Source organism: Medicago sativa, chromosome 7, assembly GCF_051527215.1.
Source record: "Medicago sativa cultivar Bolivia chromosome 7, Bolivia_mono, whole genome shotgun sequence".
Lineage (NCBI taxonomy): Eukaryota > Viridiplantae > Streptophyta > Magnoliopsida > Fabales > Fabaceae > Medicago > Medicago sativa.
Genome location: NC_140755.1, coordinates 51,510,083 through 51,654,261, shown reverse-complemented (window position 1 = coordinate 51,654,261; position 144,179 = coordinate 51,510,083). Strand labels below are relative to the sequence as shown.

Sequence of the window (144,179 nt, the reverse complement as noted above, 5' to 3'; positions counted from 1 at the left end):
AAGGGAAAAATAAGAAAAACCCTTGAGAATCGAGGTCCGGGAGTTGTTTTCGCTATAGGAAGGTGTTAGGCACCTATAACGACTATAGTATTCTATAGGAACCGTCTTTACTTTCTACGCACGCGCTTTGCTTTTAAATGCTATTTATTGAAAATGTTATTTACACCTAAGATTTGCTATGTTAAGAATTGGAGGGAGAAGAATGTGATTGGATTTTTGTTTTATTGGACTTGGAGAAGTTTTGACTTCTTGCCTACATACCCTTTTAAGGGATCAAACTCCATGTAGTTCTCTTCCAAAAAAGAGTTTTTGTTTTTGTTGGTTGATTTTAAGTTTGAAAATGGAATTTGGAAGAATTGAGATGAGAGGCCTCAAGGGCATGAGATTTAGAAAAATGTGAGGTTGAATTAGTCATTTTGCAAAAAAAGGTCTAAGTATAGTTAAAAATTCATTGAGATTTATTTAAGAAAACAAAGAGAAAAAGGGAGGAGTTTTGACTCCTATTTTTTGGAAAAAAGTTTTCAAGTGAGATTGTTCATGTTTATTTGGAAAATGATTTTTTTGCTAAGTTTCAAATCCTAACCATACATCTAAGCATTCAAACCCTAAACATACATCTAAAGCATGCATACCCTAAACATACATCTAAAGTATTCATGTGAGGTGTGTGCTTGTGTCGGTGAGTGTCGGTGTACACGTTTAGAGTCCATTGTCCTTTTACATCATTGGCCTAGATACACACTACTATCCTTGCGAGAACTTAATCTCGCATAAAAATGAACCATAAAGAAATAAAGTGCAAGAAATAAAGTGAAGAAGGAGATGAAGTATGGAATGCTTATGATGTATGAAACATGAAACAAAGGGGTTAGTAGCACATAATATAATAACAAGAGATAAAGCAAGTAAAAACCACTATAACAAAAGTAAGAAAATTATCACAAAATCAAGTAAAAACAAAACAAGAATATGCCTAAAATTACACCACAAAATGCAAAGTTCACATGACTTATAATCCTCATAATCCAACACATTTTCAAAGGCATAAATTCAGGTTCTGCAAAGAGGATCAAATGCATGTATCACAATAAGCATTTTTAGGAAGAAATTGGACATATTCTTTATTTATTATTCACAAACAAAACTTGTAGAACAAGAAACTAATCACAATACATTCACATACAGTAAAAACACCTCAAAACAGTAGTAAATTCCTCACAAGACCACACATCATGAATCACAAACATATATCAAGTATTGGAAGCAAAATTATGCAAATTTTCACGAGGTTTTAACATAAAATTTCACAAACGAATCAAGAAAATACCTCATTATTTTTTTATCCTTTTTTCAGTACAAAAATATCATAAAAAGGTTACAAAAAATAAAAGAAACATGTATGAATTTTTATAGAATTTTCAAAAGGTTTTAGGTACCACAGGGGTGTAAAAAGCAAGGTACAGTGTTGAGAATAGTAAAAAGATAGGGTAAAGCGAAATTTGCAGAAAGATTAGGCCCAAGCCCAGGGTCAGACATGGACCTGGATTATCCGGAGGCCTCACAGCCATTGGATTGATCCAGGTCTACGTTTGACCTAGATCTAATGGTTCACAACAAATAGCACACCATAACACAAACAGGCACACAGTAAGACAGAATCCAAGCCGTACATGTCATCATCAGGCAAAATGAACGGTCAAGATTGAAAGGAAGGAGATGAACCAAGTGAACCGGTATGGTTTGGATGAACCAGACGGTTCAAAAACGCTTATAAAACAGGAGTGGCACCGGTTCACTTCATTTCTTTCTTCTCATTCTCTCTCTAAGTTTAAACTTAGAGAGAGACTCTCCCTTTTCTCTTCTTCTCCGTTCATCTTCCCTGCCAGTTTCTGGAATGAAACGGCCGGAGAAGATGAAGATTCATCGGAATCTTCATCAACTCCGCCGTGAATTCCAGATTCCGGCGAGTTTTGAACTCCGATCTACATGAACCTAAACCCTAAACTACTCTATTTTTCACACTGAACTCGAATATAGCCTCAGATCTTGCAAACAAACGGTGAAACGACGTAGATCTACAATTGAAACTTCGGTTTCAAAGTTTTCAAAGTTTTTTCGAAGAAAAAGGTTTCAAGTTCACCGATCTACTTCAATTCACCGTTTAATTTCTCATACGAACCTTCGATGAAGTTTTGAAATAAAAACGAAGAGGTTTTGTGAGTTTTACCTGAGTTTAAATGGAGATTTGAACGGAGAATCCTTCGGAAAACTTCGTGATTGCTCTGGATTCTTCTGGTAAGTTGTTTGAAGCTACTGAAACCGAAAATAAATTGGTGAATCTTCGCCAGTTCAAAACCTTGCTTTGCTCCTTCTTCTTCTCACCTCGAATCTTCTCTGTGATCGTATGAATTCGTCACTCACAGTGGCAAATTTGTGCTTGAATTGCAGAGAAACCGGTTCAATGATGATGATTCATGCTTGAATCTCTGAGAATTGTATAGAATTTGTTTGATTTTGCTTCGATTTCGTGTTCTGGAAATTTAGGGTTTGGATTTGGGGATGAATGTTCTTGGAATTTTCTGGAAAAACGGTTAGGGATTGATTTTTCAGAGAAGAGAGAGAAACGGGATTGGTGTTTGTGAGTTGGCACTGAATTAATGGGTGTGGTCCTGTGCAATCAGTGATGTGGCCTTTATATAGGTGACATGTGTAGCTTCGGACCAATGAACTGTTGACACCTGTACTTGGACTAAATGGCTCGGCCTTGGACTAGTTGGACCTAAGGGACCTTTCTGCAAAATAGAAAAATTGAAGGACTAAACTGCAATTAAGAAAAAGGACTAAACTGCAACTTTAAAACCAAAAGGACTTAAATGCAATTTTTTAAAACTAAAGGACTGAAATGAAAAAAGGACTAAAAGAAAAAATAAAAGTAAAATTGGTTAAAATTGGTAACTTGGAATTAAAGTAAAGTGAAACAAAAATTAAAATCAACCAAAAGGACTAAAATGAACAAACTACTCTATGAGGTATTTTAAAATACCTCTGCCAAAATTTTGTCAGGAAATTACCAAAATGCCCCTAGGGACTAAATTGACTCAAAATGACTCAAATGCAATTTTTGAAATGGCTTTTAACAGATGATTAAAGCAAGGATTTGTACAAACAAATTGAAAAGACTCAGAGACAATTTACAGGGATTAAAATGAGTTTGAATGCGGGAAATGACTAAAATGCCCTTTTTCATGAATTTTTGCAAATAACATTGAAATAAAGTGCAGTTAATCAAAGATATTTCCTAATGACTTGGAATGCAAGAAAAACCTTTTGGATGGTTTTAAATGCAAGAAAACACAGACAAATACACAGTTGAAAATTTTTCAAAACAAAGACAGTAGAATATGCAGATAAAGCACGGTAAAATATCAGGGTAAAACAATAGCAAATTGGCAATCTCTCAAGAGTAATAGACACATATCAGAGATGGAAAAACATTTTGAGCAAGTATTTTTATAGGTCCAAAATTAGGGTATAACAGGCAATAATATTAAATTTAATATTTAATATTATAAACAATGAGCGGTATCTAGCAACACATCATTGCTACCCAAGTGACAAGAATGTCAAGTGATTTGACGAAACCTTTCCATGATAATACTTATGTGTACAATTACTCTTTTGTCTCGATATCTTTATTGATCCCAAGGCATAGATATTGTCACCCTTGTATAGATCAATGTTTATATTTCTTGATTCCGAAATATACTGAATAACAAACAAGTCCAATATCTTATATTGACTTAGTTCGGCATGGCCATGCAGTTTTACAATCATATTTCATCAAGAGGCCTAAAGATATATCTCCTGTTTATGAGGAGGGACAAATCCCATCTAGGACACTCATGTCCCTCAGCATGATTCATCAAGTACCCATCAACCAACGTTATGGTTATCCTTGTACAGACAACGTTAGAATGGCAACAAAGCACTTGAGTCCACATCTAGGGATCATAGTGGTTTCAGGTCTAAGAGCGATATACACTATTATCATTGTGAGAATATCTTATGACAATTTCATAACTTACTATGTAGTATTCTCACGGCGGGTCAATCCAATATAAATATTACTCCTAATATTAATATCTATGGGAAGACTTGATAACTCTTTATCCATGATCTGTGAGATGTGATCATCAGTCTACCCACATAATAGTCTCTATGCTTTAATGATATCCCACTTCTCAATAAAGCTTGACTACGGATACTTTTAGAATAATTTCCTTATGTTTAACGGGGTCTCACAACTAAGTTATACTTAATGTTCCATTAAACAGACTAACTATTCTAGGGACTTTATTATTTTTGAAACAAAACAAAATTAATAAAGAAATGTCTTATTATTATATATTCACAATATATACTTATATCAATATTATGATACAAAGCCAAACCCAATCAACATAGATTGGCTATTAGGGCTTACTCCAACATGTTGAACATCATACTCTTCCAGCATTTGCTTCATCCAGGCTAACTGAGAGCAGCTACTTCCTGCAGCAATCTATTCTGCTTATACTGTTGATAGAGACACGGAATTTTGTTTCTTGCTGAACCAAGACACTTGATTGTTCCCAAGAAAGAAACAACCTCCTAAAGTACTTTTTCTGTCATCTGCACTACCTGCCCAATCTGCATCACAATAGCCAATCAACCTGGAATTGTTACTGTGAGAGTATAGAATTCCATAATCTGTGGTGCCGTTTATGTACTTCAGAATTCTCTTTACTTGAACCAGATGACTCATTTTGGGCTCTGCTTGATATCTAGCACAAACTCCTACAGCAAAATTTATGTCAGGTCTGCTTGCTGTAAGATACAGGAGGCTTCCAATCATGCTTCTGTACAGACTTTGATCAACAGCTACACAATTTTCATCTTTGGATAACTTTAAGTGAGTGGCTGCTAGTGTTCTCTTATGACTGGCATTGTCTAGCCCAAACTTCTTTACAATGTTATTGGCATACTTGCTCTGGGAGATGAATATTGTATCTTCCATTTTCTTGACTTGCAGTCCAAGAAAGTAAGTCAATTTTCCTACAAGACTCATCTCAAATTCAGACTGCATTTGATGAACAAAATGTTGAACCATTTGATTTGACATTCCTCCAAACACAATGTCATCAACATAGATATGTGCTATCATGAGTCTTCCTTTGTCCTTCTTAACAAACAGGGTCTTGTCTGTTCCTCCATTCTTGTATCCTTGATGAGTTAGAAATTTTGTGAGTCTTTCATACCAAGCCCTAGGAGCCTGTTACAACATATACAGTGCCTTCTTTAGCTTGTACACATGATCAAAAAAATTTGGATCAACAAATCCCTTTGGTTGCTCAACGTAGACTTCTTCATGGAGGTACCCATTTAAAAAGGCACTCTTCACATCCATCTGAAACAATTTGAATTTTAGAATACAAGCCACTTCCAAGAGTAACCTTATGGATTCCAATCTGGCAACAGGTGCAAATGTTTCATCAAAGTCTAATCCCTCTTCTTATGTATAACCTTGTGCTACCAGTCTTGCCTTGTTTCTGGTAACAGTACCATTTTCATCTAACTTGTTTTTGTAGATCCATTTTGTCCCAATGACATTTATGTCATTTGGCCTTGGCACCAGATCCCATACTTCATTTTTTTTGAACTAGTTGAGTTCTTCTTGCATGGCTTCAATCCAGAAATCATCAGTGAGAGCTTCCTTCACATTTTTAGGTTCAAATTTGGACACAAAACAGGAGTTGGAGACAACATCATTAGATCTTCGGGTTCTGATTCCTTGATCTGGATCTCCAATAATGAGCTCTTGAGGATGATTCTTCTGAACTCTGATTGAGGGTCCTTTGCTTGATTCTGCATTCTCCACCTCAGTATCTTTAGAGTTAGTCTCAGGTTCTTCTACAGTTTCAGGCATTACTTTCTCTTGAGCAGATGTTTCAGGATATGCTTCAACACCTGGTACAACTTCAAGCATTGGTTCCTTAATCACATCATCTACCACCACATTGATGGATTCCATAACAACTTGAGTTCTGTTGTTAAACACTCTATAGGCTCTGCTGTTAGTAGAGTAACCCAGAAAAATTCCCTCATCACTCTTTGGGTCCATTTTTCTTCTATAATCTTTATCTGCTAGAATGTAACACTTGCTACCAAAGACATGGAAATATTTTACAGTAGGCTTTCTTTCCTTCCATAGTTCATACAAGGTAGTTGTAATGCCTGTTCTCAAAGTGACTCTGTTATGAACATGACAGGCTGTATTCATAGCTTCAGCCCAGAAATAAATTGGAAGGTGTTTAGCATGTAGCATGAATCTGGTTGATTCTTGTAGATGATAGGCCAAACCGCAAGTGCACGGTCTATCGAATTAATAGTAGTAAAAGAGAGTATCGTTCCGACAGGGAGTTATGAATTCAATTAACTTTAGATAACGATTAGATGAAGGTTTTGAGAATAAAGTTTGGATTTTTAATTATAAGAAAATAAAAATAATAAAGTAAAAGTGCCTTGGGATTATTGGTTCATCCAAATGACAAATCCTTCACTAGCAAAAACCTTAACTTCTAGTCTCATGTTTTACACCTTAATTTCTAAAGACCGGTTTCCCTTTAGCCCCTCACCTTTCCGGTAAAAGTCCGGTGAGAGTTTACCCCTAGTAACCAAGCCTATTTCACTGACTTGATTACTAGAAGAAGCTTATAAGGATTGAAACTACACATGTCTCAATAACTGCAAAGACTATTTCGCTGCCTTTTGCAATTATTGTCTAGATTCACTTGTTCCAATATCAAAGCTTCGTTTTCGCTTTATGAATTGATATTTGGGATGATGGATTAACAATTATCAAACCCTCCACTTTCGCTTCTACAGTTTGATAATGGTACAGTTTGATAATGGTTAATCCATGTTAAAACGGTGAATCTAAATTAGAAATTACGGCTACATGAAATTAGGGTTAAAGCTTGATTCGATTAGGATTATGTCATTAGACTTATCCAACAATCCCGAGACAAGAGAAGTCTACTCACTAACATTCATCGTAGACATGGGGGAGAAGAGAGAAGACGATAAAATAAATTGCGAGAAAGTAAAGAAAGGAAAAGAATCTTTATTAAAATAATCGTACTGAAATATTCTAAAAAAAGGTGAATGTTTATGATGGAATGCTACTCTATTTATAGCTTTACAATTAACTTAAAATCTAAGCAACTATAAGGGCAAATCAGTAAAGCTGCAACAGGATAACTTGGGCTTGAAGAAAAGCAGCAAAAGAGCATCCTGGAGGGTGGCACGGTCGTGCCACATGTTGGCACGGGCCGTGCCAAGCTTATGACTTGGTAGAGACATATTTTTGTCTCGTATCTTCGTATTTTTGCACTGTATTTGCTCCACTCCTCTTTCTTTTGCTCCAAGACACCTTCCACCATATATTCGTTCCTAAAATAAAAGAAAAAGCAATTTGTAGTAAAAGATTTAAAAAGGAAATAAATATGCAATAAAATAAAATCAAATCTTAATAAAACTAAACTAAATAATGCATTAAAATAGACTAATTAATGACTCATCAAACTCCCCCACACTTGAATCTTTGCTTGTCCTCAAGCAAAAGGCAATAGACATTAGCAGTAACAAAAGATTAATCATGACAATACTATTAAGAACACATGTCTCAAAAGAAAGGTTTTGTTTCAAGTACACTAATCACAATTTCAAACATTCATTGTGAACCTATTCAACCCAACATCAAGTCTCAAGTGAGTGTGTGTGTCCAATCCAACATTTTTCTTGCTCCTTTATAAGATAGATATTATGAGGAACAGGTTCTATCCTTAATGCTAAAGTAACCGAGAAAAGTCATTTCTTCATTTCATATAAGAGTGATGGGAATTTAGTTAAAATTAAGTAAGATTAACAATTGAAGCACAAGGGGCTGCAGATGCTTAGGGGCTATCTATCCTCGTAGGAAGTCTTTTTGGATGTAATTGTCCTTTCCCCCTAGATTCAAAATCACCCTAAGCAGTTCTGCAAAATTTTTTATTTCATCTCCGCGTAGGAAGTCCTTTTGGATGTAATTGTCCTTTCCTCCTAGCATTGATGAATTTATTTTCCTCATTTGAGGGAATTGGAACTTAAGTTCAAATTAGGGAGTCACCACCACAATTAGGAAGTTAGGGATTGTCCTTTCCCCCACATGTTGGTGCCATTCTCCCGCCCCATTTAACTTTAACAATTAAGAGAATATAACAATAAAGCACAATTGATTATTTTCCCACACAAACTTATACTACTTTTACTCTAAAGACTTTTAAGGGTCTAAGTTAACACTAAAGATAGAACGTGCTCCTTAAAATCCCTACTCATACACTTGCCCAAAGATTGCAACTGGGTGCTTTTCTCATTGGAGATTTTTCACAATAAAACAAGATGTGGGTATAGCAAGAACACAAAAAACACAAGAAACCACTTTCAAGTACAAGAAACAACCTTTAAAGAAGAGACAAAACAAAAAAAATTATGTCATATTTTACATTAAAAATAAGCTACTTATCATGCCTTTCGCTATAAAAACAAAACAAAGGAATAAAGTTCAAGGGAGTTTGGAACACTACGACTCTAGACACTTTATTAGCCCCCCCCCCCCCCCCCCCCACCCCACCCCACCCACACTTAGGGGAAGCATTGTCCTCAATGATTCAAAAGAAAAAGAAATTAAAAGAGGAGAAGAAGAAGAAAAAGAAGAAGAAGAAGTAGAAGTGAGAGATAGGGAAAGAAGAGAGAAGGGAAGAGAGGAAGAGGAAAGCTCACATTTTCTCATTGAGGTCCATAGGGAGGACCTCGAAGATGAAATTCGTGCATCATCCTTCGGAGCATCTCATTGTTTTCTTCCGACATGCGGTTGCTTCTTTGGACATCATTTCTTAGCCCCAAAAGTTCTACACCTTGCCTTTGTTGCTCGGTGCTTATTCTCTCGACCTCGGTTCGCATCCATGCCCATCTTTCATTGTTATTTAGCTCTTTGGCTTTATGGTCATGGTGCTCTTCCTCATGGTGCAAGTTAGCACCTTCTCCTTCATCTTGATTTTGCTCCTCATGTACCTGGACATCATCAACATACAACAAATTTTCTTCCACCACGGTGTTAGTCCGAGATGGGTTAGGAAGTAGTATCAAAATAGGCACATTGAGCTTGAGTGAATATTGAATGGGCAGTTGATGTTTTATGAAGTTCATAGTAATGAGGGTATCTATGTTAAGCCTATTGTTTTTCTCAATTGGTTTTATCCCCTCATCTTCACCCACTCCAAATTGCCTAACTATGTATGTGTGGGTGGATGAAAGTTGTTTTTGATGGAAGGGGTTTGTGTAGAATGAAGTTTAGAATTGATTTGGTGAAAGAATTGGTTGATTTGGTGAAGAATTGATGGAGATGTGAAGGTTTGAAGGTTGTTGGTTATGGAGGTTTTAGAGAGAAGTTTTGAAGGTAGAGAGATGTTTGTGTGTGACAATGAGGGAAGACGAAGAAAATTTTTGAGGTTATACTTACCTAGAGATGTGGCACGGCCATGCCAACCTTAGCACGGTCCGTGCCAACATTCTGACTTCAGCCTTCAATTTTGCTTAAAACATCTGGCACGGCCGTGCCAGCCTTAGCACGGGCCTTCTGGTCAGGGGGCTTCAAAAAAAAAAATTTCTTCAGTTTTTTCGAATCACACTTGGACAATTACCTACAAAACAATTTAAAACAAAGAAAAACAAACAAAACAAAAGTAATTAAATGCGTGGGTTGCCTCCCACGAAGCGCTCGTTTAGAGTCATTAGCTTGACGGTTAGAAATTGGTTTGTCTATCCTATACCCAATCTTTCAGAAAGGGACAATGGCATCAAACTGACATTCTCTCCCAAATCACACATGGCTTCCTCAAAGGTTTTAGATCCTATGACACAAGGTATGGAAAAACTTTCTAGATTCTTAAGTTTAGGTGGCAATTTGTTTGGAAGTATTTCAATAGGATTCCTAAACTGGTCATCTAACTTGGATTTAACAAAACCTTGTGTTGATGGAATTTCAGGCTCATGAGATGGTGAAACAAATGGCTTGTCATACTCTCATATGGCTTTCTCACTTTGAGGCTCATCACTCCCTATCTCTCCTTCATTGTTCTTAACTTTCACAACGGGGTCCTCTAATTGTTTACCATCCCTAAAAGTAATAGCACTTATATGGTCTTTGGGGTTGGTTTCAGTTTGGCCTAGAAGGACTTCAGAGGTTTGAGAGGAAGTAGCCATGTGAGATGTTTGAGTCTCTAGCATCTCACTGTGAGTAACTATGGAGTTTACTTTCGATGTAAGTTTGGCAAAAGAGTCACTCATAAATTTAGTTTGATTTTGAAGCTCTTGGAGCTGCTTGGAATGATTTATAAGAAAATTTTCTAAAAAAAAGTTCCAAGCTGGATTTTTGAGGGACTCTTTGGTTGTTTGCATAACTGGGTGGTGTTGTTTGTTGTCCAAAATTTTTTTTGAGGGGTTTGAAAAAAAATTTGCTTGTTTCTACACCCTTGATTATAGAATACTTGCTCAGGACCGCTAACAACACTACCTAGTTGGCAATTAATGCCAATATGGCCAAATACACCACAAGCTTCACAGGGAGGTGATACAGGAGCAAGTGTGACAACACTAGTATTTATTTTATCAAATTTTTGTGTGAGTGCGTCAACCTTAGCAGCTAGATGATCAAGGATACATACCTACCTCTTTTTTAGAGGGTGAAGAAGCAGTGATGACTCTCTCGCTTGTCCACTGATATTGGTTTTGTGCCATGTCCTCGATCAAAGCATATGCTCCTGTGTATGTTTTATTCATCGAAGCTCCACCTGCAGCTGCATCAATATAAACTTTTGTGGTATACAAAAGACCATTATAAAAAGTGTGAATAATAAGCCACTTCTCTAAACCATGATGGGGACAAAGTCTAAGCATTTCTTTGAAACGCTCCCACGCATCGTAAAGAGATTCTCCATCTTTTTGAGTGAATTGTGTGATTCGATTCCTTAATTTAACAGTTTGAGAATGAGGAAAGAATCGGGAAAGAAAAGTTTGTCTCATTTGGTGCCATGAAGTTATAGAACCAATTTTCAATGAATGAAACCAAGTACTAGCCCTTCCCCCTAAGGAAAAAGGAAAGTAGTGCAGTCTTACGACCTCTTGGTTTGCATTCACGGTTCCACTGAGTCTTAAAAAGGTTGAAACATGAAAATTCGGATCCTCAGTGGGTAATCCGAAAAATTGATTTTGCTGCACTAAGTCGATAAGTGCAGGTTCTATTTCAAAATTGTCCTCAACCGTTGGGTACACAATAGCATCGTATGACTCATTTGAAGATGGGATTGCATACTCTTTGAGAGAGCGTTCCATAGCCATATCGTTATTATCTTCCCAAGAAGTTAAAGACAAAAGAAGAAATAAAAAATAAAATAAAATTAAATAAAGGAAATTTTTTTTTTAAGAATAAAAATAAAATAAAATAAAATAAAATAAAGAAAAATATTTTTTTCAGTCTAATCGTTAAAAAAAAATAATCAAATTGCAATAACTCCCCGGCAACGGCGCCAAAAACTTGATAGGCCAAACCCCAAGTGCACGGTCTTTCGAAGTAATAGTAGTAAAAGAGAGTATCGTTCCGACAGGGAGTTATGAATTCAATTAACTTTAGATAACGATTAGATAAAGGTTTTGAGAATAAAGTTTGGATTTTTAATTATAAGAAAATAACAATAATAAAGTAAAAGTGCCTTGGGATTATTGGTTCATCCTAATGACAAATCCTTCGCTAGCCAAAACCTTAACTTCTAGTCTGATGTTTTACACCTTAATTTCTAAAGACCGGTTTCCCTTTAGCCCCTCACCTTTCCGGTAAACGTCCGGTGAGAGTTTACCCCTTGTAACCAAGCCTATTTCACTGACTTGATTACTAGAAGAAGCTTATAAGGATTGAAACTACACATGTCTCAATAACTGCAAAGACTATTTCGCTGCCTTTTGCAATTATTGTCTAGATTCACTTGTTCCAATATCAAAGCTCCGTTTTCGCTTTATGAATTGATATTTGGGATGATGGATTAACAATTATCAAACCCTCCACTTTCGCTTCTACGGTTTGATAATGGTTAATCCATGTTAAAATGGTGAATCTAAATTAGAAATTACGGCAACATGAAATTAGGGTTAAAGCTTGGTTCGATTAGGATTATGTCATTAGACTTATCCAACAATCCCAAGACAAGAGAAGTCTACTCACTAACGTTCATCGTAGACATGGGGGAGAAGAGAGAAGACGATAAAATAAATTGCGAGAAAGTAAAGAAAGGAAAAGAATCTTTATTAAAATAATCGTACTGAAATATTCTAAAAAGAGGTGAATGTTTATGATGGAATGCTACTCTATTTATAGCTTTACAATTGACTTAAAATCTAAGCAACTATAAGGGCAAATCAGTAAAGCTGCAACAGGGTAACTTGGGCTTGAAGAAAAGCAGCAAAAGAGCATCCTGGAGGGTGGCACGGCCGTGCCACATGTTGGCACGGGCCGTGCCAAGCTTCTGACTTGGTAGAGACATATTTTTGTCTCGTATCTTCGTATTTTTGCACTGTATTTGCTCCGGTCCTCTTTCTTTTGCTCCAAGACACCTTCCACCATATATTCGTTCCTAAAATAAAATAAAAAGCAATTTGTAGTAAAAGATTTAAAAAGGAAATAAATATGCAATAAAGTAAAATCAAATCTTAATAAAACTAAACTAAATAATGCATTAAAATAGACTAATTAATGACTCATCAGTATAGTTCTGTTCTTCCTTTCCACCACTCCATTCTGTTGAGGTGTTATGGGAGATGAGAATTCATGCCTGATTCCTTCATCTGCACAAAATTCATGAAATTTGGAGTTTTCAAATACTGTTCCATGATCATTTCTTATCCTGACAATACCTCTATTTTTCTTTCTTTGAAATTGAATGCAAAGTTCCTTGACTGATTCAAAGGTATCAGATTTCTCTCTGATAAAGTTCACCCAGGTGAATCTTAAAAAATCATCAACAACCACCAGAACATACTTCTTTCCACCAATGCTAGCTACTTGCATGGGTCCCATTTAATCAACATGAAGAAGTTCAAGCGTTTTTGTAGTTCCTTGATGTTCCAACCTAGGATGGGACATTCGATTCTGTTTACCCACTTGACATTCACCACAAACACTTCTATCAGTGATTTCCAGTTTGGGTATACCTCTGATTGCTTCTAGAGAGATAGCTTTCTTTATTCCTTGCATATTTAAGTGACCTAGTTTTTGATGCCATAGTTTTACCTCTTCAGCTTTGCTCAGCATGCATGAGGATATGAGAGCCTGTTCTTGAGAGATCCACAAGTAACAATTGTCCTTAGACCTAGTACCCTTCATACTCACCTTACCCTTTTCATCTAAAATTTGGCACTCAATTTTACTAAAATTTGCACTTAACCATTGATCACATAGTTGACTAATACTAATCAGGTTGGCTGCCAGCCCTTTGACCAACAAAACATTATTCAGTCTTGGTGATCCTTCACTTACTAAGTCTCCAATCCCCACAATCTTTCCTTTAGCATCATCCCCAAATGTGACATAACTCTTGGCATAAGGTCTGACATTTCCTAGAAAGTTGTTCATCCCTGTCATATGACGAGAACACCGACTATCAAAGTACCAATCTTCACGGGAGGATGCTCTTAAGGAGGTATGGGCTATTAGTCCTAAGCACTTAGGTTTCCACTCCTTCTTGACCCCTCTCAAGATTGAACTAGGTTGATGTTGTCTAGATACACCATACAGGTCATAGCAGAAGGGTTTTTTATGACCCTGTCTGTTGCAAAAATGACATTTCCAAGAAGAATTCTCTTTTACTGAGTCAGTTTTAGGATGTTGTACAGAATGTTCCAACTTTGGACCTCTACCAGTGTTATTATCTGTTCTAATTAAGGCTACAAACTTAATTTTCTTAACTGGTTTTCCTTTCTTGGCCTTATGATAAAGTTCTAAAGCCTAAACATATCTACTGTTTTATTGTTCTTGTTTCAGGTGTTCATGTGTAAAGCCTATGCCAATTGGTTTACCTATCACTTGCCCTTCTAACATCCTATCTAGAACATCAGTTCCAGTGGTCATCATTCTAACTTGTTTAAGGACATTATCAAGTTGAGAATTAAGTAACATTACCTCTTTATTTAGATCAGAGATTTTAGCCAGATGACCAATCCTTTCTCCCTGAAGATGTTTAATGATTTCTTCCTGCTCCAACACATGCCTGGAGGTGTTTGCATCATGAATGTCTTGATAACCATAAGACACAGTTACTTTCTCATAGTCAGAATCCTCATTATCAGATTCAGATCCAGATTTTACTCTCCCAGTCATAGCACTGACACGTTTAGCAGCATCACTATCAACATCCCCATCTGTTCCCTCATCATCAGACAAGGACACAATCATTCCCTTCTTCTACTTCTTGAGAAAAGTTGCACATTCAGTTCCGATATGACCATAACCTTCACACTCATGACATTGTACTCCTTTGTAATGGTTATTCTTCTCTTCATTTCTGTCATACCTTTGATTACCTTGTTGTTTGTCTGTGTTCCATCTGATGTTCTACCCATTGCTTCTAGGTCTGTTGTTTACCTGTTTGAGAATCTTGTTAAACTGTCTTCCTAGCATTACCATGTCTTCTGCCAGATTCTCATCCTCTACACCTTCTTCCAATCCATCATCATTCGCTGTGTTTGCTTTAAAAGCAATGCCTTTTCCCTTCTTCTCGAACCTGTTATCAACAACAAGTTTAAAGTTTTAAAGAGAACCTGTGAGCTCTTCTACCTGCATGTTGGACACGTCTTGAGCAGGTCAGTCCATCCGGCCAAGTAGTTGAGTCGAGTAGTGTAGGAGAAGGAGGAGGAAGAAGAAGAAGAAGAAGAAGAAGATGCAGAGGAGGAGGAGGAGGAGGAGGAGGAGGAGGAGGAGGAAGAGGAAGAGGAAGAGGAAAGCTCACAATTTTATTGAGGTCCATAAGGTGGACTTTGGTGGTAAAGGTGTTGCATCATGTTTTGGAGCATTTGGTTGTTTTCTTCATTTATTCGATTACCCCTTTTTGACATTGTTTCTTAGCCCGGCCATTTCAACACCATGTCTTTGTTGCTCAGAGCTTGTTCTTTGAACTTTGGTTTGCATCCATGCCCACCGTTCATCATTATAGCTTCCACCGACTTCTTGTTCATGGTGCAAGTTTGCACGTACCTCCTCTTCATCACCACCATCATCTTATACCTGTGGGTTAGTACCAACATAAAGCAAATTTTCCACCACCTCCGGATTAGTTATGTCCGGATTAGGTAGAATAATCAAACAATTAGCTATAATAATTCTCCATTCATATTGGTAATTGTGAGTAGGGTCATGGGTTCTAAGGAAGGACAAAGTAGTGAGAGTATATAAGTCTAGATAATAGTTCCTCTCTATCCTCTTGATCCCTTGATTCACACTCACCCCATACTTTCTAGCAATTGAAACAAGATAATAAGCGAGTAATAGCAAATGTTAACATGGTGGTTATAAAGCATAGCCCACAACATAAATAGTTCATCAGTCCTCATCATCCCTACCTCTTTCTTACTCCATATGGTGCAAGTCAATGTGTTCAACAATCTAACCATAGTATCTCTAATACCTAGTGTAATCATAGTATTACTATCAGGATACCTGCAAGCAGATATAGGTCTAGAGACAAGAGTTTTATACCTACTCGGTATCTTTGAATTCTATGTCATGGTTCATGACTGTTGATTTCTTCCTCCCTGCATCATCATCTGAGCCAGCAATCTTCTTCCCTAAATTTTTTTTTATTTTTTTTTTTAAAAAGTTTTTTTTCTTAGGCACGGGCCGTGCCTACTCTCTGGTCTTTAGGCACAAATTTTTTTTTTTTCTAAATTTTTTTTTCCAATTTTTTTCTTTGCATCATCTTGGACAAGTACCTACAAAACAAATTTAAATAACACAAAAAAAAACAAAAATAAAAGCAATAAAAGTCATGGGTTGCCTCCCACGAAGCGCTCGTTTAGAGTCATTAGCTTGACAGTTAGAAAGTGGTTTAACTATCCTATACCCAATCTTTCAGAAAGGGACAATGGCATCAAACTAACATTCTCTCCCAAATCACACATGGCTTTCTTAATGGTTTTAGGTCCTATGACACAAGGTATGGAACAACTCTCTTGATCCTTAAGTTTAGGTGGCAATTTGTTTGGAAGTATTTCAATAAAATTCCTAAACTGGTCATCTAACTTGGATTTAACAAAACCTTGTGTTAAAGGAATTTCAAGCTCATGAGATGGTGAAACAAATGACTTTTCATTCTCTCCTATGGCTTTCTCACTTGTAGGCTCATCACTTCCTATCTCTCCTTCATTGTTCTTAACTTTCACAACAGGGTCCTCTAATAGTTTACCATCCCTAAGAGTAATAGCACTTACATGGTTTTTGGGGTTGGTTTCGGTTTGGCCTAGAAGGACTTCGGAGGGTTGAGAGGAAGTAGCCACCTGTTGGGGCACTTGAGAAGTCTAAGTCTCAAGCATCTTACTGTGAGTAACTATGGAGTCTTCTTTCGACGTAAGTTTGGCAAGAGAGTCCTTCAAAAATTCAGTTTGATTTTTAAGCTCTTGGAGCTGCTCAGATTGATTTATAAAATGATTTTCTAAAAAAAATTCCAAGCTGGATTTTTGAGGGACTCTTTGGTTGTTTGCATAACTGGGTGGTGTTGTTTGTTGTCCAAAAAGATTTTGAGGGGTTTGAAAAAAAATTGGTTGTTTCTACACCCTTGATTATAATGTACTTGCTCAGGACTTTTAACAACACTACCTAGTTGGCAATCAATGCCAATATGGCCAAATACACCAGAAACTACACAAGGAGGTGATACAGGGGCAGGTGTGACAACACTAGTATTTATTTTATCAAATTTTTGTGTGAATGTGTCAAGCTTAGCAGCTAGATGATCAAGGGAAGAAATTTCATACATACCTACCTCTTTTATAGAGGGTGAAGGAGCAACATTAGTGATGTCCCTTCAGTAGGTCCACTAATAGTGGTTTTGTGCCATGTCCTCGATCAAAGCATATGCTCCTGTGTATGCTTTATTCATCAAAGCTCCACCTGCAGCTGCATCAACATAAATTTTTGTGGTATACAAAAGACCATTATAAAAAGTGTGAATAATAAGCCACTTCTCTAAACCATGATGGGGACAAAGTCTAAGCATTTCTTTGAAACGCTCCCAAGCTTCGTAAAGAGATTCTCCATCTTTTTGAGTGAATTGTGTGATTTGATTCCTTAATTGAACAGTTTTAGAATAGGGAAAGAATCGGGCAAGAAAAACTTGCTTCATTTGGTGCCATGAAGTGATAAAACCGACTTCCAATGAATGAAACCAAGCACTAGCTCTATCCCCTAAGGAAAAAGGAAAGAGGTGCAGCCTTACAGCCTCTTGGTTTGCATTCAAGGTTCCACTGAGTCTTAAAAAAGTTAAAATATGAAAATTCGGATCCTCAGTGGGTGATCCGAAAAATTGATTTTGCTGCACTAAGTGAATAAGTGCAGGTTCTATTTCAAAATTGTCCCCAACCGTTGGGTACACAATAGCATCGTATGACTCATCCGAAGATGGGATTGCATACTCTTTGAGAGTGCGTTCATTAGCCATATCGTTATTATTTCATGCTTCCCTAGAATTTAAAGGCAAAAGAAGAAATAGAAAAAGAAAGAAAGAAAGAAAAAAAATTAAATAAAGAAAAAGAATTTTTTTCAGTCTAATCGTTAAAAAAAATAATCAAATTGCAATAATTCCCCGGCAACGGTGCCAAAAACTTGATGGGATAAACCGCAAGTGCACGGTTTACCGATGTAGTAATAAAAAGATATCGTTCCGACAGGGAGTTATGAATTCAATTAACTTTCAATAAGGATTAGAAGGAGATTAAATTTTAGAGTTGTGATTTTTTTAACTAAAAGAAAATAATTAAAATAAAAATAAAAAGAGCCTTGGGATTATTGGTTCATCAGAATGACGAATCCTTCACTAACAAACCCTTAAACTTATAACTTTACGTTAGTCCTAATTTCTAAAGACAAATTTCTCTTTAGCGTATCAAAGCTTCTCTCGAAGTCAGTGAGTGTGTTCCTCCAACAACCACACCTATTCTCATGAGTGATTGCCTTTGGAATCCTTGAAGCTTGAAACTTTATATGTCTCAAGGTTTGCTAGACTATTCGCATATTTCGCAATCCTTGTCTAAATTCACTTGTTCCAATATCAAAGCTCAATGTTCGCTTTATGAATTGATATTTGAGATGATGAATTAACAATTATCAAACCCTCCGCGTTCGCTTCCACAGTTTGATAATGGTTAATTCATGTTAAAACGGTGAATTTAGATTAGAAATTAAGGTTACATAAAATTAAGGTTTAAGGCTTGGTTTGATTCGGATTACGTCATTAGACTTACCCAACAATCTCAAGACAAAGAAGAGTCTACTCACTAACGTTCATTGTAGACATAGAGAAGAAGAAGAAGAACATAAAATAAAATAACAATAAAGTAAAGATGAACTTTTATTCCAAGAACAAAAGATGAATATTTGTGATGGCTAGCTACTCTATTTATAGTTTACATTCGACTTAAAATCTAAGCAACTAATCACTAGAATGTTCCAAAAGAAACTAATAGGTAGCTTGCTTTTAAGCAAAAGCAGCAAAAGGCAAATTGGGGACGTGTCAAGCTTCTATTGGTTGACTTCATATTTTTGTATCAAATCTTCATATTTTGGCGAAGGATCTTCAAATTCTTTGCACAAGATATTTTTATATGAGATCTTCATATTTTTGGCATGAATCAACTCCAATTCTTCTTTCTTTTGCTCCAAGACTCAATCTATCAATATTCATTCCTGAAATATAATAATATGCAAATGAAGTAAAATAGCTCTAAAAGAAAATAATATTAAAATAAAATAAACTTAAATCTAAATAAAAAGGACTTAAATATTATATTAAAACTAACTAATTATTTACTCATCAAAAACCAAACTTATAGCAACACAGTAGGCGCACCACACTAGAAAAATACAGAGATGCTGCCCTCCAAACAACTACCCCCTAACAAAACACCGCTGCCATTACCTAGCTAAACGATGCAGTGGATTCCACGTAAGTAGACATACATAGAGCTTAAAAATTACATTTCAGGAGGTTCATTTGGATCAATTTGGTTCATCCGATGACAATTCGGGAGATTCATAACCATCTGTGGAATATAGGTTAACATTAATATCAATGCATTCATCAAATTTGAGTGGATAACAAATCTTTTTTTAATCCGTTTATACCATATAATCACATTAACAAGTCATGCCTAATTAAATAAAAATGAACGACATGAGGCAAGGCATGCCAAAATCGTTATCGGGAACATCTGAATATTCACCATTCTCGTTGCACTCTATATGTGTACTAAGACATTCTTCACCAAAAAATGGAATAGATATGGTTTCATCAACTTTATTTAGTATATTAGACCATTTTCCCTCTGTCAACAAATGTGGTGCAGTCCATGTAAGCTACAGTCAATAGCAAAATATCTTGGAAAGATTGGTGTACAGTCAATATAAATAAGTAAAACTCAAGTATCTCGTTGTTTCCTTACCTCAGACATTAACTGAACCAAGAATTTCAACATTCTCACCAAAGTTATGCTCAGAATATGAATTCTCACGCAAGATATGAATGTCTTTAGAAAGATTTAAGACATCACTACCCTGTGGTTCGAGTTGTGATTGGCTTTCTGCATTATTCATCAACAGAACAGTTGTGTTTTTTTATATCTACATAATGAAAACCGTGCAAAAATAACAACAGACTTGCCATTATAAGATTTATTGATTAATCCAGATAAAGAAATATCTGCCGAATCATCGTCATCTAAAGTCGTAATAGAAAACACATGTCCTACTGATGAGCATTTGTTACTGTCAATCTCATTGTATTCATCAGTTGTCAGTATACAAAACAACATATATAATTGGTATACTTGCTATAGCAATTGTTCAAGCAAATTTAACGTGCTAATGTCCCTTATATAACACGAAAGATAAAAGGATATGTCATACCTGAGGTATTATCAGGCACATCAGATTCTTCACCATTCTCCTTGCACATCGGATATAGCTGTTTATTTTTGCATATTATACGGTCCTTCCACTGTTACACACATGTAAATTATATGTAATTAGAACAAGCTATGATACATCTTACAATCAAAATAAAAAAGAATAAGTCCAACAATCTATTTTGATCTATACTTGATAAATTATGAACAAACGGCATTTGAAACTTCTTGTGGATACATGATGGCATATATGCATTCTCGTCCACAATATGAGAGATTTTACAACGCTTCCAAAATTTTTACGCTGCTTATTAAGTGTCTATATATTCAAAACCTTAATACGGACGTGATAGAAAATATACCAAAAAAACTGATAGAACATCTCATAATCATGACAGTTTTGTTTGCTTTTGAGTGACTGCCTGCTGAACAATTCTATGTTGTATTGATATTGGAAGATTCATGCCCATATGAGGAGTATACATTATTATTAATCCTTAGGTCTTCATCACCTGTCAGTATATACAAAGAGGCAACAACAATTGTTATCAATGTAATTGCCTGCTACTCTTATATAATTAAACTTAATATTTATGTCATACCAGAAAGAACAGGAACTTCAATACTATCACTTTTGTCCAGGCCTTCATAATGATCATCAGATGTATGTGTGGAGTTGGTTGAATTTTCTTCAACAAATTTAGAGCTTCTCATACGCAGTATTTGCAGTATTATTTGAATGTTTCTATTTAGAATTAGAATTTAGAATAATTTCAATCTCAAATGCGAGCTTCAATATAAGAACCAAAAAACACAATGTTTGAATCAATGTTAGGAGAAGCATAAGTAATGTTTGTAAGCCTCAAGTCAATAAAGTATAATGTCTACTGGCTATATAAAACATCCTACAAACATAGCAAAATTTAAATAAGCCTCGGTACAGAATATATACACATGGGTATAACCATATAAAATTATAGCCAAAATATTCATTTAATCATGTTCTAATCAACCAAAAATAACACCCATACTTATTTGTGGCTGGTTCTCCCGGAACTAAGTAAACAATTGCATTGTTTCTCATCATCCTCTGGCCATTATCAATTTACTGTTCGTGTAACTTTCATGAACCCGGTGAAAATGAATAGCTACAAAACATTTTCTCTTATCAATTTGACACCAAAATTGCACGACATATACCAATTTAAAATTCATAGAATAATAAATGAAATGGTTGAAATCAAACATTCAAATTAACAGAAACTTTCATGGTGTATATTACCATGGGTACTCATGCACACACCAATCATACACTACTGCATAAAGTTGCAAAAGAACAACCACAAATATTATCATTTACAAAGGAAAAAACATGAAAGCAATGGAGATAGAATCTCATACTAAGTAGAAATAAGTGGCAGGTGAGATGGAGAAATAAACATAATAATGAATATAAAGGATGGAGAACGGCTTCATTGAGACTTTAGGAACTATAAATTGAGAGATGTAACAAAATAAATCATAGTAGAAGAGACAATGGGGATAAGTGACTTTCAGAATTTGACGAAGGACAAATCTGGCTTAGGGTTTTCAAAGAAATTGCAAAAGAAGTTAGGGATTTTATAAGATTAAAGAAGCAAAGTTATTAGAAATTACTCAACAAATCCTCCAATGCAGTCATAGAAACACTCAATTTGTGCCAGCTTCTCTAACCATTTGTTCAAGTTCCGAATTTTATGATCCTCCAAAGCCATGTCCATTTTCGTCTTCCTAAAGCCAGAATAGAAATTGTTGCTACTTGAACCCATATTTTCTCGATCATCTTCGCGGAACTGAAAGCCATGCCAGCGACTCCAATTGTTGTACAAATTTTCTCAAACAAATCTTTAGGATGTTATTCATAGTGGAAGTGTATTTCTTTCAACCAAAAACAAAAATGGCAGAAGTGTGTTATGTGTGACAATGTTCTCATAATTACAAAGACTTTTTTTCGTTGAAAGGATATGGTTACGATGCCTATTCATTATTCAGTGGAAAGCAATCATTGAAATTAGCACATGGAGTTGTGTGCTTCATCAAAGCCATTGCTTTTATACATACTAATCACACATCTCAGTGGTAATAACTATATTGGAAACCGAAAACATTAAAGCAAAAGGAATGGAAAGAGTTGGCTCATGGGGTTTCGAAATAAATAAGTTGCAGTGCTGGATTTGAAATTCAAACTTCAGCCTTAAATGCAATTAGGTGAAGAAAATCCCGCCAAGGAGGATTAGGGTTTGGGAAAAGAAGGTATGCATTATGTACCTTTGGATTATACTAGACTTTTACCCGTGCGATGCACGGGTCTATTAAGAAAATAAAAAATGAAGATGACATTTTTATTGAAGGAAGATCACATTTTTATATAATTAGCATTTTTAAAAAATTACTTAAATAAATTACGCGATAAGTTAACTCAACCTTCCAAAAAAAAAAAAAAGTTAACTCAACCAATCTCTAAAATAATAACTAACAACTAAATAAATTTTTCGGCGCGTCCAATAGAACACAAACACTCAACCAAACTTATAACAAAGTTAAATTTCACAAATATAATACTTCAATTTTTAAACAAATGGTTCTTAGCTATATGAATTCTTTAGACAGTTAAAAAGTTATAAAATTGATGTTGAACCTTGAGCCAAAATCCTTCACATAAATTTAATGATTTAAGAGATTTTATATGAGTTCCCTCGCATCGCATATATCATTTTTTTCAAACACATTTCCAGGAAGTTGTTGAATTTTGTAGAAATATTTTCTTCAAAAACATGTAATTCGAAGGAACTATTTATAATGCTTTCAGACTGTTTATTATATACTTATTATGCACTTCAAAAGCCACGAAATTTAAATATACAAATTTTGTTTTTAAAAATAGTAAGAACTAAGTATTCAAAATATTAACATAAATAATATTTTACAAATTGCTTTCAAAGTTAAATGTGAAGGTACATGGAGTAAGAACGAAAAAAATTCCCAGGCGTGCATATTCATTATACATCTAATTATTTTGTTTCAAAGTTTAACTTAATCAGTAAGGAATAGGAAGGATTGTGATTTGTGAAAACAGAATTCCAGCATTAATATGGAATATGCATCATTATGGAAAATGTAAATTTGTATCAAGTTAAACAACCAAAAAACTTGCATATATCTCTGTATATCCCTTTCCTTATGCTTAATTTAATTTTAGAATGGATTCCAATGCAAATTAACATAATCACTACTGATTAGCAGATTGAAGTTATTATAACAAAATTATAGCAATTTAAACAAAGGTACAATGCAAATACAGATAACCACAGAACAGAGTTTTCAACTGACAATTGGAACTTGAAATAATTTAAAATTGATGATTGATTACAACCAATAAAACTAATTCTGCTAGAACAAAGCTCAAGCATCAACCTAAAATAAAACAACTAAATTGCCATAACATAGTTTTTGAAACATCAAACAACCGACTAAAAATTAAACATCAAAATAAAAACAACAAAAAGAAAGCTGCTAATTCTTGCAAGATCCATCCCAGAAATAGCAACCAACGCCACCAAAAGTCTAATTGTAAAGGATTGTAAGATAAATTATATCATTTTTGACCTATACTTCATTCTCTTATTGTTGATTGCCTTGTCCAAATCTGAAACAGGGTTCTTCACCAAAGGACCTGTTGAACGTTAAAAACCAATATTAGCAACGTACAAAACTCAACATGAAAAGATAGGGATGAATGCAAACAATAAAAATATATTTACCGGTCAAGCAGTGGTAAGAAAGTAGGATTTCAACCAAAGATGCTCGAGTTGGAAGATTCAGATAGGCAGTAATGATATGGTTCATGGGTATCTGGTTTGCATACATATATAGCAATAAAGGATGGGGAAGATAAACAATTGTTTGCCTTGGAAACACCCAAAATAATGCTGAGTGGAAATTAAACGTGACTGATTGCATGGGGTATTCCAAAGGTATGGTTCTGTTTAGAATTACCACATAGAAACAGATAAGGAGGAAAATTAGCATTAATTGTTGGAAAAAAAGTTGGGAAAGCGCCACATTAGCCAAGAAGAATGTGAAATTTCAATTTCCCTCTCACCACGGCAGAATATTCAGATTTTGAAATGCAGCATCATATGGAGGGAATTTTTTTAGGGTTGCATCCATTAGCAATTAATGATGTGATTAGTGGAGGGAAAAATTAGGTTTAGTGATAGCTTTACCTAATAAGCTTTTAGAGTAAGTGATATTAAGATTTTAACTAGGTAATATATGATGATTATTTAAAGGAGATGAAATAGGAATTTCAATATAATGGAAAATATTGTGTTAAAAAATATCCATATTTTATTGTTATTGTAATGAAATTAAGCCTACATTAGTTATCTCAAAGTGTGTGTTAAGTTATATTGTAGGATTAAACTATCATGTGAGTAGGGATGTCAATGGGTACCCATGGACACGGATAGTATGATACCCATGCCCGCCCCGTTGGATAAATATGATATCCATGCCCACCCCGTACCCTCATGGATACCCATTATGTGGGTACCCGTGGGTATTGAAGTATCCATGGGTATTCGTGGGTACCCATGGATTTTTGAATTTATTTAGATTTTGGAACAAAGAATAACTTTTTTTAATTAACAAAAAACTTCAACTACTTTTAGCATATAAGAAGCAAACGAGAAGATAAGAGGGAGAGGTGAGTGACTGAAGACTTATGTTTTAAAGAAGAAGAAAGATGGTTACAATGAGAATTGAAGAAAAATAATGGTTTCAATGGGAATTGAAGAAAAATAAAGGCATGGTTATTGGGGAAAGAGATTGTTTTATGACGTGAAAAGTTGAATCGGTCAACTTAATAATATAAATTAAAAAAGTTATAAATTAAAAATAGGTTAATAATAATATATATAAGGATATTTTAGTAATTAACTTAATTTATTATTGGGTATGGGTACCCGTGGGTATGAGTACCATCAAATCCGTGTCCGTACCCATATAATAATGGGTAGTCAAATACCCATTAATTATACCCGTGGATACCCGTTTAACTATCCGCCCCGTGCCCGTGATGGATTTTACCCGCGGGTACCCATGGGCATGGGTATTTTTGCCACCCCTACATGTGAGTATCTTTAATTTTAATCTTATATAAAGACCTGATGATTATAAACTAGTGATAGACCACTAAGATTTTGTTTTCCGCAAACGATAAACTATTAGTCAAGTAAAAAGTATGATACATTGGAATACAATGAGGTTTAAAATAAAATGATAGAAACATGATTATTATGTAATAGAATATGCCAACCAATTATTGTGACAAGACGTATTAAAGTAAGGAAAAATTATACTACGTAAGTCAAATATAAATCATGACTAGAGCAATTGTTCTGAATGTATCTGTGCGTGCTTGTTTTCATTCATTGCTATTGTTATACACCCTCCGGTCACTAATATAAGCAAAAATCTAATTTTTAGGTTTATTCAATTAATGATGTATGTAGTCTTTATTATAGGCTACATACATCATTTATTGAATGAACCTAGAAAGTGGATTTTTGCTTATATTAGTGACCGGAGGATGTACACTTTAAGTGTCATGGAACATATATCACTCCGTATTTTTTAAGTGATTATTTTATATGAATAATAACATGCAGGGCATTTCGGCAATACTAAATAGAAATTTTGAGGTGTTTATTCATGAGAATAAAGTGGAGAATTATACACTCAACTATGTTATTTTTTCTTAAAGTTTGTTGTATTAATGTTTATGTTTAAATTGTGTTTTAAGTCTTCAAAATTCTGACATCAAGATCGAGTTTAACAAATTAGTCTTGACTTATTTGTTGGATCTTGGGAAAATATTATGTCTGCTGCTTTATTATGAGGATAATTGTAAAGCTCTAATAAAGCCAAAATGTTTTATTTCAAATTATCACATTGAGTTGTTATTTCTAGTAATGCCGTGATATTGTTTATTGCATCAAAATTTACTTACTCGATGAAATTCATTATTGACATTTCTAAATGTATTTTATATATATATATATATATATATATATATATATATATATATATATATATATATATATATATATATATATATATATTCGTACAAAACTATATATTTTGCCGGATACATTTACCACAAAATTTCATAAAATGCTCTCATAAAGGTTGGATGGAAAGGTTTTCTTATTGATGGACAATTTTGCAAGTGTACCAAATCCTCACAAGTAATAAAGTAGTAAGTAAATCTTCATAGGGATTTCCGTTTCAAATCGGCAAATAGCGCTACTTGTTTAAAACAATATTTGGTTATAATAAAAGGGTTTATCTGGATGAGTTCGTGATTTAGTATGTCCCTCCAGCTATCCAGTTTCACTTGTTGATCACTCTAAGGTTATACACAGCACTAAAATGTGAAGGGTCGTCAATCCTACACGGTCAAGTAGGCCAATGTACGAAGTCCAGCTTTACTCTCTCATAGCTAATTAAAACATGAAAGAATTGGGATTAATAAAATGTCATCTAAAGGCTCCAACTTCATATATGAATCTTAAATGTTCATCACATTCTCTATTACGGAACTCTACAAAGGGGCAACTCTATCTTGTCTACCTTACAAAGAGGTGGTCAGAAAATGACAAACTGTATTATTAGAGTTTGATAGAGATAACTATAAAATAGAACAAATCTAACGTTGCTTTTGGGTCCCATCAGAGTCTTCTGTTCTTTAAATGACTTCCTTTCTTCTAATCCAAGGTGTGTTTACCGGTGTTTTCGGCAAACTACGGGCTAGCTCTGATTATTACAAGCGGGACCGAACTAGAAATCCCAGGACATGTTGTGCAAAGGTTTTGAGGAAAACAGTTTAAAAAAGGCCACGAAATGCACTCAGGTTACTTAGAGAGCAAAACGGGTTTTAGAGTAAAAACGGAACTGTCTCTCGACAAGTTTGAAAATGCATGCAGAAGTGCATAGCGAAAGGTAAAAGTTTAAACACATAAACTTAACGAAAAGGTAAAATGCATTGCATAAAAGTAAAATGGTCTGAATCAATTTACATACATTATGTGTAACTCGTTTCCCTATGCGTCTTTAGTTTGAGTGTTGTAGAATTTCTTTAAATGATTTGCGACCCGTTTTCCGACTAGGAAACTCTTATTTATACATAAAGAAAATAACTGGAAAAAGTCTAATCCCATAATCAGCACTTCCTCCATCTTGGACAACCGTGTGTCCCCACGTTTCCACTTGAGGAAACCATCTTTGGCTCGGATTTGAATCTTCCAGCTACGATCGGCTTTTCTTGATTTCGACGGTATCGCGTGATAGGGCCGCAAGTGTACGGCTATGTCGGTTTTAGTATAAAAGATTTGTCGAATCCACAGAGACCAATTGACAAGTACCTCTATATGTCGTTTCTTTGTTTTTCTAAGGCGAGATTCAAAATAGTTTTGTTTTGAGCGTAAGATAAATATTGATTTTAATTAATTATATGACGGGTAGAGACCAAAACGATGGTTTTCGTCGACCTTCGACACTCAAGTAAATTGTTGCGCTAATTAAATGGTAACGAGATAATTAAAACTTGTGAAATTATCGAACAAGAGACAATGTTTGCTTTCGCAACACGTTGACAGAACTCTTAGACACGTAACGCCCTACTTTCGTAGCGTATAATTACAGGCCTAAAAATTCCTTTTTCTAAATTCAATAAACTCTTAATTAAAAGAAAAGAAATGCTTTCGCTTTAACCTTTTCGATTAAAAACTTGATATTTTTCTATGTCGGATATCGTTTTCGCTCTTTCAATGCGTAAACGATATCTCTGTGTCTCTACTTTCGTAGTTGACTTTTAACAATTGCAAAACAGAATTTTTCAAAACAATTTATTTAAATTCTCGTTACACTAAAAGAAGCGCTTTTCGTAGTTGACTTTTAACAATTGCAAAACAGAATTTTTCAAAACAATTTATTTAAATTCTCGTTACATTAAAAGAAGCGCGTAATTTACATGAGTTCCGTCGGTACGACGGAACCTCATTTCGGACTCAAATGAGACTACTCGAGCATAATTATATTAAACATACAAACTGTTGATTGATTCATGCTAAAAGGAAATGAATTACCTGTAAAAATATGGAAACTTTAATTGAGTATAAATTCCCTCGAACAATTTGCCGAAGACTACTAAATGAGGAACCACACTGTTACTTGTGTATAGCTGGAAACTTTAAACCAAAGAGCCACGCAACAATAATATACTCAACAATTTGAATTGAATTGGCATGGTCGAAGCAATTGGAATTGGAAAATATATTGGCAGAAGTAATAACAATAAATAAAACAAGGGAATTGGAATTAGATAGATACGTAATAGTGATAGAAACTAACAGGGATTGTGAATGAATGGACACGTAAATCAAAAACTAACAAGACTATACGAATGAAAGTGCAGCGACAACAATAATAAAGGAATTCAATCAAATTAGGAACTAATCACACATGACGCATGAATACGGTTGCCTCAAATCATGACACATAAATTAAATTAGGAAGTACTACTACAGTAACGTGAATTCAAGAAACAAAGAAAAAATTGAAACTTGCGAATGAAAATAAAATATGCTTCAGAACTCTTCTCAAAATATAGCAGCCAAAAGTTTTCTAAATCGTAAAATGAACTGAATCGTAAAACTATAACTAAAAACAAAGTGCCTCTTCTTCTCATCAGCTGAGCCTCTTTTATAGCTCTGAAATTGCAACCAAATCATCTTTGCTTGAGCCTAAAGTTGTGGAGAGTGGATTGGGATTGAATTGAAATTCTATCAAGGAGAACTCTGCAGCCTGGAAACAAACCGTGACTTTCTTTCTTGTTGTTCTCAATTGGGTGTGACATCAGCATGATATCATTATTAGCTCAAGTTGCTCTTTTCACCTCCTTCTTGACTCTTTTACTTTTGACACCCTCATTACCTGAAACACAACAAAATACTAGTCAGAAGACATGCAAAACACAATAAACGACCCTAAAATAAATAAAAATTAAACTATTTAGACAATGTATTTTGCGAATTATCATCGCGCCTTTGGCCATGTCCTGTCGAACTCTGAACCCTTCACGCTAGGCTTGTGTCTCGTTAAAACCCTCAATTTGGAATGAGGTAACCTTCGATTCCTGCAAAGATAAAAGTCAACTAAATGTTGACCATATTAAATGAGCCTATCGAAATTGCAGGCTAACAAATTGCCCCCTAAAAATGCCATTTTCGACTGAAAGCCTTGAAAAGGAGAAGATCGGCATTTTTGAAATCGCTTTAGGGTATAAAGATGAAGAGATAATGCCAACGATGCCGTGGAACTGGGGAAAGTTGACAATGAAGCTTACCAGTAGTCCTTTTGTAAATGTAACAAATCTTGGAATAAAAAAGTGGTCAAGATTTTCAACATGTTTCCCAAAAACGACGACATTGATCATCTCGAGACTTAAGATATACAACTTGAGAGTTTATTGAGAGCATAAGGTAGTGACGTCTGAGTGGTAGCTCTATGGCAGAGAGATGTATACCTACAAACACTCCAACAATGAAGTAAGTGCAGGGATTTTGAGAGGGGTTTTTCAAAATTTTAATCCTCTTTGCGGAAGAAATCTCATTGAACGGATCTTGATTAAATCATTAATCACAAATCAACGAGAACACATTCTTAAACACTTTAAGGATTATGTGTTTACCTCTTGAAGCGCAGAACCTTTGTAGCAGAATTGTATCTGATCACGAGCAAAGCAAAGCAGCGATGCCTCTACTCAGTCCACACGAACAGAACTTCTCCGATGACTGGTGCTAGCCAATTCTGTAACACCCCGTTTTCCCAACGTAAAAATTTCATAATTAAAAATCAGAGTAATTCAACTTTAAACGGAATGCTACACTTCTTAAAAATTCATAAACTGAAAAAATAACAATTTATTCTTCAAAATCATTTAACATAAGTAATTCAAAACTTCGCAGCGGAATTAGTTCATTCAACATAAAAAGTCTTTGGCACGCAGGCCTCATCAGAAAATCTCATAAGTCTTAGTTCAATATTTATTCATAAAAGTTCATAAACAATACGTAAGGAATAGAAGTAAAGTCAAGTCCCATCCCGTTACGTACCAGAGCACCTAGACACACATGTGAGGAGTCCACTCACGACGCCTCTAATCTTGATTACCTGCAAGTTACCCATACGAAGAGCAACATTTCCAAGCAGAGGGGTGAGATTTCTCAAAACAAAAATATTAAACATATAAATCATATAAAGTACATTCAACAACTTAAACATCTTATAACTCATTAATCATATCTAACAACTTAAACTTCCTTAACTAGTATCATTAATCTTCCTACATTAGTCATAAACTATCATAACACTAATCATAAACATCTTCATATATCATCAATTACTAATCTTAAACATCATTATATAACATCAAATAATAGTCACCAACAATCATCACATAGCATCAATATCAATCATAAGCATCAACATGTAATTCACATAAGTATCATTATCAAAACATAGCATTACCGAAAATAACTTCATAATCAAATTCGTAATCAATTCCATATATCCACATAATTATAAACATCAACTTATAGCATCCTAAGTACAAACACAACGTTATCATGTATCGTCATAAATATATTCATAAAACATCACATATCATCATATCATAATTCACGTAACATCTTATCATAAATCATATAACATCATAATCAATCATCAACATAAACATCATAATCATTCGTCTTCATTCATTATATCACTTCATTAATAACTTATCAACGTGACATCTTGACATCTAAACAACTTGACAACTCAACAACTTAACATCTTAACATCTTAAATCATCTTAAAAACCTCTTGATATGCCAATGCATGTGGTACCAATCAACAATATAAATGAGCGTAATTAGGCTCTTCAACGTGTGAGCATAAAGCTGCCGGGCTTAAAGCCCCCAACGTAGTTTGAGCACAAGGCTGCCGGGCCTAAAACCCCCAACTTTAATGAGCACAAGGCTGCCGGGCCTAAAGCCCCCAACTTTAATGAGTATGCAATGGACTCAATCTTCCTACAACTTGACAACTTAAACAACATCATGAACATCTATGACATCCTAACATCTTGACATCTTGACAACATAACATCTTAATAACTTGATGACTTCATAACGACTTGACGACTTAACAACTCTTATCATCTTAACATCTTGACAACATATGGATCACATAAATAATTCATGTCACATCATAATATAACAATATCAAATGATAATAAACAACATCTTAAAACATCATATTCATCAATCATAAACAACTTCATATAACATCGTATTTAAACATCAACAATAATTCACTATGTATCTTTGTAAAAACATAATAAATTATCCACAACATATTTTCATGTCAAACCAAAACTGTTGGAAAGATATCACAAATATCAACAACTTTCATGTTTACAACAAAGATCAATTCAAAACAGAAACATATGAACAAAACGCAAAAACATGAAACAGAGAATGATATCAATGTACAATTTTGCTAAGACCTCCCTGTAGTATTTTCATCATAACTCACAGACCAAACATCATTTTCATGTCAAACCAAAGCCACTGGAAAGCTAACAAAATTATCTAAAACTTTCATGTTTACACCTAAGACCAATTCTGTACCGATCAATACCAGTTTTCATTTTAAATTCGGAAAAGTTGTGCTGAAAGTCCATAAAAATTCACTGTGACCTACGTGCAGTAATTTGACCATAACTCAAGTTCTATATATCCTATTGACGTGAGATCAACGGCATTAGAAAGCTAACATTCATACCTACAACTTTTGTGTTTACACCTAAACCCATTTCGGAACTTAAACTTGTTAAACTGAGACAATAAAAACGCGTTTTGCACATTGACAGCAAAATCGCAGTTCAGCTGCGATTTCGCTGCGATTTCGCTTTGGGGAAATCTTTTCCACTTCGTATTCGATCCAATACTCTCCAAACTTGACCTAATAATTACCCTATGATTACCCTATTATTAGAACACTAATTATTTATCAACTTACTGTATGCAAATTCAAAGGGTTCTCAAATCTATTAACAACCTATTACAATTATTAAACCCTAATTCTTAAACTCACCAACATCTCATCCAATTCCATGGTTCTAACCTCAAAACTACATCCAATAACCATCCTATGGGTTATCTAAAGACTGTATACAATTTCTACATTATTTCAACAAGTTTTCATCATCTAATCATCAAATCTCTCTCAAAACCCTAATTCTCAAATTCTCACAAACTTTCCCCAACTTGTTAGATGCAATCTAATGATTTAACAACTTAATATTAATGCAAGATAGTCTCACCCTCACCTTAGATTAATTCCTGAATCAGCAGCAGCGTTCTTCTTTCCTAAGGTATTCTCGTCTTCTTTTGACTTTTCTCTTCTCTTCTCTTCTTTCTTGTTCTTCTCTTTTCCAAAAAGCGGTTTAAGGTAAACTCTTTCCAACCTAAGCTTCTCTATTTATAATACTAAAATATTCTACCCAAATCTATTTAGGCCCAACAACTTATTCTTCTTTCTATTCTAACCCCCAAATCCACTCACACTAATAATCCTCATAATCTTATTTATTTCTAAATTAAATATAGCTCCCACAAATAACAAATATATTTCTACACCAAATAACAAATATATCTCTAACAAATAACAAATATATTTCTACACCAAATAACAAATATATCTCTAACAAATAACAAATATATATTATTCTAGTAAATAGCAACATATAACATAACAAAATATCACTCATCAAAATAAATCGACTAAATCATAAAAAGACATCTAATCTCAAAACTACCTCCAAATCTACTTACTCTAATAATTCTCATATTCTAATAAATAATAGAATAATGCCACATAATAAAATACTAACACCTCATATAAATAAATAAATCACATAAATAGACTCTAACTTAATAAAAATAATTAAATAAAAAGGAGGGCATTACAAATTCCAACGGAGATTCAGAGAGATTAGGTTTAGAGAGTGGCGGCTAGGTTTAATTTGTGAATTAGGTTAAGCGTTTCAACAACTAAAATATTTCAGCACAAGTGTTCTATTTATAGAACCACTTGTGTGGTCATCAAGTCAATCACTTAAATACATCGTACCTTACGGTGCACCATATCTCACTTAAACACACGCTACCTTACGGTGGACCGCGTTTCTTTATTTTCACAATTAAATACTAAATCATACATAATTATTTAATTACTAATAAATCTCACTTATTATTTTATAAATAAGTCTTACTTATTTATTTCTCTCATTTATCTGTCCTTTGTGTGTGACCCTATAGGTTCTCATAACGTTGGCAATACATCTACCTTTCTAGTATCCTTTGGATTAACGAAATCCTTTATATATCAAATACATATATAAGGTTATTCCAAATAAGGAATACAACATTGTTATCCATCTTCTAGAACATGTATTATACAACAACGGGAATTGGGATCGTTAGATTTAAACATTACAATGATGGAATGATTTCATCATGATATGCATCATGAATTGCATGAAACCTTATACAATCAATCACATCTTAAAGGTATTCATAATATCATCCATGTTAGTTTTCTATAAGAAAACTCACATTCATCTTATGAATCATACTCATTTGGATGATATAACCAATATCCATATATGGTTTGTGTACATGGATTCTTTATAAGATCCCATGGCATCTAGCCATTTCTCAAAATCAGGCCATTTGCGACCTTCTAATAAGTCAGGTGCTCATCTTCCATGAGCATCATATCACCTTGTTGAGTCATGACAAAATCATGTTTCTCATCCTAGTGTTATGACATATCAGACTCATCTAGATCATGTGCTACTCGAACTGGCGATTTACCAACAACCCTTTGTTGAATCAGTTCATGTTCCATTCTTAGAGAAGCATGTATTTTGCGGTACTTGATTTAATTCAAGTTCTACATCACTCCCACCGGCTCTACAGAGACATACTCCTTGAAAAGGAATACTCCAGTTCTAGCGACAAACAATTTTTGGCAAAGAAGATGTAGAAATAGTATCCTCTAATTTCCTAAGGGAACCACCACAAATATACATTCATTTAATTTAAAGTTTAGTTTATCTAATAAACCATATAACCTCAAATTATCATAAAAGTCAAAACTAGGTACTCTTACCTCCATATCTAATATAGTGTCTTTATAATTACTCAATTGGAACTTGTTGTGGGAAAAATAACTGTAATCTAATCAATTTAAAGAGTCATGGAGTTATAATTAAATTATTTTAGATTGAGTCATGCCAAACATGATGTGATATAAATAATCATTATACTCCTTAATTAAGTATTTACCATTACAATCTAGTCGTATGGTCTTCATACTTTTCAAACTTATTCATTTTACTTCATTATTAAACTCTTTGAACAATTTCAAAGATTTCTTGAATCGTGTTAAATACACTTTGCTCATTTAGTAAATTAATTAGTAATGTTAGATGAAGTAATAGAAACAAAATATATAGCAAATATGTTTAGTGCTCCATATACATCTCATATGTATATCAACTCAAATAGATTATGTGTCCTTTCACCTTTATTGGTGACCGGTATACTAATCTATTAAGGTGGGACTCACATCCCTCAAATTATATAAAATCAAATGAGTCCAAGTCCATATCCATGGATTTTAGAAATGTGAATCGCACTTGTGTTGTACTAAACCGTGATGCCAATAATATACAAAAGGTTTAAATCTCATTTGATCCCTTTTTCACATATGTTATAGATCAGTTTATCAAGATCATGGAACTCAATTCCATTACTTGATTAGCACACTTGTATAGAAAACATTATTTGGATAATAGGACAACATTTGTCTTTTTATTCAACTACACAATCATTCTCTTGTCAATGCAAGATTTATGATTTGATGCTTCTATTTTTTATGGAATTTAATAACAATTATTTGGTTCCATATCAAGTTAAATTTAAGTCCAAGCATTAGTTCCTATGTCAATGAAACAATTTGTTTCATTCTAAACATAAGTGGACTTCACTTATAGTTAATGTCTCGCTTCTTTAAAACTCTCTATATTTCAACAAATATGAGATTAATCATCAAGTATCATATACTTATGATGCAGAAGTAGAAATTAACTTTCTATAACTATATGGGCAGATAAGAAGTCTTACTTCTATTTTGACTCTTTCAAAACATTAACAATTTTTCTCATTCTGAAGAACAATTCTTAATTTTGTACCAATTCAGAAACTCCTTTCTGAAGATTTTGTTCTTCATAAAAACATTTAACAGTATAATAAAATGCATACGCTAAAAAAAATTCTAAATACAGAAAATAAATAAAATAAATGTATCATGATTGAAAAACATATTTAATTAGGTTTTTAATTAAATATGCTCCCACTATTTTACTCAAAACAAATGACCTTCAACATTTGAATCGGAAAATCTTATTTGAAGATTTTCTAGTGGGTTGAAATCCATATTTCACCTTGCTTTAAGTCAACGGGGGCTGTACTCCAAGCTCAGTTATTTAGGTAGGAACATTTCCAATTGTATCCTATACAACTTTCAAATCAATTGGGTGAATAACTCTTACTCAAGTCTATCATATAGACATTTCCCAATTATAGATTCTAAATTTATTCTAATCTTATTAAAATTAATTTAGTTAAGTTAAACCCAAAAGAATAACACTTGGGTAAATTGGATTACCGCACCGCAACTTACTAGTATAGAATATGCGCTTCACGGAGGCAAAACCCACATATTCGATATTAGTCTTGAAGAGTGTTAAACTTTTGGAAAGCATTAAACTTAATATTTCATTTGAAGTAAATATATATATTTTAATCTTATTAAAATATTCAGCTAAAAATAACAATCGGTAAATAGAATTACCGCACCACAACTTACTAGTATAGAAAGTGCACCTCGCGGAGGCGAAACCTACACATTTCGATATTAGCCTTGAAGTGTGTTATACTTTTGAAAACAATTTACTTCATATTCTATTTGAAGAATTTTTATTTAGTTTAATCTCATTGACATGTGTATCTCATACACGCGTCTTTAAAGATGCATGACATTCATGCTCATGCTCATAGAAAGCAAGTATATAAAACATTTAAAACATACATGATAACATACATTTAAAACATGTTAAGCATACATCTCATACATGCGCTAACTAAACATACATTTCATGCATCACATACATAAAATAATAAATTAGGTAGTATGGTTATGACCTCCTAACGCGTAAGAATTAAATAAACTATTTTATTACAATTCTTTGACCCACGAGCAAGCTTCAAAAGTTTCTCCATCGGAATCATCTTTTGGCATCGTCTTCTCTTCAACTTGAGCAATTACATTATTTGACATTTAAATAAAATAATTAAAATAAATCACGACATGCAGGTCGTATTTAGAATAAATAAATAAATCACGACACCCAGGTCGTATTTAAATAAACGGAACGCCAAAATCTAAGGTCATAACCATATACCATATTATTTAATAAAATAAATAATAATAATTCATAATTTGATATTTTTTTAAAAAAAAATATGATCAAAGATGCGGACAAAAGCATGTCTATCATATTTACTTTAAACCAATTTCAAATTCTAACGTCAAAAAAAAAAATTAAACCAATTTCAAATTCATGTGATACTATTATTAGGAGATAATTTACCTATTTAACTTTTGAATGATAACAAAATCTCCTAAAATTAAACTTTGCAAGGATCAGTTAACAGATTACCCGTGATAGCATGCAAAATAAAGCCGCGATTCTAGGTGATTTATTTCTTCTTTTAAACTAATACCATGTCAATTTAAAATTGAAATAAATCAAAACTTTATCAATAGTTTTGAAAAGAGGGTTGCTATACAGATTACCCGTGATAGCATGCTAATAAATTTTTATTCTCAGGGTAAACAAGAATCACGGTAGCCTCTGCAAATCGCTATTCGTATGCCAAAAAAATTTTGAAAAGAGGGTTGCTATACAAGGCCGTTGATACGAGCAATTCAACTAATTGTCCCTTGAAACATTTTCAAGTGTACCAAACCGAGACAATCATGCATAAACAAAGGTTTTGAATTAAATAGCCTTTAACAATTAAAGATCTTTATTTAGAATCAATATGCAATGGGTATCTCATATACCAAAACACATGTGACTGATTTTAATTCAAATCATCAAATTGATTTTATTTTATTCTCAATAAAATAAAAGCAAATAACTCCTTTGAATCAAATTCATTGTCAACGTAGCTCTTGCATATCCTTCCCGGAGTTACGATGGCAACCAAATTACAGAACATAGTTAAACTCTTAAATTTAATTAAAATTCCATCGCAAAATATAATAAAATATCACGCAAGCTCTTAACGCAGAAGATAACAAATCAAAGATTGAATCATATTCAAAACAATAAACATGTTATCAAAACACACAACGGAGAATATATCATCATATACACATTGATGGTGCATAAATCAGATTCGAATATATGATTTAATCAAAACCAGATGCTCTGATACCACTGAAGGGATTTTGAGAGGGGTTTTTCAAAATTTTAATCCTCTTTGCGGAAGAAATCCCATTGAACGGATCTTGATTGAATCATTAATCTCAAATCAACGAGAACACATTCTTAAATACTTTAAGGATTATGAGTTTACCTCTTGAAGCGCAGAACCTTTGTAGAATAATTGTTTCTGATCACGAGCATAGCAAAGCAGCGATACCTCTACTCAGTCCACACGAACAGAACTTCTCCGATGACTGGTGCTAGCCAATTCCAACGGCGATTCAGAGAGATTAGGTTTAGAGAGTGGCGGCTAGGTTTACTTTGTGAATTAGGTTAAGCGTTTCAACAACTAAAATATTTCAGCACAAGTGTTCTATTTATAGAACCACTTATGTAGTCATCAAGTCAATCACTTAAATACATTGTACCTTACGGTGCACCATATCTCACTTAAACACACCGTACCTTACGGTGGAACGCGTTTCTTTATTTTCACAATTAAATAATAAGTCATACATAATTATTTAACTAGTATAGTGACCCGTGCCAAGCACGGGAAATAAAAAACTTTTAGGATCAAATGTATAGATTTTATATTATGTTATAGTATTAAAGTTATAAGTGTAGTTATAATTTAAATTTGACATGGGAAAAAAATATCATCTTAGCATATGTAATATTTTTGCAAAAATACGTCAACGTACTGTATATTATTATTTGTTGACATAATGTATTTTATTAATCATAAAAACTAAAAAATTTATATTTTTTTATATAATAGTCAGTGTCAGATGTATACACCTAGTCTGTGAATGCAAACGTTAAATTTTTTACGGGTGTGTATAAGTATAGTTTAGGCTACAGAAAAGCCGATTGTTATTTTTTTTATTTTTTACAAAATCAATGGTCTAAAGTAAATATTGTATTTTAGGGTAACAACGATGTAAAAAAAAAAACGTTCCGCGTATTGTTATACCTGAAAAGTGCATCAATTAAAAGTCAATGGCAGGAGGATCTGCTTATATAGAAATTGCATGTCTTGTAATGACCAGTACGCCTTCCAAAGAAATAAAAAAAAAATGACTTCCAAACAATACGCAACTTTTGTTTTCTAAATTATAGCAACAACAATTGTAAAACATAACCAATGATCATACTTTTTGAAAAACTTCACGATACACAACATTTGTGGTCTCCTTGCAAACATTATTATCTTCATCCAAGATGAGCAGCTTCAAACCTTTTCTAGAAGTAACTCGAGAGACAGCGACATAGAGTTGTCCATGCGTGAACACAGACTTAAGAAGATTAACTCCCACTCGAGATAAAGATTGACCCTGACTTTTATTTATTGTCATTGCAAAACAAAGCGTCAATGGAAATTGTCTGCGCCTGAATTTGAAGGGTAGTCCTGGATCACTCGAAATAAGATTCATCCTCGGAATGAATACCCTGGTAGCTACCCATTTTCCTGTAATTACGGTAGCAACTATCATGCTCTTCCCTAGATGTGTAACTGTCAGCCTCGTACCATTACACAGTCCATTGGCATGATCGATGTTTCTCATCAGCATAACTGGACATCTCACCCTTAGTTTCAACCAGTGATTTGGAATTCTAGAGCTCTTAGTACCATTAAGAAATTCTGTTGTGAACCACTCGCTTTGGACATCAGAATTTTCACCCGATCGACAAACAGAATCAGAGCTTAAATACTTTTTCTCTTCATCTGGAATCAGTGACATCATATATTCGTTAACATGCTCAGCTGAATCAAGCGTTGGTGCGAGTATTCCCTTTCTTGGAAAAATAGCGGGTCACCAAGGTTATCATTCAAATCGGGATACATAAAGTCTATAAGTGACATCAACGGATTTGTTGTGTCTGATATGAGCAAATCTTCAGGAATTTCTACCTGCATTTCACCATTCTCATCCGAAGTGTCGTTGACGTCTCTAATTACCAAAATTAACAATTTCTTCCTGCTCTGCAGGTACCGAAGATGCACCTAATCTCATATTAACAGTAAGCCTCAACAAATTACAATAAGCCCATATCTTTGATGAATTGATTGAGGCATCAACAATATCCTGCCTCGTTCCTTTTCGAACAACAGACAATATCTGCCTGAAATCACCACCTAAAACTACTGTCATTCCACCAAAATGTCTAAACTCGTTTAAGGGATCATTCTTGGACATGGGATCATTCTTGGACATGATATCATGCATTGATCGGTCAACTGCCTCAAAGCACCATCGGTGCATCATTGGAGCCTCATCCTAAATTATCAACTTTGCAGCATGCACCAGGTCTGCCCTAGGACTATCCTTTTCCATCGTAAGCGATGATGCCTCATTAATCTCAATAGGGACTGTTAGTGTCGAGTGCACGGTTCTTCCACCTGGTAATAAAAGAGTCGCTATAGTGCTGGATGCAACATTCAATACAATTAACCCCTTCGATCTAACAGCAGCCGATAATGTTTTCCATATAAAGGTTCTTCTAGTACCACCGTAACCATATAAGAAAAAGAAACCACCGTCGTCAGAATCAAATAACTCCATGATTTTGTCATGCACACATCTTTGTTCATCAGTTAGCATCAGTAACATATCAGCGTGTGTCTTTTCCAGTTCAACTTTGTTGTAATTTAGCTCATCAACGATAAGCTTATTTGTGAAAGTTGGCATGTCTGTTGCGTTTGGCCTGGGCATAGATTTGAAATCAGTAAGCGACTGTCTGTTTTCCTGAAGCAGCATTTCAATTTCAATCAAACACAGGTTCTTCACGTCATCGTCACTGATATGCAGATCTTCATATTAAATGTAAAGTCACGAAATTAATATTAACACCCTTGCATGCATATGTGTGCACGTTGAAGAGAAAGAAAAAATATTAGCTTTATATGAGAATCCTTTATATTTAAACATATCAGCCTAAAAAATGTGGAAAATGCTGAATGGTATCGTAGAGTTAGTAACTCTTAGTTTGTTCTTTACGATATCCTAAAAAAGTACCTCTTAACTACTTAAACTACTCTAATCAGCCTTTACTATATCCTTGAAGACACACCCCTCGAAAACAACATTGTCATCAAGGTTGGAATGTGCTAAATTTCTTAATGTATAATAGTCTTCAAATGTATCACCCTTATCCCTATTTTTTGTTAGTGAAGTACTGTTTTTCTTCACATCTTCAACAATAACATGAGTAGTTTCTCTCCACTTCCTTTGCAGAGAAAAAGAGAGATAGAACCATTTGAAATAAATTATTTGTCTAAGAAACTTTTATAAAAATAATTGCCTCGTCCATGTCATTTGCACCCTGATGCTAAACTCGTCATCACAGAATTCCAAGCAATTTTGGCTTGTGTTGCTTCAAAAACAACAACATAGGAGTACGCAAAGAAAAGTGCGGTGGAGACAACACTAACAAAGCGTATCTCAGTGGAGACATGTTTTTACTTTGAATTTTAATGTTACCTCTTAATGCATTTTAAGTGCAGCTTTTCCTTTTAAAGTTGCATAGTGACACGCCATTTGTTCTAATTCTCATCAATGACAATTACAACATGTTCTAGCGTTAAAAAGAAAAACATATCATTATGTCTTGAAACATGCCTATTTTCATTTCTGTCTTTGTCATAAAAACTAAAAATGATAGTAAGAGAATATAAGCAATGCAATGGAAATTAACGTACTTATTTTATTTACTTTTACTCGAACAATTTACATATTTATTTAAGTTTAACTATATATATATATATATATATATATATATATATATATATATATATTTTAAATTGAATATTAATCTACACAAAGTTAGTGAATATTTAAGTTATTTGATATATAAATCAGTATAAATTTAAAGTAACTTTAGTATAAATTGTAAAGTTTTTTTTTACAAAAAATATAACTCGTAATTTTGTGTAATTTTTGTAAAAATATTATATAGTTTTATTAAGATATTTGCTTTTACAAATATAAAGTATATGTAGTTTACAACTATATTTTATTTTAAATTAGTATCTTTATCCTAACTAATAAATTGTTTCAAGGGGTTGAATAGTTCAAATGGTTTGAGTTAAGGAATAAGAAGTTTGAGATACTATGGTCAAACTGAAACGAAAGAGTAAAGATTAATCTAACAACTACAAATTTGTGGGCTACAATCCAATCTCATATCCTCTTTACATTCACAATATCTTTTTTTCATTCTTATCCTCAATAATGCCTACACCATTTCTCGATCTAACTATTCCAGTTTAACAATGCTTAAATACTGAACTATCTAATTCTTTCACCTTTTCACCCACCCACTTAGTTTCTTGTTGGCACTTAAAATTAATCTTCTTCCTAGTCATAACGTCAATGATTTCCATATATGTTCGAGTAAGGGTGCCTTTATTCCATGTTCAAAAACAGATCATACTCTCATGAACTAACTTCTTTACCCACACTTGTTCACAAAGGTGGGGGACCCTTCATTATTTTTTACTTCATTCAGGCATCGATGTATCCACCTTTGCTCATTTAACATTGTACTTGAGCTATACAACACAAGGGCGATAAGCCTTTCTCCTCCAAGGATCTCGCTGCCAAGTTACAGAAATTGTGGAAAGTGCAAGGGCCATGGCATCTTACATCCCTTGGCCGGGGGTTTTATGAATTTTTCTTTAACTCACAAGAGGATATGAGAACCGTTTGGGCAGCAGGTACTGTTAGCTTGAAGCCTGGGTTACTCAGATTATTTGAATGGAAAAAAGACTTTAACATGCACACGCAACGACAAACTCACACTCAGGTTTGGGTTCGATTATGGGAATTACCACAAGAATATTGGATGGAGAGGACCTTATATGAGATTGCCGGGGCGGTAGGGACTCCGTTACTCATTGATAATGTGACTCGTAACAGACTTTACGGTCATTATGCCCGAGTTCTGGTTGACATGGATCTTTCGAAGGATATATTTTATGAGATCATGGTGGAACGTGAAGGTTTTGCATTCCCATTGGCAATAGAGTATGAGGGACTACCTGATTTTTGCAAACACTGTACAAGCATTGGCCATGATGTTTCTAAGTGTCGCTGGTTGTACCCTAGAAAGGATGATTCCAAGCAAAAACCTACTGATGGTAAGGGGAAAGAGCAAGTTCCAATAAAAAAACCTGAGTGGATGCCGTTGAAGGACAATCCTTCCGGAACAGGCTCCTCCAAGGCCTTTGAAACCCCACCTACTGCGCAGCCTCTGGTGACTAAAAATAATGTTGAGACTTCATTTAGTATTCCTTTACAAAACGTTACAGACGAGGTTCCTCAACGTGATTTGCATTCTGCGGTTCCTTTATTGACACTGGTGACAAATGAATCACAGGATGCTGCCATATCTCTGGAAGGGAACATCTCTATTCCGGTTGTTGATGTTCCGGTTGCTACTGGTACTCATTTGCAATTGGAGCATGTTCATGTGCAGGAGGAGCCTATTGTTGATCTTGTAGACTCAACTGCAGCAGCTGACACACAGGTTTCCCTACATGCCTCTGCAGGTACAGCCGCTGATGTTCATAATGTTGATAGGGAGGTTTCACCAACTGTTCAATTGGTTGCCACTGATGGTGCAGATTTGGAGGATGTCAACAGGCCCGTAATTGTCCGTGAAGAAGGAATGACACATAGCAATCCTCGTATTCAGCATGACCTTGATTTATGGGCCAGAATACGTGAATATGATCAACGAATGGCTGATGAAGGCTTCACTCAAGTTCTTACCAAGGCGCAGAAACAAAATCGTAAAAAGCAAGTTCTTGGCACGCCCTATCAAACCCGTGCAAAGGGTGGTCTTCCATCTTCCAAATGATTATGTTATATTGGAATGTCCGTATCAGCTGTGCGGACAAATTGGCGAATATGGGTCATGGGGTTCAAAGTTCTATTTGGTTCGAAACTCTTCCGGCTGATTGCATATGTATTTCTTCGTGATAGAGTTGGTTTGTTTAACTACAGATTTTCTTAGTCTGTAGCAGTTTTTTCAGTATTTTGGGTTTGTTTTTCTTCTGAGGGTTTTGGCCTAGTCCCCCCTCTTCTTGTATATATTTTCCTTTTTTTTTTTAATAAAATTTTAGAGTTTGGCGGCATAGGACGGAGGTTTCCCAGATGCCAACCTAGTTGGTATGTCGGTGTTTTCTCCCGATGTCTGCCATTACTCCTTGCTTAGCAAAAAAAAAAGCTATACAACACGTTTCTTCTAGGCACTGACCTAATGTTCACACTATTATATACTTGGTCCATGCCATAGAGATTCAAAGTGTTTCAATTAAATTCAAGTGTTCAAGTTTTAAACAGTAGAATCTAGTCCAAGTCTTGAAATTTTTATAACATTTAATTAAAGAGTTTTTCTATCATGTGCAAATTTACACATGTTAAGAAGTTTAAAGTAGTATCGTTGATTTGGAACTTGTGTATTTTCTATTAATATGTAATTTTTTAATAAATAATTATTGTTTTTCAATAAATAGTTGCTGCTTTTAGATACTTTAACATGTGCAATAATGCACCATTTAACTATATATATATATATATATACACACACATAAGATATTTGTTAAAAAGTTATGTGCAATTATTTGTTAATCCATCCTAATGAAACTTGATTGCATCAAGTAATAGATTACAATGAAAACCGACCCATCTTGTGAACACATGTAGGCGCGGATACAAAAGCATGTTTGCTTATTTTGAAATAGGTCTCCTCATCGATAATTAATTTTTTTCATACCCATAACGATCATAAAATTATATTTGCTTAAATTTAATTTTTTTTTGAATATTTTTTTTAATTAGACGACGAATGAATTGAATGATTCTATTTCCCTCATCAATGGAACTCTATTCAGTTCATTAAAAAACAATGACATATTGAAAGTGCCCATCCCACTTTTACTAAAAAAAATAAAAAATTCAGGAGAAAAACAGGTATATTTTTATTTTATTTTTTAGGAAAAAGAATGGTTTGCATGGTATAATATGAGTTAGAGTGTCCGTTGTACTCTCTTTTATTATGTATTATTTTTCATATTAAAACTCAAAACCTTTTTGTACCAAAAAAAAAACTCAAAACCTTTAAATATCCAATTTTATTCATTTTACTTCTGATAAAATATATTTTTTTAATTTTGATTTAATGCACATTAGGATTATAGAAATAATTTTTTTAATGATTTCTATAATAAAAAAATTCATAATAAAAACATTAAAAATTCCAATTCTTGTAAATAAAAAACTATAATAATCATTTATAAGTATAATAGAAATTTCTACAACTAATTAATTAGCTTATCTTTAACTTTCATTTAAAATTTAAGGGTGACCATTGTTTTTCTGTTAAATTTTAAATTAGCAACCACATAATATCAAATAAGTTATTTTTCCCAATTTTTTTATCAGTATGAAGTTCATATTTTGATTGATTCTCATGATTACCAAGAACTTGCTTGGTTTGATTTATTTTTTATTTGAAAGATGGTTTAATGATCTATTGTTTACCAAGAATAGTAGAAACATGTATTGAAGATTCGGATGAGGGTCAAGAGTAAACACAACTAAGAGAATGAGACATACCTATTTATTATTGCTTGATTTAAAATATTCCTTGAATTTGTTTTTTGTGATTGACTTGATTGAAGCATTTCAAATTTTTACAATTTGTTTACCTTTAATACAATTAATTCATGGGTTTTATTTTTTAAAAAATAAAAGAGGATTTTTTTTTTATGATGGTTTAAAAGTCATTTAAAGTTGATTGACTATGGAAAACGGAAAACTTGTTTTATATTCTCAAATGATTTAAAGAACTCAGTGAATTTCTTTTTTAAGATAGCCCTGATTGTAGCATTTCAAAGTTTCAACAAATCATTTATAATTAATACAATTAAAGTATGTGTTTAATTTTTGAAAGAACAAAATAGGATTTTTTTTTGCTTATTTAAAGGTTATTTAGAGGTACTTTCTAACAATTTTTTATGTCGTATTCACGCGGAAGTCACGATCCCTTGCTATAAGCATACACAACAACTAATAACAATCACTTGAACTATTTTATTTCTCCCAAGTCTTTGGAATCAAATGTCGTGAAACAAAGAAAAAAAAGATAGCCTATTTAGAAAGTTTGTACCAAATTAATTTCATTCAAAATATTACAATGTTTATTTCAAATATTACAATGCGATCACTTATTTAGAAAGTTTAAACCAAATTAATTACATTCAAAATATTGTTGATCCTTAGAGATATTTGTCTTAATTAAAAAATAATAATGTCTCGAATTTTCATAATTTATAAACATAAAATATAAACTCCTTAATTATTTGGTCAAAGGTTTATTTCATGGCACTACAAAAAAAAAGTTTTATTTCATGGCATTCTTAAATTTTTCTCAAAAGAGTTTTCTCTTTACTCTTTTGTAAAAATGACTAAATGAGCTGTAACTATATAAATCAATTAATATTTTTTTATTATTTTTATTAATTACCATTTACATTACAACATATATGGTGTTGTGATGGATAAATTAAATATGTCAATTAAGATTATTACTTCCCTCAACAAAAAAAATAAAATCATAACAAATTAAATACTAAAATTTGTAAGCAATAAACGAATATACAATTTACCGAAGAAAAGAGGACATGAGATTGTTGGTTTGGAATTGAAACTTGGGTGTTGCCATTTGATAGTGTGTGTGCATGATGTTTATTTTTTATTTTGACTAAACCGACTTTAAAAAATGGAGAAAATGATAAACTCCATTATAAACTAATTGTAGTAAAAAGCATTAAAATGATGATTAATTTATTAACTAATTTCATCAAAATAATACTCATTTGTTCCATTTTTCAGTCTGATTACATATAAATTATAACAAAAAATTATACAATTCTTCTTTGTATAAGAGACATAAAAAGTGACTCATCATAGTAGAAAATTTATCTAGATTCTTTTCTAATAAGAACGACTATTTTTTTTTTTAATCTCAAAGTTTGTCATAATGTCATCTAATTTTTTTCTCTAGGCCCTCGTGTGAAGAATATGTTGTCTTGAACTCAACCACCAAATAATCGGTTTCATCTATAAAATAATATCTCAATATTCTTATTTTTTGTACTTGTTCGTGATTTCTTGATTCAAATCACCTGTATGCATCAGAACCATAAAAGCAAAAAAAAAAAAAAAATATAGTATTCATTTATGAACCATCCATAAATTTAAATAGAATAATAAAGAAAACAAAAAAGCATAAACAATGTCATAAAAACATAAGGAAGAATAAAATAAGTCACCGGAAAAAAAATTAAAGGAGAAATGAAGATTTTTTATATAGGAGAGACGAAGAAACTATTTTTATGTTGTGAACGTTTGATTCATCAAAATCGCAGCATGAAAGAAATATTACTCTTGAAACATTGACATCAATGAAAAAAATATGAAGAAAAAAGAATAAAAATACTAAACAATCTTTGTGTGAACATTTGAATCATCAAAATCACAACATAAAGGAAATATAAATCTTGTAGCATTGATATCACAACATAAAAGAAATATAAATCTTGTAGCATTGATATCAAAGTAAAAAAAAAAATGAAGAACAAAGAATAAAAAACTAAACAAAATAGAAATAAAAAGAAAGAGTGACATAGAAAAAAAAACGGGGGATAAGAGTTGTGAATTGTGATGTGAAATTATGTCAATCCAAATTTTTAATTTATACACTTGTTTCACACCGTAATTTGGTATAATAACCATTATTTTTTTAACATTCTTAAAAAACAATTGTTCTATATAGGGTATTCATTTACAAAATTATTTGGTCATGAATCAATTTTAATGTCCTTAAATTATTTTAATAGCCATTAAAAGCGTATCATAAAAAAGTGTCCTATTCTAAGTTTTTTTTTTTTGAAATCTCCTATGCTAAGTTTGAGGTGATTTTGACATATATATTTAACATAATCATTTAAAAATATCGTAAAAATAGAGGTCATTTTTTTTTTCTTCCGATTATGTGTTTTTTTTTTATTATTATAATATATGTAATGATCCAAGCTTAAACAATTAAAATTTTGATCGGTGATAATAGTGAACATTTTCTCACTAAATGTTTCATTAAAAATAATAATTCTTATTAATAGTTTGTTTTCATTATTGTTTTCACATTATAGTGACATTTAAGTTTGACCCTTTTTTATAATAATATTACAATATATAAACTTCTTTATTTTCTTAACGAAAATACGACATATGCTATTTTTTAAGAACGAAAATACAAAACATAATGAAGTGTATCATTTGGTTTTGTTACTTTTAATTTCAAACACAATAATTTAGATATAAATAGATTCGTGTGTATATGTGTGTGAAAAGAAAAAATTCAATTAAAATAATAGTTCAGATATATTATATATTTAATATTCCATGAATAGCAACACATGAAATTAGAATAATTTTATAAAACTCAAATAAAAATAAAATTAACAGCATTAAATGTCAAATTCATTGTGAGCAAAAGAAAACATATATATATTTTTTTTAATAATATGGCTCGTTGATATAAGTTATAAAACATTTAAAAAAAACATAAAAAAAAATAATGCATGTTTTTTTGTTTTTTGTTAATAACATGGCTACTTGATATAAGTTATAAAATATACAACGACAGTCTTAAATTTAATCGGTTTCTCTCAAAAAAAAAAAATTAGTTTAAATAGGGTATCAATCGGTCAATGTTACAACAATATTTTTCATTAAAAAAATTATTATTAATTTCTTTTTTTAGAGAATTTATATATTGCATTACATTATAATACAAATAATATAACACAATGATATAATATAATTGATACATATGATACCAAAAATGAATTACAAAAATTAATAGTGAAAGTTATAATAATGCAAAGTTATAATAATTCCAAAAATAATGCATAAGAATAAAACAACATTAGAGTGCCACGTGTCGTGACTTGAAAGAAATTCTAAAACATTAAAATGTGGTGACACATGTCAAGAAGAGAAGAGAAGAAAAATGAAATAGGTCCTAAATTTATATAATATAGATTAATAATAAGTCTCACTTATTATTTATATAATATAGACTTATTTATTTTTCTCATCTACCTGTCATTTGCGTGTGACCCTACAGGTTCTCATAACGTTGGCAATAATATTAAATCACATATTTAATATTATAAACATTGAGCGGTATCTAGTAACACATCACTGCTATTCAAGTGACGAGAATGTCATGTGATCAGATGAAACCTTTCTGTGATAATGATCATGTGTATAATTACCCTTTTGCCCTCATGTCTATATTGAACACAGGGCATAGACCGTGTCATCCTTGTCTAGTTCAATATTGGGCCCGTAGACATTTCTCATGTTATGTAGGAGGGGCAAATTCCATCTAGGTCACTCATGTCCCTCAGCATGATTCATGGAGTACCCATCAACCAACTTTATAGTCATCCTGTTACGGACAACGTTTGAATGGTGACAAAGCTCTCGACTCCAACATCTAGGGTACATAGTGGTTTCAGGTCGAAGGGTGGAATACACCACTATCACTATGAGAATATCTTATGACACTTTTCATAACTTTTACTATGTAGTATTCTCATGGCGGGTCAATCCAATATAAATATTACTCCTAATATTTATATCTATGTGAAGACTTGATAACTCTTTATCCATGACCTGTGAGATGTGATCATCAGTCTACCCACATAATAGTCTCTATGCTTTAATGATATCCCACTTCTCAATAAAGCTTGACTACGGATACTTTAAGAATAGTTTCCTTATGTTTAACGGGGTCTCACAATTAAGTTATACTTAATGTTCCATTAAACGGACTAACTATTCTGGGGACTTTATTATTTTGAAACAAAACAAAATCAATAAAGAATTGCCTTATTATTTATATATTCACAATATATATTTATATCAATATCATGATACAAAGCCAAACCCAATCAATATAGATTGGCTATTAGGACTTACTCCAACAGTAAGTATTTTGGATGTCAAGTTTTTTAGATTTAGAAATAGTGTACCTAGACCTGAATCAATAGCTAGGCTTTTAAGACCATAAACCCTTATATGACACATGTTTCAAAGGATAACCGTAGACAAGTCATGATTTAACATGGAGAATATAGCCCTTATTTGATCAACAAACTAGTGTACGTCTAAGGCAAGTCGTTGTTGTAGTTCACTTTAGAGGTACTGCCTATTGACTATAGTTATAAAAAATGGGTCGGGTCTATGGTTATCCCATTAACCCATTTCAAGGATTGGGCCATAAAAAATTTGGTAAAAAACAATGAAACTTGCTCTCCTCCCAACATGAATTGCTCACTCCCAAAGGAACTTCTCAAAACACCCACACGTGACTTAACTCACGTAGGTGTATAACCTACGTGACTTAAGTTATGTTCGGTAAATTGGTACATCCAACGGGAGTTGAGTCACGTTGTGTTATGTTATAGAAATAGAACAACAACCATTCTGCCATAAGAATTTCCAAAACTCCCAAGTTCGATTTTGCTCTCTCTCAGGTATGATTTTCACCAATCTTAAGCCAATCAACGCCAATTACCACCCCCAAGATCAAGTAAGTGTTTATTATCATGTTGTTTAGATGTTGATTTGAGTAGGTTTGACTCAAATTGTGGTAGTTTAGGGTTTAGAAATTGTTAGATTTTATGTTGATTAAATGTTACACTCTAGGTGTTTGATAAAATGTCTCAAATGATTTTCTTTTGATTTTTGCAATGTTAATGATGAAATTAGTTAGAAATTGGATTGTTAATATTGAGTGCAATGAAATGTTAATGATGAAACGTCTCAATGAGTTGTTGTAAAATTTGATTGTTAATGTATAGTGCATGTGAGTGCAATTGAGTGCAATTGTTTGCATTAATGAAATTAGTTTTGAGTGCAATTGGATTGTTAAACCATTGATTTCTTGCATTCTGTGAATATGTTTGAGAAGGAAGGTGAGGCTTAATTGAAATAGGAGGGTGAGAAGGACCTGAAAAAGAAAGCAAAAATCACCATGACATAACACGACATCAAATACGAAGGATTTGGAAGAGAAAAAAGCAATGCGAAAGTGCCAATATATGATTTCATCAAGATGAGAAGGAGTGGAGGGACGTGTTATTTTGGTCCATAACCAAAATTAGGTGTCCCAAGAACTGTCGACGACATTATGTTGACTTAAGTGATGAGGGAGAAGAGTAAAAGAGACTTTTGTAATAACTTTTAATAATGTCTTTGTTTTTAGATGTTTTTGGATATGATGTTTTGAGTCTTTGCACATTTTGGTATATTTTGGTATAAATTTGGTACTTTGAATAAATTTGAATAAAGTTGCGTATTATAACTTTCAACTCTGCTTGGATGAATGAATAAATGAATGAAGCAATTATGCCTGTCATGTTTGGTGTATAACATACGTGACTTATCATAACTAAACATAAACAAGTATACGAAATCAATTCAAAAAATACACAATTTTATTTTGTTTTAATTTCATCTACGTTACATTACTTCTCTCTAAATATGTGGTATCATCATGATGTTGGATTTAAATTGAATTCTTGAAAGTTTGCGGAAAATGTTGACATTGAAGTGTCTTATACTTAGTGTAAAATTTTGCACTACTCCTTAAAAACTCAAAAGAATAAAGAGAACACATGTATTCTACCGAATCAATTATATATGTTTTCACATCGAATCCCTTCATATAGGATGAGTCATCACAGAAAGGAATGCATCCCAATATATTCTTTTGAACTTAATCTTACTGCCCTGCCAACTGACAAGTTTCAATTGACAGATGAGCATGATCAAACAAAAAATAACATTTTAGGAATGCATTCCCTTTTGTGAAAAAATCTTAGAAATGCATTCCCTTTTGTGACACTCATCCTATACGAAGGAATTTGATGTGAAAACCTTGATTCCGCATAATACATGTTATGTTTTCTTCATTCTTGTGAGTTTTAAAATAGACTTGCAAACCTTTACGCTAACTATAACACACTTCAATGTCAACATCTTCAGCAAACTAACAAGATTTCAACTAAAATCCCACAAAATAATGACACAACATAGTAATACTACCTAAACATATTCGTCTAGCCGAATCAAACTCTTGAGAATATCTTCAGGCGGTCTCAGCAACGAAACATCCATCCCAATCGTCGGGAACATGTTGTGCTGATCGAATATCGAGAACATCCTCCTCACGTTGTCGTCGTTCGTTAACTCCAACCAACTGAACGTTATTCTCCCATCGTCGAACGATGGACGTTCATACCAAATGTATTACACCCTCTTGTCTCTTGTAACACCCCGTTTTCCCAACTTAAAAATTTCATTAAAATTATCAGAGTTCATCAACATAACGGAGCATCACATACATCAATACACCATTTAACAACAATATACTAATGGGAAAATACTATTTATTTAAGCAACCTGTCTTTATAAAATTCAATAATCAAATGCAGCGGAAATTTAGTTCGCAACGTCACATAAAATCTTGGCATAAAAGGCCACAACTTAACATCTCAAATAGTCTTCATAAAATGTTCAACATTTATTAAACAAAATACGTAACAAGGAAAACAATCATCAGACACCCCCATCCCGTTACGTATCAGAGCATCCTAGACGACACGAAGTGAGGAGTCTACTCACGAACACAGCTAGTCTTTATTACCTGCACATTACCCACGGTCGAGGCAACATATACGCAGAAGGGGTGAGATTTCACATTCATTAAAAACAAATAATAATTCATAAAAGATAACCAACAGCATATATCTAACATTAATATCATCATTTAGCCATCATTTAATGAGGTTAAGTAATCCACAACTTCATAGTTATTCGAAGGTAACATATTCATCTTAATTCACTCCATTTACATCATTATAAATAATGGGACAGCAACAACAGCATCAAAATGGCAACATCATCACAATATTCATCATTCATTTTCAGTTATGATGACTCTACAATGCAACAACAACATCGACAACAACTTAGACAACAACAACATGCATGTGGTACCACCAGGGCATTAAGCCCCCATCGCTAAGGTCATATTTGGACCGTCGGGCATTAAGCCCCCATCGCTAAGGTCATAAAAACCTGTCAGGCATTAAGCCCCCATCGCCGACTATGCAACAACTCGACTCTAAATGCAACAATCTCATTTTTAATGTTAATTTAATTAGCAATTGATCCACATCAGTTCATTACATCAAAACAGCATCACTGGAACATCGTGTTTAGCAACATCATCTATAATATAAACATCAGGAACTAATTCATCAAAGATACGGGCGAAAGGACACAATTTCGCACAACATCAGGTCTGTACTGCACTAACTCGCAGTTGCGAGCTAAACAACTCGCAGTGGCGAGTTCAACGGGGCAACTCGCAGTTGCGTACAACATTGCTCGCAGTGGCGAGCTAAAAGGGTTACTCGCAGGTGCGAGTAGGAACGCTCGCAGTTGCGAGCGATGACAGAACAGGGTTCTGTCGGAGCTCTGCAACACATCTCAGCACTCGAATTCTCACTACCCAGCCCTCTAATTCATCACCAATCAGCATCTAAACGTGTTCTATGACTAATTAACATCTGCCTACATCAAACTACATCAAAATTCACCTAATTCTTCCACTTTTAATGATTTTTGACCTAATCCCAATCCCTAAAACCTACAACAATCGATCACTTCTATGAATTAAAACTTGTTAATAATGAGAGTTAGTCTCACCCTTACCTTAGATTATGATTCTGAAATCCAACAGCCGCGTTCTTCGTTCTTTAGGGTTCTCTCTGGTTTTCTCTTCTTTCTCTCTTCTTTCCTCTGTTGTACGCGTTCTAATTTTCTCTCCCAATTACAGACTTTTATTCTTTCCCTAATTGCTCTTCTCACCACAACTTACTCTTTCCCCTAGTAATTTAATTATTTCTACTAATAACAATATTTCTCCCCCACTTAAGAAAATACTTATATTATTAACATATCTTCTACCAATATATATATATATGCATATATATAATAATTCACATAATATTCTAATAAAAAAAAGCCATAAATCGCTTAAATATTAATTATGAAAAAGTGGGCGTTACAACTCTCCCCCACTTAGAATATTTACGTCCTCGTAAACGTACCTTGTTCAAACAACTCTGGGTAAGATTCTCGCATCTTACTCTCCAACTCCCAAGTCAAACTTTCACCGGCTGCTCCTTCCCAAACAACCTTCACTAGAGGTATCTCCTTGCCTCTAAGCCTCTTCACTTCTCTATCCTCTATTCTCACCGGTAGGGTCTCGATTGTAAGGTTATCCCTTACCTGCACATCATCTCTTGGAATCACATGGGATGGATCCGGCACATACTTCCGAAGTTGCGATACATGAAACACATCATGCAAGTTCGAAAGATGTGGTGGCAAACCCACCCTATAAGCAACCATTCCGACCCTTTCTGAAATCTGATACGGGCCAATAAACCTCGGAGTCAACTTCTTTGACTTCAATGCACGTCCAACACCCGTCACCGGAGTGACTCTCAAAAACACATGGTCTCCTTCTTGAAACTCAAGATCCTTCCTGCGCTTATCATGATAACTTTTCTGTCTATCCTGTGATTCTTTCATCTTTTCTCTGATTAACTTCACCTTCTCAGTAGTCTGTTGGACAATCTCTGGTCCCAATACCACACTCTCACCGGATTCAAACCAACACAACGGAGTTCTGCATCTCCGACCATACAATGCTTCGAAGGGTGCCATTCCAATACTAGCGTGGTAACTGTTGTTGTACGTGAATTCTATCAGGGGTAGATAACTATCCCAAGTTCCACCTTGCTCAAGCACACAAACTCTCAACAAATCTTCCAGCGACTGAATTGTCCTTTCCGATTGTCCATCCGTCTGTGGGTGGTATGCTGAACTTAACTTCAAATTAGTGCCCAAGGCCTCATGCACTCTTCCAGAACCTCGATGTAAACCTCGAATCTCTATCCGACACAATGCTTGATGGGACACCATGTAGCTTCACGACATCTCTAACATAAATCTCTGCTAGCTGGGACACAGGAAAAGTAATATTAATCGGAATGAAATGAGCCGACTTCGTCAATCTATCTACGATCACCCAAATTGCATCATTCCCTTTGTTGGTATTCGGCAAACTCGTCACAAAATCCATGGATATACTATCCCATTTCCATTCCGGAATCTCTAGCGGTGTCAATAACCCAGCAGGTTTCTGATGCTCAACTTTTGACTTCTGACAAGTCAAACATGCATACACAAATTGTGCCACATCGCGCTTCAAACCTGACCACCAAAACATTTTCTTCAAATCTTGATACATTTTAGCAGCTCCTGGATGAATACTCAAACTGCTTCTATGGCCTTCCTCAAGGATCATCTTCTTCATCTCATCATTATCAGGAATACAAATTCTTCCTCGAAACCTCAACACTCCTTGGTCATCAACCTTAAAGTCACTGTCTACAGCAGGATCGGTTGCGACCATTAAATCCACCAACTTCACATCTACTTTCTGCGCCTCTCTGATACTATCCAGAAATTCATTGTTGATCTTTAACATCCCCAATTTCACACTCCTTGGCGACATCTCGCAAACCAAACTCAAGTCTCTGAACTGTTCAAGCAATTCCATCTCTTTAACCATCAGTGCCGACAAGTGTAAAGTCTTCCTACTCAAGGCATCTGCAACAACATTAGCTTTACCCGGATGATAATTCAAACTAAAGTCATAATCTTTCAACAATTCGAGCCACCTTCGCTGTCTCATATTCAATTCCTTCTGATCAAACAAATACTTCAAGCTCTTGTGATCACTAAACACCTCAAATCTCGAACCATACAAGTAATGTCTCCAAATCTTAAGTGCAAATACAACTGCAGCTAATTCAAGGTCATGAGTAGGGTAGTTTCGTTCATGAGTCCTCAACTGTCTTGATGCATACGCAACCACCTTACCATCTTGCATGAGTACACCTCCCAAACCCAACTTGGACGCATCACAATACACTACAAAAGGTTCATCAGGTTTCGGCAAGATCAAAATCGGAGCCGTCGTCAAACGCTTCTTCAATTCGTTAAAACTGTTCTCGCAATGAATATCCCACACAAAGGTTTTACCTTTACACGTCAACTGCGTTAACGGAAGTGCTAACTTAGAAAATCCTTCAATAAATCGTCGGTAGTAACCCGCTAAACCCAAAAAGCTTCTAATCTCTGTAACTGACTTCGGAGTCTCCCATTGTGATACCGCTTCAACTTTAGATGGATCAACTGCAATACCACTACCGGAAACAACATGGCCAAGAAAACTTACTTCCTTCAACCAGAACTCGCACTTAGACAATTTAGCATACAACTTCTTTTCTTTCAGCACTTGCAAGACAATCTTCAAATGCTCAGCATGTTCTTCCTCTGTCTTAGAATAAATCAGAATATCATCAATGAACACAACCACGAAGCGATCCAAAAATGCATGAAAAATGCGATTCATATACTCCATAAATACACCAGGTGCATTACTAACACCAAAAGGCATCACCTTATATTCATAATGTCCATATCGCGTCCTAAAAGCTGTTTTCTGCATATCTTCATCTCTTACTTTAATCTGGTGATAACCCGACCTCAAGTCAATCTTGCTGAACACACGTGCACCCACTAACTGATCCATCAAGTCATCAATTCTTGGAAGTGGATACCTATTCTTTATAGTTACTTTGTTCAACTGTCGATAATCGATACACAACCTCATACTGCCATCTTTCTTCTTAACCAGTAACACTGGAGCTCCCCAAGGTGAAACACTTGGTCTAATAAACTTCTTGTCGAGTAGATCTTCTAACTGTTTCTTCAACTCAGCCAACTCAGAAGCTGACATACGGTAAGGTGTCATAGACACAGGCTTCGTTCCTGGAACAAGATCAATAGAAAATTCAACTTCTCTTTCCGGTGGCACATCAGGAATTTCATCAGGAAAAACTTCAGGGAAATCGCACACTACTTGTAACTTATCGATCACTGCTTGATTCTCCAAAGATAAGGATGCCATCAAGGAAAACATTAGGATTCCATCGCGTTCTAGCTGCTTCAACTGCTTAGTAGACAAAAACTCCGCGCCACTTTCCTCTTCAGCAGAAGAGAAACGCACCGACTTACTAAAACAATTAATGAGAACATGGTTGTACTCTAACCAGTTCATACCAAGAATCACATCCATTCCACTCAAAGGTAGACATACTAAATCAATCTCAAAATCACGATCAAACATAGACAGGGGACAACGTAAACAGACGAGAGAAGTGGTCACCGAACCCTTAGCTGGAGTTTCGACAATCATTTCTCCATTCATATCAGACATAGCAAGGCCCATCTTAGAAACACAATCAAAATCAACAAAACAATGTGTAGCACCAGTATCAATAATAGCAACTAAAGGAGTATCATTAATGTAGCAAGTACCTCTGATCAAACGATCCTCATTCTCCGTTTGAGTACCAGTCAAAGCAAAAACCTTACCCCTGGCCGGGGCCTTCTTTGGTTCAGTACACTGAGCAGAAATATGTCCTTTCCCACCGCAATTGAAACAAATAGTGTCATCGTGCTTGCATTCTGCAACTGTATGCCCTTTGACACCACAACGGTAGCACCCTCTCGTCTCAGTAGCACCACAAGCATTACTCTTGTGACCTTTTTCTCCACATTTGTAACAAACAATCCCAGCAGGAGTCTCATTCTTCTTAGGCTTCCTCTCATCATTCACTTTATGCTTGCCCTTATCAGCTGGAGTACTATAAGGCTTCCCACGATTCTGTTGCTGCTTACCCCTTCTCTCATTCATAATCTTATAATGAGCCTTCGAATCATCTTCATAGATTCTGCACCTGCTCACCAATGCAGAAAAGTCACGGATCTGTTGGTAACCAATGGCTCGCTTAATATCAGGACGCAAACCATTCTCAAACTTGATACATTTAGAAAACTCAGCATTGTCTCCAGTATAGTGTGGATAGAACTGAGCCAGCTCCACAAACTTTGCCGCATACTCTGTCACCGACATGTTTCCTTGCTTCAGCTCAAGGAACTCGACCTCTTTCCTTCCACGAACATCTTCAGGAAAATACCTGTTTAGGAACTCTCCCTTGAACACAGCCCAAGTAATAGCCGCACCACCTTGCTCTAATTCAGGTAAAAGACCCACCCACCAGTCATCAGCCTCCTCAGATAGCATATGCGTACCAAAACGCACCTTCTGATCATCAGTACATTGCATAACCCTGAACACCCTCTCAATCTCCTTGAGCCATGCCTGTGCTCCATCAGGGTCGTACCTTCCTTTGAAAGTGGGAGGATGATTTCTCAGAAAGGCCTCCAACATCCTTACATCAGCATTAACACCAACACCAGCATTTGGTTGTTGTCCTACAGCTTGGGCTACAGCTTCCAAAGCAGCAGCAATCGCAGCATCATTTCTTCCAGCCATTCTAGTCCTCTTGTAACAGATAAGGTTTGCAGCCTCCAGATCTACTCTTCTTTACTGCACAACACACAACGTTTAGAATAACATAATAATGGTATTCCAATTGCTAAAATAACACAACTTGACTCACTACTTGGCCGGACGGACCGACCTGCTCTGATACCAATTGTAACACCCCGTTTTCCCAACTTAAAAATTTCATTAAAATTATCAGAGTTCATCAACATAACGGAGCATCACATACATCAATACACCATTTAACAACAATATACTAATGGGAAAATACTATTTATTTAAGCAACCTGTCTTTATAAAATTCAATAATCAAATGCAGCGGAAATTTAGTTCGCAACGTCACATAAAATCTTGGCATAAAAGGCCACAACTTAACATCTCAAATAGTCTTCATAAAATGTTCAACATTTATTAAACAAAATACGTAACAAGGAAAACAATCATCAGACACCCCCATCCCGTTACGTATCAGAGCATCCTAGACGACACGAAGTGAGGAGTCTACTCACGAACACAGCTAGTCTTTATTACCTGCACATTACCCACGGTCGAGGCAACATATACGCAGAAGGGGTGAGATTTCACATTCATTAAAAACAAATAATAATTCATAAAAGATAACCAACAGCATATATCTAACATTAATATCATCATTTAGCCATCATTTAATGAGGTTAAGTAATCCACAACTTCATAGTTATTCGAAGGTAACATATTCATCTTAATTCACTCCATTTACATCATTATAAATAATGGGACAGCAACAACAGCATCAAAATGGCAACATCATCACAATATTCATCATTCATTTTCAGTTATGATGACTCTACAATGCAACAACAACATCGACAACAACTTAGACAACAACAACATGCATGTGGTACCACCAGGGCATTAAGCCCCCATCGCTAAGGTCATATTTGGACCGTCGGGCATTAAGCCCCCATCGCTAAGGTCATAAAAACCTGTCAGGCATTAAGCCCCCATCGCCGACTATGCAACAACTCGACTCTAAATGCAACAATCTCATTTTTAATGTTAATTTAATTAGCAATTGATCCACATCAGTTCATTACATCAAAACAGCATCACTGGAACATCGTGTTTAGCAACATCATCTATAATATAAACATCAGGAACTAATTCATCAAAGATACGGGCGAAAGGACACAATTTCGCACAACATCAGGTCTGTACTGCACTAACTCGCAGTTGCGAGCTAAACAACTCGCAGTGGCGAGTTCAACGGGGCAACTCGCAGTTGCGTACAACATTGCTCGCAGTGGCGAGCTAAAAGGGTTACTCGCAGGTGCGAGTAGGAACGCTCGCAGTTGCGAGCGATGACAGAACAGGGTTCTGTCGGAGCCCTGCAACACATCTCAGCACTCGAATTCTCACTACCCAGCCCTCTAATTCATCACCAATCAGCATCTAAACGTGTTCTATGACTAATTAACATCTGCCTACATCAAACTACATCAAAATTCACCTAATTCTTCCACTTTTAATGATTTTTGACCTAATCCCAATCCCTAAAACCTACAACAATCGATCACTTCTATGAATTAAAACTTGTTAATAATGAGAGTTAGTCTCACCCTTACCTTAGATTATGATTCTGAAATCCAACAGCCGCGTTCTTCGTTCTTTAGGGTTCTCTCTGGTTTTCTCTTCTTTCTCTCTTCTTTCCTCTGTTGTACGCGTTCTAATTTTCTCTCCCAATTACAGACTTTTATTCTTTCCCTAATTGCTCTTCTCACCACAACTTACTCTTTCCCCTAGTAATTTAATTATTTCTACTAATAACAATATTTCTCCCCCACTTAAGAAAATACTTATATTATTAACATATCTTCTACCAATATATATATATATACATATATATAATAATTCACATAATATTCTAATAAAAAAAAGCCATAAATCGCTTAAATATTAATTATGAAAAAGTGGGCGTTACATCTCTCGAGGGTTGAGTCGTTGGTTGATTTCATCTAGTTTTTCCTTCAGATCTTTTGACGTGAAATCGACCCGAACCCCGAACAACTTGTGGGCTTTCCACCGTTGAAGCAGACTTCAGCTAACATTGTGTTCGGATCTACTCGAGAATTGGCAATTGCTTCGGATCTACACCATAAATTAATAATTAATGAAAAACTCATTCAAACATTTCATCAAACACTTGAAGTGCAAATTATAAATAAACCCTAAAACTAAAAACTACAACATAAACATGCAAACATCTAAACATTTAAGCAATAAGTCAATTACATGTAAACATTGTATCATTTCTTGACAAAAAAATCAAAATTTAAACAAACTCTAAAACTAAAAAATATCTAATTTAAGAGAAAAAATGTAACAAATAAACATAAAATATCAATGGATCTTGATTATGAAAAATTACTTATTATTGGAGTGTTAGTTGATTTAAACTTGAAGAAATTGAGGATTTGGATGATTTGAGAGAATTTTAAGAGATTTTAGAGGTGAAATGAAGAAGAATGAAGAAATTAGGCATTTTGTGACCTTTAAATGTACACCACATGAATTAACTCACGTTGGATGTACCGAACGTGACTTAAGTCACGTAGGTTGTATTCCAACGTGACTTAAGTCACGTAGGTTATACACATACGTGAGTTAAGTCACGTGGGGATGTTTTGGGAAGTTCACATGGGAGTGAGCAATTCCTGTTGGGATAAGAGCAATTGTAAAAAACAATTCATTTTTCAAAATTGCTGTATACACATGTTATAAGGCTGAAAACACCTATAAAAGATAAAAATACCCCTCAGCAGTTAACTGCCGCCGTCTTTTTGAATTCGTCGACAGTTAACTACCGAGACGTTGTTTCATCAAATGAAACAGCCACATGCTCCCCCTACTAACTATTTCCACATCAACTTCCATAACACTTCCATCTAATCTCCTAAATACAATATTTTTTTCATCAAATCTTGCTCCAAAATCAATGAAGCAACAAGCATAGGAGGTATCAACACACTTTTGACGTAAAAAAATAGGTATTAAGCATTTTAATCGGATGATTTTTAGCTGTTTTTGGGGGTTTTTTATGTCAGATTACGTAAAACACTGACATGGGACTCATCGGCAGTAAACTGCCGAATTATGGGGGCTTCGGCAGTTAACTACCGAAGTAATTTCGGCAGTCAACTGCCGAGGAAAACTGGACAGTTTTACGTAGCTACTGCCTCTTTTTCCAATTTTGTTTTGGATTGTTTTAATTTTTGTTTTTTTGTTTTAATTCATTATGCAATAGATGTTTATGCATTAGTTAGTTGTGAATTCATAGTTTTGTGTTGTTTAATTATAGTAATGGTTGAGAACGCGGAAGATGATCTGGGAGAGACAAAACCAAATTTTGTCGAAAAATTCGGAGATGTCAAACCGCCTATGGTTGAAGCCACACCAAACATTGATGGAGCTTCCGTCCATGTTGAAGCTTTTAAATATGTCGACTCTGGTGTCCTTCCACTTCATGAGAATGAAGTTGACACGGCTAAGTTTTTTCCGACGACATTAAATTGAAAGATAGGGATGACTTGCTTAATTGGGTATGCCGTCAAGCAAATAAGGCGAGATTTACAATTGTTACACAAAGATCAAGTTTGATCAATCCAATGTTGCGACTAGGGTGTGAAAGGAGTGGAGCTCACATAGTGCCAAAAAAACTGAAGCATGAGTCAACAGACTCAAGAAAATGTGGGTGCATGTTCATGGTTAGTGGATATCTTAAAAGGCAAACAAAGGATTGGGGATTGAACATTCTTAATGGAGTTCACAACTATGCGATGAAGCCGACTTTAGAAGGACACATGCTTGCTGGTAGACTAAAGGAAGATGGGAAGAAGATTGTACGTGACTTGACCAAGAACAAGGTGCATCCAAGAAATATTTTGATAAATTTGAAGAGCAAAAGACAACATTGCATGACAAATATCAAACAAGTATACAACGAACGTCAACAAATATGGAAGTCAAATAGAGGTGACAAGACGGCGTTGCAGTTTCTAATCTCAAAGTTGGAGGAGCACAACTATGTTTATTTCTCAAGAACACAAAGTGAAAGTACTATTATTGAAGATATCTTTTGGGCTCATCTAACATCTGTTAAGTTGTTTAACAATTTTCCAACGATTTTGGTTATGGACTCCACTTACAAAACCAACATGTACAAGATGCTAATGTTTGAGATAGTTAGGGTCACCTCGACTGAGAAAGAGGAAAACTTTGCTTGGGTTTTACAAATGATGCGTAAACTTCTTACGTCAAAGATGAATATGCCTAGGGTGGTCGTGACTGACAGAGATATGTCTTTGATGAACGCGGTTGCAAATGTTCTCCCCGAAAGTTATGCAATGAATTGTTACTTTCATATGCAAAAAAATGTTAAACAAAGGTGCATGTAAGACTGTAGATATCCTTTGGGGAAAAAGAATGGGAAAGAGGTGAAATATGGTGATGTAGTGAAGAAGATAATGAGCAAATGGAAAGTTATTGTTGAATCTCCCACTCAAGAGTTATATGCAAATGCATTAATGGAGTTCCAAGAAGTTTGTAGTGATTTTCCAATTTTCCTAACTTATGCCATGACCACCTTGAAGGAAGTGAAAGAGAAAATAGTGAGGGCATTGACAGACCATATGTTGCTTCTTGGTTGCAGAACCACCAACAGGGTAGAATCAGCTCATGCTTTAGTAAAGACATATTTGGACAATAGTGTGGGTGATTTAGGTACTTATTGGGAGAAAATACATGATATGTTGGTGCTTCAGTTCACTGATATACAAACATCATTTGGTCAAAGTGTTACGGTATTGGAACATAGATTCAAATATGTCACTTTATACTCTGGGTTAGGGGTTATGTGTCTATATATGTTTTGGACAACATTGTTTTGAAAGAGTCACGTTGTAGGGGGAACATTGTGTATGGACAAGGAAATGTGTGGTTGTGTTCAAAGGACATCGTACGGGCTACCATGTGCATGCGAAATTGCTACTAAAATCTATGAAGACAGACCAATTTTATTGGATGAGATACATCATCATTGGCATAGGTTACGTATGGGAGGTTGCTGATTCCCAAAATCCGGATAGTCAATCGTCATTGTCACCAACAACTTCATCATTCTCTAAAATAAAAAGGTGCTCTTCTAGGTAAAACATGGTGTTTCACACTTCCACCACCTACTCAGTTTCCAAAGCCTATTCCGGTTCCAAAGCCTATTCTGGTACCAACGTCTATCCTGGATTTGAGCCCTATTGATCATATGCCAAAGTTCATGGTTCAATTTATTGAAAAAGTGGTGGATGTTATAGGCGATCAACATTATGGATTTCGGGCAATAGCCAAGTTCATGGGATTGATCGAAGAAAGTCATATCATGAATTGTAGACATCTTATTCAAGAGTTGAAAGATCATAGAGATGATTATGTGAGAGTATATGAGAATCGTTATAACTACATTTTAAATGGCTTACATCCTCCCGCAAATATGAGTGGTATTGCACATGTTGATAAGTGGTTGACTTTTTTTGGACATGGGACACATTGTTGCTAATTATTACAAAAGGTGTGTGGTCTTGTTGACAAATCTTGGAAAATCAAAATCTTTTTTCCCACTAAGAGGGCCACCACCGCCGGCTAAGCAAAAAACTCCCATCATGTGCCTTGGGTTAACTCCAAATCATTTCGTGCTTATTTTTTTTGAAGGATGGTTGTCAACTACCTCTATCATCTATGGAGTGGCACAATCACAAGAATGAAGAGGCGGTGACTTGGGAAGATGAGTATTTGGATCAACATAATTTGTTCCGAGATCTCATGATTATTGAAAACGGAGAGAAACTGCCGCAACCAAAAAAGGAGACAAACTAAGTGGAACCTATTTTGTTGGACACTCCCGAAAAAGCAAAGCAACAATTTGAAGTAATTGCGGAAGATGAAGGAAATTCTATTTCACTTGATCTTCTCCAATCACTTGGTGATTAATGAGTATTTTTTGTCGGTCTTAGTTATTTTTTTGGTAGAAATTACACCGCCGTATATTTTGGGTCGAAATTGTAACGCCAATTTTTTGTGGCTAATATATAAGTAACATTATGTAATTTATATAATATATTATAATATGACTTTTATGTGGTGAAACTAGTGCAATACTTATTCATTCGTTATTAATGTTTACGCATTTGATTTATTCGTTATTACATTTCATTTAATTTCATTCTAATGTATGATTTTATTTCATAAAGCTTTTGTGAAGTGAAACATGTATGATGTTACAAAAATTGAAGGTTGTGTTAGGTACTCAGCTTTTAAAAAGACAATTAAGGTTATAATAACGCCGACCGACTCCCTTGATGATTTGAAGGCACAACTTAACCCATATTTTGAGCATCCTGGTGAAAATCAATATACACGTCACTTATTTGGTCAGATGCCATGCATAGACCTATGAGAAGATAGAGATGAATACACATGGAAAACGGCAAGTTATATGCCTTGGCTTATTTGCGACGATAGCGACGTCGGATTTATGTTTCGGAATATGGTGGAAGATAATATATTATATATGTATGTTCGTTCCATCTGCAACTGCGTAAAATGTCAGTAGAGATTTAATTTAACGATATGTAATGTGTTGTGATGTGTTGTTTAATTATCGACACTCTTTAACGTTTTGATGAATTTCAAACATTCATGTAATTTTAACGAAATGCCGGTTTGATTTAATTATGGACAACTGTAAAGATAATGTATTTTTCTTGTTTATGACTGAGTATAAATGTTGTTTAACTAGTATTGCATTTGGAAATGCTCTGGTTAAATTATAGGTAAAAACTGGCCGAAATTGGCTTGGTTCAATTTTGAAGAACCCACTGTCTGCATAATCACTATTCCTCGACAGTTAACTACCGAGGGAACCGGCTATAGTTAACTGCCGAGGAATAGTGACACCAACGGCAGTTAACTGCCGAGGAGTATTTGTGTCTTTTATATGTGTGTTTCAGCCTTCTTATTTGTGTCAACAGCAATTTTCTTCTTTTTTGACCCCAATCCATTCAACCTAACTAAAAATGGGACTGGGTCGAGTTAGCTCTCTCAGTCCAAAACAAAACTTTTTTGGTACATAAACGAAGTGACAATAACTATTGAAAATTAACTGTCGCGTCATTTTTCGGAGATCAAGGCTATTTGATTAGCTTTTGACTCACTAATTTTATTTCACGACCGAACATTTAATTTTTTAAGAAAAGGGGAAAAAAGTTCAAACACCCCACATTTTGAAAAAATTTAGGGTTCGGGGGTTAGTTACATAAAGGGAAGGTGTTAGCACCCTTTATGTCCGTAGTACTCTACGAGAACCTCTTGGTTTTACTTAATTAATGTGCTATAACTTGCTTGTTTTGAAAAAAAAGGAATTTGAAATGATAAAAGAAAGGAGAAAGACCTAATTATCTACATTTTATTGATTTGGAAGGACAAGTCATTTGTCTACGTACACGTGAGGGATCAAAATCACGTAGTTTTTGGTAGAAATTGACGTTTGATTGGTTGAGTGTTTTTTATTAGTTTTTGAAAAAAGGTTTTAAAGTAAAGCCAAGTGGCAAATGATAAATTGGTTTGTGTTTTTTAATATTGAAGAAAATGGACTCAAAATAAATTAGATTGATTGATATTTGATTATGAAAAGAAAATAAAAAAAACGGTCACTTGATTTAGGATCAAGGTTTATTGAGAAAATGTTTTTTTTTTATTTTTTGAACTATTTGCATTTTTTTGTTTTTTTGAATAATTGGACTAAGAAATTAAACTAACGGAGCGGAAAGTAAAGCGTAGGTACCTTATGGTGGCGTTGGGCCACCACGAAGACCTCTAACCTAGAAGCATAAAAAGAAAGGCATACACACACGCACGCACACATTCTCCTAAGCTATTACAAAAAACCTATTTAATACATTCTAGGGTCTGCGGAGGAAATAAACATGAATATTTACATTAAGCCTAATATTTACATTCTAAGTTGTGCTGTAAAAAAATAAATAACATAAAAAATGACTATGTAAATATGCATGAAGATAATCCTAGACTAAAAATGCATGAATAATTTTTACAATGGCCTAATATACATTCCAAGTCTATGTAATAAAATTAAGTGCCAAAATAAAAAGAAAATGCAAAATAATACAACGAACCTAGCTTAATAAAAAAAATGGAATGCAAAAGAAATAAATAATATGCAATGTAAATTAAATATGTATGCAAGAGTAATTAGAATGGAAAAAAATGCAGGGAAATGGGTGTTAACAGCAATATAAAGGGGGTGCAGAAAAGAAAATAAAAGAAATGGGCCTTAAGGGCAAACCAGGCGCGCAAGTTGGCCTGGGGACCGGTTCTTGGGTCGGTTCAGGGGGGGCTGGTTTTGGAAAACGGTTCGGTTCAAGGAAGAACCGGGTCGGTTTAAAATGAGGTATAAAAGAGGGTTGTGTTGGTTTTCTTTCATTTTCACAAGTTCCTTCTCTCTCTTACTCTTCCTATTCTCTCGCCTCTCTCACATAGCCTTCTTCTTCTTCCTTACAAAAAAACATGAACACACACGCACACCCAGATTTCGGCAACGGTGATTGCCGGCCAAAGAGGCGGCGCCACCGCGCCGGAAGCCCAAACTCTCCTTTTTTATTTTTTCGTCTTCTGCTCTCTTTTTCTCTCCTTATTTCACTTCTCAACCTAAAAATCCCAACAAACAAAAGCACTATTCTAAATCTACAAAGAAATAAATTAAAGTAAATTACCTCTTTTATCGTGAATGGATTCGATTTCAAGGTGTGCTTCCGTCTCGGATGCGGATTCGATTTCCTTTGTGCGGGTTCACTGTGAAACGGTTTGTTGCTCTTCGTTCTAGAAGATGACCGGTTCGACTTTGACTGCTGGTGATTTTGTTTCGATTCTGGAACGCGTGTCACTCTGATTGTAGGTTGCTGACGGTTTGGGTTTTGGTGATGTTGCGTTGTTTTGATGGGTTGATGTGCGGTTTTGAATTGGTTTGGTTATGGTGCGAATGACTTTGGTTTGAGGTCTGGCGCGATTCGATATTGAAGATTTGTGGCGGTTTGATGTTTGGAAAGCTTGTTGGGTTTGTGCGTAAGAAATGTATTGCAGGTTTTGAGGTGTTGTGTGAGGCTTGAGTTTCGGATGTGTGATTTTAGGTTTATGATTGAAGATTTTGTGTGGTGATAAATTGGTGAATGGGTGAAAATTGTGCGATGAAAAATTGGCCTTTGTTGGTTATTTGATTGTTATGCGTGTAAACTGTTGTTTTGATGCAGGTATGTTGGTGAAGAATTTCGGCCCCCTTTGACTGTGGCGAGGCACTGGCTTCTATAGTGTTGGATTTGGCTTGTAGAGTTTGTTCAAATAAGCAAAAAAATCAGTAGCTTGGGGAGGAGAAAAAGCAAGGTTGTTGCTGGATTGGGATGGAAGAACGCGTGACAGACTGAATCATGAATTGCGACCATTTTTTGGAACAATTTTGGACTTATCAAATAATATAAATAAAATAAAAAATAAAAGATAAATATGCATGTTTTTTTTGGATTTTATCAAATAATAATAAATAAATAAAAAAGGTGACTATGCAGATTTGGATTGGACTTACCTTAAAAAGAAGTAATCTTAAAAAAAGAAGTAATTAAAATAAAAGGAAATATTGATTTATTAAAAAATAAAATTAAGATTAATTTAAAATTAAAAGATGGAAATAAAGATTAAAAAATAAAGAGAGAAGATGGCCCAACTCGGAACCAAAATGAGGTATTTTAAAATACCTCTCTGCCGAATTTTTCACCGAAAAGTCAGAGACCGACCAGGATCGAAGGGCACGTGTCGGTGTATGAATGTAGGATCCTTAGGTCAAAAATTGGGGTATGACATTAACATATACAAGTGGATTAGCAACATTCCAACCTAACAATTTCAATTTTTTTGTCAGTTTAGTTGGATAATATAGACACGAAACAATAATTTTTGACTATTACTATAAAATTAAATATGGTTATATTTTCCTTTTCTTATTTTGACATTTTACCACATAATTATAATTTCTATAAAAAAGAAAAATCCATTTTTTTGACAAAAATCAATTAAATTTCCTTAAAAAATAAAATATTATTATAAAACTTATATTTTGCTTTTCTTATTTAGACATTTTACTAGGGGTGGCAAAATAGATGGATTGGATGGATATGGATTTGGATTATAATGGATGGATAAAAAAAAGGCTAAATTGTTATTTTCGTTCCTTAACTATTTAATTAGTATCACTTTGGTCCCATAATTAAAATTTGTTTCGTTTTGGTATTTTAAGCTTATCTCAGTTACACATTTTGGTCATTTTCGTTAATTTAATTAAAAAAAAATGTAAAGGTTTGTTAGATCATCACCTTCATTCAACTTCTTCATCATCTTCCTCATCCACCTTCATCAACCTTCATAAAAAAATTCAGTAAAACAAATCTAACATCTCTTCTTCATCATCATCATCTCTTCTTCAACAAATACAAATTCAGAATTTTTTTCAAGAAAATCAACATCTCTGCCACCACTAATTTCTGGGAAGAAAAAAATCAGCAACAACCCATTATTCAAATCCAATCTAAATCCTTCATCATCGCCATCACCAATCCTTCACAAAAACCCATTTTAAGATCTAAACTTATCATCATCATTCCTTAAAATATAAACTAACCCATTTTCGGATCTAAAATCATCATCACCAATCATTCACAAAAACCAGCTCATTTTCGATCTAATATAGACCCATTTTTATGAACAGCTGCGTGTGTTTGCAATAACAAGCAAAATTTGTTATTTTCCACCATAGAATCCCAGAAATTCCAAATCAGGAACAAAAATATAAACATCAATTGAATAAAATTAACAAGAAAAACAACGTTACTAAAAAAACAAGAGCAACATTGTTATCAAGCCATGTCTTTGTTATTGTTAACAAAATTAAATGAACCAAATAAGCACGAAACAAATTTATCATCATTGAATTTTTCTTTGCAGGTTCGACAATTCAAACTTGAGTTAGTGTTGTGATGGATCTAATCCTAATTAGTTCTGCAAAGCTTCCTGGACCGACGAGACCTACAAATGTCAAGGGTGGAGTTTTCAGATCTCTCTAATGTTCCATTTTTGTTATGTTGTTAAAACCTCTAGATAATTTCAATTTTGATTTTTATGTATTAACATTTGGTTTGTAACATTTGGATAATTTGTGTTGATAATAATTTAATGTTTGAAAATTGTGTTATGTTGTTGATGACAGTCAGTCATACACTATTTTTAAAGTCACTTTTAATTAAGTTTTTGGTCCATTTTGATTAGTTTAGTATTTAATTTATAGTCGTTATTTGTCGTTTTTGATTTATTGACTCAAGTAGTGCATTGTTGTTAGGGTTAATGATGCTTTACCCCCTTGTAATATAGACCATTTCCAGGTTTACCCCCTGTAAAATATATTTTTTTATTTACCCCCTGTAAAAGTTTTTTTTCCAGAATACCCCTAATAGGCCATACAAAAACCAAAATTTTTGTAAAAAAAAAAATAAAAATTCGTTTTTGTATGGCCTATTAGGGGGGTATTCTGATTTTTTTTTTACAGGGGGTAAATCAAAAAAAATATTTTACAGGGGGTAAACCCGAAAATGACCTATATTACGGGGGTAAAACACTATTAGCCCTTGTTGTTATTAGTATTATTATTGTTATTATTAGTGTAAATTGTCACATGGAGGATAATGCAGCATGTATGACTTATGAATGACCCATTTGGAGAATTAGGTGTGATTGGATTAAAAATATAAAAGCAAAGGATGCTTAATAAAAGAAACTAGGGGCGCTGGAATTAATGGAAGGAGTTGGATTTTGATCAAATGTTAACCCAAAAAGAAAAGATGCAAGTCTGATGCTTCGAAGGCAAAGGTCCACACGAGGCAAATATAAAAGAAAGAAAGAAAACTAGGTTACGAGACCTATAAAAAGAAGGCAGCACACACAAGATTGAAAGACGTTTTGGAAAAGGATGCGTTTTGGAGTATTACGGTTTTGGGAGTTTGACGAGAAGAGAGAGGAGAAGCACATGGGATAGGAAAACAACAGCACCAATTGAAAGAAAATTGAGGAGCAACGCCGACAACGACATAACTCTATAGGTTTATTTTCTTTACTATGCTGTTTATTCCTTTGAATATGAATAGCTAATTGCTTTGTGTGGTTGAGACTTAGATGAATCTGATGTAATCCTATTGGAATCTTAATTTGTTGAACTCCTTTGAATATCAATGAAATTATAGTTTTTATTCATATTACTTTGTGTTTAATGCTTTTTGTTTGTTTATCATTGACTACTAATACTAGCTTTACGAACATGCAAATTGATCTTAGAGATTGAATGACCACTAACCCTGACTATTGACTCTGATCTAAATATAAGTTTAACCTAAGTAATCAAGCTAGAGATAGATCATTATTATGTTATGTTATGATATAGATATTAACGTTCGGTAAAAACCTCCAACGGTTTCGAATTCACTTAAGAGATTAAGGGTTTGTTACTTGCGGGGAGAATTCTAGGTTAAGAGATTTGGTAGAATTACTTTGTTAATTTGTCGTTGAACTAGATAATCATTGCTTGAATTAGGAGTGCAAATTACCATAGGAGAACTTCAGAGGATTCGAAGGTCTTAACCATACTTCTCTCTAATTTTCTAAAACCGACTTTTATTGTTTTTATTACGTTTATATTATAAAAATCAACTCAACTGCCTAGGACACTCTTGAATTTAATACATCCTTTATTTTAACGATTTTGTTGAGTAGAAATTGAAACAGTCCTTGTGGATACGAACTTATAAATTTTATTACTTCGATATATTTTTAGTACACTTGCTAAAAGTTACCAGTTGTTAATTTCTATTTCGGATTGAATTTTAATTTTGAACATCTGAACAATGCATGTTTATATCGTTTAGAACCGATTTAAAGTACCAAAAGAATGTGTTAGCCAAAATAGACCTTGTCTATCTGTGTACTGGTACACTTCGGATTATATAATCTAAATTGTTTATTAGACATTTCAAATTATATAATCTGAAACACCATTTTTCCCTCCAATTGTTGACTTTTCATGGGGTGTTTGACACGTTTTGGATTATGTAATCCAAACTAGCTAAAAAAAAATCGTATCATATAATTCAAACCTATCATAAACACTTCAACATCAAGATCCTTCAAGGTCGTAAAGTTTCGGATTATATAATCCAACCCTAGCTCAGATTATATAATCTGAACAAAATGTATTTTTGAAAGAAAAAAAAATAGGGTGCGAGAATAGCATAGGGTGCAAAAAGTAATAGCAAAAAAATATTCAATATCCATTACAATCCACTAATTTTTTTGTTAGAAAAAAAAATCATTCAATCCATCCATTAAGTATAATTTCCATCCAATCCATCCATTACTAGATTTTAACATATGGTTAACATATGGATTGTCCATTCGATCTATCAAATAAAATGTGTTATTTATTTAATTTTTAATACATAAATATTTAGTTGATAAATTGGTGCCAAAAGTAAAAATATTCAGCGTAATCTTTATTTGACTATTACTTTTTCCACCCTATGGTATTCTCGCTCGCCCTATTTTTTTCCAAAATAACATTGGTTCCAATTATAGAATCCAAACAAGCTTTGGATTGTATAATCTGAAGTATTCAAACACAATTGTGGCTTAAAGGAACTTGATGTTCAAGTTCGTAAGATGAGTTCAGATTATATAATCCAAACTATTTTTGTCAGTTTTGGATTATACAATTTGAAATGTGTCAAACACCCAATGAAAAGTCAACAATTGGAGGGGAAAAGGGACATTTTGGATTATATAATCCGAAATGTGTAAAAAGCATTTAGGATTATATAATCCGAACTGCATCAGCACAAAGATAGACAAGGTCTGTTTTGGCTGACACAAGCATTTGACTCTTTAAGTTGCTTCCAAACGATATAAACATTCATAGATCAGATATTCAAACATAAAATTCATACCAAAACAGAAATTAATAACACAACATAATTTTCAAACATTAAATTAAAAACACAAATTATCCAAAGGTTACAAACCAAATGTGCAGACATAACATTAAAATAAAAATAAAAATTATCCAACGGTTACAACACCATAACTTAAAATCAACCCCTGCCACCCTTAATCATTGCGCGCGGATACTGACGTTCCCGATATCCACCCCATAGATCCTTGTTACCCATACATGTGAAGTGTTAAAACACCCAAGCCTGGAACAAATGCAACCATATGTAAATATAGAAACAATCAAGACATACAAATTAATAAAAATACATACTTGTTTATTTATACCTGCAACAGAGATGAGTATCCTACAGATGCTTGGTATTGTAATAGGAGGCATTGTTAAGCTCCCTGTAAAGGTGTGAAAGTGTAGCAACTCCCCATGAATAACCAGCCACAAGCTCCATGTCTCTGAAGTACTTCAAATAAGCAACATTCACATAGTAGGCGCTCTTGTCATTGAAGAGCATGATACCCACCAAATATAGCAAATACATGTGGAGAGCTTGCTCCTGTAACGTCCTTGCGAAAACCATCACCCTCATTGGACGCCTTCAACTGCTCCAAAAGCCACTCCTTGAATATTCTCCTCAAGTAGCTAAATCGTGCATGTCCACTGTTAGTGTCAGTCACCTCCTTCATTGGTGTCCCGGATCAGCCCCTAAATGCTCAATCATCATCTCCATAGTCTCGCCCCTTGTCATACTCTTGTGGGACAAAAGCATACCATCAATGAGAAGATGCAGCAAACAGGACACATCATCAAGTGTCACTGTCATCTCCCTAAATGGAAGATGGAAGTTCGATGTCTCCTCGTGCCACCTCTCCGCAAATACAGAACACAACCCGTGGTTAATCACGCTGTAGCTGGTATCCGGCAGCTACTGAAGACCGGTGGCTCTCAGTCCTTCACGCCACCACCGTCCTGCCATCATAGTTTGGGTTTAGTTATCAAGCATCGTGTCTATCTTCTTCCTGTTGTTTATACATTTTAAATTCCCACGCCACTGCAAAAATTAAAAACAAAATATTAATTAAAATAATACATTAAATTAACAAAAAAATATATATTACAAAAATTAACCAACATAATAGGTGCACAACTAAAATCCCTGAAATAATCAAATATATATTACACAAAATTAATCAAATATATATTATCTTACCTCACCATCAGCCGCCATCCTGGCCACATAAACATGGTACCTCGTCAACATTGTAGTGTCGTGTAGGCCACCAGGATAGTCATCAAGCTCCTCTAACTCTGGGTCCGGTACACGCTTACACCGCTGCTGCTCATCATCATCTTCATCACCCACCTCCTTCTCAACCTCAGTATCATCCTCCATCTGATGCTCCACCTCCATCTCCATGTCTGAGGCTCGTCATCAGCACGAGCACGACATGCCCTGCCACCCCACGCCTACCAGGCAATCTACCCTCAGTCTGCATTCTCTTGAAACACTCTCTCTTAACAAAAACATTCGTAGCTTCTCCATCGCCCCTTCTGTGCTCAATAGGATCCATACCTAACAGATGCATAATAATGTAACACACAATCAACATAAAATAAGGTTAAAAACATGCTACTGAAAGACTTCGGATTATATAATCCTAACTGCAAAACAAAATTCGGGTTTTAAAATCCTAACGTGTTCATGGTTAAAAAAAATGGAACGAGTTGGTTTGCATGCATAAGGAATCAGTACTAACCTTCACTTTGATGTTTGTTGATGCTTCAATTGTGATGATTTTGAGAAAAAACTCCAACTTTGGACAAATTTGTGCAGTTCAGATTTTGGGATAAGGGAGATAGAGAAAGTGAAAATGTAAAACCGTAAAATATAGGGGGGTGTAACACCCCGTTTTCCCAACATAAAAATTTCATAATAAAAATCAGAGTTTCTCAATCATAACGGAATGTCACATTCTTTTCTTAAAATCATAAACTGAATAAATAAATATTTATCCTTCAAAATCCAACAACGTAATTGTTTTAAACTTCGCAGCGGAATAATTCAACATCTTAAATGATCTTTGGCACAAGGGTCTCAACATAAAATCTCATAAAATCTTAGTTCAACAATGATTCTTGAAAACTTCTAAAATAATACCTAAGGAACAGAAAGCAACAACAAAATTCCCATCCCTTTACGTATCAGAGCACCTAAGACACACATTTGTGAGAGAGTCCACTCACGACCGCAACTAATCTTGGTTACCTGCAAGTTACCCATACGAAGAGCAACATTTTCAAGTAGAATGGGTGAGATTCCACAAACAACAATATTAAGCATATAATTCATCAATTACATTTAACAACATAAACATCATCAACATATCATAATAATAATCATGTAACATCATGTCATCATCATAAACAACTTCATATTCAACTTCGTAAATTAATCTTTAACAACTTGACGACTTTGACTCGACTATGCAACTTCAACTCGACTATGCAACTCTTAACATCTTAAATCATCTTGACAATGCAAATGCATGTGGTACCAATCAAGGCATCAAGCCCCCAACATATTTGAGCAAAAGCTCCAGGGCACCAAGCCCCAACATATTTGAGCGTAAAAAGGCTCCAGGGCATCAAGCCCTCAACGTATTTGAGCAAAAGCTCCAGGGCATCAAGCCCTCAACTTTGAATGAGTATGCATGGACTCAACATCTTACATCTTAAACATCTTGAACATCATGAACATCTTATATGACTCCAATAATTTGGACGACATCTTACAACTTTACAACTTAGACCGACATTTACAATTTTATGACATTAATGGTCAACAACAGCAAAACAACAACATATGCAGCAAATAACAGCTCTTATACATCATATAATCATTAAAGAATGAATCGCATCGGCATAATCATCATAAGTAATACTTAAGGTGCATATTTAACAACATCACATTACTATTAATATTAATCATCTTAATTCAGGTCTTCTGGACAGCTTCTAACATCATCAATAACTTTCATTTCCTACCCCAAGGTCATCTCAAGACTACAGGTGCGAAAATGATTGCAAGACAACAATTCAAGGCAACCTACCACTAGTTAGACTCATCACAGCATAGGTTAAATACTCTTAAACACCTTAATTAAACTCATAGTATACAAGCTTTAAAGTTTGGAGACAATCCATAAGTTTTGGTTTAACTTAGAAATAGTTATGCTGAATTTTCATAAAGTTTTACTAAGACCCACTTGGAGTATTTTCATCATAACTCAAAATCTAAAAATCATTTTTGAGCCAAACAAAGACCATTAGAAAGCTGACACAATTATCGAAAACTTTCATGTTTACACCAAAGGCAAATTCAAAACGGAAAAGGGTGAAAAATGTGAATGTTTTCTAGATTGGCCCGACAGAAAATCGGTGGCCGATTTTGACAAATCGGGGGCCGATTTTTGCAGAACTAAAACTGGAAATTCAGATCAGAAACTGGTGGCCGATTTTGGGCTTCTCAACAGTTCAAAAATCAGTTTAACAATGCGTTTTTCACTTAAGAATCACTCTTAAATCCCACTTTTCATCAACCCAAATTCCAAAATTGATAGAAACCTCTACCTATGATTATTATATGAACTGAACACCAACTGGACATGAATTTGATAGACTCCTATTCAACTAACAACCTATAACGACTTCAAACCCTAATTCTCAAATTCTCACAAACTCAACCTACAACATGTTAAATCTAATTATCAGAATTACAGACTTAATAGTACTGAATGTTAGTCTCACCCTTACCTTAGAATTACCGATTGGCAGCCTCTTCTCTTGGTTCTTCTCTCCTCTTGTTCTCTTCTCTCTAAACCTTGTTTTCTCCAAATCCTTGTCTTTGCATCTGTTCCTCTTTCAACCTAATATCTCCTCTATTTATAATACTAACTTCTCTTCTTAAATCTAATTAGGCCCAATAACTCTCTCCTTTCTATTTCAACCCCAAATCTACTTATTCTAATAATTACAATTCTCTACTAAATATAGTCTAATAAATAATAAAACCACCCAATAAAATACCAGCATAATTAAATAAATCATATAATTCGACTATATTTCAAGAAAAATAATTAAATAACAAAGAGGGCGTTACATGGGGTGATTTTTCTTATATATATATATATATATATATATATATATATATATATATATATATAGAGAGAGAGAGAGAGAGAGAGAGAGAGAGAGAGAGAGAGAGAGAGAGAGAGAGACGGTTCGGATTATATAATCCTAACCCGTTTTCGTATTATTTCGGATTGTATAATCCAAAGGATATTTTTGTCAATTTTGCAGGTTGCGTGAGAATGACATAGGATGAGAAAAGTAATAGTATATTTATTTATATCTAAGACCAAAACATATTTTTTTATCAAGCTCAAACTAGATTTACGTCTCAGTCAGTTTTTTTTTTAAAATATATAATAATAGGTGGTAGTGCATATCCATCCGTTGATCGACCACAACTACCGGTGAATCACGACGACGGTTGGTCGGAGCTCCAGCGAGTTATCGGCGTCGCACGGTGGTCCACGGCAGTGCTTCGGTGTTGACCGACGGTGCTTTGACGTTGACCAGCGTCAATATTAAAATAATATTAAATATTGATAATCTATAAATAAATAATATTTTAATATTAAAAAAATGATTTTTTTAATTTTTTCTTTTAGATTTTTTTTGTCATTTGTTTCAGTTTTCTTATAAAATTATTTTTGTAAATAAGTTATTTTTATTTTATCAAATTAATGTATTTTTATTATTAAAAATTATCCAATAGATTGTTTGTTTTAAAAAGATAATCCATTGAATTTTTAAAATAAGGTGGATGAATCAAATCATGGATCCAAATCAATCCGTTAACAAAATTTTTGTTTGATGGATGAATTGAATGAATTTTACAGTGTATGGATTAGATCGATATAGATTCGGTGGATCAAGTTGCCATGCTTACATTTTACCATATAATTTTAATTTCTATAAAATAAAATTCTATTTTTTGAACAAAACCAAATAAATTTCCATAAAAAATAAAATATCCCAAACAGGCCACCACCGTTTCGTTGATTCACGCGATCCATACATGCATTTCACTTCACACGCGTGAACTCAACTCATCTAATAAAAGGGACCGAGTTCAAGTGCAGTCATACATCAGTAACTACATAAAGACAAGAAACGTTTAACCGTTCAATCATGATCGAACGATTCATAATTTAACATTAGAATTTTACATTAAACAATAACAGAAAACTGTCTTAAAGTTTTACCGTCAGATCATGATCTTATTGTTATGATCTTCTGAGTGCACCTGAATACACATCGTTATAACTTCATCTAATCCACTTTCGTATTAAAATACCCTCCGAAACTTTTATAATTACGCTTTTACCGTTTTTCTAAAAAGAAAAATACAAAACATCCACTTTCTCTCCCACTTCGTGTGTTTCTTTCATTCTTCAGAAAACTAAGAATATGCAAAGAATTTCTAGAGCGAGAAAGAAGAGAGAGAGAGCGAAAACACTCACACACAGAGAAAAAATTGAAACCCTAGCTTTCAATTTTGCAACAAATTCTCAAACTAGTTCATAGATTCAGAAAAAAAAGTGAAGTGAATTAGTTTGTGTTTTTTTTTTTGTTGTAATTTTTGCAGTGTTTTTGGTTTGAATTAGGGTTTGTGGAATTGGCGAATTAGGATTTTGTAGTTGAATTGAAGTTTCTGATTGTCTTTGTTAATAATTGGTTAAGTTTTGAATAGTTTTTTTTTGTTGTAAATTTTCAGTGTTTTGGGTTTTGTTAGGTTTGATTTGAATTAGGGTTTTTGGGATTGGTGAATTAGGGTTTTGTATTAGAATTGAGGTTTTTGATTGTGGTTGTTGATAATTGGTGAAGTTCTGATTGAAGATTTTGAAGGTTTTGTGAAAATGAGTGAAGATAGTGATTTCTAGGGTTTGGGATTGTGAGGTTTCAATGGGGAGTATGGGTGAACATGATAGAAAACGGAGATTTAGCTCCTTGTCACCTACACCTGCCACTGCTAAGAAGCTACCCTTCTTGCCAGTTTCTGAGGACAAAAAGGTATACAAATTTTTAATTAAAGCTTTAATTGAAGTTTTAATTGTTAGATTGATATTGGATTATGTATAATGATTAAATGGAAATTTGTATCTATGAAATTAAATTCTGAATGCTACTGCTAACGTGAATGATTTTATTTTTTCAGTATTTTAATCCATTCTGTGGTTAATTGTTTGATTGAAGTTTTAATTGTTGATTGTTGGTTGAATTTTAATTGTTGATTATGTATGATGACCAAGTGGAAAATTATATCTGTAAAATTTTATGGTGAAAGTTAATTGTGTCTGATTTTATTTTATTTTTTAATTTGTGATGCTTTTGAAGTTTTAATTGAAGTTTTTAATCCAATTGTTGTTGATCAGTTTTTAATTTTTTATTCTTTTGAAGTTTTAATTGTTGATTGTTTCTTGAATTTTACTTGATAGACGTAGCATTATGTATAATGATTAAGTGGAAATTTACAGTATTTTGCTGCTCATAGGATTTTGTATTATGCTGAAAGTTAATTTTGTGGTTAAGTTATGCTGAAGTTTTAATTTTGTTGCTAGTTCTTTGTTCTTTACTGAAGTCAAAGGTTTTTTTAATCAATTTTATTGTGAAATTTGGTTTGATTTTAATTGTTCTCGGTCTCAACGAGACCAATGGTTTCTAGTGATCTATGTAGTTGATCTGCCTTGTGAGGTCAGACTTGTTTGATGTTTATCAAGATACAAGTTTACCAAAACACCCCTTGTAATCTGCCTAGTAGACCCTAAAAACCCTTTTCTGGCGTCATGTTGCTTAGAATATAAAATTTTATTTTTATTATGGCCGTTCCTTTTGCTCCGTGCATTCGATTTTCTGACTTAGGGATTGAGGATGCAAACAACGTTGAATGGGACGATTGATCTGTTTACTCTTGATTTCGGAGATAGTACTTATACATCCTTAAATCATTCAATTCCTTGCATAGCTATGAACACTGCTGAATAACTCGAAAATCAATAAGAGTGAAAGTTTGTTTATGTAGGATGATACTGATTTAGTTTCATTCCTTCATAAAGATCTTGTAAAAGATTTTTACTATATGTAAATATTCAATATTCCAAATCTTGAGAAAGATTTTTACCATATGTTATTTCATGGCATTTCATTCAAATGGTAATAAAGGTCAATATACATCATGTATTCAATGCATCATATGGATTTCATTTACGAATCTAATAAGAAGGGTTCGCTGTTAATATTTGAACTTATGCATTTTTTTCTTATGTTGTAGCTTGATATTGCTGTACTTCAGTATCAAAACCAAAAGCTTACACAGAAATTGGAGACTCAGAAGTTAGAATATGCAGCTCTTGAGAATAAATTTTCTCAACTGAAGGAGAAGCAACAGTCATATGATTCTACTTTAGCAGTGGTCAAGAAGTCTTGGGAGCAGGTAATGGTTCAATTTCATTTTCGCTACCATCTGTAATATTATATGATTAGGTTACTTTTTACTTTTCTTATTGATTTATATCACTATAGCACATAGTAGTCAATAGCGGCCAATAGCGCCGCTATAGCGGCCGCGCGGTGCGGTGCGGTGCGGTGCCGGAGCGCTACGCAACAAGCCATAGCGTTGCGGTGTGAGATAGCGGCGCAACTCTTCGTAGCGGTTTTGCAGTTTAGAACTGCTATTTCATTTTAAGAGAAAATACAAAATTGTCCTTGTTTTTTAAAAAAAAAAAACAAGGGTATTTCTGTAAATCTTCCTCTGCTTTTCTGCTGTTCTGTAAAACTTCTTCACCTCTGCTGTAAATCTTCCTCTACTTTGTCGTGTTTGCTCTGTTATCCTGTTATTTTTTTGTTTAACAATCTCAAAGCTCTGTTGTCCTATTACTTTTTTGTTCTAGTTTTCTTTGTTATTATTGATTCCAAACTCCATTCTGCTCTCTCTGTTTCTGTTTGTAGGTTGTACAAACAATCCTCTGTTTTGTTCATATAAAACTCTATTCTGCTCTCTCTGTTTCCTTATTTTTGTTGTTTTTGTTTTTATGAAATAGCGGTCATAGCGCTATGCGCTATCCCGCTATAGCATTTTTGGGGTCGGCCGCTATGCGCCGCTATCTGCTATTAACTACTATGCTATAGCATACTGATTATTGTTCGTCTTCTGATTGTAGCTGGTTAATGATTTAGAGTCATGTTCTGAACGTATAAGGGAGTCTAGCTGCAAAGTAGATTCCAGATTTGCATCAAGCACAGATGGTAAGGATTGTTTTCTGATGGCCTTTAATTTCTTTCGTTATCTTGTTGCAACTTGCAAGAATATGCGATTTAATTTTTTTTTCATATAATTCCATCTATTGACACAATGTATTTTCTGTGTTTCACTAACATTTGAGCGTTGTTTGTTTTTTCTTTGATGGGAGGGATTGAAAGTTTAATTTAATGTTGTCTGATTATACAATGACATTGTTTGCTAGCGAGTTCATTTGTCAGAATTATTTTACAGAAATTTCAGTGTTGGGTGTAGATTATCAATGCAAACACTGGTTGTATTATATACTTTACCTCTCAGGATCTTAATTGCGGTCTTTCATAAAGTGTTACTTACAAGTTTTCATTTTATGTGCCCTGCGATTTGAATTTATGTCAGTAAGCATAAAAATGATATAAACTACAATTTTGTAATCTTTATTTATTCAACTGGACAACATGCATCTCTTATGCATGCACAAATCTTGCTTTTTTAGCATAAAAAATTTATAGTGATGGATCCTGCCATTTAATGCCCGAGTAATCTCTAGCTACGTGACTGATTATTCTACAATTTCAGCACATTTCTGTCCATTCAATTCAGCCACAAACTTCTCTATTTGCATTTTTCTTTAAAATAATCATTTCCAGGGTGCAAAAGCCAGTTGCTTAATTGCACTCTCAATTTCCCTTATGTCTTGTAGAGATCCTGTTGGAACCTTAATGAGGTCGATAACTTGGCTATTTGAAAGTTTAGAAGGCCATGATGTTTAATTTTCATTAGGTAATTTTTGTTGTCCTTATTAGGGTTTCATTTGGGACTTCAAGTTTACTCTATTCAGGTCTTATTAGGTTATTTAGGTCAGTATTTAATGAATAATGATTAAATGTTGTTTCTTTGATTTTACTGCAGCATCCTTTGTTTGGTATTACTATTAATAGGAAGTCTAATTCCTCTTAGGATTAGAAGATTTAGAGCATTGATTACAGTCTTTCTCATTTAAATTTGGACGAGTGTATATATGGATAATCTGATGTTTCTTTCAATGATAATAAAATTGAAATTGAACTTATTCACCAAATTTGCTAATTATTTTTGCTAGAACCCAGCTCTTGGCCTAGGCAACATTTTTCGATGACAACTGATTTGTTTATATCAAAGTTAAGAACATTGTCCGAGACGGTTCTTTTTTTCATTCCAAGAAATCATTTTTTGTTGGCACTATTTATATCATACCTTTGGGCTTTGGCTTTCAATCAGTCTTTCATTAGTCAGAGGTGCTTGTAATCTAATCTCCTGCTAACCACCGACACAAGTTGCTTGATTTACTGGCTTTACTCCTTGAATCTAAATCTAACCTTAGTTTGTTAATGCTCGAATTGTGATTTGTTAAAAAGATGGAATTTTATTAAATGGAATTGGGTGGTTCTAGGTTCTATTGTTCAAACTGTTTAAATTTGGCTGGAATGGAATTAATGGAACTTGATTGAAATGTATTCATTTTATTACACTTCATCTAATACCCTTTTTTATTCGTCTTGAATATGGAGATCTGTGATGGAATCAATTTTTCTTCCTGTTACATTGTTATAAGAATATCCAAACAATGGAACCATCTTTTCATTCCATTATGTTCCATTTGATTCCATTCCGTTAACCATAGCATCCCAATTCCAACCACAAAAGGTTGCATTTGGTGAGACGAATGCAATTGCACTGTGATAAATCCTAGTTAGTTGGTGGCCAAGTTAGATAGGAACATAAAAGATTTACACGTGATTTCTATAGATTTGTAAAAGTCTCATGTTAGGGTGCTTAGAGAGGTATTGTGGAATGCCCTGGAAAAAAGAAGAGTTGATATGATTGCTTTTATTCAAGTAAATAAATATATGTAAATGGGAATATTTTACTTATGATGGATGAGTGGACACCAAACATGACGGGATTAGGAATGAAAAGATTAGAGAGAGTTGGGACAACACCTACCGTAGAAAACAGTTGTCTTGCCTTGGGTGATTTTGGATATGTGAAGTTTTGTGGAGGTACTTACAAAAGGTAGAGGGAGACCTAAGAAAATTATAGGTCAACTAAGAAGGAGTTAAATTTAAATAGTCGTGACCAAACATGCTTTATGATAGGACAGTTAACATTGTTATCTATGCAATTGACCCAACTATTGGGAAAAGGCTTTGATGGTTGTAATGAGATTTTAGAGCGGCAATGCGCCATGCATGTTTTGTGCCATACATGCTTGAATAGAAATACACACTAGTCCTTTGATTCCATGATTACGTCCATAATAACATTTCACTTCACACCAAGCAAAACATTAGTCTAACAGGCAATCGTTCATTTGTTCAATGTTAATAGGTTATCATTTATTCCCTCTCTAGCTGTTCACTGGCTATGAAACCAATTAGTGTTCAGAATGTGCATTATTTGGTGCATAATTTTTTACTCATGTTAGTTATTTATTATTTTAAATTTCTGAAGTTCTCATTTTGTTGTATTTTCTTTTGTCAATTGAAATATAGTATCATTGTATACATGTTTTAAGATTGGTCTATATGTAGCAGAGAATCTTAGATGTTTGTTCTGTAGTTTATGGTTTAGTTATGCTTCGTAGTTCTCAATTCAACCTTTTAACCCATCAATACCGCATTTTACTCGGACGTCCCTTGAAGTTTGAAATACTTTCAATGTCGTGTGCTATAGTACAGGGTTACAGTTTCTATGTTTAATTTATTAAAAAGTTTGTTATTACATTAAGACGACAGTAATTGTTTATACTTTGGCGAAGTATATTAGCTAATGGGAATTCTTTGATCTTTTTACCAGATGGTAGTTCGTCTACTGTTCAAGATGTTTTTCTTAGCCGACTCTTGCAAACTGGTGCAACTGAAAGTTCATCCTCTTATCACTTTGCCAACGAGATGGAGCAACATAGAGAAATTACTGCTGAAAAAGCTAAAAGCATTTTGAACAATATAGTGGCATCTGTTAATAACTTTCAGTGTCTGAAAGATGGATTTCATACTGTACTACTGAAAAAGCTTAAAGGAGATGGTAAGCTATAAGTTTTTATTTATAATACGATTATCACATGTTGGGCTTATTCTTTCAGAGCAGTCTCTAAGCTTACTTGGCTACATTGGCTGTTTATAGTTTCATGTGGGCAGATGTTATCTAGTGATCTGGAGGTCGAAAGTAAAAACTTGAGATTGGCTTTAAGTGAACTTCACTTAAAGCACAAGTCTTTAGCAAGTGATTTCCGAACTCACAGGGATTTAGATGCCAAAAATAAAGCTGAGCTTAAACGGTTAAAAGGTAAATTCTCTATACTATGATCTTAAGCAATTAATCGTATCCTCATATTGTAAGATATACCATAAATCTGTAAGTGACTTGTTTCAAGTACAAAATAAAATAGAAATGTTGAAAAGTACATAGAAATTCCAATGGCTGAATAGTATGCATATGACTTTGTGTGTACTAAATTTTTTTTTGGTATTGAGTTGAGGATTAACATGTTTGATATGTATTAGAGATTTGCCAAAAGCTCGGTTGTTCCTTGCCTTCTTTTCATTTGGTATTTAATGGATCTTAATTAAATGACTGTAGAAATTTTACTAGAGCAAAGAAGGAAAGAAACAACCTTGGAAAAGATAAGATTCATTTGAAGTATTAAAAACTATAACAACACAGAAAGAAAACAATACTTCAAACTCAAGGGAAATAACCACTCACCTTGAGTTTCCTTGAGCTAAACACTGGAGTTAACTCAAAAGAGAGTTCAATCACATAATTGAACGGGCATGATTGCCTCCTTAGCTATACTTCATACCCGTACGTTCAAAAGATGTGAAGAAAAACTGTTGGAAAGTAAGACACACACATATCTGTGTTTGTGCGTGTGTAAATGTTTGGGAGATGAGCAATACAGGACCTTCTTATTATTCCGTTTCCTTGTATTTAATCATTTCCTTTTTTTAAAATTTTGTGGGATAGGATTACTTTTATACTTCACTACCTAATATCATTCTATAGAATGTGGAATTAGCTAATTGCCTAATTCACCCAATGGATTGATATTTTTCATTGTCATTCTCTACCTTTAATTGTTGAAGTATACTTTGACGGATCAACTTTCCTTTTCTGTGTTTCTACACAGATCTAGGCCCAATATGAGTTCTAGGATAGACTCCAATACTATTTTAGAATTTGGGCTCTGGGCCTAACTTAACCCGACAATACTGGCTTATCAGATCAGGATTGTCTAAGCCTTATGAACACTACGCATGTCAATAGCTAGTTGATCTGTGATTCTTGATACACTCGCACTAAGAATTGAATATTGAAAGTTTGAAGTAATCTGGGTGGAATAAGAGGGATTTCAAAATATTCAATAGCATACCGAATATAAAAACTAATATACTACTGTCTTTGGAGTCTAGACCAGTTTAAGTTGGTGAGTGGATATCTTCACCAAGTCTAAGTTCTGTATTTTTAGCAAAATTGACAATTTAAATTTATATGGGTTTGCGTTGGATTATTTGCAGCCCATTGAAAATTTGTTGTGATCTTGCAAATCTGTTATTCCCTCCACACCTTTATCTAAGTAACAAAAAAAATAAATTCCATCTACTCCTTTTTCTAAGAAACAAAAATATAAAAATCATCAAGACCAAGGAAGAGCATTTCAATGTGTTAACGTTAAAGGTTAAAGGTCTGAAAGGTCACGGGTTCAAGTCCTGGAAACAACCTCTTGTGCAAAAAACAGGGTAAGGCTGCGTACAATACACCAAAATGGCTGCCCTTAATGTTAATTTTTCTCCCCACAAAAATACCCAACAACAACAACAACAACAATCAAGACCTATGATGCACGGACACGGATACCGGACACGACACAGACACGCTGGCCTTGCTAATAATTTGAGAAACTCACATAATTCAGTGTAATTATATGTGTCGGTGTCGGACATGCCTAATCCGGGAAGTGTCTGTGCTTCATGGACCATGACTTATCCCACTAAGTGGGGCAGGCTTTTCAAAAAAATTCCAACATACACATTAAATGTATCCACTTATATGGGTAATGGACGAGTTTCTAGTTAAATAAGGGTATGGAAGGAATTCGATCAATTGAAACTCTTGAAAAATTGGTCTGCATAAGCATTGAAGAAACTGGAAAAGGAAAAAATAACTATTGCAGGAGAGACTAGATAAGGTGAACTACCTATAAAGCTAGACATCTAGCTGAATTAACTGCAGTCGGTTAAAGTTACAGTGATAGACTAATGAAAGAAAAATGCAATGCATTAATGAGTAGGTTGAGTTTTAACGAAAGCAGGTGACTAGTAGGCTCTAAAAAGCTCCCACAAGACCATGGCAGGTAAGAGCCTTGTAGAGAAGAAAGATCACGAACTGAGTTCGGACATTATAAACACAATGTTGGGAGAATAAACTCCGTTTCCTTCATCCTTTAGTTTAATGGAAGTGGGTCTTTTTCCCTGATACTATCACTCCCTTTTTGAATGATTGAATTAAAGTATTATTATGTACAAGGTGTATTTTATGCTATATTTCACAATTTGAGATTCAAACCATGATTTTGAAAACCACAAACAGGTGTGTAAATAGTAGGTGGTCTTAGATTTATTGAAAATCCAATGGCACATTATCCAACTCAACGGTTGGATATTATATAAATTGAGATCAAATAGCAGAGTAGCTGCAGTGTTGTGACCTGTGATTACACTTCCATAATCAGCTGAATTGAATGATTCTGTCCATTCAAGCAGTGTAGAGTTCGGTTCTTCAGTGCTAAGGTTTTAACAGATATGGTTGAAGAATATGGTGGTTGCATGCTAACTGAAAATTGTATTTCCCCCATGCCCATTTGATGTGCCTAAAATCATGAGTATAGACCAATTAAATAGTTTTACACCACTTAATTAAATTGAAACCAAAACTATTACAATTCTGTTTATTCTCTTCTATCGTTCAGAATTCTTGAACTCATGCTTTCCCCTTATTTTGTCACAATTGATAGATGGTATGTGATTTAGTTGCTCTGGACATGACTTCCCATTGTTCTCTCCATATAGCTGAGGAAAAGAGTGAAATATAAATCTACTCTTTACAGTAGTCTAAATTATGTTATGAAGGTTAACATGTAATACACAATTTATTTACCTTGATCTCAATTATTTGCTTAGGGGAACTGGAAAGCACGGTTGCGGAGTTGGAAGAAAGCAATCAGAAACTTGCAACTCTTAAGGTAGAGAAAGACGCAGCCAAAGGGGCAGTTCTCCCAGTATTAGCTGTCGGGAATACACTCATTCCTAATGATAAGATCAAAGACAAACAAAAGGATTTGCAAGATATGGAATCTACTTTGAAAGAGTTATTGGTATCATTTCTGGATTTTTTTTTAATTTGGTTTTATAATTTATAGAATATTTTATCTTAATTATTGGGTTTCTTAGGACCAAGCTTCAACACGAGCAGTGGAACTGAAAAATCTTCATGAGGAAAGAATAAGGTTATTACAACAATTGTGCGATCTACAGGTTTGTTTTTCATTGCTTCATTCTCTACTTCAGTATTTTTATCCAAATAGTTATCAATCCCGAATAGCGGCGCGGAGTGGCTATCCCTGCATCTGGGTTCTGTCGAGTAATGTTTTTTATAATAGTTAAATAATTAAAACTATATATAGACTATTGATTAATGAAAACTAAAATAACAATTGGTATTTGGTACTTTTTATTAAATAATTTAGACTAAAATAATTAATACTATATGTATAAAATCTATTTAACTTTTTTTTTTGAACAAGCAAAACTTCATATTTTTGTTATTATTATATCAATTATATATCCACTTAATTCGAAAATGAAAGCATGCAAATGGGGTTCCGATCATGGTCACCAGATTGCTACCCTAAGGGAACCATGAATTGGTTCACGCATATGGAATCATGGTATTTTGCGAATTGATTTGTCCAAATTTGTGTAGAATTTAAAGAAGACAACATTCCAGTGAGATGGAAGAGAAAACCATAAAAAATCTCACAGTTTTTCACGTTTTCCAGTTTTGAATTCCGGCATTATTGTTGCATATGAAGAAAGAAATCGGAAGGGGCAACTTCATACTCGACTTCCACACATTCTCTGATTAATTGCAAGTTGGATGTTGGAACAAAAAGGGCAAGATAATTAAAAACAGTGGAGAAGAACTGAAGAGGGGAGATGAGTGGGATGAAGAAGAAGGGTTAAGAAAGAGACTCATCTATTTTTTATTTTATTTTTTGAAAAAGAGAGTCGGTTATTTTTTTTTGAAGCAAGATACTCATTTATTTGGTAAAGAGAATGTGGTCTTTTTTGATTGAAAAGCTAGGATTATTTTATTATTATTTTTAGTGAGTATCAGACCATCCCTCTTTTATAGATTTTTTTTGGTTGCCAAATCCAAATTTTATGGTGACTTCCGTATTCTCGTATAAAATGTCGTCTTCATTAGTATTTATTTTATAAATGATTGTTGAGAATGTTGTTTTTTTTAATTGAATGTTGATCACTCTAATTTTTCTCATTGTAGAAATGCAATGAAGGGAGCTGTGGTCAAGGGAAAAAATAAAATAAAAATTAAGCTTTTATTTATTTTTTTGTTAGCTAATTATATTCAATTTTTTAAGTTTGTTCTCGATACTAGTGTTTGTGTTGAGACTCATTTTTTGTTAAATTTATTGTTGATATTAATGTTTTTTATCATCTACTTTATTTTATCTAATTGAATAATGTTTTGTCCATGGCATACTGATTAATATATTTAAACGTATCACATACCTAAATAATGTACCGACTATGTATACTTCTCACATACCTATCTCTTTTAGAGTTGCTACTGCGTACCGGATCCCTTACCACGTGCCAAAACGAATTGTGAACCAGGTAACTTTGGTTCTACTGATTCTAGGCCCAAATCACTTATCACTCACTATAGGCCCATGGTTCATTTAAGACAAACAAATAAAAATAAAATAACTATTAAAACCCTAGCTAATAAGAGATACACAACGTGAGTACCTAGTTGAAGACAACTCGTAAGTGCAGGACTGGACAGAAAATGCAAAAGGTGACCGGAAAACGTGGGTGGAGTGATTCCGCAATGGAAGGAAAGCTGTCACAAGAAGTGAGAAAATCCACTTTCCCTTTTGTTTTTGAGTTTTTTTTCCCCCTTTTATGGCATGATATTGTTGTGTGCCCAACATTGAGATTTGGGCCACAATTATGGCCCCTATGACCCTACCATTATTCTGCGGCGCTACTGCTGCAATATAGCGTCTGCCGTCCACTCCGCCTGTCTCTGTAGCGCCGCTATTTGGCACTATTGACAACCTAGGTTTTACTATTGTCTATGATTATGATATTATGCACATGTGTTCGTATATATATATATATATTTTTTTTTCTGTCATAGCATAGTTTTTGACCTCAAGTGATTACATCAGAACACATTGAAGAATTTGAAGTGTATTACCTCTTCCCATGCATTCCAATTGGTTAGAGATCAGATAGAAAAATCAAAATCGGAAGTGCAGGAGTATCAGGCCTTATATGAGAAACTACAGGTTGTAACTGGTCGGTAGTTTCATTTGTGCCTTGTGATTGTTATTTCATTGGCTAGGATATATATCTGATGATGACATTCCCGCATCGATTATGTTATATATACTTGTAGGCTGAGAAGGATAGTCTTACATGGAGGGAGAGAGAGTGGTACATTAAAAACGATTTAGCTGATCTTTTTCAAAGATCTGTGGAAGTTTCTGATCTTAAAGTGGCTGATATACGCGCTGAGATACGGAAAACAATAGAGCAAAGAGATGTGATTGAAAATAAGCTGAAAGAGGAAGCAAGAGAACCAGGTTGGTAATTCCACTCATTACTTTGTAAAACATGCTATTCAATTCCTTTATGGTTTATTATTGTTGATGCATTTATTTTTGCTTCAGGAAGGAAAGAAATTATTGCTGAATTTAAATCTCTTCTTTCTTCATTTCCTGAGGAAATGGGGTCCATGCAAAGTCAACTAAGTAAGTATAAAGAATCAGCTTCGGATATCCATTCTTTGCGTGCAGATGTGCATTCTATTTCCAGTATTCTCGATCGGAAGGTTGGTGTTTGTTTACATGAACTGTACTTTTTGGCAGCACAAAATCACAGTTCCTCATTAATGTTTGTTTCTGAACTACAGGTAAAAGAATGCGATGCATTATCTGTTAGGTCTGCTGATCAACTTGCTGAGATAAATAGACTGCTTGCTGTGGTATGTTACTTGTTTGTTGAAAAATACAGCTACACTGACTTCTGGTTCTTCAAACTCGCTTGTCCTATTTTTATTTTATTGTAAAATGTTATTGGAATAGTTTCTTTGAAATTTCTCCCTGATTTAGATGCCAGTACTGTGTATAAATCATAACAGATAAAGGTTCTCCGATATAGCTTGTATTTATATCACTGCAAGGTGGTATTTTTCTTCTCATTATTGAGTGTAAATTACATGTCAATACTACCGCCTCAGTGTCTTTGTCTAGGCAACCGACATTCCAATTTCTTTGGGCCAACAGCCTTCTGCAGACATGATGTGTCTCAAATATTCCAAACTACATTTCCTCTAGCGAGTGACATGAATTTCCATGCTTCGGCTGTAAATCAAGATGTCATCGAAAAAGTCTATTACAAATTTCCTAAGAAATTGCTTTAGTACTTCATTCATGAGTGATTGGAATGTATATGGTGCACTTTTGTTTTTTGAATATCAAGCAGATGGGGCACCTGTTAATCTAAAAGGCATTACCAGAAACTCATAAGTTTATTGGACTAGAACACGAGTAGTACTGGTTCTAAAAATGCTTGCCCTCAATGCTCCACACTTAGCCTTTCAATTTCAGTCTTTGGTAGTTATGGTACCTGTAGGGTCTAATATCAGCGGTATGGCTCCATCCTTCGGTTGTATGGCATGGTCTTGCCTTTGTTTACATGGTAATTGCTTTGGGTGCTTTAAAACATCTTCAAACTCATGTAGAACCCCTTCAACAGCCGCTGACATCTCTTCTTTCCCAGAATAACCTGTTACAGCATTGCTGCCAACGATTAAGCCTCCTTGTTTATAATTTACTTTCTGAAAGTGCAGACATGGCCGATTCTGGCTCTATAGTCTATGTTGTATTAGAATATGCATTGTAATATTGGGCCTGTGATCTGACTCTTTATGTTTTCTCTCATTCAACATTTGTCATCTGATTATAAAAGGGATTGATGCCTATATTGTTAGTTCTGCCTTGTGAAGAATAAGTTTAGTTACTAATTATAATGCATGTCAAGCCATATAAATGTTTAGTCAGGTCTCTATGAGTATGAAGGAAGACAGAGACAACTTTCTATTCTGTCTTTTCCTTTTCCTGTTATGATAAACTTCCCGTAACTTTTGATTACAGGTTCAAGATTTACGAGTGACTGAGGATGAGATGAAGTTGATACTGCGAATGTTTAGACATGAGACCATTGATTCAAGGTTTGTATGATCTCCGAATTGTTCTGGTTTATATTTTTTATAACATTGCTTTAATGTTACAAGGAATACTCTGGATGCACAATTTCCAAAACAAAAGATGATAAAACTTTTGAAAAATGTTAAATAAAAGCTATGGCCATTTTGTTGACCCCAATGACGAGGTAGAATGAGTGCTTCTTCTGTTCATTGTCTTGGGTAGTAAGTAGCCCTGCTAGGTCCTTGAATGCATGGAAAAGGATATGTTGAACACTAACAGAGATCTTCGTCGCAGGGATGTCATGGAAGCAAGGGAAGCAGAATACATAGCATGGGCACACGTTCAAACTTTGAAATCATCTCTTGATGAGCACAATTTAGAACTTCGAGTTAAGACAGCAAATGAATCAGAAGCCAGATCGCAGCAAAAACTTGCTGCGGCTGAAGCTGAGATTGCAGACATGAGACATAACTTAGATGATTCTAAAAGGTTAACCTCCAACTTTGCCTTATTACTTATTAGTTGAAAATGTCCTCCAATCTGATGTGCTTCTTAGTTATTTGCAATTACCGCTATACGCTATCCCTGCTATCCCACATTTGGGGTTGGCTGCTACGTGCCGCTATCAGGGATTGACTAATATACCATATCCATTTTATTTTGCCTTTAAGTACATATTTGGCGAATTTTTTTGAATGCTTGCATGCACTTTTGGTTTTCTATCTTTTTGGTTGTTTTGTTGTCAAGAATAGAGTTGTTTTATGATGGTTGTTCATATGATCTTTTAATTTTTCTCCTCTCCTATTCTCTTAAAAGATTCTGCGTGGATTTTTCCATACCTAGTCTCTATTGATTATTGTTTCTGGAGTTGTTTTTTTTATGAAACATGGCCTCATATTTTTCATGAGCTTCTCTGCACATTTTCCATGTGCTTCCAATTATTTAAACCAAGTTACTTTCTCAATGTTCCGCAAATGCTCCATTATATGTTTAAGTTATAGGTTTTAGATAAACAAAGGAGATAAATAATAAGAACTTTGAATTTTATTGATAATAATTTGATACTAACTTGATGCAAATGAATAACACTAACCCCTATTTCTAAAGATAAAAACTCATGATCCTAAAATAAATAAGAAAATGAGAAAACTTATGATGGTCATAACCAAGTAATATGGAAAGTAATCCTAGGAGATAATCTATATAATTAGAAACTGATCCTAAAACATAAACTAATATATTCTGACATAATTAATGTCAAAGTCATGGAGATATTTCATATATTATAAGACTCCCCCTCTAGCTAAAGCCTAGATAGCAGCCCTGAGAAAAATTTCATGGCAAGGAATCAAACAATGCAAGGTCCATCCTTCCCAAACCCTCATTTGGATCTTCAAACCAATAACACTGAAGGCCCAAAATATTTAAAACTTAAAAGTAAATTTAACAACTGTTTCAGGGATAGAGACAAGGACAGTGCATTTTGGACGACAAATATAGGTCAAAGCCCGTGCTTTTGGAACGAAGACGGGACAGTACATCCAGGATGAAAGCCAAGGCCATGGCATCTACGAAAAATTGTTCGGCTTGTGAGTCATGACCAACAAAAGTCACCATCGGTATGACCATTGACACGAAAATATGTCCCCACTAATATGATTCATCTGTGGTAAATTGACACGAAAATAAGTCCCTGCTAACATAATTCATCTATGGTAAAAGAACCACCATTAATAGGAATAGAAGCCACATATATGATGAGAAAAGCATTGCATGTCAAATACCAACGAAGTAGCGTGTCTGTAACAAAGGTCGTGTCTTGTAGTCACAACAGAACCCAAAGGTATAGATCTTGGTCGAGGATGGAAGAGCAATGCTAATGCAAGAGCTATTTGGAATAGTGGCTGCATGTGTGGCATAGGCGAAGGCTGCCATTTGAAATTACACGACAATGTTCAACTGTGTAAGAGCGAATCCGAGCTCTAGTGGCCCTGAGATTTCGTCATGGCATGTATCGGTAGTCGAAAATTCGATGTAGGTAGGTTCATCGGAAAATGCTCCAACATAGAAGACAGCGGCAGGGGATGGGCTGAAAAACTTGAAAACCTGTCGCAAGAAAGGACAAGATTGCAGAAGAAAGCAGAATTCGGTTGAAACCAGGAAGTATATGGTTCAGTAAAATAAATTCCATGTACATTTCATCTATAATTACATTCCAAACCATTGGAAACTCGTCAGCCGAACAGTAACTTATGTTACTTTGCTTTTTCTTTCAGTTGTTGGGTGTATTTACTTATTTATTATTTGTTTATTTTAAAGTAGATTGGAATTAGATACACGCTTAATGTGAAAGTAGCTGAACGGATCTCATGGATCAATGTTTTGGATCTTTGTCTCTTTTCAATTGTATGGCTTAGTTCTATGCTAATAATGCTAATCTTGGCTAATTTTTGTAACCCGTGATGTTTGGCTGTTTTAGGGTGACATGTAAACTGTCTGATGTCATGAGATCTAAAAACGAAGAAAATGAAGCCTACTTATCTGAAATAGAGGTTTGGATTTTTTATCCTGGAGGAATGGAGTTCTTCTTTCTTCATATTACAATGTTATTTTTTTGTTTATTGCTATCTGGATGATTTTCATGCAGACTATTGGACAAGCATATGATGACATGCAAACCCAAAACCAACATCTGTTGCATCAGATTACTGAGAGAGATGACTACAATATCAAGGTATTTATCTTACAATAGGTTGCACTGACAGAAGTGTAATTGGAAAATGAGTTATAAAATTGTGGCTTCATAACCAGGTAGGCTAAACTATAAGGTTATCTGGTCACCACTATTTCACATAAAAAAAGAAGCCACATAGCCAATCTGAACAGAGAAAGTTCCCTGTGAATTGAAACCTTTGGTAACCAGATGCCTGTCTATAGGACAGGAGTAATAACTTATAGGATGACAAAATTAGAAAAATGCATTACGCTGGACATGCTCTCTTTTGTACTACAAAATCCATATTGATATAATCAGATGTAGAATCAATTTAATATGGAGTAGAATCAATAACCATCATGGGCCATTGGGTTGAGGACTGACTGTAGAATCAATGGAGTACTTTAATTTTAAATTTGAGTTCACAAGCGAATTCAGGATTTGGGTTTGGTACACATCAATTTGAAATAATCAGATGTTTCTTGCACAGAGAAAAGGAATTGAATTTTCTGTCTGTATATTTTATTTTTACTTATATGTTGATATTTTTGTTGGTTACATATTTATATATGTTGCACTGCTGTTGTAGCTTGTTTTAGAAGGTGTAAGGGCTAGACAAAAGCAGGATTCTTTTATCATGGAGAAGCGATTGATGGAACAAGAGATGCAGCAATCAAATGTATCTCTGAATTTATACAATACAAAAGCTGCAAAAATTGAAGACCAGGTAGCTAGGTCTGGATTTAAATCACATGTTAGATGTGAACTTGGAAATGACTTCTGTTTCATTGATATGCAGATGAGGTTTTGCTCAGATCAGATTCAAAAACTTACGGACAATAAACTTCAAAGTTCTGTCGGTTTGGAAAATACACAAAGAAGGCTGTTGGATATTAGACCGTCATCGGAACAGGTTAGGGATACAGTGATGGAAGTGCAATCTAAAATAACCAGTAGTCGGGTGACTCATATGGAGTTACAAGTAGAACTTGAGAAAGAAAGGTATTTAGTCTGTAACGTATTCAAGTGATTCTCTTCAAATATTATTAGTACACAGCAGTTATGGAGCTTTTTGTCTTTTTGGTACTAGGTTTGCCAAAAAAAAAGTAGAGGAAGATCTAGAGGTTGCTAGGAGAAACTTTTCACATCTTAAAGCACAAGATGAAGATTCTTCAGAAACTGATAAGCTTCAACAGGAACTAGGAGAGTACAGGGATATTGTCAAGTGCAGTATCTGCCGAGACAGGACAAAAGAGGTAATTTTTTTTATTGCAATTTGAACTATTGGCTGAATTTAACTAGAAGCTGCTATTGATGCTGGAGAATATTAATGATGGCATGTGGCTCAGTTGACAAACTGATTCGCCCACCTGAGCTCCCTGTGGGTGGAAACCCCATGTGGAGCATCATGTGTTCAGTGTCAAGCTGATGTCAGGATGGGAGTTAGCGAACACATTATTTTACTGAAAAAAAAGAAGCTAATTGTCATACTTCCAAAATGTAGCTAGGAAAGAGAAATTGAAGATACCAAACTAATTGGGACTTTACCCTTCCCCTAGAATAGAGGTCTTTGTAGTCGGAAAATAAATAAATTACTGTTCTTTGCGAGTCTGGGAGGTACTGAAGAGTTCTGAGTCTGATCTATTAATTCTCAAATGTTCATTGCAATCACAGCTAGTATTAGTGTATGATTAATTTTTGTTGAACTATAGATTGTCTACCCTGGCTTTGTATAACAAATGAACAGAAGTTAACTACTTCAAATACCAACTATAACTGTTCTGGCTTGCTAATAGTGGTCAAAGCTTTAAATACCAAAGGAGTTTTCATATCTCAACTGTTATGCTCTAGTGTGAAAGGAGAGTACTCCTTTGGGTAGCCTTGTGTGCAAGGTTATCATATATTTTATTTTGTATATCTTTTGTGTCTTCTCTGAAGGGGGAGCCTTCGTGCAATGGTAAAGTTGTTGTCACGTGACTGAAAGGTCACGGATTCAAGTCCTGGAAACAGCCTCGTGTAAAAAACAGGGTAAGGCTGCGTACAATACACCAAAATGGTGGGACCCCTTCCCGGACCCCTGCATATGCGGGAGCTTTGGTGCACCGGGCTGCCCTTTTGTGTCTTCTCTTTCGACCTCACTGCATCAATAGGAAAACCTTCATTCTTTTGCAATCTTTATTCTAATTAGAATTATTCCTCTGTTATTCAAATCTGCCCAGTTTTGCGAATTCTTTCTTATACCAAGACAAAGCTTCCAAACGAGGTATGTACAGCAGTGGTCAGCGGCTCAACGCCAGTCAATGGTCAAAGTTCAAAAGTCTTGTCATCAGAGAATGCTCAGTCAAGTTCAATCAAATTCTGACATAGGGTCCAGTTAGGTGTTTTGATAAAGCTATGTGACTGATAAGACAAAATGTATTTTTTCAACAATGACTGATCCTGTTGAAATAGGATCTCCCATTATTGAGGTTATTTTTCTAACGGTGATGGAGCACGATAAAATTAAGACTGAGCTATTCAAATTGTATTTGAAGTTATGGAAAAAGCCGCGACGCTAGGGCACTCAATGCTAACTAAATGCTTTAAAGTTTATTTTTTATGATATGCTGACTCAGCAGCTGATTTAGGATACAAGATTATAAAATTCTTCTGTAAAACAAATTCTCGTTTTAAGGGTGTTGCCGCAGATGGGTAGTGGGTTTAGGGAACCCCTCCTTAAAAATTAAAGTAGCTATTGAGCGAGAAGAACCAAGCCTCTTAAGTACTCCATTAAGTATCTCATCGGTCTACAACTTAGACACCTTATAATACCTAAGTTCGTAGCATAGCACTGCTCGAGAGCCGACTTCCCAGCAGGTAGACTATGATATTTTTTTCTGCCTTTTCAGTCAACCCCTCCACGGTTAGCCATTTTCGATCCACTGCTAACCAGCTCAGATGTCAATTGATAAGAATCCAAGTACTTGATGAATCCTCAATGATAACCTAGCTATCAAGAGGAAGAACCAACCCTCAATGATAACCACATATACTTGGATAAAGCTAGTAAAAGCTACTAATATGTTCTGATTTTCCCCATTTCTTTAATTTATTTTGCTGCACTACCATATGGTTAGATATATTGCAAGTGATATGATCTATTTGGAAACAAACTTGCTTTTGTTGTCTTTTCTCATTAAATTTGGAAAAATACCTGGCTCTTTTTGGGTGTTTCCTCATATTTTCAATTTTTTGTCAGGTGGTAATTACAAAATGCTACCACTTGTTCTGCAACTCATGTATCCAGAAAATTGCTGGGAGCCGGCAGCGCAAATGTCCACAATGTGGTGCATGCTTCGGGGCTAATGATGTTAAGCCGGTTTATTTGTAACTACGTTCCATCATGCTTTTTGAGAAGACCCCAGTGTTCTTTTGAAAATGATCTGGTGTATGCTTCAATTGTATGCTCGTGCCAACTGTTGAGATCAGGAACATTGTCAGCAGCAATCAATGGGTGCCTTTCTCGTTTCATTTTGGAAATGATTCTTTTTGCTGGTACTTCCAAGTTTCAAAGTACCACTTGTACACTTTCGTGAATGTGAGATGTTTGGTTTTTACTTTCAGTGCAAAGAATTTGAAGCCACACAAAACATGATATTTGTTCTTTGCAGATTTATCATAATTCTTCTTCCAATGAGATTTGGAGAGGCCAATGAAGGTTGTTCTTTGACTGTACAATTAATATTTCAAACTATAAAAAGCCCGAACTGGCCATTGATCACTATGTGCCTTGGAAGTTAACTCCTAAGAGTGCAATGACAATGTCTTAATCTTTAGATCAACAGTTCCTTTTCCTGCTGCTATGGCAGAAGTTCAAATTTTGGCTTCACAGGCTTGTGCTGTACTTGTATATATCTTAGATTCATAAGAGGTCGTTCAATTTTGGTTTGTCACAGCCTGTAATCTGTGTAATCGTGTTGATGATATGCCAAGATATCATTGTAATTGGTGTTGTGTTGTAATCTACGAATGCCCGATTTAATTGAATTATAGTTATTCTTCTAAATTCCTTCTTACCGGTTGTATGTCTTTGTAATTGAAGATATAAAAATGCTTTAAACAAGCATTTGTTTTCATTACCAGCATGGTATGGTATAAACGCCAGAGTCTTTCAATAATTTGGCTGGACATTTGAAAAAAATCACATGTTTGGAATTTGAATGAATTTTAGTCTTCATAGTTGTACGAGTATTTTGATTTACCAAAGAGTTATAAAATATATTCGTAATAAGAACTAATATTGACATAATGGTTGTTTAAAAAGTAGTTGTGCAACAAGTATTTGAAGCTATATGATTTATCATTAGGCGTTTTTCAATTTTTTTGTATAATATGTTTCTATCCTTTAAAATATTTGCGGGATATTTTTTAAGCACCAATTTAATGTGCATACTGGTTCTTTGGTGGCATCTCCTTTTTTTTTGGTCAGGTAGCCTAGTGTTCGGAGCTCACATATTTTTAATGTGGAGAAGTGGGGTGTCCGGGGTTCGAACCCTGGCCCCTGCATATATTATGCATTTGTCCCTATCATGAATGACACAGCCCCAAAACAACATTCAACGCAGAAGGGAAGTTCTTGAAATTAAAAAGAAATCTCACTCTATTTTTGGTGCTGTTTTTCTTCCAAAATCTAAGGTAGCATCCTCATCATATGGGAGAGCAACTGTTCACCGAGTGAGGTACTAGAGACTCTGACGCCAAAGTTGGTTATGTGTGTCATTCCTTAATCAGCTAATTTTAGCTCCAACAAGTCCATCAAAAGTTACACCTAACGTGATCCTCACATTGATAACACAATTTAAATTTGCATCTTTATACAATATGAGTTGTATCATTATCAATAAGATTATTAACTTTCGTAGCTACGCTATGATTATATATACTCTGCTTTCTTTATCACCGGATCGTATACAGTATTCAATAGAACATGTGACCTATGATTCTTAATTCCTCTCATGGCATTATTTTCCTTTGGATTACATAAACTACAGCGATTAACCTTTTGTCAATTAGCCTACTTGTTTTTATTTACATAAAATTTTGTGGGGAAAAGCTGGCAATAATCATTTTACTTTGAATACTTGGTCGATAGTGACATATAATAGAAATTGGCCAATTACAAAGTAAATCGTGTTCAATTATTAATTAGTGTCAAGAAAATATAGTTATTTGATTGTGATATATCCCCTTTCTGTTTTTGTTTTTCATTCTTTGTCTGTGACGTCATTCAGCACTTTAATTTTTTCAATAATTCTAGTAGGAAAAAGAAGATTTCTTTGTTTTTTTTATGGATTTTTTTATGTCTCGTTTTTTCAACATCTAATATTGTAGTGCAAAATATCTACCTATTTGTTAATGATTCTTCTATATGAGGAGGAGAAGATGAAATTCTAGTTAGAAATGCTGCATTTTTCAAAAGAATGACAACAATTCTTTTTGACATTTTCATTATTTCAAAAAATGCGCACACTTTTTTAAGTCTATCATGGAATCTTTAAGTTTAATGTATGTATCGGGTTAGTCCTTTAAGTTATTTTAGTCTTAAATTTGTCCTTTATGTTAGTAAAAGTTTGCACTCAGTCTGTATGTGTATGTCTATTGTTAAGTTGACATGTCTATGTCTAAATTCACCGCTTTCAATACCCAGGTTTATATGTGTATTATCTAGTCTTAGTTTAAACAAATTTGATCGATTACTTGAGTTTTAATGTTGTTGATGAAATACTTGTATGTAAAATTATGATTGAATTGAAAAACAATAAGAAATAGTCGTGTAAATCCTTTTTAACAAAATTGGAAGAAAAAAAGGAGCAATTTGTTACACATATTATTTTAATGACCAAGTTATTCACTTTTAATGACATAAAAGACAATTTGAAAATTAAAAAACTAAAAGGATTATTCTGATATAAATGCTAAATTTAAAAAATACCAAGATGTATTTGGCCATAAAAGTAACATAAACTTTAGAAATGAAATTAGAAAGTATTTCGACAAAGTATTTTAGAATACATCTTGGTATTTTTTAAATTTAGCATTTAAAAAGTGTGAGTTTCTTATTGATAAAAAAGTGTGTTAAGTAACATAAAAGTGTGTTAATTAGAAACTAAAAGTGTGTTAATTTTAGAATTAAGAGCATATTTTATGTATGGTTATTTTTGGATATCCCAATTGCTTTCTAACGACTTGTTAGATGTAAAGTATCATCAACTTGTAAACGATATTATTCTCTATGAAAGGAAAACATGACCGCTCACAATTAGTCCACCCAACATGACTGGGAGGAGAATCGAACTCGAGACTTGAGGAGGAGCACACTCTCAGATCCGAAGCTAATACTATCAGGCCAACCCAAGTGGGTTCATGACCGCTCACTTTTAGTTGTATCTTCTGTCTCAATTACATTTTTTATTTCTAAAATACTCAAATTTAATACCTTATTTAAGATATCGAAATCCTTTACGATAATGATTGTTTCATTAGCCTTAGTTACTTGTGTAATTCATACATACAAAAAAAATATTGATTTCTGTCTACAAGTCATAGCTCAACCGACAAAAATTTCGAAGAAAATTGTTAGACCGAATGTTGTGATTGAGATTCGAGTCTCGACTCTTTGATTTGTGTGTGAGTTTCACTCTTGCCATTTTGTCTCTGACCAATAAAAACATATCGATTCCTAATCAATTGCTTAAAGAAAATTGCTGTTGACACATTGGAGAAGGCTGTGGCACACATGTAAAATACGTTTTTGCCCCCTCGGCAGTTAACTGCCGAGGAATTCAAAATCCGGCTGCAGTTAACTGCCGAGGAATTCCTCGGTAGTTAACTGCCGAGGAAAACTGTTTCATCAGATGAAACAGTCACCTGCTCCCCCTACACACTATTTTCATCATCTTCCATAAAATTTCATTCAATCCACCCAAATCCAACATTTTTTTGGAATCACATCTTGCTCAAAAATGATTCAAGCATCAAGCATAGGATGTATCAACACACTTTTGACGTAAAAAAACAGGTATTGAGCATTTTAATCGGTTTATTTTTTTATTATGCAATGGGTTTCTACGTCAGTTACGTAGAACCCTGTTAAGGGGAATCTCGGTAGCTTACTGCCGAGGAAAACCTCGGTAGTTTAGTACCGAGGAAAACCTCGGTAGTTAAGTACCGAGTATTACATAGGCAAAAATTTTGGAGGGAAAAAATGGCAGCTACTGCCATTTTTTCAAATTTTGTTTTTCTTTGTTTTTTTTTTGTTTTTTTTGTTTTAGTTCATTATGGCATTGATGTTTATGCATTAGTTAGTTGTTAATTCATATTTATGTGTTGTTTAATTATAGTAATGACCGAGAACGCGAAAGATGTTTCGGGAGAGACAAAACGTAATTTTGTCCAAATTTCCGGAGATGTCAAGCCGCCTAAGGTTGAAGTCAAACCAAACATTGATGGAGCTTCCATCCATGTTGAAGCTTCTAAATATGTTAGCCCCGGTGTCGTCCCACTTCAAGCCCACGAAGTGGACACGGCTAGGTTTTTTTCTAACGACATTAAGTTTCAAGATAGAGAAGAATTGCTTGGGTGGGTACGTTGTCAAGCAAATAAGGCGGGATTTACAATTGTTCCACAAAGATCAAGCTTGATCCATCCAATATTGCGCCTAGTGTGTGAAAGGAGTGGAGCTCACAAAGTGCCTAAAAAAAAACCAAAGCATGCGACAATGGGCTCAAGAAAATGCGGGTGCTTACCATGTGCATGCGAAATTGCAACTAAACTCCTTGAAGAAAAGCCAATTTTATTGGATGAGATACACCACCATTGGCAAAGGTTACGCATGGGAGAAGAAAGTAATGAACTTGGTTTTTCGGTGGATGATGAGTTGAAGGGTATTGTAGAACGTCTCAAGAAACTCCCTTTCCAAATGAAGCTTGAAGTCAAGGAGGCTTTGTGGCAATTGGCATTTCCTGAAACCACCATGATGTCTCCACCACCACAAAAAGCAACAACCAAGGGAGCCAAGAAAAAAGTGGACATTGCGAGGTCTAAAGGAAGAATTACATCCACTAGCCGGATCCCTTCTTCTTGGGAGGTTGTTGATTCCCAAAATCCGGATAGTCAACCGTCACCATCACCAACAACATCATCATATAAAAGGAAAAAAGGTGCTCGTCTTGGTAAAGCACCAATTTCCCCACTTCCACCACCTTCTCGGTATCCAAAGCCTAAGGCTATCCCGGTTATGAGGCCTATTGATTATATGCCACGCTTCATGCTTCCATTTATTGAAAAAGTGGTGGATGTTATTGGCGATGGACATTGTGGATTCCGGGCTATAGCCGAGTTCATGGGCTTAACCGAACAAAATCATCTCATGATTCGTACACATCTTATTCAAGAATTAAAAGATCATAGAGATGATTATGTTGAAGTATTTGCGGGTGAGGATCGTTATAACTACATTTTAAATGGCTTACATCCTCCCGCAAATACAAAAAGTTGTGCACATCTTGTTGATAAGTGGTTGACTTTTACGGACATGGGGCACATTGTTGCTAATTATTACAAAAGGTGTGTGGTTGTGTTGACAAATCTTGAACTTGGTAACTCGGAATCTTTTTTTCCACTAAGAGGGCCACCACCGCCGGGTAAGCAAAAAACTCCCATCATGTGCCTTGGGGTAATTCCTAATCACTTTGTGCTTATTTACTTGAGGAATGGTTGTCCACTACCTCCATCATCTACGGAGTGGCACAATCACAAGAAACAAGATGCGGTGACTTGGGAAGATGAGTATTTGGATCAACATGAGTTGTTCCGAAAGCTCATGGCTATTGAAAGTGGAAACAAACCGCCAAAACCACAAAAGGAATCAAACAAAGCGACGCCTATTTTGTTGGACACTCCCGAAAAACCAAAGCAACAATTTGAAGTTATTGCGGAAGATGAGGAAGATTTTATGTCACTTGATCTTCTCCAATCCCTTGGCAATTAACTAGGGATTTTTTTGTCGGTGTTAGTCCTTTTTTTTGGTAGAAATTACACCGACGTATATTTTGGGGTCAAAATTGTAATGCCAATTTTTTGTGGCCAATATATAAGTAACATTATGTAAATGATATTGATATATATGATAATATGACTTTTATTGACTTGAAACTAGTGCAATACTTATTTATAGCTTATTAATGTTTACGCATTTGATTTATTCGTTATTACATTCCATTTAATTTTGTTCTAATCTATGATTATTTTGTTAAAGCTTTTGTCAAGTGAAACATGTCAGAGGTTGCAAGAATTGAAGGTCGTGTTAGGTATTGCGCGTTTAAAAAGACGGTTAAGGTTATGATAACACCGACGGACTCTATTGATGATTTGAAGACACAACTTAACACTTATTTTGAGCATCTTGGTGAAAATCAATATACACGTCACTTGTCCGCTCTAATGCCAATGATAGACCTAGGAGAAGATAGAGATGAATTCGCATGGAAAACGGCAAGCTATATGCCTTGGCTTATTAAAGACGATAGCGACGTCGGATTTATGTTTAGGAATATGGTGGAAAATAATGTATTATATATATATGTTCGTTCCATATGCAATTGTAATGAATGTAAGTAGGGATTTAATTTAATGATGTGTAATGATGTGTAATGACTTGTAATGTGTTGTTTGATTATGGACACTATGTTCCGTTTTGTTGAATTTCAAACTTTTGTGTGGTTTGAACCAAATGTCGGTTTGATTTAATTATGGACATATGTAAAAGATATTGTATTTTTCTTGTTTATGACCGAGTTTCATTGTTGTATAATTTGAATTGCATATGGAAATGCTCTGGTAAAATTACAGGTAAAAACTGGCTGAAAAATGGCTTGGAAATGCTTAGCATTAATGCAGAACCTGCTGTCTGCATAAATGCTTTCCTCGGCAGTTAACTACCGAGGAATTCCTCGGCAGTTAACTGCAGCCGAATTTTGAATTCCTCGGCAGTTAACTGCCGAGGGGGCAAAAGCGTATTTTACATGTGTGCCACAGCCTTCTCCAATGTGTCAACAGCAATTTTCTTGCTTAAAAGATCTGAAGGGTTTGCCACTCAGATAAATTTCTTTCTCAAGATGCATGTTGTCGACTACTTTGGATACCTACATGCATGTGCGTGTAATTAGAAACCGAGAATCAAATAAAAAAATTTCATACACTTAATTATGAAGCAAAAAGAGAAAATAAATTGTATTCCATCAAGGTTCTTCTGGATGCTTGTTTATTTTATCATCCAATTGATAAAAAAATATATTAATAAATGATGCAATATAGTCTCACCGGTATCTTTCCAACATAAAGATAAACAAAAAGAGAAAGATTTGAGGGTTTCCTTGCTTTACAGTCAACTGCATTAAACCTTCATCAATATGTTGAGAACAAAATCATTAAAGCATAATGTTCTTTACTTCTTTTAAGACAAGATCTTTTCCTAAAATAAATAAATAATTAAGCAATCAAAGTGAGAAAATAATTGAAGGGTATATGATGCTCACAAATCTAGTAAAAAACCATTCTCAGTAAATATAATAAAATAATATCAAATTTCAATCATATGCACACATAAAGTTCATAAAAGATGCTTCTTTATTATTTTGTACATTGCCATACATTTTTGTAATATTTTTTATCTATATCTATTTTAGTCTAAGCATTACTAAACTAAAGTAGACAAAATAGCTATAGACAACAACCATTTACATATTCAAGTTCAAACATTTCCTCAAGTGACATTCACCAACCTCATAGCTAGGTAGTGATTACATAGGAGACAAATTTAAATCAATTTTATTTCCTTTTTTTCTTATTTCGCATTTTATTTTTTTGAATGTGAACAATAGCTATAGCTAGTAGCAAGGTTTTAAATCACAGTCGTGGCTTCATCACAATCAACACACTTTTAACATAATCTTCTCAACAAACATTTTTTAATTGGTTGAAATTCAAATGAGTCACACTAAATCATGTAGACGGCACATAATTTAGTGAAATTCATTTGAATTTCAGTCAATTAGAGAATGCACGTTGAGACGAGTGTGTCAGAGAGTATCTTGTTAGCATAATTCTACGAACAATTGAGGTCAAATGCAGATGATGCAAATCAATTTGAGGTCGAGTTGGAGCCTACAGTTACAAAAAGCTCGATGTCGCAGCCCAGATAGCAGTCGATCAAAGATGACGCTAGTAATACTCCCATGACGAAAGTTGCTCCTCGAGGCGAAGTCCACTATCAACAGCACATAAATGCCAAGAAGAAGAATAAGAAAGAATTCCATTTTTTCCATCAGGAAAAAGATCTGGCAGATCAAAGAGTGTGTCATCAATATCATCATTAGTAGTAGCAGTAGTAGATGGAGAACTTGAATTAGACTCTTGAACATTATCAATGGAAGAAAGAGTTGAAAATGAAACTTGATCTTGATCTTGGTTTTGTTGTTGGTCATTTTCACCTTGGCAACATTCCTTAATCTCCTCAAACACAATGGCTGCTGCTTTTGCAGCTGCAACTTGAATGTCCTTAGGTGATGTGGTTGAAGGCCTTGGAAGATTTTGAGCCAAATTAGGGAAATTGAGGTAAGCTGAATGACCCTTTATGGCTAAAGCAGCTACATCATGAGCTCTAGCTGCCATTTCAGCTGTAGGGTATGTTCCAAGCCATATTCTTGACTTCTTTCTTGGCTCACGGATTTCAGATACCCATTTTCCCCATGCTCTCATTCTTACACCTCTATATGTAGGGTGTTTTGTGTCATTTTCATTTCTCTCTCTTTTCTTGGATTTTTTATTTCCATTTTGAGGACTATTTTTGGTTACTTGATTGGTGGATGAATTTGAATTTGAGTTAGAAGATGTTGGTGTTGATGATGATGTGCTAAAGAAGTTTTCATTAGCATCATTTTCCATGTTGATATGTTTTTTCCTAAGTTAGGGGGTTATGATTAGATTTAGAGAGGTGTATAGAGAGGAAGAATGAGTGTGGAAGGTGCATAAAAATAGAGTGATGTGTTTGTATTTTATGATTCTCTAAAAAAATAAATTGGATTTATATAAAGAAGAAAGGAAAAGAATAAAGAAAAGAAAAAGAAACAAAAGCAAAAAAATTAAGGGAATATAAAACATGGGCTCCAGAAGGTAACAATTCAGCTACTTTGTTTCCCATGTTGAAATTGAGGTGCATTGCCTTTAGATTTAGATGTACTATATAAAAGATAAATGGATGCCAATGCTTTTTATTTTTTGAGGTCTCTTGTCAATATACGTATTCCCTCTGTTTCACATGATAGTCCTACTTTTTAGGGACTAAATTCTTTTACACACATTATTTTTTTGAGAGGAATGGACACATTAATTGATGTTCACCAATAATTTGAGATCGATCGACCCACATTACATTTTTTTTAGGGTTAATTAAGAAATGGTCCCTATAAATATTTAGAATTTTGTTTTTAGTCCCTACAAAATAAAATCACACTTTTTAGTCCCTATAAAAATTTTCCATCAACATTTTTAGTCCCTATAAAATTTTCCATCAGCATTTTTAGTCCCTAAAATGTTTAAGGAAAATGTCACGGGAATTAAAAAGTGTGATTTTATTTTGTAGGGACTAAAAACAAAACTGTGAATATTTATAAGGTCTAAAAACTTAATTAACCCTTTTTTTATGCCCTAAAAACAACCTTTTATATAAAAATAGGATAAAAATGCGTACAATACATTAATTGGTGGAGTCCTAAACCCTGTATATACGTGAACTTTAATGTACCACACTACTCTTTTTTTATCTTCAAATTATCTTCGATGAAAATTTGAGAATGGACAACAAAGATCAATAAATGCAGCATTTATTAACCGATGTAATCCAAAGATACTACTCTGTAGAGCAGCTTGTCCTTAGTTAGGTGTTCCTTTGTGGTTTTATTTAAGATATATCTACATAAACAGATATGCAAAAGTGCAAGCAACGTCAAATTAAATTACATAAATACATTTTTGAAACAAAAAAACAAGAGAAATGATATTTGTACAACCATTTTTTGACAACTTTTGTGACAAATTTCTCTCTCATACTCACATTATGTTTTTACTTTCTTTCTATATTGCTTTGGATTTTGTGTCAATACTTCTTTTTCTTTATAAAATTATAGTTGTCCAAAAAGTTGTCAATCAAATGACTGTTCAAATAACACAACTCAAAAACAAAGAAGAAAGTTAACAAAAGAAAAAGATAAATGATATTTGTACAACCATTTTGTGCCAAGTTTTAAACAACTTTCTCTCTCATACTCACATTGTGTTCTTATTCTCTCTCTTCATTTTTGTCATTCTATTGTTTTTGAACAATAAAAAGAGAGAAAATTGTCATAAAATATATGTACAAATATCATTACTCAGAGAAAAAACATGTCATTCTAAAAAAGGCTCATTAGTACTGGGTTGAGTGACATATATTTAATTAATATTTCTCTTATTTTGTGGTTTGATTTAGTTCAATTGATAAAATAAAAATAAAAAATTGAACCGAACCGAATAGTTAAGTCAAAAAATAATTTGAATACATTCAAACAAAACATATTTTTTTTGCGGATTTAAATTTAGATTGATTCGATTTACAATTTTCTATTGGATCAGTTTAATTTTGAACAACACCGGCTATACCTTTACCTACCTAACCATGATTTTCACATGAAATTCCCCACAATAATAATCCTTCTAATTTTGACCATCGATTCTTTTTGGGTGGCTAGTTGGGTCCATTTTGATAGCAGATCCTAAATACATTTAATATATACAGGCCTTTTCTTTATTATTCTTGGCCATGTGTTATAAGCTTTAAATTAAGTTTGCATAATATAAAATGTCAGTGCCACCTGAAATTTAAGATTTTTATATCATGTGCTTCTTGTTCTGTCCTCTTCCACCTGACTCAATTTTATGAGGTAACCTAATCACAATTATTTTAAGGCTGTTTGAGAGTTTATGAGCGAAGGTCTTGTAGAAAGTGGAAGAAGTGAAAGGTCTTGGAAGGAAAGGATTTTTTTTTGAAGGAAATTGGAAGGAAAGGATTTTGTAGAGTTTACTTTTGTATATAATACAAAATTTACCTATTTGAAAGGAACTTTAAAATTGTATTTTAATTTTTTTTAGGCAAAATAGAAAATGTAATAAATAAAAAGAAACAAATATAAAGACCGGGGACATTAGACCTGACCCATGAATAACCAAAATGAAAATACGAAGATAAAACAGTTCAAGAGGATCAACTCTAATCCATCCTAACAAAAATACACTGTGATAAAACAACAATCATAAAATGCTCTTTCGAGCAAAACAACGCATATGAACTCAGATCGAGGGATGAGTCCAATATGTCAACAACCATACCCTTTCGGGTTAAGTGAACTAGACCCTTTCGGGTTAAACGAACCAGACCCTTTTGGGTTTTAGAATCACAACCACTACATGTTTGAACCACTGCAAAATGAGTCTAAGTCTGAAGCCACCTTAATCTCTGATCCGAACAACACACGCACACAAAACGAAAACCAATTAAAAGACCACAAACAAGCCGACTCTACAATAAACAGGAACATGCACAAACCAGACGACGTTGGCTCACAAAAAATCCCCAACCACCAACGGAAACCTGCAGAACACAAACACAACAAATCTTGCAAACCGAAAGTACAAATCCAAACCATCGGAATCACCCTGATTTGGACATAGAAGAGCGGTCGCAAAACAGAAGCAGAAGGAACACATGATGCTGGAGGAAGAAGAGAAAGAAAGACCACTAAAGGGGTGGAGAGGTGAAGCGGAGGAAACAGATTCTCATCGCTGCACCATCGGTGAAATTCTACATCTTGAAAAAAGGATTTGGATTTGGGAGAGACGCTACAAGGCGGTGGAAGGGAGTCGGTTGTAGAGAGAAGGGAGAGGTTTTGTCAAGTATATTTTAAAATTGTATTGTAGAAGGCGCGTATCCCTTCATATAATTATCTGGGAGTTCACTCTTGTATTTTTAAATTGTATTGTAGAAGAATTTTGAAATGTTTTAGAGAGTTGTGATAAATTCTTAAATCTAATCTATGTTATAAAACTATAAAAGTTAACCCAAGAACACTTAGATGAGATGACACGAGTCTCTTCTAACTTAACCAAGGTCCTGGTTGCGAATCCAGTATTGAACATGCATCAGTGCTAAAACTCTACAAAAAACATTAAAATACTATTAAAAATTAATAATATATTAATTACCAATCTCCATCTATCATTCTCTACAAAAATATGATTTGAAATAAAGTGTAAATTTTTTCTATATTTTTCTCTCCTCTCTTCCTCTCCAAACTTCCGAACCGAGCCAAAGTATATTTGGATAGAGAGTAATGGAGGGGGATGGGATGATTTTTTTTTTTTTTTGTAAATAAAATATTTAAGGTTAAATTACATAAGAGGTCCTTTAAGTTATTTAATTGTAATGAATTAGTCTTTGAAGTTTTTTTTTACCACTTAGGAGTCAGGTCCTTTAAGTTATTTGATCGTAACAAATTGTTCCTTTACGTTTTTTTTTTCATACCGATTGTTACAAGTAAATAACTTAAAGAATATCCGGGTAATTTAGCCAATATATAATGTTACAATGAAATATTTTTAAAAACAAATTATGTGTGATTGAAGTATTACATCATCATTATCACGTTGTTCTTTATTTTATTTTTAAAAAAAATATCAAATATATTTTTAAATATACACTTAGGCTTCAAAATCCCTCCAACACTCACTTCCCAATCATACTCCAAGAATTTTCCCAACGAAGGATCAATAACACATTTTTCTCCGTCTTGTACGAGAGTTTATTTTTCTCCAAGATATTTTAACCTTCCTATATAGAGAAACACAAAAAGTAATACAAAAGAGTTTTGGATGGCTTTCCCTAATTTTCCAAATTATTTTCTTTTTATTATAATTAAAAATAAAAAATATTAATCATAAGCATTCTTCACTCTCTTATATTTATTTATATTTCAAGATATTAAGTTGCAAAATTTTTCTTCCTCTCTCCGAAAGCCCTCTTGACTCTCAAACAATATCTTAGGCAATTAACTATCCACGAGGAGATTTGAATGGTCTCTTAGGATTAGTTACACATTCTCTAATACTTTTTTTTTGGTTACACACATTCTCTAATACTCAAATCAAATATGTTTAGTTTCATTGATTGAAATTCAAAGTCTCATTATTTTGAGAATTTGACCCCAAAATCACAAGTTCAATATAAATTTAATGAACCTCATGAATTTCAACTAGTAAAAGAAATGTAGCGTCCAAAGAGTAGATAGTATTTTTCGTATTTGTTAGGTTTTTTTTTTTTTTTTTTTAACAAGCAAAAGTAAAATATAAACACTAACAGAGTAGTCTCATTATCACAAGGCATAACAAAATGGCCACTAAAATTTACAATCAGTCCATCAAAAATGACACAAAACGATTAGCCGATGCCCAAACAGGTTAACGAGCTCGATCACCACCTCTAAACACCATAAACAAAATTGACATTCTTAGCTTTCAGCCACCAAAAGAAATAAAACTTTACTTTATCCAGCAACTGAGGTATGAAATTTTATGTATTCTTAAATAATCTACTATTACGTTCATTCCACACAACCCATACACAAAGGAGCCATATAAGCTGTAAGAAAGAACGCCGAGCTTTGCAACCACATGTAGAATAAATAAACTGAATGAAGTGATCTGAAATAACTTGAGGGTCCATCCCTGAGAAACCAATCCAGGACCGTACTAACGACCAAAAAGAAGCGAAGGTGATGCAAGATAAAATTATGTGTTGGGCGGCCTCCACATGTCCACGACCGGACACACAAAAGCGAGCTTCTGAAGAGATGACACCTTGAGTCGCCAAATTTGATTTTGTTGGAAATCTATCAGGAAGCAACCTCCACACAAAGATTGAGACCTTCAGAGAAACATGTTTGTGCCAAATTAAATTCGCAGCTGATTCCACATGAAGAGACTCTTGAGAAGTTAACATCTGATATACACCTCGAACTGAATAACCCTCCTGAAGGGTCATGATGCCACCGCCACTGATCGGAACAATTAGTCTGTAAAGAAACATCATAAAGTAATGTCCTACACTCCTCTATTAACTCTTCCTCCCATGCCCACAACCGTGTCCGCCACTTCCATGCCTCACCCCCTTTCTCCCAACCTAGCGAGAACATATTTTCCACTGAATTCGATTTGTTCTCATCTAAGTCAAATAAACGTCTAAAACACACACAGAAAGGAACCCCACCAATCCACCTATCATACCAAAATAAAGTATCTACCCCATCTCCCACCTTTCTCAAAACACATTCCTCAAACCACCCTCCTTCATCACCACTTACACCATCACAGATTTTCGCTACCTCCATCCACCACGATGAACCACTCCGGCCCTCAACCTCCCATTCTCCTCACCATAACGAGCGACCATCATCCTATTCCAGAGACGACCTATATCAACTAACATCTTCCCACACCATTTACCTAACAAAGTAGTATTAAACACCCTCATCTGCCTAAGCCCCAACTCGTTATACATCTTTTATAAATAAACAGTACCCAAACTATCCAAGAAATTTTCCGATGACCCCTCGTTCCCCCAAAAAAAAAATATTCAAAAGAGATTATATGGAAGAGATTATATCTAGTGGAGATTTGAAGAAGGAAAGAGCATAGATAGGCAGAGAAGTCAGGACAGACTTAATAAGTATCAAGCGGCCACCGAGAGAAAACTGACTCTTCCAACCAAACAGTCCAGTTTTAATACGGTTCGCAATAGGTTCCCAAAACAACAAACTCCTCAGATCACCACCAAAAGGAAGGCCCTAGTACAAGAAAGGCACCTTACCCACTTTACAACTCAAACCAAACGTCACCTCACTTAACCAGAAATCAGAAATATTAACCCCAACAAACATACTCTTATTAAAATTCACCTTAAAACTTGACTTCGCCTAAAAAAGAACAAGGATTCTCTATATTTCTCAAAAGATACAGTAGAGAGGTTTATTAATATAATTTTCACATGTATAAACAATGCCTCATCTGTCTCAAATTATAAGCCGTTTTGATCATTTCACACAAATTAAGAAATGTGATCAATTTTGTATGGAAAAATTAAATTATAAGTAACTTTACAAAATTATCCTTCATTAATGGTATAAGGAAGAGAAATTTAAATAATTGAAAAAAGAGAGAGTATTAAATAGCAAAGGGTATAGTAGAAAAAAAAAATCATTAATGCATCATTGATATCATCAAGTGACTTATAATTTAGCACAAATTTTTTCACCGAAACGACTTATAATGTGGGACGAAGGGAGTACACACAACCACATTTAAAAATTTATTACATTAATAAAACATTTATATATAAAAAATTATGGTAATAAAGATGCAATTTTTATCCCCATGAGCATAATTTAGATTGTTTGGACATTACATAATATATGTAAAGATTGAGATTCGAACCTCAAATTCTCCACTTATTCACCTAAAAAGTGAATTTCTAGCCTCAAAACTACTTAAAAAAAATTCAATCTTCTATTTAAGAAACAAAGAGTATCTGTTAAATTCAATTTTCTATTTAAGAAACAAAGAGTATATCTACTCATTTTGTTGGTGGAACCTGAAGGTGAGAAAAACACAAGAAGGGGGGGTTGAATTGTGTTTTGAAAAAAATTCTTCGTTTCTCTAAATAACTGAATACACTGATCAGAAGCTAAGTGAGACAGCTTCTGAAGTGATGATCAGAATCTAAATGCAGCGGAATAAAACAGAGAGAGAGAAGAAGAACGACACAAAGCAATTATACTGGTTCCTTCCACAATCCGGAAGTAGTCCAGTCCCCCTTGCACTTCCAAGGAGATTTCACTATGAGTAATATCTGATTACAAATGCTCAAGCACACAAGCAAGAGACTTCCAATGCTCAAGCACACAAGCAAGAGACTTCCAATGCTCAAGAACACAATCAAGAGACTTCCTGCTCAAGCACAACTGCAAGAGACTTCCTAACTAAACAAAATTACACAGAAAATTGTTTAAGGTTGAACACTTGATATACAATCAGAGGTGCTCACAATACAAATCAGATACAGACTCAATGGACTTAAGAATTTCTAAGATATGACTTTGAGACACAGAAATTCTAAGTGAATGCAGAACAATTTCAACAGAGATTTGGTACTTGTGAGAATCTTGTGAGTCTTTCGTTCAGCGTTCTTGCATTACCAATTCTCTAGGTCTTCACTCCTTTATATAGAGGTGTGAAAGAGACGTTGTGAAATTGCCAGCACACCAAAGAGTCGTTGTTGAAGCTTGATCTTTCACCAATGATCTTTTGCCTGATTTGGTTGTTGTCCTATGAAGAACAAATTTGAAATCCATTCCTTATCCAAAGGAACATCTATGCAGGCGAGACCGTATTCTGGAGCTGTTTTCTTGTCTTGAAGCGCAGACACAAAACAGAGTAGTGGAGAACGTGGTTGTACAATTCGTACAAAGTACAATGTCAACGCTTTCGTCCAAATTGCAAACACACACCTTCAAACATCTTTGAAATGACCGTTGCAAGCTCCACTAATCCTTTGTTTGTGTTTTCGAATCCAATAGACAGCTTTTGCATTGATAATTCTTCAATTCTTGATTCTTTGCAAATCCAGTTGATACTCAGCTTCTGGTGAAATGGCTTCTGATGAGGCAGCTTCTGATGATGCAGCTTCTGATGGTTCAGCTTCTGATGAGATGACTTCTGCAGCTTCTGATGATGCGGCTTCTGATACTGTGGCTTCTGGACCTCTTGTCTTCAGAAACACTATTCTTCAGGAGCAGCTTACTTCAGGAGCGGCTTGACTTCAGGAGCGCTTTTTCTTCAGGAGCAGCTTGACTTCAGGAGCGCTTAAGCTTCAAATTTTTGTTGTTTCCATAGCTCTTTATTTGCTCATTTAGAACCAATGATGATGTAACTTTATAATTATGGTCCTGTACACTTGAACAAATATTAGCTAGTCCAATTTACAATTTTTAATACCTTGTTATCATCAAAACTCTTTAAGGTTTATTGTTAAACACATTTTGTTCCAACAATCTCCCCCTTTTTGATGATGACAAACAAAAGTATTTAAAATTGATCAATTGTTGTTAATCTAATTAACAAGTTGACTTTGGGGTTCTGAGGTTTGTAAGCTCAGAATCTGAGGTTTGTAAGCTCAAACTCCCCCTGAGTCTGATAGTCTTTAAGGTGAGGTTTGTAAGCTCCCCCTAGGTTCTATCCAGGTTAATTAAATTCATTTTACGCGCAATAATTATTATCAGAGCTTAAAAGCAAAATTGAATCATTGAAAGAATTTACTTATAGATAAGAAGAATGGTTCAATTAACTTTACTTGAAATTTTGATACTCCTTCGTTCATTCATAGCTTATACCAATAAGGTAAAAAGATAGAAGTTTTTCAAAAATTTCAAATGCCATTAATGGGGCTCAGAGCCTTTAAATACTAGTCACATATACTCCCCCTTTTGTCATTATCAAAAAAAAATTAAAATAAATCTAAGCACAAAAGACAAAAAGATATGAGAAAAACTCAAACGTGAGAGAGTATACTAAGCAATGAACTAATAAATCAGAGCAAAAATCATGTATATTCAATTGTCAGAAGCAGCTAAACAGTCAGAATCAGTAAGCAAAAGAAATAAGACAAGATGATTTCAGAAGCAAGGACTAAGAAATTTTAAAAACAAACAACAAACAAAGAAAAACACAAGGGTGTGCAACTAAGGGTTGGTTTGTTGTTGTTTCTTCATCTCTTCCATTTCTTCAATCTTCTTCTTCAACAATTCTTCAAGTTGTTGTTGCCTCTGAAGAAGAGCTTGTTCCCTTTCTTTGGCTTCTTGCTGTTGTTGTGCCATCTGTTTCTTCAGAAGCTTACACAACCTTGCTTCTCTGGTCAAGTAATCTGTTTCAAAGAAGAAAGGCTGGTTTGCCAGGAGCAGTGTAGAGCTTCTTACTCTCAGACTCTGATTCACATGCTCCATTACCCTTCTGACTGAAGCTTGCTTGACTCTGATGCATTTGGCCCTTATGCTTTCAATTAGCTCAGTTGCCCGGTTCTGAAGAGATGCCCAGGAGTCTTCATATGCACCTGTGAGATCAATTGTCCTTCTTTGATCCACCAGATTGTGCATCTGACTCAAGATTGTCAGAAGCTCAGAATTGATATATCCAGATTCCAGGATGTTTGTGGGTGGATGTTCAAGGATTTCAAGATCAGAATCACTGATTTCTAAATCTTGAATAGGGTTAGGAGCTGGAGTGGTAAGGTGTGTTTGTGTGTTAGAAGATGAGGGCTGGTCAGAATCAATGTGTGAGGTGGAGGTTGAGGCTTGAACATTGACTAGAGAGATGTCAACATCCATGGGAGTTGGTTCAGGAGAGTGTTCAGGTAAAGATTGAAGTTCGGTTTCAGTTGATGGTTGATGTGGTGAAGTTGTTGTTTGATTGTTGAGTTGGGGGTCAATGATAGCTATTGGTGATTGAGGGGGTGTTGTGGGTTTATGTGGTTCAGGTGTTTGTTGATGGGGGTTTTCTGAAACAACATTTTCAGAAGCAGTTGCTTCTGGAGTTGTTTCAGAGGCTATTTCTGAGGCTTTGTCTATGGGTAACTCACCTGAGTAGTGGAGAGCAAGATTGTCTAAGACAGAAGTGTCTTCTATTGGTTCAGGTACTGATGATGAAGAGGGTGAGATGGGGATAGGGGTGACTGGAATCTGGATTACCTGATCTGCAAGGCCAGCTTCAGAAGTGATCTTTTGTGGATCAGCAGATTGAGAAACTGCTTCTGAAGTTCCTTCTTCTGGAGCATTTTCAAAGACAAGCATCATATCGTCTTCTTCATTGTCTTCAGTAGGTTTACCAGCAATGGCTCTTACTTCAGCCAGTTTATCTTTGTAGAACCTATCACAGTCCTCCAATCCCAAAGCCTTGAGCTTTTCATCTCTTTGATGAATGTATTGAGCTTTTTGATCCTTTCTTTCTGATATAAGATCAGCAGCACGTTCATCAGCCATCCTTTTCCTTATTTGAGTCATCTCAACCATAGGACTCACAAGTTGAAGGGGAGCCTTCTTCTTCTTCAGCTTGGGATCAGCCTCCTCTTTCTCTATTTCTTCAAGAGCTTCATCCAGCTGCTCTTGAGTGATTACTAAGTCTGCCTTACCTTTTCTCCTCTTCTGTGGAATAGAAGCAGCACCAACCTTCTGCATCTTTCCTTTTTCATTAATAGAAACAGGTTTAGCAGCTTCTGACTCAGTACTAGTTCTGGCCTTCTTTCCTTTAGTAGGAGCAGCTTCTGATTCAGAACTAGTTCTGGTCCTCTTCCCTTTAGGTGCATCAGAAGCAGCAGCTTCTGACACAGCAACTGCCTTGGCCTTCTTGCCTTTCCCTTTAGCGTGAGCAGCTTCCTCCAAGACGTACTCAGCTACTGATTGAACTAGAAAGTCAGAGTCACTTTCCTTAAAGATGTGAGGAAAGTCCCTGATTATCTCAGTTTCAGCAGTGGTCATCTCTAACCATTTTTCATCTTTAGGGGCTTCTTTGAAGAACTTCATAGAGTGTAAGCTCCTGCTACTGATAGTCCTTTCAGCAGTAGAGACTTCGAAACAACTATCAGAAGCACTCCTTGTCCTTTTTAAGAACTCCAGCACCCTTCCTTGATGAAAGATTTCAGACAGCAATCTTCCATAGGGTACTTGTTTTCTTCCTCTTGTAATACTTTCGTTTATGGCCCAGCAGAGATGATCCATTACATATCTTGGGAAGTTTATCTTTTCCAAAATAGCCATGAAGTAGATTGCCAGCTTCTGTTGATTGTTGGGTTGGTCAGATCCTCCTGCTCTTTGAAAGAAGCAATCATTACTGAATTTCACCAACATCCTGTTGTGAATCTCCATTTCAGAAGGCTTTGCATCTTTCTTCCCACCCAAAAGAGTGTTGAAGTAACCTTGTAGCAGGACATCGTCCTTCTTGACTATTTCTTGGAATCTTCCCTCTGCATGCCTTTTACAAGCTTTAGCTATGACTTCTTCAGTGATGGTTATTGGAATGCCCATCACTTCAGACCTTATTTCTAAGCTGTCAAAAGATGTAGGATTCATATCCATAACCATTTTCCCTTTCTTTGACCCAGCCTGTTTGCTTACGACTTTTGCAGGCTTTTCATTGTACACTTCAGCTTTTAACCAAAAGTCCTTGACCAAATTCACATATGTTGGCCCATTTAGCATACTGAAATACTCAGACAGCTCCTGTGTTTCTATTAAACCTTCCATGTTTACTTCGTACTTCTTGAGTGAAGTAAAATCCACTGGTGACTCTATTTGGACTATCAAGGATTCCCATGGAATATCCATAGTCTTTTCTTTGTAGATGGACCCAGATTCTGATACGCTTTGCTTGTTTGATGTAGATTCTGAAACTTTTGAGCTTGATGATGCCATTTTGATGATTGACGAAGATTTGAAGAAGATGAAGATTTTAGGGTTCTAAGGTTGAGAGAATGCGCTTACTTCGTAAAAGGTTTGAGAGCAAATGTGTTTGTTGTGAGTGAGTAGTGTGTGAATTGACAAAGTGTTAAAAGTAAAACGATTGCAATTCAAAAGAGACAAACAAACATAACATTAATGACAAAATTGGGGGCGCGTGAAAAGTACTTTCAAAGCTTTAAAATCATCATTGCCCTTTTAGTTATACACCAACACATACAGGCCACGTAAGAAGTTCACAGAGTAACTACCAAGTTAGTGGGCCAGAAGTTACTTTAAAAAGTAACTCCCAACGTTTCCACTAATTCAACTATTCAGAAGCAACAAATCCAGCTTCTGGACTTCAGATGCTGATGTCATCATCAGAAGCGAGTTTTCCTCAGAACCTCAATAAAGAGCTTCTGATGGACTACTGCTTCTGAACTAACTTCAGAACCTAAAATCCTATTCAGGAGCAAGCAAACATTTAATCAGACACGAAGTGCATGTTCAAATTTTTCTTTATAAAATCAAATCTTTCAACAGTTAAAGGCTTAGTAAATATATCAGCCCATTGATTTTCAGTATCAATGAATTGTATATCTAAAATTCCTTTTTGAACATAATCTCTGATAAAATGGTGTTTGATTTCAATGTGCTTAGCTCTTGAATGCAAAATTGGATTTTTAGACAAACAAATAGCAGCAGTATTATCACAATAAATGGGAATACTGTTAGCAGTTATCTGATAATCTTCCAACTGATGTTTCATCCAAAGTAGTTGTGTACAACAACTTGCAGCTGAAATGTATTCTGCTTCTGCTGTAGACATAGCAATAGTTGTTTGTCTTTTGCTAGCCCAGGATATAAGATTATCACCCAGAAATTGACAATTGCCACTGGTTGATTTTCTTTCAATCCTATCACCAGCATAATCAGCATCACAGAATCCAATTAGCTTATAATCTAAGGATTTCCTATAAAGGAGTCCAAGATTAGTTGTTCCCTTCAAATACCTGAAGATTCTCTTGACAGCAGTCATATGAGATTCTCTAGGATCTGATTGGAATCTTGCACACAAGCATACACTGAATAAAATATCTGGCCTAGATGCAGTGAGGTATAACAAAGAACCAATCATACCTCTATACAGCTTCTGATCTACTTTAGCTCCTTCATCTTCTTTGCTCAGGTTGCACGTAGGATGCATTGGAGTGTTCATCACTTTACAATCTTCGAGTTTGAACTTCTTCAGAAGCTCCTTTGTGTACTTTGATTGATGAACATAGACTCCATCTTTGCATTGATTGATTTGAATGCCAAGGAAGAACTTCAGCTCTCCCATCATGCTCATTTCAAATTCATCCTGCATTAACTCAGAAAATTCCTTGCAAAGAGATGCATTAGTAGAACCAAATATTATATCATCAACATATATTTGCACAACAAGAATATCTTTCCCAAGGGTCCTTCTGAAGAGTGTAGTGTCAACCTGTCCTCTCTTAAAATCATTTTTGATTAAGAAATTACTTAGTCTATCATACCAAGCTCTGGGAGCTTGTTTCAAGCCATATAGTGATTTCTTCAGTTTAAAAACATGGTCAGGATATTTAATATCCTCAAATCCAGGAGGTTGCTTAACATACACTTCTTCTTCTATGACACCATTGAGAAATGCACTCTTGACATCCATCTGATATAATATTATGCCATGATTAACTGCATAGGAAAGAAGTAACCTGATTGCTTCCAATCTTGCAACTGGAGCAAACGTTTCAGTGTAATCAATGCCTTCTTGTTGACTATACCCTTGTGCAACAAGTCTGGCTTTGTTTCTTGTTACTTCACCTTGCTCATTCAGCTTGTTTCTGAATACCCATTTTGTTCCAATAATGTTCTTGTGCTGAGGTTTGGGTACCAGATCCCACACATCATTTCTTTGAAATTGATTCAACTCTTCTTGCATAGCTAGGATCCATCCATCATCTGAAAGTGCTTCATCAACTGTTGTAGGTTCAATCATTGAGATTAGTCCAATCATTGACTCTTCTTGTCTGAAATGTGATCTTGTTCTTCTTGGACTATCTTTGTTTCCAATGATTAGCTCTTCAGGATGTGAAGACTTGTGTTTGAATGTGTTTCTGGGAGGATCTTCTTGATGTGAGCCATCTTGTGCTTCATCAGAAGCAGTTTCATCTTGCGCTTCTGATGTGGGTTCAGCTTCTGGACTATCTTCAGACTCAGCTGTCTGATCAGGTTCTGGAGTAGCTTCAGGAACCTGTATCTCTGCAAAACTTTCACCTTGCTTTGAAGTTTTATCTTCAAGCTCCTTGTCATCAAATTTAACGTGCATAGATTCTTCAACACAGAGTGTTTCTGAATTATACACTCTGTATGCCTTTGACCTTTCAGAGTAACCTAAAAAGATTCCTCTTTGGGCCTTGGCATCAAATTTCTTTAGGTAGAGCTTGTTGTTCAGAATGTAACAAGTACATCCAAATTGATGAAAGTAAGAGATATTGGGTTTTCTTCCTTTAAAGAGTTCATATGCTGTTTTCTCCAAAATAGGTCTAATATAGATCCTGTTTTGAACATAGCATGCTGTATTCACTGCTTCTGCCCAAAAATGTTTTGGTAAATTGTTTTCATGAATCATGGTTCTGGCCATTTCTTGTAAAGTTCTATTCTTTCTCTCTACAACCCCATTTTGTTGTGGTGTTCTAGGAGAAGAGAATTCATGGAAAATTCCATGTTTTTCACAAAAAGCTTCAAATGGCTCATTTTCAAATTCTCCACCATGATCACTTCTGACTTTCAAAATTTTTGACTCTTTTTCAGATTGAATTTGAGTGCAGAAGCTACTGAATACATCACACGCAACATCTTTACTCTTTATGAATTTCACCCAAGTCCATCTGCTGTAATCATCAACAATGACTAATCCATATCTACTTCCATATAAGGATGCAGTACTCACTGGTCCAAATAAATCAATATGGAGTAATTCTAAAGGTCTTGAGGTTGAGACAATGTCTTTGGTTTTAAAAGATGATTTCACAATTTTCCCTCTCTGACATGCACCACAAAGTGCATCTGAATGATAGTCAATGTCTGGTAGCCCTTTAACAAGTTGTAACTTACTAAGCTTAGAGATTAACCTCCAGTTAGCATGTCCCAACCTTCTGTGCCACATCCATTTCTTATCATTCACTGATAGTAGGCAAACCACCTTCTGATCAGCCAGTTCAGAAAAATTGATTTTATAGACATTGTCAACTCTCTTTCCTTTGAACACAATGGATTTGTCTTCCTTGTTGATTACTGTACAGTTGGGTTTTTCAAAAAGCACATCATAACCATTATCACAAAATTGACTAATGCTCAAAAGGTTATGTTCAAGACCATCTACCAACCATACATTATTAATTGAGGTAGAGGAATTACCAATAGTTCCTGTACCTATGATCCTGCCTGACTGGTTGCCTCCAAATTTCACATTTCCTCCCTCTTTCATTGTTAGGCTGAGGAACATGGACTTGTCTCCTGTCATGTGTCTTGAGCAACCGCTGTCTAGGTACCATGATCTTTGCTTTGGCACTGCTCTTAGACATACCTGCATTATTGACATTTTTAGATTTAGGTACCCATTGTTCTATGGGTCCTGGAAGGTTAGTACTTAAGGCTTTACTCTTCACTTCTTGTACCTTGTGCTGTGAGTTGGGTTGCTTCTGATTAGCCATCACCTTAGGTTTTGGTACTTCAGAAGCAGTAACTGTCTTCTTCTGAAACTTAGACTTCAGAACCCCAGATTTTGGTTTCACCAGACTCTGAGGAATAGGTTCTGATCTTTTCAGGATCCTAACCTTTGAAGTTTTGGAATCAGATTTGATCATAGCCTTTGACTTAGAGTTCTTTGGCTTTGAAGTAATCTTAGCCTTAGAACTAGAAGCTTCAGGTTCTGATTGAACAACAGTTTCCAACTCAGCCCCTTCTGGTACAAAGAATGTTTTCAGACCTTCCTTGATGCATTCGCAACAAGACTTTAGATTGGTTTTCTCCAGTTTCACTTCTGGAAAGCCAATTCCTCTGCCATTGTTCTTGTAAATGCTATAAATCATAGAAGCCACTCTGCTTCTGTCAATGCCAGATATAATGAAGTCTTCAAGAGCAATTTCATGATTACTTAAAGGTTTTTCATTACACTTTTCTTGTAGCTTCTGACATAAGAACCTGAGCTGATCTTCATATGTTTTACACATGAAGTCAAAGCCCCTAAGTCCCTGTTCAGAAGCTTTCAGATCCAATAGAGTTGATTTTTGCTGTTGTACCAAATCAGCATATTTTTCTTTTAAATCCTTCAACTCATTGGTTCTTACTTCAAAATGTGTAAGAAGTTCTTTAAGTGACTCAACAAGTTCATCTCTGGGAATTTTGGAATATACCTCATTTTCATCTTCTGAGTCTGAATCTGATCCAGCTTCTGAAGTTGCTGTTGCTACCAACCCAACAGCTACCTTTGCATCTTCATCAGCTTCCTCTTTATCAGATCCAGATTCACTACCCAAATCATCCCAGGTTGCCATTAAACTCTGCTTAATCTGCTTCTTGAGTTTGCTTGGTTTGAAGGTAGACCTCTTTGACTTGTCCTTTGACTTTTCTCTTTGAAGATCAGGGCATTCAGCAATGAAGTGACCTGGCTTCTTACAGTTGAAGCATCCCTTCTGATCTTCTTTCCTTGAGCTTCTGGAGTTACCCCTTCTGGAGAGAAACTTTCTGTTCTTCTTGGCCAGATATTGAAGTCTGTTTGAGAGCATGGCCATTTCAGCAGCATCTGGTTCAGAGTCTGAACTTGACTGTTCTTCCTCTTCAGATTCAACCACTTTGAGAGCTTTTGATGACTTGCCTTTGGATGGAAGAGCTATTGATTTACTCTTCTTAGTAGACTCATGTTCATTAAGACTTAACTCATGAACTTTGAGAGAACTAACAAGATCTTCGACACTTAAAGTGTTTAAATCTTTAGCTTCCTCAATGGCAGTCACTTTTGGTCTCCATCTGGCAGGTAAGCTTCTGAGTATCTTGCTTACATGATCAGAAGCAACATAGCTCTTCTTTAGAATCTGTAGACCAGAAACTAAGGTTTGAAACCTTGAGTACATCTCCTCAATAGTTTCATCATCCTTCATTTTGAATAACTCATACTGATGTACAAGCAGGAGAGCCTTTGCTTCTTTGACCTTCTTGCTCCCTTCATAATTTGAACAGAGAGAAGCAAACATAGCTTTAGCAGTGGATTTGTCACTCATCTTCATGTATTCTGCTTTGGGTATGGCAGTGACAAGAGCTCCTCTGATAATATGATGCTTCTTGTAAAGTTTCCTCAGTTCTGGAGTATGTTTCTTTCTATCCACAGCAGCTCCTTCTTCATCAAGGACTAAACCACCAACGCCGTCTTCCAGAATATCCCACAATTCTTCATCTAGGCTCATGATGTAACTGTAAAAATTGGTCTTCCACCAAGAGAACTCTTCAGCATCTCCATTGAACTTTGGAACTTTTCCAACACTGGTTTTCTTACTATCACTATAATCATGTGAGACATTTTTATAGCTAGTATCACCATCAGGAGGAGGAGTAGTCATGTTTTTCTCAGATCTTTGACTGTTGCACGGTTAAGTGATACACAACAGACCAAGGCTCTAGATACCAATTGAAGGTGAGAAAAACACAAGAAGGGGGGGTTGAATTGTGTTTTGAAAAAAATTCTTCGTTTCTCTAAATAACTGAATACACTGATCAGAAGCTAAGTGAGACAGCTTCTGAAGTGATGATCAGAATCTAAATGCAGCGGAATAAAACAGAGAGAGAGAAGAAGAACGACACAAAGCAATTATACTGGTTCCTTCCACAATCCGGAAGTAGTCCAGTCCCCCTTGCACTTCCAAGGAGATTTCACTATGAGTAATATCTGATTACAAATGCTCAAGCACACAAGCAAGAGACTTCCAATGCTCAAGCACACAAGCAAGAGACTTCCAATGCTCAAGAACACAATCAAGAGACTTCCTGCTCAAGCACAACTGCAAGAGACTTCCTAACTAAACAAAATTACACAGAAAATTGTTTAAGGTTGAACACTTGATATACAATCAGAGGTGCTCACAATACAAATCAGATACAGACTCAATGGACTTAAGAATTTCTAAGATATGACTTTGAGACACAGAAATTCTAAGTGAATGCAGAACAATTTCAACAGAGATTTGGTACTTGTGAGAATCTTGTGAGTCTTTCGTTCAGCGTTCTTGCATTACCAATTCTCTAGGTCTTCACTCCTTTATATAGAGGTGTGAAAGAGACGTTGTGAAATTGCCAGCACACCAAAGAGTCGTTGTTGAAGCTTGATCTTTCACCAATGATCTTTTGCCTGATTTGGTTGTTGTCCTATGAAGAACAAATTTGAAATCCATTCCTTATCCAAAGGAACATCTATGCAGGCGAGACCGTATTCTGGAGCTGTTTTCTTGTCTTGAAGCGCAGACACAAAACAGAGTAGTGGAGAACGTGGTTGTACAATTCGTACAAAGTACAATGTCAACGCTTTCGTCCAAATTGCAAACACACACCTTCAAACATCTTTGAAATGACCGTTGCAAGCTCCACTAATCCTTTGTTTGTGTTTTCGAATCCAATAGACAGCTTTTGCATTGATAATTCTTCAATTCTTGATTCTTTGCAAATCCAGTTGATACTCAGCTTCTGGTGAAATGGCTTCTGATGAGGCAGCTTCTGATGATGCAGCTTCTGATGGTTCAGCTTCTGATGAGATGACTTCTGCAGCTTCTGATGATGCGGCTTCTGATACTGTGGCTTCTGGACCTCTTGGATCTTCAGAAACACTATTCTTCAGGAGCAGCTTACTTCAGGAGCGGCTTGACTTCAGGAGCGCTTTTTCTTCAGGAGCAGCTTGACTTCAGGAGCGCTTAAGCTTCAAATTTTTGTTGTTTCCATAGCTCTTTATTTGCTCATTTAGAACCAATGATGATGTAACTTTATAATTATGGTCCTGTACACTTGAACAAATATTAGCTAGTCCAATTTACAATTTTTAATACCTTGTTATCATCAAAACTCTTTAAGGTTTATTGTTAAACACATTTTGTTCCAACAGAACCAATTATGATGATTCCCAATAGGGTGAGCTTGCCCAATAAATATTTGTACTACATGGAATATGGATTCCCTATTGGGGTTACAGTAACATGATACTTATTTGAAGAGGAGTTAATATAGGAACACATTCTCTCTGCAAGACATATTTTTCACAATAAAAATTTGAACTTTTCTTCTTTCTACAGGGGACCCATTTTTTAAAAATAAATTATTATTGAAATATAATAATATGATCAGTAGTGGAATCCAGTAAACAATTTTATGTAAATACTCTATTTTTTTTTTCACAAATCAAAATGAGATATATATTAACAACAACGGTGATGATGCTCCCTGTACAAGGTGTTCAAAAGAACAACATCGATCAGAGTTTACAACTTACAAAAGGACAAAGAAAAAGGCACCAGCAAAAACAGACAAAAATCAGTAATGGATGCCCATACAAGGAAGCGGACATTGCCACCAATCACGATAACAGTAATTATAGGACACCAGTTTTGTAAATACTCTATTAAAGTGATTAGAAATCTATCGAATATTAATATTTAAAATTATAAATGAATATTGTGTAGAGCAGTACCTAGCTACTTAAGTAATAAAATTGAAGTAGCTCCTTTGCAGAGAAAGCTCAAACGATGATGAATATTTGTGTCTGAATATATAATGAGGAGTCATCAATATACCAAAACTCTAATTTAGTCCATGATAATGTATTATGTTAGTCAAAAGAGTCTTGGACGTTAAAATAATCTATCAATGTTTACAAGGACACTTTTTTATTTTTTTCTATATAGATTAATATGACATTAAATAAGTATTTATATGAATTGATATATCACAGTAAGTAAATATATTGAGGAACTAATATAAGATTATTAACAAAGTATTTTAATGTCTAAAACTATTTTCATCAACGGAGTAAATAATTTTAAAATTTTGATATATAGAAAATCTATTGTGACAATTTGTTATTAATTCAGGGATGAAAATAAATATTATGCAAGGATGAATTTCAAGTTTTGACCAATTTGATATCGGTGGCTCCCCACGTGGGCTGTGACATCAATAGAAGCAACAGGCAAAATAGTACTATTCTATTCAGGAGCCTATTAAATTTAAGAGAAATGATATTTTGACAACTACTTTTTGATAACTTTTGGACAACTTTCTCTCTCATACTCACATGATGTTGTTATCCTCTCTCTTCATTTTTCTCTCTCCATTGTTTTTGACCAATAAGATGTGAGAAAAACAAGGTTGTCAACAAAGTTGTCATCAAATGGATGTCAATATATCATTACTCTAAATTTAAACTTGCCTAATTTGCGAATCACAATATTTTTGTGTTCTTTTTTTTTGGTTGTCAGGGTTTGAACTCCATTTTTGTTTTTTTGGTTGTCAGGGTTCGAACCCCAGTTTTGTGGTTGCCAGGGTTCGAACCTCGGACCTTGCATATTTTATGCATTGTTCCTACCAACTGAGCTAAGCTCACGAGGACAATATTTTTATGTGTTTGTTGTTGTTGTTGTTGTTGTTGTTGTTGTTATTATTATTATTTAGTAGTTATAATTTTTTTATTTGACTATTTCACATAAATTAATAAAAGAATGATAATTTTATCCAATTACTTATATTAACTATTGGTTTATTTTCATGATCACGAATACACATTGGAAAATAATAGATTGGAAGTGAATACTTGATCTGGTTGGACCGAAATAGATGGTTGCGCTGCTTAGATCTGCCGTTTGTTGGGGTTGTTGAGCCACCGGTCTATCAACCTTCTGCCAAGTTCTATTGAGGTGAGATGATGACTTCGTTGAGGTTGTTCATTAGCCCCACTGAGACGACGGATATTGTGTACCTGCAGCTGCTCCGACACCCAAGTCAGTGGGGGGTTCAAGAGGTGTAGTCACAATTTAGGGTAAGAAATGTCATACCTGACGTAAGGATAAGTCATGGGTATAAATAGTGGTTAGAGTTTGGCTGACGAACCTTATCCTGACAGTCGTACCTTCATGTACGAACTCGGGTAACTCTCGGTCTAGTGTGAGTTACCCTCGACCTGCGTGGGTAATCCTAGACTTCGTGAGCCACCCTGGACCCGTACTGTGATAAGGTGAGTTTTAGGGTGTGTCCATCGTATGGTCTCGCCTGCTTAATGGACTCGGGCCAGACTCGAGCGCAGTTAGATTGGACTTTAGGCCACTCCAAAACACATATACAACATTAATTAGACGATACAATTCGCGAATAAACACTAAAGCTTTATTGAAAATTAAAACTGACAATTTTTTTATTGCAAATATAGCGTTATTATGGGACATATAAAGTATTTGTATGCGTATTCTTAGATGAATTTACACAAATTTAACTATTACTCCCTCCGTCCCGGAATATCTGAGCCAGTTTGGTTTTTCACACAGATTAAGAAAAATGTATAAATAAAGGGGAAAGTGGAATATATTGAATTGGGAATGATGAAAGTAGTATTAATTAGAGTTATATTGTATTGGGAATGATGAAAGTTGTACAAAATAATTGAAATGACTCAATTATTTTGGGACACTTTTTTTTAGTAGATGGGTCAGATATTCCGGGACGGAGGGAGTACTATAACTTCCTTTGGTTTTTTTAAGAAACTATTACTTTAACTTTAAATTAACATCTGGAAGATAGAAATTTTGATATTTTTTTTAGGTATACTATTGAATATCTACTTTTAAGTATAATTTAAGGGATAGCTAAATATATACAAAGAAATGTACATATTGATACAAAAACAAAAATAATACAACAAAAAACTAATAAAAATATGAAAAAGAAAGTTGTCAAAAAAATTATTACAAAATAATTATACAACTAACATTTGTATGTTTTCTCAATAGGAAATGGCTAACCTTATGATGCACATTTTGTTAAAATAAACTTGTGATGCACATGCTTGTGGGTCACTCGTGGGCCACCAAGTAACATTTTTGGGAAAAAGAGTCAAAGTACTGTAATATGTCCCATTTTCTTTGGAAAATTGCTATTTAGCACTTGGGAAAAAAAATACCAAAATGCCTCCAACAAATAATTAACTGTCGACTTTCTCCAACGTCAGTTAACTGTTGTTGTACTGCCGCAGACACCAATGACAGTTAACTACCGCGACGGTCTAGTAACAAAATAGAGGTAGAACACCCGTTTATACATATTTTTTCTTCTCTTATCCACCATGTACATACTGATGGACGAAATTAGCAAGTGCATCAAACCGCAACAAGTAGAAAAGTAGTAAGTTGTATCGTTCTCCACAGGGATTGTCGTTCAACTCAATAATTAACAAAACTTATATTAAAACGGAAAATACTAAAAGATGATTAGAATTGCAAGGTTTAATTGCCCTTCCCAATGCGAGATTAGGTTTTGAGATTCAGATGATTAACGACGATTAGGGTTTCTTTGAATCCCCCCTTCGTCTTTGAATGGAACTTATCTTTTGAGAAATTAAACAATTTATTTCGCAATCATTGATTTAATGTGCCACGACGATATTATTCGTTCTAAGTTCCTAGGTTAACTTGTGTAGGACCAACCGGAGTCGTGTACTACGATAACAAAGGAAAAGCAATACTGAAACAAGACAAACTTAACCTAAAAAAGTATTAATTCATTAAAAAGGGCAATGAACATGGAAATTTCGGGTTGTCAGTGCCAACTTTTACCCTACAGATCAATTCACAAAGTTACTCTTGTAGTTAAACAATTGCAAAAAGCATTAAGAACGGGCAGCAATTTAATTTAAATCTCAACACAACAAAAGAAATAACTGAATAAAGTCTTTATTAATAAATTCCAATAAATAAGAAGGGGTTTATCTTGGAACCCTAATCAAGGGGTTTAGTTTCTCATGGCTACATACATTAATACAAAAAAGAAAATAAAAAAGCATACCCTAGAAAGAATAAAAGGAGGAGAAATTCTACCTTGAATATTTGATGCTTGACCCTTGCTCTGAACCGTCAATGTTTATGAATGAATAATATTAGAACAAGAATGGTTCATACAAGTTCTCTTGGGTTTTGATAATAACAAAGTATTGAAGAACAATTAAAATACTAAAATATGTTTAAGTGTGCAGAAACTCCTTATCATGAAGAAGGAACATATGAAGAGCATCAGAAAGGGATTGAGAGGCTTAGAAAACTATGGTGGAAGATCTACTGAAAGGTCAACCAGAAGTCAACATCCTAGTAGATGGAAGTCTCACAGAAGCTGGGAGTGACATCCGCAGACTCTGTGAAGGACATTAAACACAGAAGTTGACTAGGCTATGTAGTTCTGAGGGACCCAGAATTCTTGTAAGCTTTTGTCTTATTCTGTGAGATGTCTCTATCACTACATCTGGTAGAGCAACTATATTGTTTTCTTCTGTCTAAGTGTAAAGGACATCAGGAATGAGGAAAGCAACAAATAATTACCCTTTCAACAAAGGAGATTCAAAGTACTTTTCAACTAGATTATCCATATCAAGCAAAGGCCCAACGTTTGTGATTGAAGCTTCTCAACGACTCTATTTGCGTTGACACTATTCTCCAACGTATTTCAAATCATTGCCTATAAAAGGAACTGAAGACCCGAAGAAGAAGCAACAAGACTCTGCTATTTTTCTGTACCAAAACTCTGTCCAATCAAATAGTGCAAAAGAATTAGTATTATTTTTAAGTTTATATCTTAGATATACTAAGGAGTGAGTCTGTTCATTTGTTCAGTTTACACTCACTTGTTAGAAAGAGTGTAAGAACAAATTAACTTGTTTGCAGTTGGGGTAAACATTTTAGATAGCCTCTTGCCTGCGTGCTTCAACATATAAGTCTCTTGGTGAAACCTTGAACACCTAGGAAGTCTCAGTTAGTTATGATTGAGTAAGGTAAAGTCTTAAGCAGTTGTGCTTAAGCAAGGGAAGTCTCTTGCATGGGGTGCTTGAGCAAAAGAAGTCTTTAGGTAGACTCCTAGAGCATAGAAGTCTCTTGCTGTGTGCTTGAGCATTGATAAGTCTATTGGGAGTGTCCTTGAGCAAATTATAATCAATATTGATTATAGTGAAATCCCTTGGAAGTGCAAGGGGACTGGACTACTCCTGTTTGTAGGATGAACAAATATAAATTGCTTCGTGTCTTTCTTTTCTCTCTCGCTGACTCTTTATCTTTTATCTGCGTGTTTTGAATTTCCGTTGAAATTAGACTCTGAGTCTGAATCTGCAACATTAGATTATGTCCAAATTGGTTTTAACACTTAGAAAAAGAAATCGAAGAAAAAGACTAACACAATTCAACCCCCCATTCTTGTGTGTTTTTCTCACCTTTAGTTGGTATCAGAGTACGGTCTGTGCTATGTCACTTAACTATGTCACATAAAAAGATACAGTGAGAAAAACATGACTTCCACTAGTGAAACCTCCAACCCTGATGTTAACATCATCTCCACCACTAAGAAGAACAATTATTCTGCTAAACCTCCATTTTTCAATGGAGATGCTACTCAGATCTCTAGGTGGAAGAGGAAAATGTATGGTTACATCATATGGATTGATGACGAACTCTGAGATGTTATTGAAGATGGACCTGACTTTGAGATTGGTGAAGAAGGAATGGTCACAAACAGGAAGAAACTGACTGCCACTCAAAAGAATATATATTAAAAGCACCATAGAATGAGAGGAATTCTAGTGGAAGCTTTACCTCATGATGAATACATGAAGGTTGGAGATATATCTATTTCAAAATCCATCTTTGAATCACTGTGCTCTACCTACGAAGGTAATCAGCAGGTAAAAGCAAATGCAAACCAACTGGTTTACCAGTATGAGATTTTCAAGATAAAAGAGGATGAAGATATTGAAACCATGTATTCAAGGTTTCAAACTCTTATGTCTCGACTTCAAGTTCTAAATAAAAGCTATATTGCATCAGACCATGTAAAAAGATTCTCAAGAGTCTTCCTTCAAAGTTTAGGCCAAAGGTCACTGCCATACAAAAGGCAAAATACTTGGATAAGCTAAGTCTGGATAACTTTATAAGTTCTCTCAAAAGGCATGAGATTGAACTTGAAGGCGATTAACCAAACAATATCTCCAAGTCTGTTGCCTTAACCTCTAAGGAAAAGACAACCAAATCTCTTCACACTACTAAATCAGCAGAAAAAGACTCAGATGATGAATCTGATAATGAAGTAGACTTGAAAGAGATGGCTTACTTAACCTGAAGGTTCTAATACCTGAATAGGAAAAGAAAATTTCCTAGCAGAAACAGTGACTCAAAGTCATCTAGCTTAAAGGACATAAAAGACAGTCAAAAAGGTTGTTTCAACTATGGAAAAATTGATCACTTCATAGTTGATTGTCCTAAGGCACAGAAGGGAAATACAGTAAAGGGAAGCTCTAAAAAGGACACATACAAGTGAAAAATCAAGGAAAGATTCATGGAAACCTGGGAGATGCTTGATGAAGATACATACTCTGAGGATAGCAAAGAGGAAGCTAAATATGGGTCTAGTAGTTACAACATAGTAGTTACAACATCTTCAAGTAAAGCACCAAGCTCAGACTCAATTGAGGATGATGAGGTAATCTCTGAACGAATCTGTAATGTGTATATTCCTTCTATCAAAAGGCTTCTAAAACTCCATATGAACAAATCAAGATCCTTAAAGAACTTGCAAAAAAAATTCAATTTTTTGTCAGAAGAGTTAAAACCTTTGAAATGACAAAATCACTATATGCCAAAACAAAATCTCATGCTAAGGGAACTCTTAAGCTTTGATGAGAATGATATACCTTCACCTAAATCCGACAGTTCATCTGAAGAATCTAGTGATGTTGATTTTGATAGAAGTAGATTAGCTTCCATATCTAGCAATGTTAGTAAGAACAAGGAAGAGGAACGTTAAGAATACACAGACTCATGTGAAGATAAAGCAATCTTCCTATTCTTTGTGCACTCAAATGGGTATGCTCTTTCACTCTAATGCAGAGGCTGAAAAGGCAGAGAATCTGAGCCCATCAGAACCAAATGAATCAAGATCCAAGGAATTGACTAAGTCAAAACCAAGGACTGTCAGATTCAAGGCTATATAGGACTCAAATTCTAGCTCAAAGAAGTATTCAAGATTATCCTTCGAATCATAGATATTGAATAAATCTGAGAAACAAAACCCAAAGTGCAAGGGTCTGAAGAAGGGAAATTCCTTCATAAGTAAACCCAGAGGACCCATGCATACGTGTGAACCTAAAAATGACATTGCTTATGTTTCAGGCATGCTTCATAGGATAGCCAAAGCATCGTTCTTGCTATCTGGACATCGGCTGTTCTCGACACATGACCAGAGAAAGACATCTTTTCAAAGATCTGGTCATGAAAGAAGGAGGTGTGGTAGGGTTTGGAGGAAACCAACGAGGTAAAATCGTTGGAACTGAAACTATTGGTAACTCCTCTATCTCTATTAATAATGTCTGGTATGATGGACTCAGACACAACCTTCTTAGTATTAGCCAATTTTGCGACAGTGGGTATAAAACAATTTTCGATAATGACACTTGTATAGTTATCAATGATGCTGACTAATCCATAATATTCATAGGTCAGAGCAAAGACAATATCTACAAAATAAATTTTTCTGATTTGGTTGATCAGAAGGTCGTTTGCATTATGTCAGTGAATGATGAAAGTGGCTCTGGCATGGAAGACTAGGTCATGCTAACTGGAGATTGATCTCTAAGCTTAGCAAGATGAAACTAGTCACATGACTACCAGAACTACAATATCATTCAGATGCTTTCCGTGGAACATGCCAAAGAGGAAAGATTGTTAAAACCAATTTCAAACCCAAAAACCTTGTCTCTACCTCTAGACATTTCGAACTACTTTGCATTGATTTATTTGGACTAGTGAAAACTGCACAAATCAATGGAAAGAAGTATGGGTTAGTCATAGTCTTCGGTAAAATTTATTAGAACCAAGAATGAAGCATATGATGTGTTCAACATATTCTACAAACAAGTACAAAATGAAAAGGAACTTAAAATCCTTAAAGTCTGAAGTGATCATGGAGAAGAGTTTGAGAATAAGTCATTTGAGTTGTTTTGTGAAAAGCATGGAATTCTCCATGAGTTGTCTTCTCCTAGGACTCCACAAATATAACACCTAAACCCCGAATGCAATAAATCATGCAAATAAATCAATTATTCGAAAGAGTTTAGATGATACGTCATCAATTTCTCATACATAATTCCAGTTTTCATAAAACTTGCAGCGGAAAAGCATCATACATAAATATCTCAACAACATGTAATCATCCTCAAGTACATGAATAATAAAATCTCAACACCATGTCTCAGGTCTCATAAACATAACAACCATCTCAGCAAATAAATCCAACAATGGATAAATGACAGAAATATAAAAGTCCCGACACTCCTAAATCAGATCCTAACTAGACTCCATGCAATGATAAAGAGGTAGCTCCAAGCTAATCCTCAAGCACTCACAAGCAATGAGAAATCAATCCTGCACACCATTCATACAAATAGATAGGTGGTTAACCAAACGACCACTGGGGATTAGATAATATTCCACATAATAAAATACAATTAAATAAATAGCATCCAAGGATTTCATTTATCACATATGCATACATCTACTCATCATCCTAGAATATTAACATCATGCGAATATCATCATATTCTAAACATAGCATATCAAGCATATTCATTTTCAAAGTCAAGTAAATAAACTCTTAATCAAGTCATCCAACAATAAATCTTCACATCAACATCATCTCTCAAGTATACTAGCATAAGCAAACATCGTATAGAAATTCACAATTCCACGTAGTCACAACATTCACCAAAATTCACAATGCAAGTAATCACCAAGTCACATAGTCAAGTATGTCACATTTCACAAATCTCATGTGCATGCAATGTTCTAGACACTTTTACATGCATGTGGTACCAAGTAATCCACTAATCCTCTTTTACATTCACCAAAATTCACAATGCAAGTAATCACCAAGTCACATAGTCAAGTATGTCACATTTCACAAATCTCATGTGCATGCAATGTTCTAGACACTTTTACATGCATGTGGTACCAAGAAATAACTATTACCAAGTAATCCACTAACGTAATTCCCACCATTTACGTTATTCACTAACTAACATAAACCCTTACAGATTTCGTTCTTCACCATCTAACAGTAATCCTCGCGGAATGCGTTCTTCACCAAAGACTCGAGATGACTATGAATGCATGGACATTTCAAGTAAAGACTCGACAATGCACAATCACAACTCTATATTATACAATTTACACCATCATATAATATCTTCACCAAAACTCACCATTGCATTATCAAGGATTTACATCCATGCAATCAACAAGTTATAATAAACAAAAGAGTCATCATCATAATCATCATCAACAATTATCACCACAAAGAAACAACATCGTTCCACAAAGCACATTTCACATAATAGACAAACAATCAACCACCACAACTTATTACACACCCATCAATCATTGACTCATTCTTATTTCATCATGTTTTCATGAATACAAAGCCATTTGTAAGTTATTCGATCATAAATCCTCATTTTGAAAAAGTTCGTCTATTTCGCAAAAATTGCTTATTTCCAATTTTTCTCAACAAAAGTAGGGTACTAAGCTCTTACATATCCACAAAACATTCCTACATGTCGTCTAACACCTTAGCAATTTAATCATAGCATTTTCATTTCACTAAGTTCATTCATTTCCCAAAATTTCCCAAGTTCGACACATTTTCGCCATGTTTCAAAATCAATTTCTTTTTCACAATAAAACCATGTTAATCCAATCATATAAGCTCAATTAAACTCTAATCAAATAGGTTTAGGAGGTTGGAACTTATAGGGATGCATTTGAAACCTTGAAAGTAAAAAAATTTGACGTTCCGGACCACCCTGCTTGCGCACGGTCCGTGCACTTTTGCCCATGAAAAACGCACGGTCCAGGTAGTTGTACACGGTCTGTGCACTCCCTGATGCAGACCGTGCGTTTTGTCTGTTACAGTAAAACAACACTTTTCGTGTTTTTTGCTCGCGGGAAATGTTTGATTTTTGGTCCGTTTTTTATCCCACTTTCACCAAATTCATTCCAAACACTTAAACAATCAATACTCACCCAAAAATATAGTTTTCTAACCCAAAACAACTTAATTCAAATCACCTAAAATGACATTTATAGCACATAAATTATGAATTCATCATTAATCAACAATAACATCATTTTCACCAATTTAAGCTAAATTCCCAAAGTAAACAACTTAACATATATCAACAATGAAATTTATGCATCAACAATAAATTTTCAACAACTTTCACATACCCAATTTCACCGCTCAATTCCAAGCACAAAAATTACACATATAATCATCAATTTTCACAAATCAACCAAAACAAGTATGACCCATAAGCTAAAAAAACAAGATTATAGATTATTAGGTAGAACAAACATATCCACCAAAATCTTCACTCCCTTTGTGATTCCTAGCTTTTGCTTCTCCCTTTTCTTCTCTTGTTGTGTTCTTTTCCTTCTATCCTCTTTTCTCTCTCTCTATTCTCTATTTTTCCTCTAGCCACTTTTGTGTGAATGTGTGAATGAATACCTAAACTTTAATTCTCCTCATAAGTTATCCTTATATACTCCAATAAATGGGTTAAGTTATCTCAATTCATAATGGGCCTAGTGACTCTTACCACTTAATTAAAAGAAAATTACTAGTCACTTAACTCGTTAAAAATCTCATTAATTACCATCTCAATATATTTACCTCAAGTTACCATCACAAAATATTCAAAATTATAAAATTAGTAATTTACGCTCGCTCCTCAAATGACCAAAATACCCTTAGTCATGAAAATGACTAAAATACCCTTATCGCCTAAAAATCCACTATTCCCAAGTCAAACACACAAACAAACAAATTAACACATAAGAAATAAATAAAATAATCCTAGCGAAAAACGGGCTGTTAAAACAACAAAATAGGGTTGTAGAGAGAAAGAACATATCACTACATTAAATGGCCAAAACAATGTTCCATGAAACTGACATGGCTAAGTACTTTTGGGCAGAAGCTGTCAACATAGCCTGTTACGTACATAATAGAATCTATATAAGACCTATTCTAATTAAAACAACATATGAGCTATTCAAAGGAAGGAAACCAAGTATTACCTACTTTCACCAATGTACTTGCTATATTCTGAACAACAAGATTTATCTGACTAAATTTGATGCCAAGGCTCAGAAGTGTATCTTTTTAGGACACTCTGAAAGGTCAAAAACATATAGAGTGTATAATTTTGAAACCAAATTGGTAGAAGAATCTGTACATGTCAGATTTGATGTCAAAAAGCCTAACTGTATAGAATCAGAAGAAGCTGCTTAATCCATAAGAACCTTCAAATATAAGTCATCACATCCAGATGAACTCATAATTGGAAGTAAAGATAGTCCTCTAAAAACAAGATCAACATTCAGAAATGAATCCTTGTTAGGAATAATCTTTGTAGTTGAACCCACCTCTATTGATAAAGCACTGACTGATGATGGATAGATTGTAGCCATGCAAGAAGAGCTGATTAGTTCCAAAGAAATGATGTCTGGGATTTAGTTGCCAAACCCCCTTAGAAGAATGTAATTGGAACAAAGTGGGTCTTGAGAAACAAACTTAATGAGCAAGGTGAGGTGGTCAGGAAAAAGGCCAGACTCGTAGCTCAAGGGTATAGTCAACAAGAGAGCATTGATTATACAAAAACCTCTGCACCTGTTGCAAGATTAGAAGCAATAAGATTACTTCTGTCCTACGCTGTCAATCATGGAATCATCTTATATCAAATGGATGTTAAGAGTGTCTTTCTAAATGGTGTCATTTTTGAAGAAGTGTATGTAAAGCAATCACTTGGGTTTGAATATTCAAAACACCCATATCATGTTTTCAAGCTTAAGAAGTCTCTCTATCGTTTGAAACAAGCTCCCAGAGCATGATATGATAGACTTAGTAACTTCTTGATTGAAAAGGGATTTAACTAATCTAGGAACAACTAATATAGAAATTCATGACAAGAAATCTCAAGATTATAAGTTGGTTAATTTATGTGATGCTGATTATGCTAGGGATAAGATTGAGAGGAAATATACTAGTGGAAAATGTCAGTTCCTTGGTAATAACTTGATATCCTGGGCAAGTTATAGACAAAGCACTATTGCACTGTCAACAACAGAAGCAGAATACATTTCAGCTGCAAGTTGTTGCACACAACTTCTATAGATGAAACATCAGTTAGAAGACTATCAAATTAGTGAGAGCAGTATTCCACTCCAAAGAAAACCACTTTTACATACGCAGATTAGAATTTCACCACATACCCTAAATATCTCTGATTGATTGAAGAAATAAGAATAACCCTAATTTATTAGATAAAGAAGAATAAAATTCATATGCAACATTTCTGATGTAAGCAATACACCAATATTCACTTAATCTAAGATCAATCACACTAACTAGGTATGTCACACTCCCTAAGGTATGAAATCATTATTTTGCTTGATACATATGAAAATTAGAAATAACTCAGATCGTAACTCAATAAAAGACTTTCAGTAATGTAATCCAACAAATAAATAGAGACTGATCTTAGAACCCTAATCAAAAGGAGTTTTGTTACTTATGGTAACATAATATACCAATGATATAAAACTTACTCTAAGAACAAATGCTGAGGTAGATTCTTCCTTGATGCTCATAATGCTTGCCTTACTCTTGAACAACTAAGTTCTTAACGAATATTTGTGAATGAGAGGTATTATATTTATAGGCATATTTCTTGCTGGGTTTGGGTTGAAAAACTGGATTTTTCCCAAACATGCAGTTAAAATAAAAAAAAAGTTGTATTTTCCCGAAACAGCATGGTGGTGCGCATGAGGCTAGACGCGAGGTGCGTGGCAGCTGACTGGGAGAAAGATGCTCTCTGTCCCACATGCATGGGAGCGTGATGTTTTTGTCTTTTTTTCTTCATTTCTTCGTGTGTTTTCCTTCTTCAATTCAGTCTTGGGACTTGGGATAATTTTTTTTAATGTCTTTAAAGCCTTCTTGAACCTTCATTTATGTCTTCCAAAACTTCCTTGAGATGCCTTGCTTAATCGAATTATATGATTCCTCAATAAAAGACTCAAAACACCTATGAAATTGTCTGGTTCATGGACGAAACAAAATTACATGACTCGATTGAAAACATTACAAAATGTCTTTGAACCATGAACAAATTTTCTAAAACTCCTTTTTATTAACTTAAATAACTACTCCCTCCGTTTCAAAATGAGTGTCGCTTTAGTCAAAAAAATTTGTTTCAAAATGAATGTCACTTTCAGTTTCCAATGCAATAATAACTTTTTCTTTTCAATTGTACCCTCCAATTAATACCCTGCACACTACTTCCAAAGTATTACTTTTAAAACTAATCAATAGTTAATAAGGATAATTTGGTAAAATAATCATTCTCTTTCTTTTAATCATTGCATTTCTTAATATGTGTGTAAACACTTAAAACGACACTAATTTTGAAACGGAGGGAGTAAAAAATATATATACTGAAATTAAGGTATGATGATCTGCCATCACGCCCTTCTATGTAAATATGAGAGACTCTAGTCTAAACTCAAATCCTCTAATGATGATATTAATGCAGTTCACCTACATATGTTTCTTAAACTCCAAGGAACTAAGGAGGAGTCAATCAAAGATTTAACAATTAGAGAATCACATTCTAAACAAAATGAGACAAACATAGCTAATAATCCTTCTCGATAGCAAGCACGAAAACAATCAATTTAACCTTAAAAGCAATATAGACCACAAGTTATCTACTCCCTCCGTTTCAAAATACATGTCTATTTTAGACAAATTTTTTGTTTCAAAATACATGTCAATTTGATAGTTTAAAGATACATTTTGTCTATTTTACCCTTGTCTACCAATTAATTGGATTCTAGATTTTCTCCACAATAATTATTTTCTACTAATAAATGTTGACCCAATTTTAAGTGGATTTACTCATGCACTCTCCCAAGAAATTATTTTCCCATGACTAGTGCTCTCTAATCCATCGTAACTAACTATAATTAATTGGACTCTCTAATTTGCTTATAAAAATGGCAAATTTACAATTAAAACTAAAAAAAAATGGAAAACAAAGGAAAGTATGTGAAGTTGAAGATTTGCAAAATGAAAGAGTTGAAGACTCTTTCGACAGCATACAATAACGACAATTTGATAAGAGAAGTTGAAAAATTTTGATTTAAAAAAATTTGATTGATAACCGAAGCATGCTAAGAGAAGTTGAAAAAAATTTGTATTGGCATGCTATTTTCAATACATAACCGCAGCAAAAATAATGTGATTTACTAGTACTCCAAAATGGTATTGGTATTGCCGGTGTTGGTATTGCCATTTGATTGACTTTAATTAATTTTGGTATTGGTATTAGGAGTAATTATGAGATGGGGTAAATAAATGTAAAATGGAGGAAATCAAAGACAAGGGTATAATAGGAACTTTTGTGTCAAACTAGCTTGTCCTTGGTTACTGCAATTTTCTTAAAATGGACATGTATTGTGAAACGGAGGGAGTATTAATCAACGAAAACCCACCAAGAAAATACCATTAATTGTAATCCCTAGACAAATCAAGTCAAGATGCTCCCCATTTATTAGTCTCTCCATTTCTTTTATTTGGTGAGATAAAGACACAAAGAAATTTGAAAATAATTAATAGTAGTGGGACCCATTTAGTGGTAGGACCCACTACATATTTTTTTGTATCTATCTCTCACCAAATTGCATTTACTCTTAGCAAATGAAGAGGATCTTAACTCAGACAAACCACCTCAGGCCAAGACCCCATAAATTCCCCTAGAAGACACCAACATTACAACATTACTCTTTCTCGAATTACTCTTCTGTTTATTGGATTGTCACGCCTTTTACTTAGATTAAATGCAACTCTAATGGGGCTTCTATGTGAACTCCTGGTGTCTTGGCCTGAGTTGATTTGCAATTAATGGTGTTTTACTTGGCGGTTTTGCAGTTAATCCGGGGTCTTCAATGTTTTTAAGGCCGAATTGCAGTTAATCCGGGGTCTTCAATGTTTTTAAGGCCGAATTTATTGTTGTCATGCTTTCTATTGTGAAGGATTATGAACTAGACTGGTCTAATTTTTGTTTAGAATGTGAATCTTAGAATCATGGAGGAGTCTGTCACAATTACATGGAATGTAACACCTGCAGATAAATTAGCTAATTATGATTTTCAAATTGTGAACTTCATTTGGTGAGATTTGTTATAAAGATGTATCAAAGAATACTTTTATTTTGAGCTTCGTCTTGCTGCCAGTTGTACCATAGAAGTACTCACTTTTCTTCTTGATCAGATTTTACCCGACTATGTTTTCATAGTAATAATTTTAATGAAGAAGTTGTCCAATTTGTTTGTTCTTATCTTGAGTTTTCACCTAGTTCCTCGGTATGTCTTTTATATTTTTATTATTTTATTTATGTGTTAAATATGTTTTTGATCCCTATAAATATTCTAACTTTTTTATTTAGTTTCCCTAAAACTTTGTTTGACGTTTAGTACCACAAAAGTTTTTCATCACCACTTTTGGTCCATGGTTTTATGTCACCTCATGTATTGCCTAGTCATGTTTTGTACATTATTGAGTTCTCTCTTGAAAAAGGTTAAATTCTGTGAAGCCTGGATACGAGATACGATACGGATACGAAATTGCACCGATACGCCGATATGGAAAAATTTCAAAAATCGAGATACGATACGACTGAGATACGTTTATAAAAAATTATATAATTAAATGTACAATATAATTATAAGCATTTTTTTTAATATGCAAATATATTAACAAACAAAAGAAACCAGTCATACGCTCGTAGCACATCAATATAAATATAAATAATATTGACGATTAAGAGAGTGATGATTAGTCAATTACATAAACAATATATCCCATAAAAAGCACCATCACTGATATACTATACCCAAAAGGAACATTGTTAGTGCTATACTATATCTATCCAAAAACGAAACACTATATCCAAAAAGGAACACATCAGTACTCAAAAGTTAAGTTATTTTAGTTAATATTAACTGGGAAATATTTGGGCAGGTATCGGTGCAAGATAATTATCGGATACTCTCCTGATACGTATCGGAAAGTATCAGATAATTTTTTTATAAAAATAAAATTTAATCTTTGGATACTCTCTTGATACGTATTGGGAAGTATCAGGCAGATATCGGTGCAGGATACGAAGATGATACGATATGTCATCCATTTTGAAGTATCGGGGCTTCACAAGTTAAATTTGTTTAACAAGGGATGAATTAAATACGAATTTTAATATTTTTGACGTTTAAAAATCATAATTAATTCAAGTTTTGTTAAAAAAAATAATTTATTTGGGAACGATTCTTATAATATTGTAAACATTTTGCAAAAACTCATGCGAAATTTCGAATGATACAAATGAGTTGACTTAAAAACAGTGCTTCAAAACTTTTGGAGAACTAAAAATCAGAAACATATTTTAGGGTGACTATAAGATGAGAAGTTGGAATACTTATAGAAACAAAAAAAAAAACATATTTAACCCTTTATTTATCAATACATTTATTAGAGTACCAAAAATAATAATAGGAGGTAAATTTTGGGGGCCAACCTAATTGAAATTTCAAGTTTGTTTTAAGATGCATCTGCACTCTTTTATTTGCTTAAAAAAGACATCAACCTGAAAAGCAAATTCAAATACCAAATATCTCATCTCCCACTAGATGTAAGAATATGTGGAGCCAAAGTTCATTTTTTTTTTTACAAACTAAAATGATATATTATAAACAACAATGGATCACCCCGCACAAGGTGTGCAAAGGGAAACCCACCCAAAAGTATTTACACAAATTAGGTGCTACCCAAACAAAGGCACATGTCGAAACAGATAAAAATAACTACAAAAGAGCACCCAAACAAGGGATTGGATGCCTCCACCAATCATGATAACTATAATTAAATGTTGCTTGATTTGCTTTCAGCCATAAAAATGAATTTAGTCTCACTTTCTCGAGCAAACCATCCGGAGAAAAAACCGCATTTTGGAAAATACAATTGTTCCTCGCTTTCCATAAAACCCAAACAGTAGCAAACCAAATAGTTCTAAGAAAAACATAAGTAACTCTAGGTAATCCTGCCATATTAGTGAACTGGTTGTAAAAATGTCGAAGATCAGTATGCATCACCGAAGAAATACCCAGCCACTGCTAAACCTGGTACCAAATTGAACTGCAGAAAATACAATCCACAAACAAATGATTCGCTGTTTCCGGATGTCCGCACCCTGAGACACAATTCACGTTCTCTGGAGAAATCACGCGCCTGTGCAACAAGTTTTCTTTGGTAGGCAGACGGTTCCAAAAGAGACGCCACACAAACATAAACACCTTAGAAGGAATATGTTTATGCCAAACATCTACAACAAGACTTCTATCTAACGGTTCGCCTATGGAAGTAACAAGTTTGTAAGCATCTTTTACAGTATAGCCGCTATTGGGTTCTGGTAACCAACCATCTCCATCTGTCAATAGCATCATCCTGCAAAACAGTGTTATAAAGTAAAATTGTACACTCCCTCAAACTCTCCTCTTCCCACGCCAACAGGCGACGACAACCACACCTACGCCTCTCCCCCATCTCCCCACACCATCCTCCACATCTGTTCCACCCTACACTCCTTGTTCACCGCCAACTCAAACAGACGGGGGAATTTTATTTTCAAAGGTATTTCCCCCACCCACGTATCGTACCAGAACAAAGTATCTCTACCATTACCAAGAACCCGCCTAGTATTCTCAACAAACAACCTCCCGACTCCCTCGCCAACTCCCTCCCGCACTTTACACAACTTCCTCCACCAATAAGAGTCGGTTCTTCCCCCCTCTTGCAACCGCTCCCCACTCTCGCCATACCGAGCTTTGAGAACTCGATACCACAATCCCTCCTTATCAGTCAACATTCTCCAACACCATTTACCTAGCAACGAAAGATTAAAAGCACCTATCCGCCTAACCCCCAACCCTCCGACATCCTTTGGAGTAAAAATGGACTCCCATTTAATCCAAGCAATTTACCTATTATCCTCACAACCCCCCAATTTTTTTTTTTAAAAATAGATTCAATAGAAGAAATTATACCTGCAAGGGCTTTGAAAAAGGAAAGAAAGTAAACCGGAAGAGAGGATAAAACAACCTTCAGGAGGACCAAACGACCACCGAAAGAAAAGGACTTATTATTCCACTACGACAGGCTAGAAACAATGCGATCAACAACAGGTTTCCAAAAATTAAGTTTCCTCGGATCACCACCGATAGGTAAGCCCAAATAAACAAACAGAATAGTACCCCTACGACAATTCATCACCAAAGCGGCCTCTGCCAACCAAGAGTCTGAAATATTTATACCAGTCAACATACTTTTGTTGAAATTCACCTTTAGCCCCGACACATCTTCAAACAACAACAACACCGCTCTCATGGTACGCACATTTAACCAACTCTTGTCACCAATAATAATTGTTTCATCTGCGAATTGGAGATGAGTTAGCCTAACCTCATCCCCGCGTCCAATACCATACCCATGGAAAAGTTGTGCCCCCACCACCTGGTTCATAAGGACATTAAACCCTTCTGCTGCCAGAAGAAATAGAAACGGTGACAAAGGATCTCCTTGACGAAGACCCCTCTCAATTGGAAACTCATTTGTCGGACATCCG

General features: G+C 34.6%; 5 protein-coding genes, 3 long non-coding RNA genes, 2 other non-coding genes and 2 pseudogenes across 11 annotated transcripts; 6 read left to right on the top strand and 6 right to left on the bottom strand.

Annotated features, from left to right (window-relative positions):
* The first annotated feature begins 11,005 nt into the window (after nt 1-11,005).
* Nucleotides 11,006-11,112, top strand: LOC146906591 (small nucleolar RNA R71). The gene has a single exon (XR_015020843.1). It is a non-coding gene; the product is annotated as a small nucleolar RNA R71 (small nucleolar RNA).
* Nucleotides 11,113-17,364: 6,252 nt separating this feature from the next.
* Nucleotides 17,365-17,471, top strand: LOC146906590 (small nucleolar RNA R71). The gene has a single exon (XR_015020849.1). It is a non-coding gene; the product is annotated as a small nucleolar RNA R71 (small nucleolar RNA).
* Nucleotides 17,472-23,630: 6,159 nt separating this feature from the next.
* LOC146906589 (uncharacterized) lies at nt 23,631-24,579 on the bottom strand. Its single transcript, XR_015019346.1, has 2 exons — nt 24,096-24,579; nt 23,631-24,007 (listed from the first exon to the last, which is right to left on the bottom strand). It is a non-coding gene; the product is annotated as an uncharacterized LOC146906589 (long non-coding RNA).
* An 18,127-nt stretch (nt 24,580-42,706) lies between these two features.
* Nucleotides 42,707-43,873, top strand: LOC146906588 (uncharacterized). The gene has a single exon (XM_085728891.1). The coding sequence runs from the start codon at nt 42,707-42,709 to the stop codon at nt 43,871-43,873; it is 1,167 nt and encodes a 388-aa protein (XP_085585017.1).
* Nucleotides 43,874-52,543: 8,670 nt separating this feature from the next.
* LOC146906587 (uncharacterized) lies at nt 52,544-54,092 on the bottom strand. The gene is made up of 2 exons (XR_015019023.1): nt 53,875-54,092; nt 52,544-52,801 (listed from the first exon to the last, which is right to left on the bottom strand). It is a non-coding gene; the product is annotated as an uncharacterized LOC146906587 (long non-coding RNA).
* A 160-nt stretch (nt 54,093-54,252) lies between these two features.
* On the bottom strand, nt 54,253-55,045 carry LOC146906586 (uncharacterized). Its single transcript, XM_085728890.1, has one exon. It carries the CDS (start codon nt 54,892-54,894, stop codon nt 54,253-54,255), a length of 642 nt encoding a protein of 213 aa, XP_085585016.1. The 5' UTR covers nt 54,895-55,045.
* Nucleotides 55,046-58,924: 3,879 nt separating this feature from the next.
* LOC146906585 (uncharacterized) lies at nt 58,925-60,473 on the bottom strand. Its single transcript, XR_015019651.1, has 2 exons — nt 60,256-60,473; nt 58,925-59,182 (listed from the first exon to the last, which is right to left on the bottom strand). It is a non-coding gene; the product is annotated as an uncharacterized LOC146906585 (long non-coding RNA).
* Nucleotides 60,474-61,990: 1,517 nt separating this feature from the next.
* Nucleotides 61,991-103,456, top strand: LOC146906582 (uncharacterized; annotated as a pseudogene).
* On the top strand, nt 63,740-64,669 carry LOC146906584 (uncharacterized; annotated as a pseudogene).
* HUB1 (histone mono-ubiquitination 1) lies at nt 78,289-98,469 on the top strand. Of its 2 annotated transcripts, XR_015018165.1 has the most exons (20): nt 78,289-78,923; nt 80,182-80,343; nt 81,071-81,155; nt 83,986-84,213; nt 84,313-84,474; nt 87,369-87,562; nt 87,639-87,722; nt 89,666-89,785; nt 89,896-90,082; nt 90,170-90,330; nt 90,412-90,483; nt 91,655-91,731; nt 92,003-92,197; nt 94,188-94,260; nt 94,356-94,442; nt 95,014-95,151; nt 95,224-95,426; nt 95,515-95,680; nt 97,663-97,958; nt 98,075-98,469. XR_015018165.1 is itself a non-coding variant. In XM_085724610.1 (19 exons), exons 1-19 carry the CDS (start codon nt 78,816-78,818, stop codon nt 97,792-97,794), a joined length of 2,634 nt encoding a protein of 877 aa, XP_085580736.1. In that variant the 5' UTR covers nt 78,289-78,815; the 3' UTR covers nt 97,795-98,469. The 2 variants fall into 2 exon arrangements, 1 of the variants encoding a protein (XP_085580736.1); XM_085724610.1 differs by having other exon boundaries at nt 97,663-98,469.
* Nucleotides 103,457-105,071: 1,615 nt separating the features above from the next.
* On the bottom strand, nt 105,072-106,615 carry LOC146906581 (Integrase-type DNA-binding superfamily protein). The gene has a single exon (XM_085724609.1). The coding sequence runs from the start codon at nt 106,404-106,406 to the stop codon at nt 105,684-105,686; it is 723 nt and encodes a 240-aa protein (XP_085580735.1). The 5' UTR covers nt 106,407-106,615; the 3' UTR covers nt 105,072-105,683.
* Nucleotides 106,616-142,636: 36,021 nt separating this feature from the next.
* Nucleotides 142,637-143,423, bottom strand: LOC146906580 (uncharacterized). Its single transcript, XM_085728888.1, has 3 exons — nt 143,215-143,423; nt 142,852-143,002; nt 142,637-142,693 (listed from the first exon to the last, which is right to left on the bottom strand). Exons 1-3 carry the CDS (start codon nt 143,421-143,423, stop codon nt 142,637-142,639), a joined length of 417 nt encoding a protein of 138 aa, XP_085585014.1.
* Between the last annotated feature and the right edge of the window lie 756 nt (nt 143,424-144,179).

Bases quoted from the DNA above. Each gene is read 5' to 3' on its own strand.
- LOC146906588 (XM_085728891.1), top strand. From the start codon at position 42,707: ATGAGAACCGTTTGGGCAGCAGGTACTGTTAGCTTGAAGCCTGGGTTA.
- LOC146906586 (XM_085728890.1), bottom strand. From the start codon at position 54,894: ATGGCACCCTTCGAAGCATTGTATGGTCGGAGATGCAGAACTCCGTTG.
- HUB1 (XM_085724610.1), top strand. From the start codon at position 78,816: ATGGGGAGTATGGGTGAACATGATAGAAAACGGAGATTTAGCTCCTTG. The intron at 81,156-83,985 runs GTAAGGATTGTT...TCTTTTTACCAG, and splicing joins ATTTGCATCAAGCACAGATG to ATGGTAGTTCGTCTACTGTT. The intron at 90,083-90,169 runs GTTGGTAATTCC...TTTTTGCTTCAG, and splicing joins AGAGGAAGCAAGAGAACCAG to GAAGGAAAGAAATTATTGCT.
- LOC146906581 (XM_085724609.1), bottom strand. From the start codon at position 106,406: ATGGAAAATGATGCTAATGAAAACTTCTTTAGCACATCATCATCAACA.
- LOC146906580 (XM_085728888.1), bottom strand. From the start codon at position 143,423: ATGTTGACTGATAAGGAGGGATTGTGGTATCGAGTTCTCAAAGCTCGG. The intron at 143,003-143,214 runs GTACGATACGTG...ACTGTTTTGCAG, and splicing joins GGTAGAGATACTTTGTTCTG to GATGATGCTATTGACAGATG. The intron at 142,694-142,851 runs GTGTTTATGTTT...TATTTTCTGCAG, and splicing joins ATAAACATATTCCTTCTAAG to TTCAATTTGGTACCAGGTTT.